The sequence below is a fragment of the Scleropages formosus genome, chromosome 5 (genome assembly GCF_900964775.1).
Source record: "Scleropages formosus chromosome 5, fSclFor1.1, whole genome shotgun sequence".
NCBI classification, from domain to species: domain Eukaryota; kingdom Metazoa; phylum Chordata; class Actinopteri; order Osteoglossiformes; family Osteoglossidae; genus Scleropages; species Scleropages formosus.
In genome coordinates this window covers 2,877,761-3,020,793 of record NC_041810.1, presented here as the reverse complement: position 1 = coordinate 3,020,793, position 143,033 = coordinate 2,877,761, and the positions used below count along the sequence as shown (strand labels likewise).

Sequence of the window (143,033 nt, the reverse complement as noted above, 5' to 3'; positions counted from 1 at the left end):
AAATACTGACACAGCACTGGCTGCATGTGCCCCCTGGCCGTGTGCTCGGCCCAGTAATGATTAAGTCACTCTGGGTTTTTTGAAACTTTGGGGTAAAGGTAATGCTGCAAATGTAATATTTTGCACCTTGAGAATACTGCAGGTAATTCATAAGATTCATAATTCATATTCAGTAACTGATGTTAGTTACTTAAATTGCTTGTGTTATATTTATGTGCGTGTGTGTGTGTTTACTTAAAATACTTAAAATGCTGTGATAATTCCCTGAGTTGTTGTTTTAGATTGAAAAGACCAGCAGGTGGCGCTACTGCTTTTAGTCAAATTTTAGCGTATTTTTCGCTCCGTTTCCAAATACAGCGAGATAAAGCGTCACACGGTTGTGTAAAGTATACGTGATTTAGCGTTTTCTGATTTTAAGAATTCTGTTTTTCTTACTATATTCTTAGTTATTTAATCTAAGTTTGCATTTCAGCTTTCTTTTTATTTTCTTTAAAATTTCTGGCTGTTGAGCCAATGGAATGGATATATGTTTGCTTTTTGTTCATATAAATGTTTCACACACACACACATAAATGTTTCATGAATGAAATAAAATCTTATCTAATTCCCTGCTGTTTTAATTCACTGAACAGCAGGGTAGGATGAATTCACTGAATGCCTTTCCATAGTTTATGTAATTCTCCAGCAATTATTCTCAATAGAAATAACATCTCTAGTTCCCTTTTTGTCTTAAAACTAAATATGTTACCCATAGCATTGCGATTTTTTTCTATTCCATAACTGAAAAGAATATTTTAAAAGTGTGGGTCACCATACTCATTTTTCTCTATTGGCTGCATTCATTGGTACTTCATTGAAATATTAATAAAAATATGTTTGGAAATCATTAGGTAATTTTACGCTATGTGATATGTACAAGAATGTTTTAAGTTGGCTTTGTCTCCCACAAATTTGAGTGTCTGTATTATTACATAGTGACTTTTTTGCTAGTTGTTCATTTAGTTTTTCTCAAATTGCTTTCTCTGAGTTTGTGCATCTCCCCCTGGTACCGTGCTGGTTACTACATTCTTCAGTCTCCTTACATCTACCTCGAAACCCTTCTTCATTTGCTTCTGTGCAGTTTTTCCCAATGAGTCCATGTGAAGTTTGACAGGTTGATTTTATTACTGTATTGTACCTGTATCTGGTACTGTATCTGTTTCCTAATTCTGTGTTGGACCCACTTGGAGTGTCATATCTGAGTCTAAGCACTGTGTCCAAGTCCTGGATCTGTGTTAGTCTCAGTTTATGTTCTGCTTTTGGAAGACAGGTTGAGAAGGGCAGTGAAAGGGGGGCAAGGAAGAACGTGCTATCAGGATGTTTCGATTTTCCCCGTGAGAGATTTTTCTGATGTTTACTCATGAGAACGGAAAGTTCCCTTCATTTTGTTTTCCTTTCATTTGTCTTTAATGTTGGAGGATGCTTTGATTTTATAAACAAATCAGGCTTTGCTCAGTGAGCATTTCCCTTACCAGCAATATATATACGCACATGGCGGCACATTATGTCTAAATTCAGTGAGAAGGAAAAACAAGAATAAGGAACCCTAAAAAAAAAAAAATGCTTGGAATACCTCTGACAGCATAGTCTACAGAGTTTTAAGAAAAAGGGAGCCAAGCCATGTCTGTCAATAACATTCAGAAGACAAAACAAGTCTTGCATAGTGGGCAAAATGACAACTACTGCAAAATCATCCTCCTTTGAAACCTGCAGCAAAGCACCTGAAATATTTGAAAAAATAGGCCACTGAGACCACAGTCTGGATCACCCTGTCAGTGGTACTTTTATCGTGAAGGCAGGTGGCAGCATCATGCTATGGGGATGCTTTTTCTCAACATTGTCTTGGTTGGCCCAGCTCCTAACTAACAGAATACAGTGAAGACTTTGCCCTGGTGACATACTGCAGTACATATTTTTCAATCATATGATTGAAAAACATACAGTATATATATATATATAAATATATATATATATACTGTATGTATACACATTAAAGTAACACGTACGTTTAGTATCGATGCAATTGCAACTTCTGTGCTTGTATTACTCAGATATGTAGATACACATCCTTCTAAATCATTGTACTGTTTGTAAAGTATTTATTTTATTTTTGTGAAACTTTGTTACTTTAAACTTACTCTATTTCTTTTACTTCCTGGGACAGTTCCTGGCTCATTACAAACCCATGTGTATAAGTGTTGTAAAGAAGCAACTGCATTAGACTTCATGCGAAGGTGCATGAAGTTAAATTGCAGATTGCTTTGAAAAATGTAATATAAATATTCCATCCATCTTCTGTCCCGCTTGTCCTAAAAGGGTCGTGGTGGCAGCAGGGAGAGCAGAGAGGACCAGCCACCCCGTTCCCTGCAACTTCCTCCAGCTCAACCTGGGGGATCCCCAGCCGTTCCCAGGTCAACTGTGAGATATAATCCCGCCAACGGGTCCTGGGCCGATCTCGGGGCCTCGTCCCAGTTGGCCGTACCTGGTATACCCCGAAAGGGAGGCGTCCAGGAGGCATCCTTATCAGATGCCCGAACCACCTCAACTGGCTCCTCTCAGTGTGAAGCAGTAGCAGCTCTACTCTGAGCTCCTCCCGGATGTCCGAACTCCTCACCCTGTCATGGAGAGTGAGTCCCAACATCCTGCGGAGAAAACTCATTTCGGCCGCTTGTATCCGCGATCTTATTCTTTCGGTCATCACCCAGAGTTGATCACCATAGGTGAGGGTAGGGACGTAGATCGACCGGTAAATGGAGAGCTTCACCTTATGGCTCAGCTCCCCCTTCACCACTACAGTCCGGTACAGCGACTGCATTACTGCTGCCGCTGCTCCCAGCCTGTGGCTGATCTCACGCTCCCTTCTTCCCTCACTCGTGAACAAGACTCCAAGATACTTGAACTCCTCCACCTGGGGCAAAAACTCTCCCCTTACCTGGAGGGGGCATACCATCCTTTTCCATGACAGAACCATGGACTCAGACTTTGAGGTGCTGATCCTCATCCCCACCGCTTCACACTCGGCTGCAAACCGTTCCAGTGCGTGCTGGAGGCAGCCAAGTGACAGTGCCAAAAGGACAACATCATCTGCAAAAAGCAGAGACGTCACCTTCCGACTCCCACACAGAATGTCCTCCTGACCTCGACTGCGCCTTGATATCCTGTCCATGAAAACCACAAACAGGAGTGGAGACAAGGCACAACCTTGGCGGAGTCCAACACCCACACTGAACAGGCCTGACTTAATGCCGAGTATGCGGACACAGCTTTCGCTCGATATGTAGAAGGACCGAATGGCCCGCAGTAGTGGCCCCGGTACCCCATACTCCCAAAGCACCTCCCACAGAATTTCCCAGGGAACACTATCATAGGCATTCTCCAAGTCCCCAAGACACATGTAGACTGGATTAGCAAATTCCCATGTTCCTTCAATGATCTGTGAGAGGGTAAAAAGCTGGTCCACTGTTCCACGGCCAGGGCAGAATCCGCATTGTTCCTCTTCAGTCTGAGGTTCAACTATCGGCTGGAGCCTCCTCTCCAGCACCCTGGCGTAGACTTTCCCAGGGAGGCTGAGAAGTGTGATGCCCCGATAGTTAGCACACACTCTCCGGTCCCCTTTCTTAAAGATAGGGACCACCACCCCAATTTGCCAATCCAAGGGCACTGTCCCCGAGGTCCATGCAACATTACAGAGGCGTGTCAACCATGACAGCCCTGCAACATCCAGGGCCTTAAGCATTTCCGGGCGGATCTCATCCACCCCTGGTGCTTTGCCACTGTGGAGCTTACCAACTACCTCAGTGACTTCCACCAGGGAAATGGACTCTGACAGCCCAAAAGCCTCTGGCCCCGATTCCTGTAAGGGAGGCATATCACGCCGGTTTAAGAGTTCTTCAAAGTGCGCCTTCCACCTCCCGACAATGTCCTCATCAGAGGTCAGAGTTTCTCCACTCCTGCTAAACACAGTCTGAGCGAAACTCCTCCGACCCCTTCTGAGCTGCCGGATGGTTCACCAGAACCTCTTTGAAGCCGACCGATAGTCATTTTCCATGCCCTCTCCAAACTCCTCCCATGCCTGGGATTTTGCTTCTGCAACCGCAGCCGCTGCTGCCTTTTTCACTTGCCGGTACCTGTCTGCTGAGTCAGGAGTCCCCAGAGCCAACCAGGCCCTAAAGGCCTCCTTCTTCAGCTTGACGGCTTCCCTCACCACCGGTGTCTACCAGCGGGTTCTCGAGTTGCCGCCCTGGCTGGCGCCAACAAGCTTTTGGCCACAGCTGTGCCTGGCTGCTTCCACAATGGAGGTTTTGAACAGGGTCCATTCAGACTCCATGTCCCCTACCTCCTCCGGGACATGGGAGAAGCTCTCCCGGAGGTGTGAGTTAAAATCATTCCGGACAAGGTCCTATGACAGTCGTTCCCAGCACACCCTCATTAAACGCCTGGGCCTACCGGGTCTGTCCATCAGTTTTCCTCACCATCTGATCCAACTCACCTCCAGATGGTGATCAGTTGACAGCTCAGCACCTCTCTTCACCGGAGTGTCCAAAACATGTGGCCTCAGGTCAGAAGAAACGACTACAAAGTCGATCATTGACCTTTGGCCCCAGGAGCTCTAGTACCAAGTACACTTATGAGCATCCTTGTGTTCGAACATGGTATTTGTTATGGACAAACCATGACTAGCACAGAAGTCCAATAACATTTCACCATTCGGGTTCAGATCGGGCAGGCCGTTCTTCCCGATCACCCCCTGCCAGATTTCCCAGTCATTGCCAACGTGAGCGTTGAAGTCCCCCAGCAGAACAATGGAGTCTGTAGGTGGGGCCTTGTCCAGAACCCCTCCCACCTTCTCCAAGAAGGCCGAATACTCTGAACTGCTGTTTGGTGCATAAGCACACACAACAGTCAAAGTTTTCCTCTCTGCGACCCTCTCGTCCACCGGGGCAAACTCCAACTGTATGGCAGCCAGCCGGGGACTTGTGAGTATCTCCACACCTGCCCGGCGCCTCTCACCTCGTGCAACTCCTGAGTAGGAGAGGGACCACCCCTTGTCGAGGAGTTTGGTTCCAGAGCCAACACTGTGAGTGGAGGTGAGCCCAACTATATCTAGTTGGTATTTCTCAACCTCCTGCACCAGTTCCGGCTCCTTCCCCCCAAGTGAGGTGATATTGCACGTACCAAGAGCCAGTTTTCGTTGTGAGGGGTCGTGATGCCATGTGCCACCCCGCCCCCTCCCGCCGCCAGGTATACATAGCACCGGACCCCCATGCTGGACCTTGCAGGTGGTGGGCCCACATGGCCCCCCCACAATGCCTTTTTGGGCCGAGCCCGGCCGGGCTACGTATAAGTATTCCATCGGGGGAAAAAAATATGCTGTCCTCTCACCATTAAAGAATAAAAATATTTCATATTTCATTTTAAGCGAAGTCAGTTTAAAGAATGCGATTAAGAATGTCAACTTATAAATGTGTAATTTTGTTAGCCTAAAAATGGAACACCTTACAGTCCATTTAATTTTTCTGCTAAAGTGTATCTGTGCACAGTACATTAATTTTGTGTCTCGGTGTTCAATAAAGCTGAAAGGTGCATATCAGAAAAATAAACCTCCAGCCTCAAATGTTTGCATTTATAATAAACGTTAAGTGCAAAGGCTTTGTTAAAGCTCTGCTTGTGAGCTGAAACTCATTATTATAAATTGAAGTGTCATAATTTAATATGGGTCGCGGTGGGTTGGACCGGGGTCCTGCTCTCTGGTGGGTCTGGGGTTCAAGTCCTGCTTGGGGTGCCTTGCGACGGACTGGCGTCCTGTCTTTGGTGTGTCCCCTCCCCTTCCGGCCTTACGCCCTGAGTTGCCGGGTTAGGCTCCGGCTCCCTACAACCCTGTATGGGACAAGCGGTTCAGAAAATGTGTGTGTGAGTGTGTCATAATTTACCGCTATTGAAAAGAGTTTAAATTTCATGTCCTCAACATCAGAACACTGCCTATTGCAACATGACATGTCAAAATCCAGTTTTATTCTCACGTCCCTCTATTCTTCCTCCCCTTTCTTCAGAATGCACTGATCCTTTTCATTTTGCCCCGCATTCCCACAATTACGACATGCTCCCTTCTCCCGAATCTGGCTCCTCACCCACGCTGTCATTAACATTTTTCCACCCAAACTCCAGAGGCAGTGCTGGGGGTTGCAGAGAAGGGTCTTGCACTGGTCAGCAGCAGAAGAGCTCAGTGTGGGCTCACACTGCACCTCTGTTCAACATCAGCCACAACTCTGATACACACTCTGCCTGTTTAAATGTATTTGTTTACTGGCACAGAGATGAGAAGGAATGAACCCACTTCTCACTCTTTCTAGAAGTGAACTGGAAGCCTCAGTGACAATATAAGTGTCGGTGACAAGGGCATGTGTTAGATCAGTGTATTCTGCATGTATCTGGATGTTTTCTCTCTGAACACTAAGATCAGGTAACCCACTGAACAGCTTGACATAGTTTTTCTTTACCAAGTAATCTATTATGCGTTTCAGTCGCATTTGTTCAACAGCAATAACATTTTTGAAAAGGACAGCAGATTTTATTGTGCTCGTTGATCCAAGATCTCAGATCATGCCTTTCATGTTGTACTGATACGCTCATTTCTTACAATTCGGCTGCAGCGGTAAGTTACAGTAGTCAGTTTGGGCAGATTTACAGTTAGTTCCCACAAGACGTTGCCAAAAGGACTTTTCCCCTGGGAAGATGAGTAAGTACTCTGGCGCAGCAGGGAAAAACAATGTCCGTGCCACATTCCCAACAGTCCCCAGGCCAAGGTGGTGTGGGAGACGAGTGGGAAGTTCATCCAGTGTCAGGACATTGCCTCTTTCCACCTGTCGCCTTGTCACAGAAAGCCTCTCTTTTCCCTTTCCTGGGTCTGACGGGGCATCGCTCCAGGGGAATGTGAGTCAGAAAGTCCCCATCCTGCTCGGCGTGCCGATACAGCGCTGGACTGCATAGGCAGCCTTCGACCACCAGGACACCATGTTCGCACTCTCCAACAGTTCAGAGCAGCACAGGACAAGTACAACTACTACACTTGGAAAAAATGCTGTTTTGCCAAACAATGAAGTTTTTGTGTGAAATAAGTGTATGTATTTTCACATTTTAATATTTTCCTGTTATATCAGGGCTGAGTGCACTTCTCTCAATTAGAAATATCAGTTATGTTAGCATAAAATATCATAATAGTTAATGCACGTGCCAGTCTATGTAACCTTTCTTCTAGATCCTGGTTACTATAAAACTAAGCTAAACATTCTTTTGGTTTGGTTTATTTTACTTGCTGCTTCCCACAGTGTCTTATCATTGTGTCTCCGGCTCCGGAGTGAGTAAATCAGTTTTGTTTGGGTTTGTTTTGATTAGTGTTTTTTTCTTCCTCTGTGAAAAACAGCAAAATTCTGAATGAATGCAAACCTGAACCTTGATTGCATCTCCGGGGCAAAGATAATTTAAGAGGCAGCTATGAAGAGGACAGCGCAAATCAATCCCCACCCATTCATCCTCGATCAGTTCTTTCCTTGTTTGTCACTTCCGTATGATTACACCATTTTTACCCTGTTCTCGTAGTTTACTGTCCAAACAATCATCCCAGTTATGACGATTGAAGGCCCTTCCAGAGCTGTAAATGTTCAGAGTCCACAAGGACAGAGCTGTTTTTCACCACTGAGGCTGAACCCGACGTCCCACAGAGCCCTGTCCCTTTGAAGGGCATGATTCCCTCTCACTGGAATAACAATGACTCTGTCTCTCCGGGTCGGGGGTCCGTGGGGGGCTCAATAGTAGGTCCATTCTCTCTGTGTCCAAACTTCTACTCTTCTCCTCCAGCCTGGTCTGCTGCCAAGGAGCAACAAATCATCCTATTTATGCCCCTCAATAAAAGTCACATTTAAAATACGTTTCTACCCAGTGACGTAGTGGGGATGAAAGGGGAGTGGGGCTTAGGGAAGGGGCTTTACTGGAAGAGTTGACACACTCTCAGCTCTAGTGGCCAGTCAAGGACTGGGTTTCTGTGTGCAAAATGTATTCTTTATTTGCGCTCATTTCCCACTGGAGTTGCTATAGATTCACTATTTTACCATGCTCCGTGGATTTTCACACTGTACTTAGTATCAGTGAACTCCTCAGCTGCCAGCACACCACCAATTCTTCTGCCCTGTACATTAAATGAGCTCACGGCGCCAGTCCTTTTTCAATTTGGTCCATTTATTGGGCCATAAACCATCTCCACACATAGTTCCATGAAACCCATAGCAACAATATGGACCTTTCACTCTAGAGCTTGGAGTTTTATTTTACAGCCCCCTGGGTGTGCTTAGATACAGGATCTCCATGGAGAGATGCTGGACAGGAGAAACATTTCAAGAGAGGTGATGTCACACATTCAGTCACATAAGCAGATGGTGCCATAGTGCTGCAGGTTACCGTGGTACCAAATAACTGGATGGACCTGCTTTTGTACCCACAAACATGGTGTTCTTGAATATGACTTACTCTAGCAAGAATAACAAACTATAATGAAGCTTTTTTCTAAGGCCTGTGGAAAAGTTGGGATACATGTTATTTCCAGTGGTGATGAATTATCTCACTATGTTGATTTCATTATAGGAGCTATACTCACGTTAAAGACTATAAATATCGGGTTGGTTCCCTTTGATATTTTCTTCTCCTCCAAGCCAGGTCCTATTCATCCCAGGAACATGACTGTCACTTATTAAAATTATAAGGTTTTAAAAAGCACGATAGAAATTTTACAGCTTAGAACTGTTTGTTCAATGTCACAGCAGCTGATGACATTTTCTACTTAATTCCAAGAGCAAAAGAAAACCTCTTTTCATGACCATTCATTGCTTTTGCTCACACCTCACACATTTCTGAGGGGGATATACACATGAATTTGAATGGAAAATTGATGGACCATTTTAAATTATACTTTATTACCGCATTCATGTGTCTGGCTAATATTCTGTAAACTGACACCCCAGTAACTCATCCGTAGGCGGACAATTAATGTTTTTTTTTTTTTTCAGACCACCTAACACACACACACTGGCTGAAGCTGCTTGTCCCATGCAGGGTTGCGGCGAGCCAGAGCTTAATCCGGCAACATTAAGGCTGGAGGGTGAGGGGACACACCCAGGATGGGACACCAGTCCATCACAAGGCATCACAAGGCACCCCAAGCGGGACTTGAACCCCAGACCCACCAGAGAGCAGGACTAGGCCAAATCCACTACACCACTGGGCCCCCCTTCTACCACCTAACACATGTACCCCATTCCATTTCTAAAAACTCCCAACACTTCAAAAATGCATACGTACAAGTGATATAAAAATCCAAGTGGAATAAACTGTACTATCCTGTTTCTTAAACTATTACCAAGAAATCATGTTGCAACCCATTTCCAGTGCATAGTGAGTCACTACCAGTCTGAGAGCTGCTGCTGACAGCTGTTGACAGAGGGACTTGTTCATGAACATCTGTCAAAATCAGTTCAATTTAGTGTCCTTCAAACAACATCACGGTTTAATTTTTACTCAGTTTCTTATTTCAGTATGAACAAAATTTGAATTGTGTCAATTTTGGATTCATCATTTATTATAAAGTTTATTTATTCTGTGGATGGCACAGACATATTTTGAGATTTTCCTTCAAGTGTGCACACTTTTGTAACCACCAATATTGTCTTGCTCACATTTCACAGCTGTGAAGCATCCTCACTGTAACTGGACGTATGTAACCATAAATGTTATACCAAGAGGAAAGAAGATTTTTGACTTTCACTGTCTAACTTTAACCACAAAATCAGGCAATTCACCTACGCTGACTCCACAGTGTTCGACAGCTTCCAAACTCTCTTGAACACACAATTTTTTTTTGCTTCCACAAACATAGATACAGCCATACCTCTAGATACGTCCACTTGGAGTGCAAGTATTTGACTTTTCAAAACATTTCATTTCATCTTCTTGCCTTCCTACATAAGGTCAACTTGTCTGGTGAGTGTGAATTCATTTGCATTGTTTTCATTGTTTTCTTTTGTCTTTACTTTTGTTTCTTTCATTCCAAGACATAAACATTGAGTGTCACATGTATGTTTTTTTTTAAGTATTTGTTAATTCTGTGGTATGTAATAGCTATGAAAGAGCCAAACCAGCACAGGCAGACAGCCATACACTGATATGGAGGTTACCAATAGAAGATTAGAGGATTCCAATGATGGGAACTGCTTTGTTAAGTTATGATAATTAGTATTAACTACTGAACTAAGTATGTACTTTAACAGAATTGGTTATTTTTTACTATCAATGGGTGTCAATGTTGGGGTTCAGAAACGCATAGAAATTGTTTCCATTGAAATTAATGTTAATCACATTTTCGACTTACCAGATAAGTTTTTTCAGGAACAAATGGTCCTTGCAAAGGGGCAGATTTATTTTTGTATATTTTTGACTGAAGAATCTTGTTCTTGGTGACTTGTTTAGCTCATCCAGTCTATAAATTTATACAGTTCTGTCCCCACAGAGGAAATTTAATTTGACAAGGATCTAGCCTTTGTGCCTGCCCTCAAATTTTATTGTGAAACACTCACCCTTTGAAGAACTACTCTAGTTGCTACCCAAGTTAAGTATTAAGCTATACTCTCTGGTTATGGCAGAGGAATAGATACGCATCATAACACATATCTGTATTTATTCTTCCGAGAAGCACCAAAACATTAAACGGAATTCCGTTTTTCTAAGATCAGAGACACTGAAGAAAACAGAAAACTGCCAAAGGATCTGTGTAGTTACAGCAGTAATCTCTTACTATGATGGCACTTTTTAGTTAATTGGGTGTGACTTAGACAACATTGGATAACTTGCGGAGATAGGAATATGAATTCCTTTGTACCAGGAATAAAGATTCTGGGTAAAGGCTTAGACATTCTGCATGTTTAGCATATCTGATTTAAAGCAAAGTTAAAAAATATGTTTTTGACCTTTAGGCATAATTAAGTATTGCTTTTGCCCCTTAAATGGTCATCTGGAATAAGAGGTAAATTAATAAAAATCAAAACAAATAAATATAGATTACTGTTATTTTATATGAAACGACATCTGTGAAAATATATTTAGGTTTATTATGCATTGATCCCATGAGGGCTGTCATCAGTGTCAAAGAGATGAGAAACCACATAGTCTTCATAATGACCATCAATGAGCTTGTTGGCATTGTTCTTGACAAACCAGCAGTCTACCTTTTGTTTCCCACTGTAGATCTTCCGGGTCTTCTTGACCACAGTAACCGTGCGATCCTTGATCTTCAGGCTGGGAGAGATACCAAAGGACTGGGAAAATGAAGGGATGTCTGGTACTCCATTTGATGGAAGACCAAGCAGTATACTGCTTCCATTCTGTGGTATTAGGCCCACTTCCTGGTACAGAAACTGACCTGAAGGAATAACAAAGTAAGAACAGAAAGTGAGATCTCATTCGCACCATGGAGAGCACGACAAAGAATCAGTCTCTGTCAGAAGTAGTCAGAGACAAGAGTTGTGCGATGGGTGCACAATAATTGACCAAAGTTTGAACTTATTATTGCTTAGTGAGCCTATGGTGTGGGTAAAGGTAATGGTAGATTAAGTTAAAATTGAGCTAAATGGCCTGTAAACTAATTTCAACTCATCAACTTTCTCTCATATCTCAACAGTTCAAGTAGAGCATCTCTGACAGCTCACTGTCTAGTTACAGTACCTAAACAACAGTGCAACCTCAGAACCCCATGCCCCAGTAAGAGCTTGTACCAAGCAGCCCGTGCGAATCCTTGGACAGGCCCTTGCTGTTGGAGATGTAGAAGCCTAAGTGGTTTCGTTGGTAAGGCTCTGGATTCTTGTACAGGTGGATCAGGATGACAAAGCTGATGGTCCCATGAAGAGTTACAGTAACAGAAGACCCTCCTACAATGGAGACTGCCAGCCCATCGCTCTCTACAGCAACCGTGGTGTGGCAAGGTAGCACCAGTCGGTCCCTGCCATCCAAAATGACTTTGCGTGGAGTGATCTCGATGTATCCCCGCTGGGGCCTGTCCACCACTATAGTGATGGTGCCGAAGAAGGTCCGCTGCCGCTTGTGACTGCCAGGTGGAGCTGGCGTTCCAATCAGCTTCCCGTTCACAGTGACCCCTAGAAGTAGCCAAATACACCCAGAGACATGTGACACAAGTGTACTTCTTCAAAGAAAAATGGACCATCTATCCATATTCAATTCAATTCAATCTGTCCATCCATTCATCTATTCAGCCATTCCTCAAAACCAATTGTTCAGTGTGCCGTACATGTATTTTCGTCAGTTCATTCCTTTTTATTATCCCCACTTTTCATAGCAAAGCAATCAAAATCTTTTAGTTGGGCACTGAGTTATGCATGTTTGCGTTAGAAATTATCAAAGACGTCCGCATTTTTAAGTTTTTTTAATTTGTTTTATAAAAATATGGTTCATAAAACAGATGTGCAGTCATAAATAGAGAAAGTGGCATCAGATTTCGTGTCGCAAGGAGAGGATTCCTACCTGAGTGTTTATGGTCAGACACGAGCCTCAGAACATCGCCCGGCTCTCCATTGATGTTGAAGCACACAGCCAGCTTGCTGAGCGGGAAATCCACCACAAAGTGGGGGTCTCCATCCGCTGGGAGGGAGGGCCATTTAACAGCATGGCAGGCATTTAGCATTGAAGGAGTGTTAACAAAAGCTTAGCAATGAGTGGTGTGGCATTAGAGAAGAGCAAAATGAGGTTAAACAATGTAAACGCACTCAATGCTAAAATGGAATATCCAGTGGAATATCCGCTTTGATACTGGAAAGAAGTATGTGACGTCATCTAGTACTGCTGGACACAATAAGAAATTTAACCTGAAGGTGGTAAGTTTGAAAACCTTGTCAGCATGCCTATCTTCGCTCATATAAGAAAAGCTTCCCAGGGTTGGACTGGTACAGACTATGCTCCCTTAGAACTGCTGTTTCCCTTTCAATACTAAAACAGAATCTCAAAACCCATATATTTCACACCCATATCTCTCCCGATCTCCTTACTTGCATCACACCACCTGTTATGATAACACCTGTAGTGTGTTTCCTGTCAATTCTGTATGGAAGTACTGGTGTAATGTGCGCAATGATATTGGACCAAAACGGTGGTATTGGACAGGTTCCTGATGCTTCAACAATCACTCATCTGCATCTAAAGCTCTTCATGTTGTTAAACTGTACTTTTGGTAACTCTGAATTGGATACCACTTTGGAGAAAAGCATCTGCTCCATGAATGAATAAAAATGTAAGAGTAAATGCATTTCTAGATACATTCAGTGTTGACTAATTTGCAGCTTTTGCAACTCAACCACATGCATGTGTGTCGGTGGAGAAGGAGGGACTCCCTTGTGTGGCAGAGTAACAGAATCCGGAGTGTGTATAAGCAGGAGAGGTTTAGAGTTACAATTGTGGAACGAGTGGCTGTGCAAGCTGGCAGTCCGGAAGGTTCTGGAAAGGTCTGGATTCCCACAATTACGTGTTGGATCCCAGAATCCTACTCTGTGACATCACATCTCCTTCCTACTGAGAGATACCATTGATGGCCTAAGGTGGAAGGTCAGACATGACCACCACACGACCCACAAGTTTGTCACACATCGTAAACGAAATGGGCGTTGTTTTTTGGGGGTCCAGAGATGGGCTTACAAAACGAAGATCTTTTGTTTGCTTCATTGCATCTTTCTGACATCTAGATACATGGGAACCCTACCATTAACCGCAGAGTTGCAACAGCACCGATCCAAGGGGCTATAATTAGAACAGACACCTAATAACAGGCAACTTGGTGTCCTTGGGGATCCTTTCATGTCAAAGTCTTATTGTTCCAAGAAAATGTAAGAAGAAAACCATGTTATCCTAAAGACAGCTTACACTCCCTGGAAATATGACATTACATAGCATTTGTGGAAGTCCGCAAGTTGCCAGGTTGCTTGCTGGTATTTCAATTAGAGTGTGCAGGCACTCATGAGCAAGGCCAGGACAGCAGCACTTTAGCCCTGTTTTTATAATTACGTCTCCGCAGCTTCTCCAAATTACAAGCTTCCCAGGTAGAGTTAGACAAGGATACAAATGGACTTTGTTTGAAGTCTGTCAAGGACTCAGACATGCAGGCTATACAGACGGGGAACACTGCAGCTGGACTCCCTGAGACACGCAGCCAAAAGTCATCCAACAGGAAGGAGCAAACTTAAAAAACATGGAAGTCACCTGATGTCCTGGAGATGGTGATCATTGACTTCTTCACATGGTCTCCTAAACAGAAGCAGTGGTGTCAAGAGCTTTATGATAAAAAACCATTTGGCAAGATTTACAAAACATCTTTGCAAAGTGACCATATTGTAACGACCCACGTTACTGCGTGTTTGGGCGCAAATATTTGCATCTTGTACACAATTGGATTATGGGTAAATTGTAAATTAGAGTGTACAACCACTGGGGGCACTTCTGGGGGAAATGATGGGGTGACCATGTTTGCTAGTGTGTTAGAAAGAGCTTAGGAGTACTAAGCAGAGTGGGAAGGTTGGCTGGAAGTGCAGGTTCTGAAGAAAAGGGGGTCTTTGGACTGAGAATGTTATTTCTGTCTGTGCTGGTGTTAAATAAAACATTTGATATGAACACTGTCTCTGCATTCTTCTTCACCCCATCTGAAGCCATACCCCTGTGTGCTACAGTATTTCTGCAATAGAAGAATCTTTTTCTCATGACTAGAACTTAGTATAGTGGTACTACACGTAACATATAGGTATCTAGTTTCGGTGTTCACAGCAGCATTACTGTTGTTTCTTTGGGTAAAGTATATCACTAGAATCTCTCCACTAAATTATCCGTATGTATAAATGTGTGAAAACATCATCAACAATAATAATGACATATTTTTGATATTAATTATTGTATGTTTTCCTGCTGCTATTCTCACTTCTATGCTCATATTACTTAGATATGCACTTCCACATCCCTGTAAATAATTGCACAATTTATAAAGTAGTAGTTACTGTATTTTCTTCACACTGTGTTACATTAATGTTCTGGAAAGGTGTCTGAATGAGCCTCCACGATGTCAGATTCCTTGCATGTGCAAATGTACTTGACCGTTAAAGTTTAAATTCATGTAATAATAATAATAATAATAATAATTACACCCTTACAGCTAAGACTTCATGACGATGTGGTGTTTTTATTAGCTAAATGAGGAACTCTCACCTGGCAGCTCATTGCTCCTGCGCAGACTCTGTGGTTTATTCCCAGCCATCTCCTCCAGAAGGCCATCCATGGTGTTGGCTGCATCATTTGACCTGGCCTTGTCCACATGGGCTTCAGGCACAGGCACAATCATGGAGGTCACTGGAGTGAGGAAGTTGAAGTCGAGCGAGAGGTTAGTGGCACGCTGTGTGAGCTTCTCCCTCTCCCAGCTGCTCCTGCTGCTCCGGCGTAACCTCAGACAGTCCTTGATGCTCAGCAAGCCCCAGAGTCGATTTGCGTATCCCTCAGCCGGAGGCACGACATCGGACACTTGCTGTCTCACCATCACATCTGACTCAAGTGTCACATTCCTGTCACCGCTGCTGGCCATCACTTGCACATGCAGAGACTCGGTGGACCGGTTGGACAGTTTTCCTGCGACCACAATCTCAGAGCCATTGAAGTAGTGGGCAAAACGGTGCTGAGTGACGTACTCCTCGGCGCCATCGCTGTACGTCATCCAGATGTCCGAAAGGAGCAGTGTGCTGATTTCATCATAAATGCTGCAGGGGGACAATAAAGTGTGGTGAATATGGGCATGCTTTGGCATGAACAGGTAAAGTCAATTTGACGTGTATCAGACTGCCGTTTAATGACATGTTCAGTAACCTCCAGGATTATTGGCCCCACCTGATGACAAGGGTCAGACGCAACCACAGAATTTAAATAGACTGTCGGAGGACAGGAGGTGTTGCCCTACGACAGCGTAATTCAGTGTAATTTATTAGCACAATTAATAATGCACTAACAAAGCTACATCACTTGGCAATTTTACACACACACACACACATACACATGTCTACAACCACTTGTCCCAAGTGGGGTCGAGGCAAACTGGAGCCTAATCCAGCAACACAGGGCGCAAGGACGGAGGGGGAGGGGACACACCCCGGACAGGACACTAGTCCACCATAAGGCACCTCGAGCAGAACTCAAACCCTGGACCCGCCTCTTGGCAATTACTATTTTAAAATATACATTGTTTCGAAATGGGAATTATTTATTTCTTAGTTCTGTTGATTCCAATACTGTCTCATTCTAGGCTGTCGTGTGCCAGATATATTGTTAGCACTCTTTTCGTTTGTGTAACCTGTCCCTGTAATTCATTTCAACACAGGTGTTGAATAAATAAAGACGAATAAAAAAGAATAATAATTTAACTGGTGTATGTCTTGTATAGACAAGACAGGGTTCACAACAGCAGAGCACAAAAATGAGAGAGTGATATGCAGTTGAGCAATTATGTCTCAGATGAGAATGTTGAGATCTTGGTAGCTGGTATACAGCATGTACCAACAGCAACCGAAAAATTTCACTTGCTTACAGCATCTGCCATTGGTTTCAGAAAACATCTACGGCCCCTTATTTGGAAGAACAACCACTGTCTTGTACCACAGTGTCCGGTGGAGAATATTCCATGTTAACACCGGTGGATATTTTTGTTTTCGAGACCGTGCACATACCCTTTGAGCATAATGCCCACGTCGGCTTCACCGGGGATGTGCCACGTCATGCCACAGTTGTCCAGTGCGAGACGTTCCAGCAGGCGGCGGTCCTCATCCTCACCCAGTCCAATGGTGAAGATGCAGAACTGCTTGCGAGCTTGTGCGGTGGCGTTGCTGAGGATGCTGGGAATCTGAGGCTCCGCTGCGGTGGGACGGCCGTTGGTCAGGAAGATCATGAACGAGACGCTGCCATGGTGTGTGCCCCCTTCAGGCAGGTGGCTGCTGAGCAGTGAGGAGCCAGTTTGGATGGCTAAACCTATGTCTCTGCCTAGAGACACAAAGAGAAAAATAACAAATATTTTATTTACTTTTGTAAATGTGTATAAATATTCTTTTAAGGTGACATATGTGTGTACATATGTCCATATGTGTGCATATTTATATAAACGCAGAGCACTTTTGTCATGGCTGGTTCCGGAAGGAAGTGGCGGACCTAAGTGCGGAGCGGAATAGGGGCTTTATTCAGGGAAATCTGGGAAACAAGGTCAAAGGTCAGGCAAGAGGTCTCCAAGATGCAAACGTCATTTAAGGGATAATCCAAAGGACAAGGTCGATTTTCAGGCAAAAGGTTGATAATCATAAGGAGCTACTGCGACTAAGGAGGAGGGAGACGGGACTAGGAAGGGACGGCAGGATCGGGAAGAAGTGAAGGCAATACTGGTAGGTCGCAGGCCGCAAGGTTGAACAAGGTTCTGCATCATCTCCTGGTCTGACGCTGTCTGAAATGCGATGGTCTCTGTCGCGCCCCAGGTGTTCTGCGTTGCCTGGACGGCATGGGCGAGGGAACTTTATTTTTAACAGCCTCAATTCTTCGTGGCATGGATTCCACGAAATGTCAAGATTGGCATCTCGATGTACAATTCACAGAAAAGTCTATCAGCAACAGATGAAGAGCTTTACATACAGATATGTGACTGCTACTGGCAAGCTCCGAGACACATCAGTATCTGCAACGGACTGACAGTTAAACGCTCACCCTTAGAGGGACTGATCATATAGATGAACTTCTTGGCATCACGGATGTTGTTTGGTGTGACCGGTACCAGCCGGTTCGGCTGCCAGACCTTGATCCGGTTGGAGAAGCTCACAAAGTTGAAGTGGTCACCAGGGTGAAGGTCATTCAAGATGGTGAGGAGGCCTTCCTTGGTCTATGAGTAAAGCAAAGGCAACCACTTGTTTACAGTTTATTTATTGCATCTTCCGCCATATGTGTTATTGTGCAGTGACCCTACCGCTATGATGTTGTTCTGTCTGCCCAGGGTGTCTAGAGGAACATCTGCCACATCACATTCCTCATATGATCAAACATACTCGGCAATTCAAGTTATCTCTCTCCCTCTTAATTCTATTATTTTAAGGGGATAATAGTAATGTTTTAATATAAAATAAAATGTTTTATGTTAATAAACTAACATTTTAATAACATTTTGCATGTTTAGTTGTAGACTTACATTTACATTTATTCATTTAGCAGTCACTTTTCTCCAAAGCAACGTACATCTCAGAGAAATACAATATGTGCATTACATTAGGAGAAAGAGAGACATAGTTGCAGATGTGTGATACTTAAGTAAAAAGTAAAGTGTTTGTTTCTTTCCACTTTATGAACCGATGTTCATCGCACGAGTATGTACATAAAACTGAGAATAGACGAATCCTGATCACCTTTACTAGAAATTTCTGTTTTTTTAAGGTACACAAGTATTTACATACAATACAGGAGTAGCGGCTGTGTAAAGGCTTATTTGGGCATGATCATAAACTCATGGCGGATGAACATTTACATCATACATGAGCTTGAGAGATCAAGGGCGAAGCGAGTGCGGAAAAGGTGAGTTTTCAGACCCTTCTTGAATGTAGACAGAGTTTCAGCAGTTCTGAGTGAGAGGGGAAGGTCATTCCACCACAGCAGAGCCAGAACTGAAAACTGCCGCACTTTACTTTTCGTGTGTGGGACCACCAAGCAAGCAGAAGCAAATGAGCGAAGCGGCGTGGTTGGGGTGTAGTGGATGATCAAGTCTTGTAAATAGCTGGGAGCAGTTCTATTGATGCATTTGTAGGCAATAAATTTGATTTGTTTTAAATTTGATTTTGTTTTACAGAACTTAGTGCAAGGACTTACATATCCAAAAAATTCTATTATATATTGAGGCTTGTATGCTTGAAAATTACCGTAAATATTCAAATGAAGTGGTTTTATAATAATTTGGGGGAGGGTGTGGTGGCGCAGTAGGTTGGACCAGGTCCTGCTCTCTGATGGGTCTGGGGTTCGAGTCCCGCTTGGGGTGCCTTGCAACAGACTGGTGTCCTGTCCTGGGTGTGTCCCCTCCCCCTCCAGCCTCACGCCTTGTGTTGCCGGGTTAGGCTCCGGCTCCCCGCGACCCCGTATGGGACAAGCGGTTCAGGCAATGTGTGTGTGTGTGTGTGTGTGTGTGTCTGTGTGTATAATAATTTGTGTTTCTTGGCTGATTAGTCAACCACTTTTTCATTGTTTTAATTTCTGTAAACTATATTAAAAATGTTACTGAGATGCAGTGACTGTCCAGTCAGTTCAATATCCAAGGTCCAGTCATGTGCAGATGAACTGTTAATTATAAGGTGCTGAATATCACATCGATGTGTCTGCGATCTAGTGCTATATCCAGTGAAACTGGCCTACCTGCTTAATTTGGTTCCCGACCATGGATATACTGGTGTCAATGACAAACACAATATTCCTTGGCACCACAGGCAAGCCCTTCGGGGCAAAATAATGCACAAAGTGTCCACTGGAAACCTGGAAAAAAGTGAGTCCTGGATTACAGTCCTGCATTATAGCCCCATATAAAAGCCATGGATTACAGTCCTGGGTGAAAATTTTGGTTTACAGTTCTGAATAACAGTACTGGATTACAGTTCTGGGTTATTGCCTTAAATAACAGTCCAGAATGACCATTCTGAATTACAGCATGGGACAGGTGCATTTCACACATTTTGTGAAATGTTCAGATTGGCCAATGTCTTAAAGCTCAAATTTTTTTCTAATTTTTGCTAAACAAAATTATTAGAAAATGGTTGAGATTTGTTTAATTTCTTAATAACAATTGCACACAGCAATATATTCTTTCTTATTATTTGTGAATTTTTACAGTTTTTAACCTTTACTCCTCCGTTGCACCACACCACCTAGAGGCTGCAAAATTTAAATGAAAATAATTCAGGACAGTAAAAACAAGGTTAATTAAGTAATAAATGGAACTTCAGATAGAGCCATAAAAGTATACATGGTACAAAAGACTTTTTGCTGTATGCCTGACATCTTCACCTGACATATCACTTTCAGTTCCAGAAATGTGGGATTGTGGAACTGATGCTTTTGAAGGTGGAGACATTCAAAAATAGCTAAAGTTACCTAAGATGAATGAACTTCAGCTAAAACCAATCACGACTGTAGCCACATTTGTTCATTGGAGCTCCAGTGAATGTACCTGAACCTCCCCAACTGCCAGCTCTCTTTCCACATCATAGCGGATGATAAAATCTCCTAAAACACCATTTCTGGCAATATTAGCCTGCTGGACGATGTTGGGGGTGAAAGTGATCTTGCAGCTGTTCTTGTCCTGTTTGATCACTGTGGAGACGGGCAACATGGCCTTACCTAGGAGAAAGGGAACAAAGTGTTCAAAAAGCAGCTGAGCATTTCCAGAACGTTAAAACTGTGGGACAGTAAATCGCGGGCGACTATAAAGGTGACCAAACCCATTCCTCACATAACAGGGTTGATTCCTTCTAAGAAATCACCCCATTATGCCAATGTGAGAGGCTCAAACTACCATTATTGCTTACTGAAACATTTGATAGATGAAAAATACATAACAAATTTCATCAATGATAACACCAAGAATATTTTTAACAAAATTATTATTTCTAGTTAGTCTTTCAATGTCATATTTTCATTCATCAATTTGGTATCATTAACGACTTGTCCAGTGGAGGCTGACGGAGGTCCAGAGTCTATCCTGGAAGCAGAGGATGTAAATTAGGGTATACCCTAAATGGAGACATTGTGATAATTTCACTCACTGTTTATAATATAAAGAAATAAAGTTCACAAGATCACTACCTGTTGCGGCAGTAAAATGAGTGCATAACCAGGCAAAAATGCTTTTACACTGAATAATAATTGTTTTGAAAATGGTACATACTTTCATAAGCCCTTGTAGCAGTTTTGTATTGTACAGAATCCTGTTATATGAGGGTTCAGCGTATCTGAATTTAAACACACGGTGGCACAGCAAGTAGTGCTGCTGTCTTGCAGCCCCTGGGTGGTGTGAGTGGATGTGGGTTCAATCCCCGCTCAGTCTGTGTGGAGTTTGCATGTTCTCCCCTTATCTGCATAGGATTCTTGCAGGTGCTCTGGTTTCCTCCCACAGTCCAAAGACATGCTGTTCAGGTTCACCCATTGTGTGAGTGCCAGAGAGAGTGTGTTCCACTGATGTATGGATGAGCGACCCATTGTAAGTAGTGTATCTAGCAGTGTAAGTTACTGCGGTGAATAAGGTGTGTGGGTTCATAACACTACATAGAATTCATTGGAAGTTGCTTTGGAGAAAAACAAGCTAAATATGTAAATACCCTCTTTCACAAACTGTTCTGCACTATTCCTAATTCCCCTCTACAAACACACTGAGATCTGTGCCCACAGTCTCCCTACCCTGGCCTTTGGCCTTGCTGGTGCTGGTGATGGCCCTCCCGTTGCGCAGAGGCAGCACTTCCAGCTCTGTGATGGGCGAGTGCTCCACGATGGTGACCTCGAGGGTGAGCCGGCTGACCAGCTGCAGGGGCCGCAGGCTAGTCACGTGCTCGTACCTGCCCAGACGCCGCTGGAGGAGCTGCTCGTAGCTCAGTACGAACACAGCACGCTCCTTCGCTGGGATGCTGGTGACGACACGAAACACCTCCTCCTCCGATCCTCTGCAGACCAGGCCAAGGACGGGTCAAAGACAGGACAAAGTCCAACAAAGGCAGGCCAGCGGCTTCTCATAACCTCAATCGCCTCTCCTTAGATAAGCCCTTCAACTCCCGAGAGGACGCTGCCGTGCGAATAACCGTGCAACACTTACTTAAATTATTGTTCTTCATGTGGGAGACACTTTGCTCAAGGATACGTCTCTAGTGTGTCTCTAATATTCTGATTCAATACAGTATTGTAGAATACAGAGTGCCTTTATTGAGAATAAACAGACATACAGTCATCCCAGAGATATGTACAACTGGGTCAAATAATAATTTCAGCTTACATGGAACTTCATTTTATGGCCATTTCTTTGCAGTTATGAGGCCCAAATTTTGCATTTTGCGCCTCCTGACAGTGGAGCGGCTTATGATATTTATATTTACATTTATGGGTCAGTCTCATGAACTTTAAACCAAACAAGATGAGAAAACTGCCTGTTACGTAATGACAAGTCCTTTGCACTTTTCGTCATAATGGAGGCAGCTATGAATATTTAGCAAAAATGTTGCTAACACTTTCTTAGGTCCTTTAATGTATTTCAAATTTAAAATTTAAATAAAGTATTTAAAATTTTATTTTAGCATCCTGCTACACTAACAAGAACTCATGATGCTGTAGGGGTTGCAGGGAAAACAGTGACTTTTTGTTATAATCAGCTCATCTCATTTTCATCTTTCATCTTTTCTTCTCAATGAGGCATCATGGAAGAATGAAACCTGACCTCAACCCCATCGAACATTTATGGGGACCGAGAAAACCAAGCATTCAGTAACATCACAAGATGCTCTTTGGAAAGTTCTCAAATCTTGCAGAAAAAATAGATCATGAGGTTTTGGACTAACTTGTGGAGTCCATGCCTGCTCAAGTGCTCACTGTCGTTAAAGCAAAAGGGGAACATAGCAAATACTAAGACAATCTGAAATGCATGCAAATATTTTCAAAGATTCCACTTTTCACTCAAATTGTTATACCGCAAAATAGAAGCATCTTCACTAGTGGTCTCAGACTTTTAGACCCCACTGTATGTATCTATTTTTTGTTTGTAAGTGTTTTCTAAGTATGTAGTAGGTAATAAATAGCCTAACAAATAAAGACAGACAGACACAGCATTATGAGTTATTCGTGGAGGGAAACGGCCTTGTTACATTGCAGTATGACAACTAATGTTAACTGTGTCCATTCTAATGCGTGTCACCCATTATAGAAAAAAGTATAGAATTTCAATTTATTGGTATAGAAATTTTTCCCACTGAAATCAATAATTGTGGGAACTTACAAGAATTCACCCTGCAAGGGCTTTTTCAGGAACACATTACCCACGTAAGGTAAGAGGACAGTGTATTAGGGTTGTACTACACTGAAAATGATTCCTTGCCCTACAGGGTGGTCAAAGAGTGAACTTCAGCAAAAGAGCAAGAGGAGAAACATGAAGTAAACAAACAAAATCCTGAGGGCTGCGGGTGAGGCCCACCCAGAGGACATTAATATTAGGAATCATAACGCTTTCAAAGTTTCCAGAAGAGGAAGCCTCAGACCCAAACAGTAAACATTTTAAAATAGTATGCTCTACTGGCCATGTTTCAACAGTAATGACAGTCACCATTATCTCATGCCTCATGATTTTTGTCCATTTACTTCATTTCATTTCACATCTTTATTTGCATATTCAGGAACACAACGGATTAAGTAATAAATGGGATTAATAAGTCTATATATCTGTCTATCTATCTATCTATCTGATGATGCTCATACCTCTGTCCACCTTGTCCAACTTTTTGCTTATGAGGTTCTTGCTCCTTGGCTTTCTTGGTGGTCTTTAGTTTAGGTCTGATCTCACCAGAGTAGACCTGCCCTCCAACAATCCTGCAACACACATATATATACAGACACATAAAGCTGTTTTCTCCAGATGTGTGACTGTGCCACACAGCAAGCATCCAGGACTAACTGATGAAAGCACAAGGGTTTGAAAACACAACAACCAGAACTGCAAAACCTCCATTTGTGTTGCAAATTCAGAATGTTTACTCAAATTCAGGGGGCATGGGGGTGCATCGGGCTTGACCGGGTCCTGCTCTCCGGTGGGTCTGGGGTTCGAGTCCCGCTTGGGATGCCTTGTGACGGACTGGTGTCCCGTCCTGGGTTTGTCCCCTCCTCCTCCAGCCTTACGCCCTGTGTTGCCGGGTTAGGCTCCAGCTCGCTGCGGCTTCAGCCAGTGTGTGTGTGTGTACTCAAGTTCATTACTTATTCATTCATGCATTGTCAGTAAGGACTTGTCTGGAATAGGGTTACAGTTATTCCGAGCCTATCCCACAGCTCAGGGAATGAAGCAGGATACACTCTGGATGGGATGCCAGTTCATCACTGGGCATACACACGCACTCATTCACTCACACATGTACGAACTACAAGCAATTTAGAATCACCAGTTCACCAGAAACATGTTTCTTTGTTGTGTGGGAAGAAACCAGAGCATTCAAAGAAAACCCACACAAATACAGGAATCCTGAAGTTTGAAATGTTGACAAGAATCATTGAATGATATCTCTGAATATAATACTAGGATTAAATTGAAATAAAAGAAATCTCAAGCCTTAAACTGGTTATTGGTCTTACAGCTGTACTCAAAAGTGCAGTTTCATTGCCAAAGAAAAATCTGGCTGGCTGTCATTTTTCACTCAGGGGTATAAGTCAAAGAGGGCATGCTGCAGCTGATCAATAGATATTTCTGGCCTGCAAACAGAAGTTGATTAAGGGAGCTGTATTTCAACAGACCCATCCATCCATCCATGATGGTTTAAAGGTAGCAGGTCTACCTAAATGGACTCACATGGTGAAGTTGGACACGTAGGCACCTGCAGGGAGAAGCATCTGGAAGACTCCCTCTGAGGCCATGGAGTGTCTGTTCAGCATGGAGCAGGAGACGGTGGTGATGGCGTAGCGTGACACGATGGAGGTTTTTATGGAGAGCTCCTGGATGTGGGGCTTTATTTCCTGAAGACAAAAGAACACACTTCAGTGTATCAATAAATCACTTTTTTAATGTGGGGAAAATGTTTTAAAAACGCACACATTAAACAAGGCAGTAGAGTTAGGCAGTGGAAGATGATCACAGGCGACTCTCATGTTTATGCAATAAAAAGTCTTTCTGAACATCCTGCAAAGTTGTTCAACATGTGAGATCAGTAACAGGGGAGTTGTCTTCTTTTCAAAACGACATGTCTTCTAAATAAAAATGTTTATACTTTACCCCAGTCCGCTACACAGAAACAAATAAAAAAAATTAAAATGAAATTTCTTTAAAAAAATTCACACTTTTATTAGTAATTACAGAATCATAAACCGGTCAAGATTTAAAGCCATTACTGCAGCAAAAGGTGACTACACTAAGAGTTAATTTCTGGTGTTTGAACACATATGCAAACAGTATATTTCAGGTTTTTATATATATTGAATAAAATATTCATTTAAATAGATATTTAGAAAATACATATTTTAACATTTCACATACACGTATTTAATTATGTTTTTTTTTAAGGGTATGAATACTTTTTTGAATCCTTTTGCAAGGCGCTATACAGTATATATTTATATTTTTATATTTTTATCTGGCGTCAAATAATAAATTCACACACACACACAGGAAGAGAGAGAAGCAGGGAGGCTATGAGCATATTTATACGTTTATGATTATTGTTACTACTGAATGTTGGTTTATAGGCTACATTACGGTTTTAAGACTATTTTAAATTTTAAAAAATGATAATAAAAACAGAGTTAATAATTGTATTTAAATTAAAAATGGACTTACCTTCCTGACCGAGGTTTTCACCTGTCTGGGTGTTCTGTGCGGATCCTGTGCGTTAGGAAAAAAACAGCTACGGTGAAAACTGTCCCCATCTTCCCAACGTCCAGTACCTGGCTGTATGATTTCTATCATCATCATGATCTCCCCAGAATCCATCATCTCCATCATCCCAAGATAGACTCCACGCTTTCACTGGTGAACAAAGGCTTTGTTTGGCAAAGGGTACGGCTGTGTGATAACTCACCGAGCCCAGCGGGCGCAGCACGGAGGACTCGGAGATGCGCAGGTCGCCGGCAGCATCCCGACCCTCCGGCCGCCCGCAAAAAGAGGAGCTGAGACACAGCAGCAGGATGGTCGCCCCCGAAGGTCTCATGTCCCCCCCCCGGCTCTGCGAACTAAAGGCGGAGATGCAGTGAGTGAAGGAGAAGTAGCGGGAGAAGTTGGAGCGACGCGCTCTAAGCTCTTGTGGCCGGAGCCGCAGTGACGCGCCGTCATCGGGGAGGAGGGCAGCGCTGCTGGGCGCGAAACACGTGCGTAACAATCCCACCCCCTGCCGTGGTGCCCAAGTTGATCGAGCAGGTACAGTACTTGCCCCGAGCTGATACCGCAAAACTTACCCGACTCCTGGGGTAAATCACTGTACCTACCTTAACGCTTAAAGTTTATGTGACTTAAAAGCAAGAGATAAATAAATAAATGTCAGTGAGCCTCTTCTCATACAAAGCCGTGCGCAATGTTGTATAATAAAGTCATCATTCAAAGACTAAATTATAGAGTAATAGCGACATTCTTTCCTGATAGCTGGTAGCAGAGTGGTTCGAGCTGCTGTCTTTGGACACCCCGGTTGTAGGTTCGACTCTCTTCTCCAACTACATTTGAGCAAGCTACTTACCCTAAAAATTGACCTACTCAAGTTACCCATCCGTTAACGCTGTAAGTCGCATTAGAGAATAACGTGAGATAAAAAAATACAACACGCATTTTGGTGCAATAACGAATAACTCCCTTAGCTTAGTCCACTTCCCGAAGTGTGGACTGTGGACAGTCAGTACCACCTTGGCTAAGTGAATTTTCACTGATTCTGATCTCCCATTTGATCAGAAAATAATAATAACTGTATTATATACACGCATTGTCTGAACCACTTGTCCCATGCGGGGTCGCGGGGAGCTGGAGCCTAACCCGGCAACACAGGGCGAAGGGCTGGAGGGGGAGGGGACACCAGTCCGTCGCAAGGCACCCCAAGCGGGACTCGAACCCCAGACCCCCCGGAGAGCAGGACCCGGTCCCCCCCCCCCCCCCACTGTATTCTTATTCTTATTATTGTTATTATTATTGTTGTTGTTATAACAGCAGCACTAATTTTATAAGACTGCAAAGGGAATTTTTGTCTTTTTATTGATGCAGAGGAAATGATTAATCATTTTACTAGAATCATGGTTATTATAATAGCCAATAGTCTGGTTGTAACACCTGAGAGAAAAATTTCCTACAAAGAGAGCTCAAAATGCAGCTGGAACGCTTTCTTACAAAGTCAAAAAAAAATTGTATCATCTCAGTGACATGTTTCAGTTTTGTGCGTTCAAAAACTCTCATGCCATCTAGCAAAATTTATGAGTACTGCAGCTGGTTTCAGTAGAGTTCTTGAGAGTAAAGGGCCATTTGGGCTTTTCAGGATACTTCACTCTATTTATAATCATAACTGCACATGAACAGATATCCTGTAACACACATCCATTTTGATTATACATTTACTCCTTTCACTGACACTTTTCTCCAAAGCAACAGTGTTGAGGTTACAATTATTTACCCATTTATACAGCTGGGTAACTTTACTAGAGCAACATAGGGTAAACACCTTGCACAAGTGTACTACCAGCAGAGGTGAGGCTCAAACCTGCAGCCTTTGGGTTCAAAGGGAGTAACTCCAACCACTATGCTACCAGCTGCTCCTCTATATAAGGCACCTCTGTTTTAATTATTCAGGCATTCTTCAATTCTTCATAAACTCATGGAAATGTAATGTGCTCTCTACCACAGCCTAAACAGTTTAATACAATACCGTAAAGTATACCTGAATTAGCATAACCTTTTCAATGTATCAATTAAAAAAGCAAATAAGAATGATGGAATGAAGACGGGGACAGATGAAGAGCCTCAGGCACACATATGGTTAATGAAGCACTGCGTGTACCGCTAATACCACCATTTTTTGCTTGCATCCTCAAAAAACTGCCCATAGACTTAAGGATCAAATAGAAAGTACAAGGATACATTGTAACAGGTAGGAGGGCAAGGTAGACGTGGGTCATAAAGACATGGATTTTTGAGACTTATTCAAAATAGATGATCATTTCACTACATTGGAGCCAAAACTGAGAACTTACAGGCTTTTGATTTTGGATCAGCTGTGAGTGAGAGATAGTGGAGTGCAGTGATCTTGCTGGAGTGTAAGGAGTGATCAGGTCTTGGAGGTACTGGGGTGCATATCCTTGGACAATGTGTTTGCAGAATTGGGTTAAATTTCCTGGGAGAAGCAGAGCCTTGAGTCAGTTGTTACTGTCAGGTTCTTGACTGATGATATGGATGAGAAGAGCTAATTATCCAGTTTGATAGACAATTTGTGACAAGTGGACGGACCTGCTGGGAGATTGAGAATCTTAGCTTTAGAAAGACAGATTTGTAGATGGGGTCAGTTACCCGGGCATAGATGTCAGATAAGCAGGCTGTGATGTGAGAATAAGGGTAAGAGTATAATCAGTGTAGGAGTGATAGGGAAACCTGCAAGAGGCAAAAACAGGGAAGGGGATAGGGAAGAGATGTTGACAGAGAAGAGTAAGGGGCCAAGTACTGAGCCCTGCAGAACACCAGTAGAAAGACTGAGGATATGACATGAAGCCACACCAAACCAACTGTTAAAATTTACCTGATGGTTAAGAAGGAAACCATTTCAGTGATATGCCTTTGATTCTCTGCTCTCGGAAACACACACACACTTTCAGAACCACTTGTCCTATACGGGGTCACGGAGCCTAACTCGGCAACTCAGGGCGTAAGGCTGGAGGGGGAGGGGACACACCCAGGACGGGACACCAGTCCATCGCAAGGCACCCCAAGCAGGACTCGAACCCCAGACCCACCGGAGAGCAGGACTGTGGTCCAACCCACTGCGCCACCGCACCCCCACCACTCTCGGAAACAGATAAGTAAAATCTTGTGGTTTACGGATGCTGCAGAGAAGTCAAGTGGAATGAGGATCGAGGAAAGGAAGGCTTCTCACGCCAACTGAACACTGCAAAGAGGGGTAGTAATAGTAGAATGATTGATCATGATCATCAAGGATCTGGGTAATGAATAAAGATAACTATTTGCAATTTGCACATTGAAGGGTTATGGAGAAGAAAATGTAATTTTGGATTGAATTTGGGTCCAGAGAAGCTTTGAGATATGGGCAGTTTTAAATGTAGACTGGATGCAATCTGATGTGTGATCTTCTGTGTATGTCCTTGTTCCCATGGCATTCTTGATTAATGAGTCTTCATTAAATAGTCAATTAAATGTTTTTTGTAATTAATTAATTCATCTTTCCATTTTCAGGAACCAGTAATCCGGTTACGACTGCAAAGATTTGGAAGCTGTGGCAGTGAGAAGCCCCTCTGTCATAGGTCACTAAGACAAACGATACAGTGACCATACAATCGTGCATTTGCAGCCCATAATGTAGTGGCACCAATTTACCTGAAGTCTGGCGTGTGAGAGGTAACCAGGGTAACTGGAGAAACATCAAGAGACCATGCAAAATGCATTTAGAACAAGTGAGGCTTCTTCTAAACCAGGACTAGAGAGCTTGGTAAGCACTATGCATGTATTAATTAAACATTTATGGAAAAAAAAACAATCTATGAAAATCTCGGGGTAGCAGGTAGCATAGAAGTCAGCGCCACCATGGACCAACCTTTGGACTTGAAAGTCTCAGGTTCAAATCCCCTCTCCTGCTTTAGTACTGTTGATTGAGGTACTCACCCTGACTTGAGAGAGTAAAAATTACCCAAATGGGTAAATCAGTGCAATCTGCTTTGGAGAAAAGTATCAGCTAAAAAAAATAAATAACAAATAATCCTCATATTTGTTCTGAATGCAAAAACCTGTCTCCATGTTTCTTCTGAGAGAGTGGCCCCTACTTTCAGAGACAGGCCAGGCTGAAGTTTTGTTTACCCAAAGTCTCATCGGCACAAATGTAGATCATGTGCAGGTCAAACTGCAAAGGTTTTTTCGACATCTTTGGCTATGGTAAACATGAATATTGACTTATGCCAAAAGTCCCCTTTGCCCGTGCTCTTGGGCTCATTGCAGGCTGTGTGTGGTTCCACAGAAGGTGTCCTGCCGACAGCTCACGTCCCTTGGAAATGCGGCGGCTGCTGCCCCTCGTGTGTTTGGCGCTTGCCCTCGAGGCCCAGGCTTTTGAATTTCTCATAAACGGAGAATGGGAAGAAGAGAGCTTCCCATCCGATGTAAGTCAGGCTAATTAATTCTAAAACAAATTGTTTTATTAGCACTTAACATTTGTTAAAGAGATATTCTTATTTTCAATGCCACACACTTGTATTTCCAGGGAAATTTGGGTGAACACCAGAATGGGAAATTCAGGGTAAGTTTGGTGTTTTTCTTGTCAAAATTTCAGTAATATAAGAATGAGGCATCAGAAATTGGACTGACTGCAATGACATTAGTTCTGGTCATTGCAGCTATCTCACTATTGCTTATAATTAAAGTCCCTGTGATGGTTATGAGTTATGAACCAATTAGCAATTGTATTTGGCAATGGCACTTTTCATGCAAAATATTCCATAATGTTGAAGCTATATGGATACATATATACTGTAGATAATATCAGTCATACAAAGACTAAACTATTTATAACAGATGTCAAAAAAGCGATATGCGTGATTTCTGAATATATTTTTAAACAAACTGTATGGCCCTGAGGTCAAAAAATGTATTGCTTTATAATTTAACTCTTTTGCAAATGCAGTTTCCTAGACTTTGCTGTTTTGAAAATTTGTACATATGTAGATTATATCACTAACAGTAATACTACACTATTATTTTTTTTAAATGTTGAAAAAACAAGTACTTGTGACTGCTGAATATATTCTCAGATAAATCATGGCCCTGAGGTTATAATCTGCCACTTTTTTGCAAATTATCTTACTTAGACTTTGCTGTGTTTTCTGGTTTAATTAGATAGTAAACTGACATTTTTGTGTACGATTTGCATGAGATTAATAATCACCTAGAGCTGGCTCCGCTGTGCTGTGTCAGATAATATACTGCTGATAATTTTTCTGGCTTTCCAGAGGAGTGTGATGGGACCAGATGACAAAGATGACGGAGACTTTGAGGTACACCTGCTCTTTCTGTTGAGCCCCGCTGTGTGCCACTGATCCGTCTTATCTAGAAATCAATAGTGTTGTATATAGAAACCTTGTGTGACAGACAGGTTATTGACTTACCAGCGTCATCCAGCTCAAAATATTTCCTAAAACCCCCCGTTCGTGGAAATGTAGCTGTGTTCTGCTCTCTTCAGCAAATTGCCTGTGTATCTGAATTATAGAATAACTGTTTTTATTCTTTATAGGAAATTGTTTGTATCTGAATTATAGCATAACAGTGTTCCATTATGCTATATAAAATTATTGATGGATCTGAATTATAACTGTTTTCTACTGTCTTTTAGAATTATTTTTGCTCTATATTCACTGCTTAAAAGTTGGTGCACCTAAATCCCTGCCCAGAATCTCCATTATCAGCAATATCAACACTTCTCATAATGGTTAACCTCAAAACTGAGATAAGATGCCTTTCTTAACTACCCCACATTGACCACAAATTTGTTTTGAAACATGTTTCGAGACCCTTTCGCATTCAAACTCTAAAGTGGCCTCATTTCTGTAATATTCTTAAAAAGTGACATTAAAATGTTAAATATCATGAAATGTTTTGCGGTTTCCTGTCTCGAACTTCCATGCGCTGGTCCTCACGTCTACTTATCTACCAAGATGTGCTCTGGCTGCAGGCTTTCGCCGGGAGTGGCATCATCGTCCGGAGCTACAAGGTGGAGAGCCGCATCACGTCGCGTTTTGCCCACACCACAGTCAGGAGCTTGGTGGTCAATGTGGCACAGCAGGCGGAGAGCATTGCCTTCAACGTGCAGATCCCCAAACGAGCCTTCATCACCAACTTCACCATGTGAGATGCTGACCCAGAAGCTAGAGACTAAATACATACTAGAGAAAATCATTATAAATATCATCCCAGGTTGAATGCTTAAGTAGATTGTCATACTAAAGGAAAATTCTATGGTCCATGTTGTGCCCACCTGACACTACTGTACACCCCACACTTCCCAGAATACCTACCAGGTCACCTGAACCCCACTTGTGTGTGAGGTCACACTGATGGATGGATCTCAGTGCAAGAACCTGCTCTTCATTTCAGCTCAGGAGTTACGCTGCTGTGTTGCAGGAATGTGAACGGGGTCATGTTTGTCGGCTCTGTGAAGGAGAAGACGGTGGCTAGAAACCTCTACGCCCAGGCTAGAGCTAGAGGCAAAGCAGCAGGCATAGTAAGGTATTACCCACAAGGCTTCTGCACAAAGGATGTGCTGTATCTCTTACCTCTGTTTTTCTCTGTATGTCAATGTGATGCTCTTTTCTTTACCTTTTTCCCCTTCAGCAGTGTCCTTTATTAACCCCTGAAGTCCATGTTATAATCCATGTATGGATATACTATATAAGAATTATATATTGAAAAAGACATTAAGATTCCACTGTTGGCATGCAGGTGTGAACTACCACAACACAATTAGGAATTTTGAACTGGTAACACAGCGTATAGCTAAAATTAAAATATCAATGCATTTATAGTTATTATGCTACAATTTTATAGTGTACACATTTAAATATAATTATTAAAGTGTCACCAATTACACCAATTTATATTTGGGACCCTTCTCTTTCCACCTCAGTGCTCATAGTAGTTATATATGCTTTCTCACATCCCTGTAATTTTTTTTTTGTTTGTTTGGTATTTATTGCATTTTGTTATAGTAACTTTGTTGCTATATTGTTACGGGCTCACTGTGATGATGTTCTGTTATTTGAAATGCGACTGAAGGACCGTTGACGTCATATTCCTTGTACATACAAATGTTCTCACCGCATGAAGTGTTATCTTATGAACATTCATAGCATAATTCCGGTCTTCTGAAGCACCTTAAGGTTTAGCAGTATCCTAAATGAGCATGAGCCGGGCTGTAATTACAGCGTGTATGAGCCCAACAGCTGCTTTGCCTGTGGCTCTCCTGTATAGAGAATGAAGTGTTTTGCGGATCTCGTTGTCATTATCATTCACCGCAGTGCTGGCGTCAGCAGGTACCATCAGTGAAAAGGGCTATGTAACGAATGCTGTTATTGCAGAACGAATGCCCAGGACATGGACACGTTTAAGATGGAGGTGCATGTCCCAGCGAACAGCAACATTGAATTCGAGCTCCACTACCAGGAAATGATGCAGAGAAAACTGGGGTTCTATGAGCACTCACTGTATCTGCAGCCTGGCCAACTGGTTCCTATCCTGCAGGTGGGCGACCCAAATGAGACAGGCTACTAACAGGAACAGCTATCGTGACTCTCAAGGCTACACTGCATTTTAAGTGTGGTGTTTTATAGAGCATCTAGTAGCAAAGAGGGTCAAAGTGCAAAACCCACAGAAAATTGAGTAAGAATACATTTATTCATTTAGCACAGATGGCCCAGTAAGCCCATATGTGTCCCTTTATTAATTTAGTGAAGGAAGTTTAAAGGGTCCCGTGTTGATTCTTGTGTCTACTCTGCGTCCCTTCTAGGTCGATGTGTATATCTATGAGCCAAAAGGAATCGCGGTTGTGGAGGCTCCCAACACCCTGGGAGAGCAGTTCAAGAACTTAGCAAAAGTTGTGACCTCCAAGGACAAGGTGACGTGCCATTTTTTACGTGTCACGCAACGCACGATGGGTTCCTTCAAATAGCAGCTGCTTCTGCACCATATAACATATAATGCATCAAACAATACAAGGCGCAGTGTTCTCCAGCACAAACTGAACAAAATTTCTACAGGAGTGTGGTAAAAAACCACAATCAGAGAAAACTATAGGATGCTGCTACATATATATATGCATTTATTCATCAATTTTCACAAAGCACTTGGCCTGGACAGTGCCGCTCTGCTTCCCTACCTAGCATTTGACTTGAACAGTGCCATGGTGGTCTGGAGCATATCCTGGAGTAGGACATATCGAACAATCCAATCGCTATGAGGCAGCAGTGCTGTGTGGTGCACCCCCCCCCTTTTACATATACTTACGTATGTACACATATATGGGCAGCTGTAGGGCGGAGGCAGCCAAGGAAAGGCACAGGAGAGCAGGAGAAAAAAATTAGTTTATTTGTTGTTAGCCAAAAAGAAGAAATCCACAGACACATCCCTCATACTACTCTCCAAAGTACCACACAAAAGAACTACTTTCCAAGGCCTCAGGCAAGCTGCCTTTATAGTCCCTACAATTAATCCTTACGTGTCAGCAGCTTGTCGTCATAATTCAGTTAGGGCAGGGGTGTAGTTCTCTAGGAGCTGTCTATGTTGATACTCTGCCACCTGCCCTAAGTTGGACATACATATCTCTATGATGCTATACATGTACATATATATGTGTGCATGTATGTATGTATGTATGTATGTATAAATTTGAAAGACCTAATCTAAAAAATTCACAAAAAATTAAATATCATCTCCAATGTTGTATTACAGTCACATCATCAGGTGAGAGATGAAGATTTCACCAGCAAATAATGTTAAAAGTATTCTTTTCCACATTTAGTATGTTACATGGTATTTGTCTGTGTCTTATACTGTTTCATTTACATGCAAATAAAAAAGGTTCAAAGGGGCTCTTTGTCAAAATCAATCAGTGATTCATATACAGATAATAGATGAGCCCTTCTACATGATGTAGGGTTAAGGTTTCACAAATACTATATTAAACTCGGCCTTTGAGATGTCTGTTGATAGACCCGCTGCGGAGTCAATCACATGGATGCTGGTCTCATGGATGTTGGGATGCGCCCACAGGCCCACGTAGTTTTCCGGCCCACGCTGTTTCAGCAGAGAAAGTGTGACAGCTGCAGCACTACAGCCGTGGATGGCATTTTCACCGTGCGATACGATGTACACAGAGACAACAGCGCTGGAGAGTTGCAGGTGATGGCACGCTTAAGAGTACCCAAGCACCCACATTTTCCAAGCAGGAAACATGCACATGCACATGTGTTTCTATGCACATATAAACGCAATCGGACCCATGCATAATAAACTCCGTCCAGTGGTGTAGATGCAGCCCCTGAAGTTATTAGACTTTTGAATGGTATCGTTGCAGTTTATAACACCAATATACTTTTGGGCATAGCGGATGAACATGAATTGTTTCGAGGAACATCAATATAAGACAACAGCATAAAACTTTTGGTTTTGCTTTTATGCTAAATTGTTGCTAATGCAAATTTTATCTAATGCTGCAAAAATATATATTAATATAAAATATTAAATATGAGTTTGATAAATACAGATACAAATCTCCTCTTTTTATTTGAATACTCTTGTAATTAATTACAATAGGTCTGTTTCTCCTGCAGGTCTCAGATGGGCACTTTGTGCATTTCTTTGCCCCGAACAACCTGTCCTCCATGCCCAAAAACATTGTGTTCGTCATCGACGTGAGCGGGTCCATGTGGGGTATCAAGATGAAGCAGGTGAGAGAGTGGACCAGCAGGCAGTGGAGTAGTTAAGGAGCTTGGTTGTGTTATCATGATGGGACTGAGATGAGACCTAAAAAAGGTGCTGCTGTGAAAACATCCACCTGTAGAAATGATTCAGTAGTAAGTGCCACTGGATGAAAGTCTTTGCAAAGCTACGAAAAGAAAATTATTATAGAAAAATTCAGTCATTCATATTGCAGAACACACCAGATAGATAGATAGATAATGTGTGTATGTTGATGGATGTACATTGAGTGCAAAAAGTACAATGCATGCAAGAAAGAATAAATCATATTTTAAAAATTCTCATGGGGAAAAAAGATTTTTGATACAAAGTACAAAATCTCTGACAACACAACTGTGAATTGTACAAAATATTGTAGTGTAAATTACAAGCCCTGGAATTTCATAACTGATGAGTTCTCTAGTGACATTTTTTTGATTGTTTGTGTTGTACTGCACTGCCATCTCTGAGCACTTATCGGTGATTGTGAAGAACTTTCATTCCCTTACCTGTTGGGAATGATCAGGTACAGGATACAGAGTGCTCTGCAGCCAGGTCCCTCTTGGATGGACTCACTGTATGTTTGTATCTTGAAAACTTAACAGGGGTGGGGAGACCAGACGAAAAAATAAAAGTGTTGTTACTTTAAAAGTTACTCAAGTAAAAGCATATGTAGTCGTCCAAAACTCTACTTTTGAGTGAAATTAAAAATAAATCATGAATAAAAACTGCTCAAATGTAAAAATACTTTATTGAAATTATGCTTTTAATGTTCTGAGGCTCTATGATCAAAGGTTAAAATGTTTAACTCTAAAGGAAACATATCTCTGGACATACAAACATTCATACTTACATACATACAAACACACATACACATTCTACCATCTATTGGCTGGATGTAGAAATGCAGGTCGCTTTCACTCTGCAATGGTGAAGAATATACAGATGAATATAGTAAATACACAAGCACACAATGTCTACAACCGCTTGTCCCGAGTGGGGTCACAGTGAGCTGAAACCAAACCTGGCTAAGCAGGGCACAAGGCTGTGGAGGGGAGGGGACACACCCCGGATGGGGCTCCAGTCTGCCGCAAGGCACCCCAAGCAGGACTTGAACCCCAGACCCGCCACACAGCAGGCTGCTGCGCCACCACCCACCCATATATAGTAAATAAAACGGGTAAAAATGTTTGTGACACGGAGAACTTGTGTGATCGGGCGGGCAAGTTAGCGTTGCTTGAACTTTGGGGTGCCTTATTATGCCTATAACCCTAATCATCTCTGGAAGCTAAGACAGCAGTGTTCGGTAGATTTTTTTTTTGCCGAAGCAGTGTTCATGATCGTCAAAAAATTAAACAAAAAAACCTGATCTCTTCTCACTCTCTCTCATCATCACTCCCCACTGCATCAGATGGTGGAGGCCCTACAGACCATCTTAGATGACCTCACCATAGACGACCACTTCAGCATCATTGACTTCAACCACCATGTGCGCTGCTGGAGTGAGGACCTGGTCCATGGCAGCTCCACCCAGGTGGCTGATGCCAAGAAGTACATCCAGTCTATCAAGCCCAGTGGAGGTCAGTCCTGGGAATGGGGTGCTGAACAAAGAACAAACATTAGGACAAAGTGAGAAAAGCGATAAGGTGTTTAGTAGATAATTTGAACTTTGCATAAACGTGGTGCTCTACAAAGAAGAGTCAGGATAGCCACTTATGGTTGAGAAGACATGTTCTTACTGCTTCTCTGGGGATGGTCATGTACTTCTTTTGCATTTCATGACAGGAACCAACATCAACGAGGCCCTCATGAGGGCCATCCACATGCTGAACAAAGCAGCCAACCAGGGTTTCATTGACCAGCGCTCTGTCTCCATGATCATCTTCGTGTCTGATGGAGACCCCACCATTGGTGCGTTAGCGCTTTCGATGATTCATGAGCATGACTAAAAGAGTGATGCCTGTTCTGTGATACAGTTGTAATGTTCGTTGTTTTTCATTGCTTGAAACTTGCAGCCAGTTGTTCTCATCAGTTTGTATGTTAAAAAACTTTTAAAGGGTGTTGATTTTGGATCTACTGTTGGGTTCCCTCCCATCTACTTTTTCAGGTGAGATCAAGCTCAGTGCCATCCAGAAGAATGTGAAGCGTTACATACGTGAGGAGTTTTCCCTTTTCTCACTGGGGATTGGCTTTGATGTGGACTTTGATTTCCTGGAGCGGATCTCCATGGAGAATCGAGGCATCGCCCAGAGGATCTACGCTCGTCACGATACCTCTGAGCAACTTCGGGTACAGCGACACAGTCTTACTTCTACCCGCTATCACTTATCACTTTTACTGGCTCTCAGGTCCATCCACCACCCATCCTGCTGGTCCTAGGGTCCACTAATCATTCCTACTGGTCCTAAGCGCTACCTCTATCTCTGCTTCTGATCACAGGCTCCACCCACCATCCCTTCTTCAGTTTCTAAGCTCTCCACCCTACTTTTATCTTCTCCTAAGATCCACCCCCCACTCCTCCTAAAAATCCTAAGCTCCACCCACTTACCCTTCTTCTGGTCATAGGCTCCACTTTACCTGGCTTTCTTCTCCTTTACTCTATCAGGAATACTTTCTTCTGGTCATTTGCGCTCCCCTGCCTTCTCCTTTGCTCACTCACAATCACATCAGTTTCCCCCCACACACACACACACAGATTCACACACATACACATACTGTCTAGAACCACTTGTCCTAATGGTGCCATATTCTGCATTTATAGTGACCCTGTATTATCCTATTCCTTCCAGAACTTCTACCGCCAGATTTCCTCTCCGCTCCTGAGGAAGGTCACCATCCAGTTTCCTGAGGACAGTGTGTCGAACGTCACTCAGAACCACTTTGACAAGTTCTTCAGCGGCTCCGAGCTGGTGGTAGCTGGGAAAGTCCAAACTTGCTTTTCCTCTCCTCTAATTAGTTTTGTCACTGCCTCCTCGGTGAGCACCAGCCCTGAGAGTTTTCCATGTGTCGATTTCACAGTGGATCGGTGTTGATCTTGAATGTTTGTCACTGCCCCCCCCTCCACCCCCTCCCCGCTTGTAGGCACAAATGGACCTCTCCCTGCAGACAGAGACAGACTGCACAGAGTTAGACTCGCTTCTGGGGCACCAGTCTCACTCCGTGGCTGGGTTCGCGAGGCAGATGTGGGCCTACATTACTATCAACCAGCTTCTGGCTGAGAGGTGAGACTACCTCAGTCCACCAAGGGGTTTTTCTATCTTTCTAATGAGGTACCAGTACTGGCACCAGCGTAGCATAAAGTGTTAATGCACATAAAGCGTACTTTAACGGCACTTGCAGAATGGCGTGTCTGCATCCAAGTCTTTTCTTCTGTTGATATAATATACTCATTCTATTGTTCACTGAGGGGGGGTGCGCGGTGGTGCAGTGGCGCAGTGGGTTGGACCGGGTCCTGCCCTCCGGTGGGTCTGGGGTTTGGGTCCCGCTTGGGGTGCCTTACGGCGGACTGGTGTCCCGTTCTGGGTGTGTCCCTTCCCCCTCTAGCCTTTTGCCCTGTCTTGCCGGGTTAGGCTCCAGCTCCCCGCAACCCCGTGTGGGACAAGCGGTTTCAGATGATGTGTGTGTGTGCATCTGCTGAACGAATAAAAGTAAATGTAGTTCTGCTGACCCTTTGAAGGCCATCACTGAGTTCTTCTTGTCTGCTCAGATCCCTAGCCAAGACTGCAGCCGAAAAGAGGAAGATCACGCGGAAGATCCTGAAGCTGGCACTGGAGCACCAGTTTGTGACACCATTCACTGCCATGCTTGTGGAGAGCGAGACGGGTCAGGAGAGGCTGCTCGCTGACTCTCCAAAGGACCCCAAACACGGCTGCTGCATAGGTGTGTGATAAAGTGTATGATGTATGAAACAGAATTGGATAAATTGTGATGTAGAAACCAGAGTTGCAGTGTTGCACCTGTTAAAATGATTCAGATCTGGCTGTGATAAAAGAAGCGGGTGCAAGATGTCTTTTGTGTCAAAACATAAGGAACACTTTTAAATATAGTAAATACGAGCATATGAGTGAGTATATATTAGTAAATACAAATAACACGTATATATATTTATTAGGGGGGTGCGGTGGCGCAGTGGGTTGGACCGCAGTCCTACTCTCCGGTGGGTCTGAGGTTCGAGTCCCGCTTGGGGTGCCTTGTGACGGACTGGCGTCCCGTCCTGGGTGTGTCCCCTTCCCCCTCCGGCCTTATGCCCTGTGTTGCCGGGTAGGCTCCGGTTCCCCGTGACCCCGTAAGGGACGAGCGGTTCTGTGTGTGTGTGTGTGTATATTTATTAGATGTACTCATTCACATATCATCACCCTATGATGAATGACAATAAAGCACTATTATTTATTATATGGTAAATGCCTTTGTCCAAAGTGAAATATGATGTCCAGGAAAATATTTTGGTTATATTGTTCATGACATAGTCATTGAAGTTTCTTTAAATCTGTGCTCTGGCTATGACTATAGCCTCACATCCATGTATTATAAGCATTGATTGTAATGTAAGGGGGGTGTGGTGGCGCAGTGGGTTGGACCGCAGTCCTACTCTCCGGTGGGTCTGGGGTTCGAGTCCCGCTTGGGGTGCCTTGTGACGGACTGGCGTCCCGTCCTGGGTGTGTCCCCTTCCCCCTCCGGCCTTACGCCCTGTGTTGCCGGGTAGGCTCCGGTTCCCCGTGACCCCGTAAGGGACGAGCGGTTCTGAATATGTGTGTGTGTGTGTGATTGTAATGTAAATACTGACAAATGGATCATTGTTGTACCAGTGTTTCTTGGTTTCCTCCAAAACACATTCCTCAGTTTCACACACATTTGTGCCACTAGATGTTTCTGTATAACCAGTGGGCCACAAATCTTACACATTTAATATTTTTCATTTGAGTACCGTCCTTACAAACAATTTACATTTATACATTTTCCTGCTGATTTTCAGGAACTTATCAGTTCCTTGGAAAACAGTTAATTCGAACTAATTATAACACAAGCGCATGAGCACAGTTACCAGACGTATGCAATTTGAATGTATAATGTTACTGTCACATCAGGCACCCCCCTGGGTAGAAAGACAGAAGTGTTGGTTCAAAGTGTCCCACCCTGGGCTCTGAGTACACCTCCACCCAGCGAGGCCAAGACTGACCGCATCATCACTATGGGTAATGTTGCATGTCCACTTCTATACCATCCTCTGTGAACTGGCCTGCGTCCGTCTATCTATCTATCTATCTATCTATCTATCTATCTATCTATCTATCTATCCATGCAGTGGAGAATGACCCCCACTTCACAGTTCACCTGCCCAAGAGTCATATGGATGTGTGCTTCAACATTGACTCAGAGCCGGGACACATTCTAAACTTGGTATCAGATCCAGAATCAGGTACAGTGATGTTACTTCTCAGCCAGCTATACAATTTATGAATCTCACTATTAATCCCATTTATTTCTCACAATCAATCTCTGATGTTTTAATGCAATTCATATACTCATTTATACATATAAAAAGACCATCAGATGGAGATAACTGAGAATCTTGTGATGCTCTGTTCTGATATGGTGGTATGGAACTGCTTCAACCCCAATAAAAAAGGCCTTGCAGTGAATGGACAGCTAGTAGCGGGAAAGAAGATAAAGAATAACAAGCTGAACACGTACTTTGGCACCATTTCCATTTACTACAAGACCTCAGGGATCAGGGTGGATGTGAGCACACAGCAGGTCAACCTGATCCATGGCAAGGACCAGCACTCCTTCTCCTGGGCGTCCACAGCCAACATAACACTCAGTGGGTACGTTGATGAGCAGAAGCAAAGTCAAGTACAACCATTTAAGAGCTTGCACAACCAGAAGATTCACCTAAAACCTTGAGCTTTATTCAGGAATGCTGTGAATGGTGTCATTTCTCAAACTGATATTATTAAGAGCTTGCTGTGATCACTTTCTGTAACAGGCACACTCCATCACCAGTGTATAAACTGAAAAAGGTCCTGCTTAAATCTCACTGATTGACCTCAGCATCTGATAGTATATAGTCAAGGATCACATAGTGTGGTCCCATAGAATGTAAATCCACAGCAAAGGCATATGAAAAGATGTACTCTTTTATCAGGCAACAGTCTTATTATTTGGTACAATTACTTTTTTTTTTACCAGGTTACACAGTCATTCACTCTACAAACCACACAGACACTGTACTTCTTCTAAAACAAAACCAACTACTGTATAAACTTCCTAATTCCTGTCATATGAAATATGTCTACAAACTGTCTGTCAATTAAGGTACATATATCACAACTGAGTTATTATTATTATTATTATTATTATTATTATTATTATTATTATTATTATTATATGATACTTTTCTCCATAGTGACTTGCAGTGTTAAGCTCATACTTGCACTGATTTACCCATTTATCCAGCAGTATAATTTTTACTGTATAAATTCAGGGTAGGAACTTTCATAAATGTTTCTGTAAGAGTACTGAGACCTCAATTCAAACGTTGAAAATTTCAATGATTAAAAGGCAATGAAAACTGCTATACAAAAGATATATTTTTACATTTACTGGTGTTTGTTAGGTTATTAATTACTACAAATCTGACAAATGATGAGAATTTTGAAATTCATCTTAAGATTTGTTGTGGAGTTCAGTTACTAGTCAGTTTAATAGACTAAGGGATCTGAATTTATCCAAAAATCATACTCATTAATTCATGGCCATCAGGGTATGTCATAGCAGTTAGTGCTGAAAAATGAAGCTTTCTCTTGTGATTCTCCTTAGAATGAAGCTCTCCATTGTGAAAGACGCTCACGTGACCATAACCGTAAATAATGGGACGACTTTCATGGTCTTGCTGCATCGCGTTTGGAAGAAACACCCATTCAATGTGGACTTCCTGGGTATCTACATCCCCAGCAACAACATATACTCCACCCGCGTACACGGCCTCATCGGTGGGTTATGTGTGGTCATTGATCCAGGAAGCCAAAACAAATTGCTATAAAGAAAATCATTAACTCAGTTAAAAAAAAAAGTGAAACTGTGAAGTAAACATTACTATGAAACTGTATTTCACATGGGGGGGCACGGTGGCGCAGCGGGCTCGGCCAGGTCCCGCTCTATGGTGGGTCTGGGATTCAAGCCCTGCTTGGGGTGCCTTGTGGCAGACTGGCGTCACATCTTGGGTGTTGACCCCCTCCACCAGGCCTGCACCCTGTGCTGCCGGGTTAGGCTCCGGTTCACCGCAGACCCACTCGGGAAAGCGGTTTCAGCCAGCGTTTGTATTTTACATATGGAAGTATGAGTTTAAACTCCTTTGCACTCAGGTCAATTTGCTGTTGAACCTGAGGTAAAGATCTACAATATCCATGATGGTGCTGACCCGGTGAAGCAGGAGGCCACCATGGAGGTCAAGGGGAACAAACTTGCTGTCACCAGGTATGGATATGGGTGTCTTCAGAGGAATGGAATAAGTGTTTGACCGTAAATACTGACTGCATGTCTCTATGTGTAACCAAGAACCAACAAAACTGGCCATAAGGAAGCGACTCATTCATTACGTAAACATTTGTCAGTATCTGATCACTTTCAGTTTGAAATCAAAAAAGCACAGATATTAGTATCTATTTCTTTATTGGGTGGTTTATGTAAAAATGTTGGCTAGAGACATAAATTAAAAATATTAATGAAACTGCTCCCCGCTACTAAGTTTTTATTCTGAGTGCATTTTACTACCAACAAATGGTGACAAGCACAATTTCAGACCATTTTCACTCTGCAACAGGAATTTTAGAAAACAGAAAGGTAATGCAATTAATATAAAAACTGGGAAATGTTTGCACCTTCAAAAATTCATAACTCAAATGTTCATAACACAAGGTACGAATGCATTACATTAGCCAGTACATACCTTGGGCTGTAATGATTTACCCAATACATCATTATCCCCACTTACATACTATATATCAGATATGAACCTGCACTACATTTTTAAGCAGATATCACACACATCAATTACCTACATCTCCCTCCATCTTTATCCAAGTACCATCCACTTGTAAGTCAGCTCCAAGTAGATAATGAGAGCAGCCAAATAAATGATGAAATTTTCATGACAATACACCCAAAAAACAATCATGATTGTGCCAATTTCAACTGACATGTTCTGTTTGTGTACTTTTGTGCAACAGGGGCTGGCAAAAAGACTACAGAAAGGACCGGAAATACGGCTCTAATGTTTTCTGCTGGTTTGTTCACAACAATGGAAAAGGCTTCATTGATGGACAATACAAGAACTACATTGTTCCACAGATGGACAGTTTCTTTAAGCAGGAACTTAAATAAAAGTTAATCTCTATACAGTGTAGTAAAGGAAAGGTAAGGATGAAAAGCAGAAATGAATGGCTTGAACCAACATAAATAAGCAAAAAACGTGTCGATGTGACCTGCTCTGTTGACCCTGGTCTCATTGTGTAGTGATACAGGAAAAACACATACAGCCATACTGCTGACTATCAGTGGTGAAGCTTTCACTGGGTTTAAAATTATGGAATCCGGAACTTCAGATTACCGGACTATTGCCAGAAGAGGTGAAAATTGTATTAAAAAGACTTATTTGCACTTACGACTTCTATGCAGCATTTCAGGTTCAGTGCCTTCCCTTGGATAGAAGTTAATTCACCGCTTGACTTTTGTTTTATTACTTTGATAATAATTTCAAACTGTACCCTCAAATTTTTAATATGAGAATTTCCAATTTCCAGTTCAATGTAACTGTGACTGATGTTTCCAACAAATCCATTCTTTGCTGGTCCTCAATTTGCATTCCAGGTAAATACAAATAAAGTAAAAAAGACCATTTCTTTATTGAACAGTTCTAATTAAAATTCAATCATAGCTGTAAACTTAAACTGTTCAAAAATATTTACAAGAATCACAAAAAAAAAAAAAAAAAGAAAATACCAGATATTAGAAACATGACAACAATTCAACTTAAACTACATCACACTGCAAAGACCATCAGGCCAGTTTGGAGAAGTCCTCATAAGGGATTCCATCAATAGTCTTCCCTTTCAGGGGTCCCTGTGGGGAAAGCAAATTAGTCTCGCTGTGCCCTTCAAAACCACACTCTTTAGAAGTCCAATACAGGTAATCACTTCACACTAAATGGGAAAATATATACATGTCCCCAAACATGTCAGCACACACTGACCGAGTCCAAAATAAGCCTGGCAGAGAAGTTCTTCTCATCAATGCTGTCCAGAATGGCTAGAGTCTCTCTGTGGGCCCCATTCAGTACAAGAACCTGTTTCCCTGGAAAAGGGCATAACAAAGGGCTAATGAACAGAGAATTTCTAGAACAGTCGAAGTTCTTGGAGGGGGGGTTCAGCAAAGAAGCCTCACCTAGTGCAGGAATGACCGTCTCCAGGTGGCTCTGGTCCAGTTTCAGTTTGTCACCAGAGTCGATCATCTTTACCACAGCTGCGTACTTGTCTTGCACTCTCTGGTAAACACAATTTAAGCTTTTGATTTGAAGTCTTTGACCCCTTAGTAACGAAGTACAATAATGACATGACACCCACAGAATTTACCCACATTTTACAATCTACATCGACAGCTTTCAGAAAGCTGATCTATCATGAATTTCGCTCAATGGTCAGGTTAAGCAGAGAGATCAGACTACATCCTGAGGCAATAGTGAACATACAGAAGGAGATAAACCTTTTTAACACATTTATGACAGTGACACAAAAGGACCATGTGCTTCAAATGTCTGAATAAACCTGAGTATGGACTACAGTTATGAACCATGAACATGCAGAAAAGTGCTACCTTAACCACTCCTTTCTTCTTGTAGTACTTCTCTCCCAGCTGATTTGTGATGACCTTTACTACTATGTCAGGCTGCAGCCAGTTGTCAGTCCGCACAGATTTCTTCTTCTCTTCTATCTGAATCCGGCATACACATGATGGGGAGTCACATCCAGCAAACATTTACATTTATCCCTTTAGCAGATGCTTTTCTCCAAAGTGAGATACAATGATTATTAACTAGTATTTAGCTGACACATTTATACAAGGTGACTTAGTGTTAGATACACTGTGCTAAATTGCTTATAGTCATTCACACATCTGTTAAACAATCTGAAATATGTAATTGATCCTTAGAATTCTTCAAGTTATTTAATGTGCGGGAAAAGAAAGTGTATATAACTAATAAAATATAACATTAATACAACTGAATTACTGGGTTATTTGTTCAACAGAACTCAATTTAACTTAATTTAGAATTTAATAACTATTACATACACAGAAAGATAGGATCTTTATTAATCACTAAGCAAACTGCACATTTCAATATCAGAGCTTATTCACGGAACATTATTGTGACCCATGGAATTCAGGACCATGGAGAAAAGCATTTCCATTGTGACTCCCCTAGAACAGGACTGAGACCACTGTTTACTTATAAACAAGGCATAATTGAGAGGCAACTTCAACAAGATCAAACCCCAGGAGACAGTAGCACCACATCAACAGAGAGAGTACCTCTATAATTTCCTCCAAGGCGGATTTCTTTTTCTTCTCCTTGGTCTCAGAAGCATGACCAGACTCTTTCCTCTTCACTGAAGCTGCAGCCTGGAGCACACTAGGACCTAGGCTAGAACTGAGGGTACATATCAGTCATGTGCTGTTCAGACATCTCTTCACAAAATAATAGTCATCAAAAATAATCACTTGAATACATGGACGTATACGATAGGAAGATTTCAGTCAGAAGGTAATATTTTCACCCTGTGCTTACAGCACGATTTAAAAGCACAGACAAATTCAGTTCAACAATTTTAACTTGTCCTTCAAGTGTGCTTTGTATCAATGTGCTTCTCAATGCTAACTAAGTACATTACCTTGTTTTGGAGGGGCCTGCAGCAGAAGAACACGCTCCCTTGCTGAGATTAAAAGCCACTGGAAAATGTCAATGTAAATGATAAATACTGCAGCAAGTCAAAATTATTCTAATGCAGTTCTTGTGTGCACAGTCTGCCAGTGACAGTTTGAGAGAAAGAACTAAAACAGTGCATACCTTTTTCTTCTTCACTTTCTCGTTTTAATTCAGTGTAAACTGGTTCTTCCTACAAATACAAAAGGAAACACTTTATTTCGTGCAAAAAAACACTTCCCAGAAAAAATAGGAACGTGGCACTCGTGAGATCTGCCGTATGAAAGACTGAAAATTAGTTTGGAATGCTACCACAAACCAGTTTTGTATCAATTTTGGAGAAGGTCCTGTAATGGAATACAATCATTCCTACAACAAATGACCTTAGTCAATATTCACACACAGCCTTATGGGTGGATTTTGAGGAACAACTGAAATTTGGAAATTGTGGTATAGGTATACTGAGTTATTTACGTCCAAGGCACCCCACTAGCTCTCTGTGATCAACTGGTATGGCACCTCTAATGGCATTCTGCTGTTGAACCTCATTCGCTGCATCCCAGTTCTTCCTTTTGCAAATGGCTGTCTGTTTCTCCAAACTTTACCTCATCTTTCCCTTCTCTGCCTCGGCGCACTTGCTCTTCAATAAACTTGGCACTCCTCTCTTCATCATCCAGGTCCTGCTTCTTTTTTTTTTCCAGCTCCTCCTGCCGCCTGATTGTTTCGGGGTCACGGTCAATGTACTGAAGGTACCACCCTTTAGGTGTCTCATCAACTTTACAATAACCTTTAAAAAAAAAAAAAATATGGTGAGGTCAGCTGATGGCTCTACAACGACTGATGTCCTGCACACTGTTACCCTACCTTACCTCATGTTTCCTGGGACTGAGTCCACATCACTGCCACTCTACTTAAATCAGTTATTTGTGCAAATAGATGAATTAATGGATTCATTCATACATTCAAAGTACAAACACTTCCACAAGATGTCTACAAACCTAATGAATTACGCAGTGATTTATAAATACTGCATTCAGTGATCTTCATTATGTTTAGTTAAAAAAGAAAATAAATCCATCACACCTAATGGTGTCTATGCAGAAAATCTGACCAGCTAAAACAGAGTAAAGACATACCTTCCTTCCCAAGCCATTTAGTGAAGTCTGTCAGTGTCTCCCACTGGGTAGAATTCATGTGGATGTGCTCCCTGTTGCTGATGTACTCATTGTAAACAATGTTGTTGTGAACACGCTTTGTCCCTGGGACAGATTAAGCAGCATCCCACAGTTCAAGGTGTTTATCATCCTCAATACAAAATACCATAATGCTGAATTATCCTGACAAATGGCACACATTAAGCTAGAGCCTCTGCAGACTATAGAAACAGGTGTGCAGTATGCCTCACCAAAGCGTCTCCTTAGAAGCTCTAGAAAGTCATTCTTGAATTCCCTAAAAAAAAAAAAAAAAGACCCAAAATCTCATTTTACTCTAAAATTTACTAAGTTAATGCTCATGTCTATGTAAGTAATTGTAATGTTTGGGAATTAGTTGCACTTTTACTTTTGCAGAATGACTTTATATTTGTCCTATTACTTTATGTTGTCCGGTATGTTAAACATGTCCGGATGAGCATCCACCACATCTAATTCCTTGTACGTGCAAATCATGTACTTGGCCCGTAAACTGCTACCGTAAAATATGTGCTCAAATAAGGGACATCATAACATTACCAATTAAATAAGTCGACAGTTGTATCTGTTGGAGAATCTAAAGCTCCTAAGGAGTCATTTTTCCCAAAATTTGCAATCGGATTAGTTTACTTTCTTACTTACGAACTATTCCTGGATGTGGACGAAGGATAAGAAACTGACTTACGAACGGTCGACTTACTGTGAAAAGAAGTCCATGAACTTGATGGGGTTCTCGGAAGCCAGTAGGAGCTGCCTCTGGTGAGACTCTGACATGCAGTGGCACTTAAAGCCATTCTATATGATTATGATTATGAAAACACACAATCATCATTTTAGGGAAAACTATACAATTTTAGATAGCTCACTGCAAATTCGCAATTATTATATACAGTCCGAATATCTAAAGAGATTAAAATGAAATACGCTGCGACAATTAGCCAATACGAAGTTAGTAATTCGCAGTTTGTCGGTCTGTCGGTGCAGATGCAGTGACTCACCTCGTCGCGACACTGTTTCTGGCACATTTGGCAATACCAGCGCAACTTTTGAAGACCTTTAGACTTTATCCTGTTGCTGATGGCTTTGGGACTTAGAAAGTCTGCTTTCCCCATATTCGGACCTCGCTGCTGTAACACAAAACAACGTCAAACTAGGTACCACCTTCAGCAACTTCACTAAACTGAACACACATGCTTCCGGTATCACTGTGTACTTCGCGGGGGGGAAAAAAAAAAAAAAAAGTTTTTCCGGATCCGGTGCTCCCGAAATCCTCTATTACAACGCGAGATTATGTTTGACGTGAGAGAACGGTTTTACGTCGACGAGAAGTGTGCGCCTGCGCAGTGGGCCTCCTCTGACCTTCATTCAAGTGAAAATGTTCGCTCGGACAAGCGCCGCCGTGTTTCTACCACAATGGTAACGCTGTTTTCCTCTACGGGTTTTTTTTTGGTTTGTGAAAGTTGTATTTCCACTTTAAGGATTTAATTTCGTGCACTAGCCTGGAGGATTTGGGGGATTTCGTGTCAATGTGCGGCTCCAGTCGAGGACCGCGACAGGCCCGGCCGGCGGCTCTGAATGCAGAGCAGCAAGCAAGCAAAAATGCTGTGCAGTGCAATGCAATGCAATGCGGCCAAGTTCACTCGAAAGAGACAAACTGGAGCTATTTTCGCGCTTCACAAAGAAAAATACTTGTTGAAATGTGCGCAGTAACAAATATATATTCTTTCTCAAGTATTCTTTAACTTGCGACTTGTCGGACTTCTGAATCTGACCTGTCAGACAGAGTGTCAGTGTAAAAGTCAGTGGCTGCAGTCAGAGCCGCAACCGTTACGTTACGTTGCCGTCTAGACAAACTTCTCATGATTTATATTTATCTAAAGTCTAGTTTGTGTTTTTTAAAGTGGAAATGTTTGTGTCGGATATGTGTGTGTTTTCCGGTAGCCAGTGGATGTGCCTTTTTTTTGTGATTTAGTGCTCGTGCACTTCTATAAATAATGTTTTTAATCTGATTTTCAGTGGCCAAGTCAGGAACATGGCTACTTTAAAGGACAGTAAGTACATGTTTAATGCTTTGTAATATTTCAATTGAGATGTATATATACTAGCCTAGGTCAACAAATCTGTATTGATCCTTCAATAGCACGGGGGCTACGGCAGCTCACGTAAAAAGTAGTTGTATAAGCACTGGAATAACAAAAGAATGATTAAATGTCACACTTAAACTTGTGTAGGAAATGTTAATGTGCAGTGACATTTTTTGTTATGTTTCAGGTTTGATCAGTATTTATAGTTGGTCAGTTTCTGTCAAACTACATTCCATGTAAAAAGGCATTTCAGATGTAAAAAGGCTTTTTTTTTTTTTTGTTTTTTTTTTTTTGTTATAGTCACCATCCGGCTGAAGTCCATCAAGAACATCCAGAAGATTACGAAGTCTATGAAGATGGTTGCTGCTGCTAAGTACTCCAGGGCAGAGAGGGCGCTGAAGCCAGCCCGTGTGTATGGGACTGGTGCTCTCGGTATGTTTTACACTGTCTCTTCGCTGGGATCGTATCTGTTAGATGAGCTCGGCTTCTATCGACACACAGGAATAACATGGCAGGTTCTTTGAGAATTTTTTTTTCCCCCAGTTTCACTCAAAAGAGCTGAGCACCTGTCATTTGTGAGATGGCATGCTCTGCACTCAAACTGAATGACAGGAGTGACCATTGTGTCCGCAGCCCTGTACGAGAAAGCTGAAATCAAGGCACCTGAAGACAAAAACAAGCATCTGATCATCGGTGTGTCCTCGGACCGTGGTCTTTGTGGTGCCATCCATTCCAGTGTGGCGAAGGCCATGAAGAGCGAGATCTCCAAGCTCACCAGTACGGGAAAGGAAGTCATGTTGGTGAATGTGGGGGATAAGCTGAGAGGCCTGTTGAATAGGTATGCCTGTTTCCTTCACTTCACCTGCTTAGAATTGGCCTGAATTCCAGGAATTCATTACTGTGGTGTGTCAGTGGGGTCCCCCCCCATGTCCATAATTGGCATGGAGAGAAGTTGTGGTACTTTGACTACAACATATCTTGCTTGAGTTAAATGTTCTAATGTTTTGTGTCAGAGACTGTTTTAAGTGTGCCTTGTAGGACAAGGATTTAATCTTATGCGCATGGAAAACATAGATACACGCATGTTTGTCTCCCTGTCCACCTTGCAACTGTAATGTGTTCCTGAGAAACTCTTCACAAGGTGAATTTCCATAAATTGAAGATGTGAAATTTTCAGCAGAACCTTATCCGTTGAGCTGCAAATTTGATACGTTTATGCCAAAGAATAACCAAATCCCATTAAATTGGTCTGTTACTTCTGTAGTTTAGTTACTATAACAAGGTGGTTTTCTTTTGTTAATTTTCTGTAATACTCTATGCCCATGTACCTGTGCTTGTTCAGTTCTTTGTAGTTGGCATGAAGTATTGTTTTGATAGCATCCAATCAAAAACAAAAGGCCATTACCCTACCTTATTAACCTGTTCACTGCCATTATTCTCCTCCACTGGTCTTCTTTTCTTTCAATAGGACACATGGCAAACATTTCCTGATCAACTGTAAGGAAGTGGGCCGTAAACCCCCCACCTTTTCAGATGCTTCGCTCATCGCCACTGAACTGTTGAATTCAGGCTATGAGTTTGACCAAGGCACCATCATCTACAACAGATTCAGGTAGTGGTTCCTGACCAAAGTTGACCAGCTGTCATCTTTGAGTTCCCTCATTTTATTCATTTGAATTAAGACTTCACAATTTAATTTGGCTTGTTTCAAACATAAGTGCCCTGTGAATTAGGGCTTCCTGTGTGAGTGGGCCAGGATTCTACTTTTGCTGTCTGCAAACAAAGGTCAGCACTGTAGCACTGGCTGAATCCAATCTAGGCTAGTAATTCTCTGATCATGAACCTATTGCGGTAGACAAAATTGACATTACCCTGTCTAGAGGGGGAAGAACAGAAAATCATCTTAAAGCTGTCGTCACTCTGGATGGCTGTGTTAATTTTGTGTTAGGTGCCTTTGAATTTCTGGTTAGTCGCTGCTTGATAGTTCTCTTGTGCCAGTTTGTGGGCAGTGGTAGGAGACATCCATCAAAGGATCACATCATTTGTCCTGCCTCTTAATCCTCAAATAGTCACCTGGGCACAGAATTGAGTGTAATGGTGTTGCGATAATTGTAAGAGCCATGAACAAGTGTACTGCCCTTCTAATTGCAGTAAGAAATCCACCAGTTTTTATAAACAAACCCTCTTGACATGTTCTTTTTCTTTGTGCAGTTATATAAACTCCAGGGTTCTTAATTTCTTCTGGTCTTTTTCATGTGTGTAGGTCTGTTATTTCCTATAAGACTGATGAGAAGCCTCTTTTTTCCATGGACACTGTTGCAAACTCAGGTAATTCTAAAACTGATGTGTACTTGCACTAACTGGTTCCGTTTACGACCATGTCCTTTTTATAAGTTTAACCTATTTATGCTTTCAGATGGAAATAAAAACTTGGAACTGAAGTGGAAAATGGGTTGCCCAGTATACAAAATATTCCTTGCTACAGTATATTAACACAAATTATTTTAGATGTGAGAAGCCTTGATGTATGGGCATTCCTAAAAAGACATTTCATGTCTAATCACACAGACCATTTTTATCGTCTTTGATGCTCCAAACACGTGAAAACAGTTCAGTAACTTCCCTGTTTGTTATAGTGCTGGGTTGAATTTTTTTTGTTAGCTGCAGCACAGTATCTCATGTCAGATTGTCATCATAGGTTTGTGAGCACTTTTTTTACTGCAGGGCTCAGCATTTTAGGATAGGTACAGGTACAAGTTTTACTTTGTACCATCTGATTTTGCACCAGTTCGATTTTGAAACATATTGGAAAGACACATCCGATGAGTATATATTTACAAAAAGGTTTCAACCTGAAGTAATCAGTAAAAAATACCAAGCTATTGAGTGTTTTATTTTGAACAAATTTGGGCGCTTTCTAGCAAAGTGCACAATTAGTGGTGTCACTTTTCTATATGATGACACTGGTCGTTTACAATTTATACAAGTGCAATATGATTAAATAGAAAAAAGTAAGTATTTCTACTGTCCCCCCCCCGGCCAATGCTTTTGTCCAAGGCAAATTACAGTTTTTACCTTGTACATTATAGAGCTCAACATTAACAGTTGTCAAACTCTGTGGGATGGTAAATTAGCTTACATTTGATGGTCAAACAGGTATCTGATGGACAAGTGCACCATAAATGTGAAGAAACTAGGCGAAATGACGAGTGTCATCATATAGAAAAGTGTGACACCACTAATTGTGCACTTTGCTAGAAAGTGCCCAAATTTGTTCAAGCATTGGCCAGGAAAAAAAAAAGTAGAAATACTTACTTTTTTCTACTTAATCGTATTGCATTTGTATAAATTGTAAAGTAATGAAGAATTCACCTGTTTATGCTTAAACTGATGTCAATGGAAAGATTCTTAGACTTTTATGTGCACAGAACAACATGGAAATCCAGCCAGTTACGTATCATGGTTTATTATGCTTTTCCAGAGAATATGAGCATCTATGATGACATTGATGCTGATGTCCTAAGAAACTATCAGGAGTATGCCCTGGTAAACATTATTTACTTTGGGCTGAAAGAGTCGACCACCAGTGAGCAGAGTGCCAGGATGACTGCCATGGACAGCGCCAGCAAGAACGCTTGTGAGTTGCACTGTGCTCTTCCAAGTCTTGCTGTGTTTTACAGTGGTCTTTCTCTCCAGTCTCTTGAGTTCCTAAAGGGTAGGGGCCACAAAATGATTATGAATCAATGGTCAAATGAACTGGATATCAGTAGCGTTAAGATAGCATTAGCATGATGAAGAATATCCCCCTGGTACAGTGCACTTGTGGTTGTACTGCCTTACGCTTCCACTGTGCTTTCTCCAGCTGAGATGATCGACAAGCTCACCCTCACCTTCAACCGTACCCGCCAGGCTGTCATCACCAAGGAACTCATTGAGATCATTTCTGGTGCTGCAGCTCTGTAAGTACATGGTTCTAAATCTCCTATCATCCCAAAATGTCCATTTCACTTTGCATAAATTTTTTTTACCTGCAGAGCTGTTTCCAGGGTTTACAGGATGCATAAGCATATATCTAGAGCCAAATAAAAGAATTTCTCAGTAAGATGACATTTTCTGAGGAAAAATTAATGTTAATTCTCAAATCATGGTTTTAAAAAAAAAACTGAATTATAGGTTAAACATGCACAGCTGCTTAATCTCCGCTAATGTCTTCATGATCATCTGTCCCCATCTCTTCAACATGATTTCAGGGAGTGAAGAATATGTTAAATGATTATATGAGAGGTAATGTGGTAGAACTGACTAGTCTTAGGAATAGCGTTTTTGTTGGGTAGCTCTGTAAATACAACATTGTAGTAAGTCCTGTTTGGTGTTCCCAGTAGATTCTCTGAAATTATTTCAGAGCTTTTCTCCTTAGCAATTGTTAGCAGTTGAAAGTGCTTTTCACATTGTCTGTTGGGGTTCTAAAATGTCTCCTTTTTAAATTGCAGGTAAATCATGTTGCCATCACAGTTCTGATGTAAGAGCTTAGTGTGCTTCAGTCAGCCGTTGTCAGCAATTCAGAAACTTGTCCTGTTTGTAACATATATGAACCAATAAACCTCTTACAAAGAAAACTGGAGAGAGATGTTTTGATTCACCCCCCCAAGTGCACTGACTTCTCATCTTAGGAACAGTTGGGACTGAAAGTCTGTTTGGTTTGTAACTATAGAGTCACTTGCAAGTCATAAGGTTAAAAATACAGATTTTTTTTTTTATGGCTTCAGATCATATTAAATATCATAGCTTTAACAAATCAAGCTCTTAAGCCTTTTTTATGTTAATATAGGAATAGCAGCTGGCTTAGCAGTTACAGCTGTCACCTTACAAACACATGGGTTTGAATCTTCAGTGTTGCTGTAAATACCCTTGGAGCAAGATACTTACCCAGAAGTGACAGGGTAAAAACAACATATTTCCTTAAATATAACTAAGCATTTATATTAAAAACCTAGCATTGTAAGTTGCTTTGGAGAAAAGTGTCACCTAAATGAATAATTTTACAGCAACAGTACAATTACAGCATTTTAAATAAAGTAAAAATATGCTGTCTGAACAAAGTCCTATTCAGTCCTGATTATTTTTTCTAACTTTGTAAACTGATTTTAAGGACGTATGAAGCTAAACAACCTTTGCTTAGTTTTTAGTGTCCAAGAAAATTCCATTAGGACAAAAACTTTGCAAAAGAGTACTTTCCAGTGGCTAGCATGGTGATCGTACCATTGCGCTTGGAAAGAGGGACCCAGCTGGAGTCCAACATTAGCATATTTTCAAGGACAAGAGCATTTAAATGGAACTGGAAATAGGATTAACGCTACTGACCCCGGAACCAAGGATGGAGCGCAATCTTCTCCAAGGTTGGCCTGTACACTACGCTGGGGGTCAAGCACCAACGAATGAGACGTTTACAGTCTGTCAGAGAGGAAACGGTGGAAAGCACGGGATTAGTCAGACAAAATTTTGACACCCGTTATGACACCCATCCTACATCCGTTCCTGATGCCTCACCTGCAGACACCCAGTGTGGGAATTTGAAGCGGCCATGGACAGTCTTCTTTCTTCTTTGGAAAGGCCAACAGCCGCACACCAGTTGGAAGAGCGTCACACCCAGTGACCAAACCGTGGCTGGGCCAGCCAGGTACTTCATATCGTGAAACCATTCTGGGGGCAGGTATGACAACGAGCCTGAGAGAGAGACACCAACAGGTGAATACAGGTATGCAGGACAGCCTTGAAGCTGTGCGACAGGCAGAAAAATAATAACCCTCTGACAGAGGCAAAAAAGCAGTGTCAACAGCACATTTCAGACCTCATAATATGGTCCCACACAACAAAAAAATGCTACAATGCCTTCGAAAATATATACCCTTACGTCATACAGCTGGCTCATTGTTAAGTATAACAGCATTTATGCCCAATTACTCAAACATTTTCATTTCCAAAACAAATATTTCACTGTGTCCTTTACTGTGTGAAGCACAGGAACACCACTTTTGCCACAACTAAACCAAATACTGTATATACTTCCTAATTAGAATTATGCTCATCTTAAAAATCTTATCGTACATGACTGCCAACCAACCATCATCCTTGATTAAGGTAAATGTAATATCACTACCGAAACAGCAGATTAAGTACTAATATTGTTATTTATTTGTTTAGCTGATGGGTTTTCTACAAATGTAAAGCTGTTTGCAGTGATTAATCCATTTATAAAGTGGTCGTTTCACTGGAGCAGTTCAAGATAACTACCTTCGTCAAGGGTGCTATAGCAGGAGTGGGGATCAATGGACTAATGTTCGTTGCAATTTCTAAGAGACAGCATGCCTGATAAAATATTTTTTGTACAAGATTTTAACCCCATCATGTGAGGAATGACTGTTATAACACACTTTTATTTTGTAATTGGGTGTAATATAACGATGGATTCCAGTCTCTTTGACCTTCTCTGTTGCTCACCTGCAAAGTCTTCGAAAGGAGAGTCTTTCAGGAGTTTCCCGCAGCTGAAGTCTATCAGTTTCACCTGAAGTGTATCAGTTTTGATTAGCAGGTTCGAGGGCTTGATGTCTCTGTGCACCACGCCTCGGTCTTGGCAGTGCCACAGAGCCACGACCACCTGGAGCAGAACGTAGTGTGCCAGTTCCTCAGACAAGACTCCACCCTGCGCCTTGCAGAAGCCGGAGAGATCCTGGCAGGGATGTGGCCTTTCCAGAACCAGGGCGTACTCCGTTGGCAGATCAAACCAGTCGATCAGCTGCAATATGTAAGGGCAGGCTGGGGCAGCATTTACCCTTTTCATGAGCGCCACCTCCAGGGGTAGGGGCCCATCCTGCGGAGGAAGGTTGTGTCACAGTGGTACAAGATAGGACAAATGCAAGTTGTAATACAAATATACACACACATTATCTGTACTGCTCGTCCCATATGGGGTCGCGGGGAGCCGGAGCCTAACCCGGCAACGCAGGGCGTGAAGCTTGGGGGGGGACACACCCAGGACGGGGCACCAGTCCACCGCAAGGCGCCCCAAGCAGGACTCGAACCCCAGACCCACCGGAGAGCAGGACCCGATTCAACCCGCTGCGCCACCGCACCCCCTAATACAAATATAATACAGATTTATTAAAATATAAAGAGAGTCACTGGGAGCAGAGCTCTTTCAAAATACACTGTAGGCAGTAGTTACTGTAAGCAATACCTCTTCAGCTGTTTTTTTAAACACATGTGAGATGGCTTGAAACTTACAGCATCCATCACCACATTGGCTCTCGATTTGAGGACGTATTTTATGGCCACCTTGAAGAAAAGGGGAAAGCATTGAAGACTTAACGGTTTGCACAGCGCCTTAACGAACGAACAAAATGTAGCATGAAATTGAAATGCACCATGCCTGTTGACATGATTGCATGATTAATAGAGAGCTGAGCAGTAGAAATCTGGCACTTTACTGGCAGTCCATCAGTCTTCCTGAAACCTGCAAAGATGCACCCATTGCCACCTTTCCCTAGCAGCTCTCCCTGGACAAACAGCTCCTCTAAGTGACCTATCACACATGACATGGATTTCAAACAATAATTCATAATCCAGTACTTCATGAAAACACAGCTGACACACTCACCATAATAAAGGTACTCAGTGGCAATATTTGTCTAGACTCATCTTGTAATTTGCTCCAAATAACATGACAAAAGGATTCTTCAAAATGTCATTGTCCGAAATTAAATTAATGTTGACAAATTAATTCTGAAATTAGTTTTCAAGCCACTTTTCTATCAGTAATGCATTGAGTGAGAGAGAAATAAACTGTTATTACCTAGAACTGGGACTTCTCTTTCTTTTATTGGCTTTACCTGAGGGTCCCTGGGAATATGACCCCTTGAAACTCTTCTCTCGAGGCTCATCTTCTCCAAGACAAGCCCGCAACCACTCACTACTCCTCCTCCTCCTCCTCACATGAGGCACACGCGCATCGTGAAGAGATGCTTCGGAAAAGAGGTGCATCGATCATTTGGTTTGCAGAACAATCATGTCAGACCTAAAGAGCTACTACCTTCACTCTTCCTTAGAGGAGGAGGGCGTTGTAAAAATTCGCATTCACGCAAATAATAATAAACGGACTAAATTAACAATACAGCGTATAGACTGTGAACAAAAATAAACAGGATCTGTCACAGTTGTGCGCAACTCCTCCTGGCTGTGAGCCTTTTTTCCCCTACCAATACGTGTCAACATGATCATGAAAAAGAAAAAAAAAAAATACCGGGTCTTTTGTGGCTCCTTTTCAACGACATTTGTTCCAAAGCAGCAACAGGAAACAGGTGAATATTTGCGTCCGGATTCAAAGCAAAACTCATCATATTTCCACCCGAACACCGCGGTTTGTTTTGATTAGTGACGCGGTTACCTAACAGCGGTTGCCATGACAACGCTCGCGGACAGGATGACCCACGGCGGAGACCCTGGTATCCAAGTATGCGTTTGTCTGTGTGTCTATGATACAGCCAGAATTCACTGCTTCGTAGTCATTTAATACATACTTTTGATTTTAATTCACTTCATTCATTTAATAGAGTAGGGTTTCCACCCGCAGAGGTTTATTTATCTCCCATTTGTTTTGATTGGGAGTTTTTTTGTTTTCCTCTCCTCACTTGTCAGTTGGCTTTTCATGTCTTGAGTGCCAACAAACCGTTGTCTTTACCTGTCGCTGTCTTCCTTCACTTATCAGTATGTTCAGCACAAAAGTGCTCCATAAAAAGAACCTGAACTGAAATTGGATAATGAGTTAAGTGTAGTTGCCGCCATAAAATATTACAGTTTAAAAACCAAAAGCAATATTTAAGTTTAAAAACACAGTGGAAAAATAAATGGATGGACTGAGGGAGGGAGACAGGAAGCATCTGCCAGCGTTGTTCCCATGTTAAGTAGAAAATGTTTGAAACGGTTTTCAAACTGGTACATAACAGACTCCAAAACGAATCAAACTGTAGCACGTTAAAGGAGAAGTATACGCAACTAGTTTAGACATAGTTAACATTATTACTGCCTGCTTCCATGTTTTTGGAAACAGGTAATAATGTTAGCCACAAATACAACGAGTTCATTTTCTGTTCTGTGACAATTTTGGTATACTTTCTGGCATTCAGTATATTTGATTAAATGAATTCCTCGTAAGTGTGTATTGTAAGGGTTTAATGTTCTTTTTGGGTGAAAACTTTGTTCTCATAGTTATCAGTACATGTTGGAGTTGAGTGCTGTTCAGTTCATGTCTACTCTTGGTGACCACATAGAATGAATCCAGAATGCTTTCTCTTCCACGTTTGTCCTTAGGGTTGAGTGTCAGTAAACAGCATACAACTAATTTCCCTAATAATCCAATCTGCGTATTCACCAATTGAAGTTCATCAAAATTACTTCAGTTTATAAAGGTTTCAAAGGAACTGCCATTCATTTTCATTTAATGTGAAAATCACTTTAAGATTTTTATTTAATATGGATCATATTAAAAAAAACACATAATCCTTTTATGGTTTTAATGTTAAACTGAACCTTACAAATAAAACTACATTTTTGTCCACATTGGCCCAGCATAGACATTCACAATGTAATCCAAACGTGTAAAATTGCAGCACTGATTGAACCCAATTGGGCCGTCAGCCCTAGGGGTGCGGTGGTGCAGTGGGTTGGACCACAGTCCTGCTCTCTGGTGGGTCTGGGGTTCAAGTCCTGCTTGGGGTGCCTTGCGACGGACTGGCGTCCCGTCCTGGGTGTGTCCCCTTCCCCTCCGGCCTTACGCCCTGTGTTGCCGGGTAGGCTCTGGTTCCCCGTGACCCCGTATGGGACAAGCGGTTCTGAAAATGTATGTGTATGATGTGTGTGGGCCGTCAGCCTCTACTCTATCTATTTATGCAACCTTCTCAGACTCATACAAAATGATAATGTTTTTCAATATTCTGTTAGACTCTTTAGAGCTAAACATTTAACTTAAATCTAAACTTACACATGATACATTCCTGAAAGATAACTGTTAAAACACAGGACTTGACACTAAAAAGTCTAAGGAACGAGAGGTTGCAACTGTACGCCACGGTAGTCGACCAGGATACCGGAAGTAAGGAGACGACTCGGTCCACAGGCAAAGAAAGTCGAGTCGAGCACAATAGATTCTCGGGCTCGACGCTTCCGCGCATGTGCGATCGACACCATCTGCGATGGTCTGCCCGGCTAATCAAGATGGCGGCACGCGTTGTCGCGCCAACGGGTGTATCATTTTAAATGACATTAACAGAAAGTATCCCCGGACCCTGTTACGCATTCCGAGCGCCATGAGGACCGGGAGATCGGTCTGCCTCGGAAAGTGAGCGTTCTGCGAGCCCCGGGAGAGAGGAGGGAAGGAGATGTGCGAGAGCTACGCGCGCTCGCTCCTGCGTGTGTCCGTGGCGCAGATCTGCCAGGCGCTGGGCTGGGACGCCGTGCAGCTGAGCGCCTGCGAGCTGCTCTCCGACGTGCTGCACCGCTACCTGCAGCAGCTGGCCAGAGGCTGCCACCGCTACTCGGAGCTCTGTAAGCGCGGGCGCTTCTTGTGTGAGGCCGAGCGCCTTAATAAATAAGTTGGGGGACAGCTGAACAGCGCAGGGGAGAGAAGGAGAAGACAGCAGGACAGCACAGCCAGGGAGGCGAAGCAGCCCGCGCTCTGCTTCAAACTCACTCAGTGTTATGATGATGGGAAGAAAAACATCATTGTTGTGGGTCTGTGGTGTTCAGTTGTTAGACACACCTCCCAGTGGATGTCAACAACAGGGGCAGAGAGAGAGAGTGTGTGTGTGTGTGTGTGTGTGAGAGAGAGAGAGGTGGGAGCCTCAGCTTGTCTTAGAAACAGTACACCTGGAACAGGCACTTTTTTTCCATTATTCATGACCTGGACCGGACACATTTTCCAAACTAACGTAGAACACGGGAGTAAACAAAAGTTAATTTCTGCAGTTACAGACACGTGATTGTGGAGATGCAGTCAGTTTGTCCTGTGCCGCCGTTTTCGACGGTCACACGTTACATGAGTAGCTGCATCTAGAACTGGGAGGAAATACAGGAGTGATGGTGACAGGTGGTGTGATGCAAGATTATGGAGCGGTTAGGTGATCGGCGGGGAAGTGGGTCTGAAACGGATGTGTTTTGAGACCCTTGTTGAACCTTGAGTTGTTCAGTAGCTCGGGTCATGGCGCTTACCCTGTAGGGGTACAGAAAGAGTACCCTGCCCTAAGTGGTTATTGAGATAGGTGGATGAATGAAAATACATTTTAGTGATGCCAGTTGACAGTTCGTTAGATAGCTGGTAAGTAAGTGATAACCATCAGTCTCAGTTTTTCTCAATAAAAACTGGAGGACTGTGTGTAATTGCAAGTAAAGACACTTTTGCAGCGATGCACGCCGTCATGTCGTCCTCTTTGGTCATCATCAGCTTTATCGCTTTTGTAAGTGAAACTTTAGCGGTGCGGTCGGTTCGTTGCTGGGATTCAGTGTTTTGCAGTTTTCTATTGAAATACGTTTGTGAGCGGGACCTTTTTGCTCTGTGCTGCAGATGGACGGACGGACCCTATGCTGGACGATGTCGGCCAGGCCTTCAGACTGCTGGGGGTAAACCTGAACGAGCTAGAGGACTACATCCTTCATCTGGAGCCGGTGCCGTTTGCCCGCCAGACACCTCTTTTCCCCGTCAGCAAGAACAATGTGCTGCAGTTCCCACAGCCTGAAGCCTGGGATGCTGAAGAGAGGAAGGACTACATCCCCGACTACATGCCTCCCCTCGTCTCTTTGCAGGAAGGTAGGACTGGAATACATTCCGCCGGTGCGTGTTTGTGTGCATCTGTATGTTTTAGCCCTCTATTGATTGATTGTCATAATGAGGAAAAAAAAACATGTGCTGAACTTATAACGAAATAAAGAATAACATAATATTACCATCATTATAGTACCTGCCTCGTAGAACCAGAGGTTAAAAAAATAAGTGAAGCATCATTTGCAGTCACATCTAATCAGTCACAGTTAGTCACAGTTGCAGTCACAATAAAGTATATTCTGTTCTGTTCTATCTGTGACACTGATAACACCAGCATATTTTGTGGTATGTGTAACAAAAAATATTTGTAGCTCCACTTTTGACGTTTTATTTTCATCCATCCATCCATTCATGAATAACTGTTTGTCCAGTGCAGGGTTACAAACATCCAGAGTCTATCCAGGCAGCATACGGTGTGACATGGGATACACCAAGTAGAGAGACTTTGTGATCATTTGGCTCGTGGGTGTTTATAAGATGATATTGTAAGCTGTGTTTCAGAAAAAGTGTCAGATAAATTAATAGAAATATTAGTACTGTGTCTGCTTTTTCACTTCTCGCTACCAGCTAATTGCCTACTGTTCTCTAGCATCATGGCAGCTGTTACGTGTGTTATTATGACCATCTTTGCTCAGTTGTTCTGTACACTGTGTCACTCCGCTGGAAAGTACACTCTGAAAATAGAGTATTATATTTACCTCAGTTGAGGGTTGTGATCACTTGAGATTGTCAGTGTGCTGGGATGTAGAAAGTTTATAGAGTATTTGGGTTTTATTAGTGTCTGTGTCCTTTACAGAGTGAAAGACATCATAGGCAGCACATAAAATACCTGCTGCAGAAGAAAAATTATCCCGTAACTGGGGAAAAAAATGAATAATTAAAATGAATAATAAGCTCATTATTTTCATAAGCTGTTGTAATAGTGTTTTGTTGTATAGGGCCCCATTATATGCGAGCTGAGTGTAGTGCCCTGTGCTAAGAATAAAATCCTTTTTTAATTTGTTTTAATTTATTCTACAATAAAATGATTTTTTTTTTTTTCTTCCAAAGAGCCTTACAAAACAGCCCAAATGATCGAGTAATTTTTCTTTTTGTTGTGGTTACAGTGTTGTGCAGCCTGACCTCAGCTGACTTCAGCACAGCTGTAGTTTCAACAGTGCATCATAACTTCATAAGCAGTTGTACGCTCAGAATCATAACTGAGAACTTAAACTGCAACATACACGTTCAGTCTATCCATGACTAAGAACGTTGTTGTTCCCCACCAGACGAGGTCCGATGCGCCCACTCGGCTTAGCGCGGCCTCCAGGAGGAGAGGCACCCACTTAATCTCCTGTTTGAATTTGCCAGCTCTCACACACTTGCCTTTTTGTTTCAGCTCATAACTGTGCTGCTTGGCATCTTTAGTCTTTATTTCATTGAGACTAATGTGTTCTGCATTCCAGTTGGCTTCCGTTACCTTTCCACAGTTTGCATTATTACTTTGGTTGGAAAAAGCCCTTCTATTTTATGTAGGAATGTGATGCTGAAACCTTTTGTGTTAAATCTTTGCTGTTTGAAGTATCTTAACCTTCTCATTACAACATTACTTAACTGTCATTTGCATAATGATATAGTGTGTTTTTAGCCACTTCAGTTCACTTTTATTGTTGTATACTCGCACGATGCTCAATTTCTGCTACCCCCAGAGTGATGCAGCATACAAATACAGAAAATTTAGTGCTGCAGAATATAGAATATATAGTATTGCATACATAAAGAGTAAATAAAAAGTATATAAATTAAATGTATTTTGAATGTATGCAGTTCAACATAATACAATAAAATCAGAAGAATAAAGCAATTAGAGGAAAACAGTAAAAATAAGCAGTGTCAGATTAAAAATATTCAACATAATCATGTTGTTGGAGGAATGTTACACGTAATTAGAGCAGTTGAGGAGAACAAAGTCTAGTGTTTATGCTTATATGGGTGACAGCCTATAGGTAGTACATACTGTATGCATATAATTGCACACACATCACTGAGGTTTTGGCTTTTTGTCAGTTACTGAAAGCATTTTATGCATTAACTTTGCACATGTGACTGTACTGCCAAGGCGTCTCAGGAAAGCTCAGCCTTTTCCTCGAAGCAGCGCTGTGAAATACTCAGCTGTCTGGCGCTGAAGTGTTTACGTGGTGCTGTGATTGAAAGACTGCCTGTGTTAAGTCACTGGGGGATGTGGGGAGGTTAAGTTTCTCAATTTTTCCTAAAGATTGATGGCCACAGGCGTGAAGATGATGAAACACAGATACGGTAGTTCCTGCTGTACCTCACCCTGGTGTACTTTGTTCTGCTGACTACTTGCTCCTGATTTGTGACCATGTCTCACTATGAAACACTTTATCCCTGCATGTCCCTCTCTAGACCACCAGAGGGACTCACTTTAAAAGTTACACATTTAAAGTGTGTGTGTTTAAAAAAAATATTTTACTTTTGAAATCAAAAGTCACAAATCAAAAAAGAGATTTTCTACATAAAAATTCTTTGTTCATACAAGGTTTTTTTTTTCCCGGAAGAGAATACTACGCTAGTGTACAAATTATCAGATGTGATTCCTGCACTGATGGTGAAAGCATAACTCAGGTGAAGTGACAGTACACCTTTAATGTGAAATATAGTTGTAAAAAGGTAGCAGAATATGCATCATACTTTCCACAGAAAGTTTTTTGGGGGTTATAGCTGCGTATTGTTTATATGCCCTGCGTGGCATATAAACGTGCAAGTAGCGCTGCTGTCTCACGGTGCCTGGGTGGTGCGAGAGAACGTGGGTTCGATCCCTGCTCAGTCTGTGTGGAGTTTGCATGTTCTCGCCGTGTCTGCGTGGGTTTCCTCCACGTGCTCCGCTTTCCTCCCGCAGTCCAAAGACATGCTGTTCAGATTCCCCATAGTGTGTGAATGACACAGAGAGAGTGTGTTTCACTGATGTATGCATGAGTGACCCAGTGTAAGTCACCTTGGTGAATAAGGTGTGTGGGCTAGTAACACTACATAGTATCTGTTGTAAGTCGCTTTGGAGAAAAGTGTCTAAGTGAATAGATGTAAATATCACTGTGAGATGTACTTGTTGTTTCCTCCTGCTACTGCTGTGTTTCTTTCACTGTCCTACTGCAACGTACACACTGCACCCTAAAAACATTTACCCAAATAATGTAGCTGTTACTTGTTATTACATCAGTAAAATAACTCTGAATAAAGATGCAAAGTTATGAAATACAGGGATGTTAAGATAGAAGGGTGAGATAAATGTGAAAGAGAGTTTTTCTTTGCACTTTGCTTCCAGTGAAGTTGGTTTCTTTCTGTGTGTTTTGTGACCGACATGTGTTCTTCTTGTCTTGCTTTGTGTGTTTTTTGCACAGTGTCAATACCGTGCCACTTCCCCCCCTCTGTTTATTCATCCCAAAGTTGAGCAAATAGTATGTAAAGATTAGTAGGTCTGTGTGAAAAGTAGGTCAATCCATATTAATGCTATTTTTTTGCTGTTAAGGGGAAAAATATCCTCTCTGTATGCTGTGCTACACTCCACAGCTCATTTTCATTAGCGTTAGATAAAGAGGACCCTAATACAGGTGGTCCTCGACCTGCAACAACCCAGACTTACGAAAGCTGTCCTATTAACCTTTATTATATAATTTTTGAGTCCCAGCGTTTGTTTGTAACGACTAACTACGACTGCTCCATCTGCTGTATGATAACATCGGCTGGCTGCTTAGCTGTTCTTGTCTGGGTCTCACTTAGTGTTTGGGTGTCCAGCAATGATTGCTTTGTTTCCAAAATGTTTTGTTTATGTTTCCCAAAAAAGTATTTATTATTTAAAATGGCTATTGAGTGTTCATTATCCATTAATAAATGTACAATATTAACTACAGTAAGGGGGCGCGGTGGCGCAGTGGGTTGGGCCGCAGTCCTGCTCTCCGGTGGGTCTGGGGTTCGAGTCCCGCTTGGGGTGCCTTGTGGCGGACTGGCGTCCCGTCCTGGGTGTGTCCCCCTCCCCCTCCGGCCTTACGCCCTGCGTTGCCGGGTTAGGCTCCGGTTCCCCGTGACCCCATATGGGACAAGCGGTTCTGAAAATGTATGTGTGTGTGTGTGTATTAACTACAGTATTCATAAATACAGCACTGCCATTTTATATTTACTGTATTTATATTGTTATTCTTTATTACTGTTTTTTTAACGATTAGTGTTTGAAATTAAAGAACAGTAGCAGCCCTTTTATAAAGCGTAGTGTTCATGCCTAAAAATTGTTTATATATGATGATATAAGATGGTATCAGTTGATTTACAAATTAAAAAGGTTGTCTGATCAGAACCCTATCACAAGCCGAGAAGCACATGCACAAACCTTTTCGCACAAAGGTGAACTTGTGAGCTGGACTGTTAGACACTTATCCTTTGCAGTACCCTGAGTGTCCACCAGAGGGTGGAGCCATTAGCTGCAGTAGCCACAGCTAGGTGTTGGGATGCATTCACAGCAGCAGCTGGAATGCCCGATGGTCTGCTGTGTCTACTTGTTGTTTGCTTGCCGTGGAGCGGAGGCACGATTACATCGGAACGTTAAAATTACCGCAGATCAGAACTCTGATTAATGGCAGGACAGTGTCATTTGGGATTAGTTGTTTTGTTCCTTGAGCAGAATACAGTGATTATGAAAATCGCGGCGCTTGTGCTCATGCTTCACTGGGGGAACTCGTTTTCTAAAGGTTGGCGGGCAGGTTCTTCTTGTTTTCACAACAAAATACTGCTTATATAGTGCTTTCTTTGTATCTCCACTGGATCAACAACAATAATACAATGTATTGTATAATATAAATATTAAATTCAACCTTTTACGTGACACTTATTGAAAGAGCCTCCTCAAAGTGGCACAAAAAATTCACATCAAGAAGGAAATGTTGGTGACAAGTTGGGTCAGCATCCCTTTTTAAAATTTTTGGAGAACTCAAAATATAATCGTATACCGAAAATATGCGACAAATTATATACAGTAAATCACAAACATAAACAAAGGTAGGATGGGAAGTCAAAGTCATTCTGAACAGTTTTCATTTTTTTCAAAAACATCATTGCCAATACTTATTGACTTACCCTCCTCTCTGTTTTATAGTCCTTGTCAAACCGGGGATCAGCCCTGATCCCCTCACCTGGACGTGCAGCTCCTCCCATCTTCAGTCTGCCTGTGGCCCTGCATGGCATAACCACAGTTATCAAAATTTCAGATTCGGGATTATGCCCTGTAATTTGATTGTCATTCAGTTGTGTACTGTGTGTTCCAGAGTTATGTCACTGGGCAGGATATGATTTAGGAAGATGCGTATGATCAGCAGGTGACATCGTGGTTCAAGCTGCTGCCTGTGGGCTTGGAAGTCATAGGTTCAAATTCCGCCTCCTGCTGTAGTTCCCTCAAGGAAGGTACTGAGCCTGGACTGATACAGTGAAAATTACCAAGATGTATAAATGAGTACAATCAGTGTAAATCACTTTGAAGAAAATTAATACATTTTTTTTAAATCCATTTTATGACTGACTCAGGCCTTCAGCTGCCGTCGCTACGGTAACGATGTTTGTTATTGTTCGGAAAACCACCTTTTGAATACGAGCGCGGCACATTCTCCCACGCCCCGTGTTTGTCTCTCATGTGACACTGATGCTGATATAGTAACGCAGCATTATCGCACCCTTGACCCTTTATCTGAGCGCAGGAAAAGGCTTCCCGACTCAGTAGCCTGTTTATCGGCATCATTTAAAGTTGTATCTCTCGCTCAGATAAGACGGGGAAGGGGCACCGGGCTGGGATCGATGCCAGACACCGGATTTATTACGCCCCATTCGGAGCTACATGTGTGGCAGTGGACGCTTTCGGGCCTGTCCCGTCAGCCTGGTGCTGGCGAACGGGCCACTTGGCTTCCCCCTCCATGTCCCGAGATAGACAAGAGGGCAGCGGCCTGGTGAGTCCAGCATGTCCAGCTGTCACATTTGTCCATTTTACATTCACCCAGTTCATATGCTGTTGTTTCCTGTAGATTATTTAGCAGCTTTGAGCCTTCATCATGTTGAAGTGTTTGCAAGCTTTTAAAAATTTATTTCAACATTAAGATGTGTAATGGAGGAAAGAATGTGCTGTGCTCTAGTGTGTGTTTGGTGGACCCCAGCATTGGTTTTTGAGGCCTTTGTTCACGTGGGGGTGGTGGCCCCGTGTGGTGTTCGGCTTGGGAGCTATTCTCGTGCTTTGAGGCAGTGTGTGGTTTCAGCCCGGGGGTTGGGTTACCCTGTTCAGGCCCGTGATAGATGGGCAGAACCCAACACCGCCTGGCCCGGTCTGGGGCCCCCAGGGGGCATGTCAGAACCGCTTTCCTTCCCTTTACTGTGAAGGGGATGAGTGTGGCATTGCGTGTCGGGGAGTTGACGGAAGGCTGAGGGCTTCCCGCCGTCCCTAGCCGGGTGCCTCATGCTGTGTGGCGCCCGAGACGGCCCCCGGGTCAGCCGGTGGCCGGTGCGCGCTGTGGACCCCCGCGGACCCCTGACGGCAGGAGGTGACCGGAGCTCAGTGGGTGGGTGTGCGCTGCCTGCTTTCTGTCTGCGCTTTTCTCAATCTCTCTCTGTTTCTCCGCTCTGCTCCAGAGCACTTGATCACCAGAGTTCGCGAGACACATCCAGCACGTTTCCATGTCTGGGACGCCTGTGTGTCTCAGAGGCGGCAGAGGAAATGAAGTGTACAGTTCACTGGCATGGACATGTGTTTGTTATGTATGTAAGGCGGTTGCTGCTGCTTATATGTGTCTTTGTATGCATGTGGAGCTATAAATGGCCTTGTTCCTGAGCAGTCAGGCCTGCCAGTGAGATGTGCATAATTGGCCAAACAGGAAAGCCAAACGCAAATCAGAGAAAACAAAAATAATGTTAAATTAGTCACCTCTAGCCTGTTTTTCTTGTTCTGTGTGATGACACTTTCTGTTTCTGTCTTTTCCCAATAAATGCTGAAATGGGTATGGGCTTGGCTGAAAGGCTAATTTATATTCATAAAAGTTTATTCGTATCATTCATTTTCATAAAGTTTTTGACCGTTTGAGATGTAGTAAACAACTGGAAAGATGTACAATGATCGATACTAGTGCACCGTCAGCGTTGTTTACTTTTCCGTAGCTGATGTGTGGGTAAGATTAACCCATAGGTTGTTTTGCGATCAAATTTGCTTCATTCACAGCTATACAGTGTATTTAGTTTGCAACATGACATCCTGCACACCAGGTATCTGAATACATAAATTTAATGATCACCACTTTCACTGAATTTTGTGTCTTTTATTCACACATCTGTAGTGTGTGCGGTCAGATCTGGCTTTATGGGATGATTGGGTGAGGCTATAATAAAGAGTAAATAGTATCAAATGCACAAATCAGGACATAAAACATACATGCACACGCAAGAGTGATATTTCTATAGCCCACAAACTTTAAAAAGAAGTGCAGAACTTGTGATAAAAACTATAAATGAAGTTTACAGGTGAATGAAGTTTGGGACAGCTGGTAGAGTTACTGCCTTCAGATCCAAAGGTCACAGGTTTGATGGCTATATCCGGCTGTAGTACCCTTGAGCAAGGTACTTACCCTAAATTGCTCCAGTAAAATTACGCAGCTGTATAAGTGGGTAAATAATTGTAAGCTTGTAAGTGTAATAATTGCAACCTTAACATTGTAAGTTGCTTAAGAAAAGTTGTAAGAAAAGTGTCAGCTAAATTACTCAATGTAAAATGTATGTAATGCTAGTCGCTTAAAAGATGTAACACAGCATTAGGTGATCATTTATGTTTTGTAATTGCTTTATGGACAATTATACTGGGCTGTCCAATTTTGGACAGAAATGTCAACACTCGAAACTGTCTAAAACACAGCCAAGACTTGAAAAATTTAGAAAGGACTTGACCAGATTGGTAAGAAAATCAGTAAAACTGACTCCTTGAGTGATGCTCTGATGCCAGTGTGCTGCACTGCCTTTTGTCTCTGTCTAGGTGGCGCTGTTCTACCAGTTAACAGAGTGCTGATTTTCTGCTCATGTGTATCTGTGTGTGCTTCATATTCCAGGAAGGGTTTCTTTTTCTCCCCCATCTTTCACTTGTTTACAGCGTTGGCCTTCTGCTTCTTAAATTGTGTGGACAGTGAGCCGCCGTGCCCTTTATTTGTGTTTTGTAGCTCATAAGAGCATGTTGTTCAGTGTGCACCGTGCTCAGACGTGGGTCCGCCTCAATCCCGGCTCACAGTTTAATTTTCTCTCTGCTGTAGGTTCGGAGAGAAACACTCCGAAAGGTCTTCCTCCATTGAGGTGCGAGCAATGCGGAGACAGAGCAGCAGGGAGCGTCCGGCACCCATCGATGGCTTGCCTTGTTAAGCCACATAAAAACACGCCCATCTGTTTTTCCATAGATGCGGGACCGCTGGTAATTTCGTCCGCTCCAAAGGCTTGTATGCTGAAGGTGTGATGCGCCTGCTGGCTGCCTTTTTCACGCAAATTTCAGGTTGTGCGTCTCTTTAGGGGGATATGTCACTTTCTTCACAAATGGTCGTAACTTGGGATGTAGAATTACAAGCAATGTAAATGTTTGGTTTTCTGTGTGAGCTTTAAAGTCTAGGTTGTAAGGTCTTATTGTGTTCCCCAGAGTGCTTTATTACATTCCCCTTTCTGTCTTGGAAGAATGGGGAAAAAGGACTTGGTATGCATTTTGTTTAAATATGCTAACTTGTTTGCATGAAAGGCAGTGGTTGCTGTATCGAATCCCTCAGATGTAGTGGAAATGCCGATGCTCTGCAGTGCCCCCTCCTGGCTGGGAGTCTCTGATCAGCGCTTCCACAGGCAAACAAGCTCTCGGTCACGGTCCTGGTCTTTGGGGTCTCAGAGAGCCATTATCCTGCTTACAGTCATGTGCGACTTGGCCCCACCGTGGTGTGTTAGGGTCATGGTTCCCTCAGGCCACCCGGACCAGAATGGGTTGACTGTACCCGCTTCAGCAGCACCGCTTCTGTTGATTTGGTTGCGATCCAACGTGTGGTGGCGGGATGCCTTCGGGAGCACAATGGCATGGAGTGAAGCGATGGCAACACTGGGACTTAACCCTAGCCTAAGCAGGAGCCAGGCGCTTGGATCCATCAGCTGGGACGGGCTCCCGGCAGAAGGAACACGTTCCAGTGGTGTGAAATGTCAAACCAGGAACAGAAGGAGGGTTTGGCCTGAAACGAACCGCAGCGAATTCAGATTACAGCCATTTTACAGCGGGATTTAATCGATGGGGTTAAAACCGCGCACATTGGGTATGGGTTCATGACAACTTATCCAGGGAGAGAATGTTAAAAATATTCCTTGTTGCTCAGAGACAATGAATATTAATAGGCTTTGAGGTTACATTGTTAGTGGGAAATTTTCTGTTCAGGAAGAGTTTCAGTAAATGTTCGTTGGTGGTTTTTTACACGCTAATGACCTTCCTCTTTAATAGCACCCCCATTTCCCGTCCCATTGCTTATTTGTGCTGATGGCGTAATGGGGCCCATGTATAATGTGCAGCTACACCAGTACCGTACCTCTCTGGCTCAGTTTTCATATTATTAAATACTAGTATTTTGTCCACAGAGCATTGGGACGTGTTTTTTTTCTTTCTTTATTAAACTCACTCCAAAGCAAAACCTTGGGGGTGAATAATCAGGTCAGGAAAATGCTGCCTCAAAGGGCTTTTGGGAAAGGACTCCCTTGCCCTTTCTGTCCTGGAAGCAATTATAAGTCTGTGTGTGTGTGCGTGTGCGTGCGTGCGCGCGCTCGCATGCACATTTTGGACTGGCACGGAGCTTCGAATTCCTCTGCTACCTCCTTACCCGTGAAATGATTGACAGGCCGAGAGATGGCGCAGGCAAACTTATCGATGCTCACACTGCTTTGAAATGAGCTTGTGCCAGTAATTTACGGTGGGAAAATGGAATGCTGATCGTTTTAAGAATTGAGTTTCAAAACTGCGGGCACAATTTATAAGTGTGTGACGAGTCCTTTTTGTGCCGGATTGAATGTATGAAAAAATACAGCCCACAGACATGGCTAATATCTGAATGGTGCGCGCTTGTCATATCGGCGTAGGCGGAGCGTTTGCCGGCGCTGTTATCCTCTGTCCTTCACCGGGCAGAATTCCCTTCCAATTGCGGTGGAGTCTGCGGCACGGCCTCTCCTTCTGGCTGCTCGGAGCAGTTTCTCTGATTTAAGTGGACTGTGGAAATTGTCATTCACGGTGCCACGCGGACGAGCACAGCTCTCTGACACCATTTGTGGCGTCCTTTATTTAAAGTGTGCAATTAGGATTTTCAATTTCCACCTTTATCGTCTCACATTCTCCCCCCACCAGTAACTCTGCGGTGCAAACGTGGGGAAGCCCTGGCTTAGCCTCTCTAAGGATAAACTGTGAGTGACGTTTCGACGTTCCATCAAGTCTTGCCGCTTCAGCAGGAAACAGGCTTTCTGTCGTGTGTGTGTGTGCGTGTGTGTGTGTGTGTGTACGTGGGTTTTTCTCTTTCAAAAGCAAAATGTGGGATTCTCTTAAAATAGGCAATACCATAGTGTTGTTATGTGTACCGGCGAGGGATACAATTAGTTTTATAATTAAAAAATGTGACCAAAATGTGCACAGCAGAGAATGCCAAGTATGTTTGGTCCTTACGTCATAAACGTTCTGGTTACAAATGCTTGAGTTACAGACTTCCAGTCCCCATTGTGTTTGTAGGTTGAGGACCCTGAGTACATAAAGCAGATATAATTCACGATACTGGTACTCTGCTCAGACTCTCTCCCTGGGTTATACATGCGCCACAGTGTCTCTGAGCGTGTGAGCCCTCGACAAAACAGCACTCGCCCGCCTCTGGCCCTTGTTCTCATTGGCTGCTGCTTTGAACCATGTTTTATCCGCCCCAAATCCTCAAAGATGCCACAATGCCACAAAGCCAGGAAGAAGCACGGTGCCGCTTGGCCACTTCTACTCCGAACGGCTTTCAGCGACCAGCAAACCTTAAAGTATTTAGTGCCTGTGATTTAATGCTGTGTTTGACCATCGAACCATTTCAGACTTTGCTTTTAACTGGCCCCTGCAGGGCCCTCCACCTTCTGCGAGGTCAAAAGTGTGTGTGCACATGTGTGTCTGTTGAGAAACTTTTATTAAAGATGTCAACCTGACATCGTGACCATCTAATAACAAGCTTACATGGCTCTGCGTAACCCCCCCCCCCCCCCCCCCCTTTTTTTTAAAAAAAAATTTAGAAAAATATATTTTTCATGATCGCTTTCGGTACTGTTGTCAGACTGGTGTGTGAGGGGGGAAACTCTGAAACGGTGAAACAGTTTCACACGCTTAGCTTTGCGGCCGAGCCGTGATCCAATTACAAGATCATTTGGAGACTTGCCGTGGAGCAGTTTGCTCAGCCTGGTCATCTTCCCCATCCCTACTTCCACTCCTGCATTTGGCGCAAGGTTTTCCAGCTTTTGCCTTTTATTACTTGACGCTCTGGAAGTCACAGGGTGCTGCTGTGGTCTTTCCCGGTAGTCCCATTTTGTCAAAACCATAAAGAGGCACTTTGTTGGCAGATAGAAGGCCATGGTGTGACGATGGGGACAAAGGCCCAGCCAGCGGCGTCTGGAGCCAGAGCAGAGACGACACCTGTCATGTCTCAACAAGGGACCAGCATGTCCCCCCTTGAACGTGCTCATCCTGCAGCATGTGGTGTATGCGTACAGCCCAGGATGGTGGGTGGAACCTGATCTTGCCACAAAACTTCCTCTGTTCTCCAGGGACGCCTGGGTGTACCCTGGTATAATTTTGTAATTACAGTATGGCTGCTGTTATGTTTAGTGAATAATCACTCCTACTTCTTTTTCAGTGCATAACTTTTTCTTCAACTCTCCGGGAAGATTCAGCTGCAGTGAGGGTGAACGGAAATAGAAGTGGAAATGTACTATTTATTATTATTGATTTGTTGCTAAGCTGGCACTTTCATGCAAAGGGATTTATGGTTTTTGACATTTTCATGCAGCTTGGCAGTTTTATTAGAGCACTTCAGGGTAAAGGCTTTGCTAAAGGGTACCTTAACAGCAATGGTCCAGATAATCTTAAGTGCCTTTAATCGCTTGCTTAGCTGCTGCTAACTAGTCATTTACGTTAAATTCGCATTTATTTGCTGACGCTTTTCTACAAAGTGACTTGTACTGGTTTTACCCATTTATACAGGAGGATAATTTTTACTAAATCAAATCTGGGTAAGTACCTTGTTCAAGGGTAGGTCAGCAGGAAGGGGGATTTGAAATTGGGTCCTTAAGTGCAGTGTGGAAACGCCAACCACTGCGCTACCTTCTTCCCTCAGGAAAATTAAAGTCAAGATCATTTTATTACCTTTATTGCAAGTTCTGCATCGGATGCTTTTTAAATTAATATTTTGGAATAATGAGTTAATAGTAAGCAAAAATGAGTTTAAAGTCAAATAGGTTTAAAGGCATTTTTAATTGTTGCTATAAACTAATGCAGGTCTATCTGCTTCTTGTTTAGTGGTGTCTCCAGGGCGAAAGTAAAACAGAGCATTATGGGGGCATGCTAATACGGGCGTGATTGTACAGCCAGGGCATTCTGAGAGACTGCCTTGGTTCAGAACTCTATCACATGCATATTGTCAGCCCTCCTGCCTTAATAGAACCTAGGGAACTGATCTTATCCGCAGTTTTCTTCAGCGGGTGAAAACGTACCTCGTCACTTCCTCATACGAGGCAGGGAACCTTCTCTGAGCACACAGAAACCAGTTCATCACACAGTTGCTCAAATATCACATTTTCCCGCCCTCATCATTCAGCTTCCTTCTCCGTGCCCTTGTCAAATGTTTACATTTGCAGAGAAAAGTGTTTTGATATTAATAATCCAGTTTTTTTATATCAAATTGTTGACTTACACTTTTTAGATTAATGCTTTGTTATAGGTACCTGTGTAACAAATCTGCCCTTGTTTGCGATAGTCAGTTATGCGTTGTTCCTTCCCATAGCTGTTTGTGCTGTGAGACCACAAGCTGTAATTGTGTTTCACTGCGCACACACACCACTGTTTATGCTCTGCAGTTGTGTGTGGTCTGGTAGCAGCTTGTAGGTTTCTCCAGCAGCACCTTTCTGAACACAAAGACTCACACAGATTCTGGTGCAAGGCCTCTCCCGCAGGTCCTCGGCATAAACCCTGCCGTCTGATTTCACCCCGCGCTTGTGTCGACCGCATAAGACTGGTTAGGGGTTTTTATAAGTCATCTGTGTCTCACAAATAACAGGAATGCGAGGGAGTGATCCAGGTTGCACTTTGCATCAGAGCAGTGACATTTACATTTATTTGCTTAGCAGACGCTTTTCTCCAACGCAACTTACAATGGATACTATGTAGTGTTACTAACCCTCACACCTTATTCACCAAGGTGACTTACACTGCTAGGTACACTACTTACAATGGGTCACTCATCCATACATCAGTGGAACACACTCTCTCTGTGACACTCGCACACTATGGGTGAACCTGAACAGCATATCTTTGGATTGTGGGAGGAAACGCACAGAGACATGATGGGGAGAACATGCAAACTCCACACAGACTGAGCAGGGATCAAACCCACGTTCTTTCACACCACCCAGGCGCTGTGAGACAGCAGCGCTACGCGCAGTGCCACCGTGCCGCCCGACCTTGTTACCGAGGACTGAGAGAAACTTCCCACTGCAAGCAATGCATTGCTGGGAACACGGTGGACACCGGGTGTCTAATTCTGCTGAGGCTGAAATGATGGAAGACTGAGCCGAGCCAAGCCTCCCCCCCCCCCCGCCTTGGAACCCATTCACTGGTAGTTCATCTATGGTCTGAGATGATCGTCTCCCGTACACCCATTCCTCACATGATGGGGTTAATTCATTCCTTGAAATCATGCTGTTTGGAGAATTCCAGTTGTAAGGGGGTCCAATTACCATTATTTCTTATGGAAAACAAGTTCCACTTGGATGAAAAATATGTAGTTTAAAATTATATTTTATAATGCATGTAATTTTAAACTTTAAAAAAAAAAAAATCCACAGCTGTGTTGCATATTTTATAATATTTGAAACAAATTATTTTTTAGCATGTGTTTTAATATTTTTATTTGTTCATTATCAATAACTGCTTGTCCAGTGCAGGGTCACTGAGGTCTGGAGTCTGTCCAGGAAGCATAGGGTGTGAGACACAGTTTACCCTGGAGGGGAACATTGCAATAATTTGACTCAGATATATAATATATACTGTACATGTACGTGTATGTATGTACGCAGACGTGCACAATGGTGTACGCACACACAGAAATGTAGGAATTTCCTAACACTGAAATGCGTTGGCAGTTTCAGTTTGAGCAGAAGAGCTCTGGGAGGAGGTTGTTTTCATAGTCTGCGGTGGGGATGTGAAAGGGATATGTTTGCAAGGATCACTGTGCGTTGTGTGAGCAGGGAGTTTCGTGTGTGATGATAATGACTAAATGGGCAGCTTTTGCCGTGGGCAGGTGCGTTTTTGTTTCCTTCCCTCGGGGTACCTTGACCACCATCAGTCAGACATGATGCCCATTCAAAATTTCAGCCGCAATCATAAATTCTTCCATCATCTATAAAGATAATGAATTTAGATTTCATTTAATCCTTTCCAATACCGGAGGATATTTACTACAGCTGATTTGTGACGGAAGGATTAAGCACCGGTCTCTCTGGGATTATAGAGTACAGTGTTTCCCTGGTTGGTTTTCAAATTACTAAGAGGACGAGAACTTGCTGAGGCTCTGTAATGGTGACACAAGTGACAGTTTGCTTCATAAAAGGTGAGCGATATTAAGAGACCTGGTAGTGGTTACACCTCGAAGGACTCGGGTTCGAAACCTACCTTCGATAATAGCACCCTTGAGCAAGATACTTAGCTTAAAAAAACTGCTCTAGCTGGAGAGAAGTTTCAGACCAATGAAAGAGGTTTGGGAATGTGATTATCTTTTTTCATATACTCCCACCATGAGGAAAAATGTTGGCAAGATTGTTTTTAAAAAAATGAACGAAATTAGTCCAGTATTTTTATTTTGTCCAATATTGTTTTTGCCCTGAGATCCTTATAGGGAAGCCTCCTCGATTTTACTCAGTAGAGTACAGGGATGAGCGTGTTTTACTTTTACACCTCAGTTTCAGACCTAAGTTTTATACCTCAACAGCATGTTGGTCATACAGTATATGAGCTGTTCTCTGTCTTGGTCTTATTGAACCACAAAACCTTTTCCCACACATCACTGTGGGGTCACTCTCGGGCTTTCTGGCAAACTCCAGACGTTTCGATATTCTTTTTGAGTAATGGCTTCTTTTGTGCCGCCAACCCATACGCAAAATAACACTTACATCCACGCTATATAATAGTGTTTTTCTGGTTGGTGAGTCAACTCTTTGCCATTCAGCATGTAAGAGGATGTTGATGTGGTATAAGGAGGTTGAGGCAGGCCGTGGCATGGATTAACCCCATTCCTGTCGGGAAGGCACCTCTACGCAAATATTTACACTCAGGCTGGGAACTCAGCTTCATCACTTCCAGATGAGTGGAAGACTTTCCCGTCGCAAATGGGAAGAGGAACTTTTCCCTGAACCTCTGAGGGCCCACCCCCCCATTTCTCCCCTGTCCGACATTTTCCGGAAAGTTCCTTCCAGGTAATGCATTGAATGTGCCGTTTTGGCCTGTAGCCAGAAGGGCAGGCGGCTGTGGGGGGAGGGTGAGAATCCAGCACAGAAGGAATCCACGTCTGTGGCCCTGTAGCCGCTGGCCGTGGCCTAATGGCTTCCGATGTTCAGGGGAAACAAAATATTTGTAAATCTTGCAATTATGGTCCTAAGGAGAACAAATAACACTGATGCTGGATGGCTCAGCTCGCTACATTTTTAGCTCTTAACTTTTAAGTGGTGGCCGTTCATGTGCTACAGGGGAATGCGCTCAGTGTGCACCCAGTGCTTTATTTCACACGGATTGTCATCTCCGGCGAGTGAAATATTAAATGGGAGCTATTGACATGGTGAACGCTTCTCCGTTCATCCGTTGACCGCCGCTTACTGAAGAGCAGCTGGCTCTTCGTCACTGAATGCCGTCCCTGTGGAATGTGCGACTTGAAGAGGTTTATTTTCATGTCCTGAAACCAGATGACTTTCTGTCAGCGCAAATTTAGCAGCATCGAATAGTGCTCCGATGAATTGTTGTGCCTTTTTCTGGCGGCAGCAATTGTATGAAAGAGCAGAAAATATCCAGTGAGCTTCTATCCAGCTCAGTACATGTGATGGAAGCTCTGATTTCTGTTTATTAACTGTTGGAGGGCACAAATCCCTTAAAATGGCAAAAGATAATCCTATCTGCATATTTTTATTCAAGCACATGCTTGCAGCCTCCTGGTAACAATATAACTGAAGGTGAATATTTAGAGTGACAATTGGAATTACTGCAACATGACTCAATTGTGAAAATGTGTACACATGTATAACACATAAATATAGTTCATTTTATGCTGCCCACACTATAATTCAAATTTCTTTCAAATTAAATCCAAAAAATTTAACAAAATCAAGAGATACTAATTTGAGTTATTTCAGTGTACTGTGTCTTTCAGGTGACACAACAGAAAAGTTTTGTCAGAAATGTGAGAATTTATGCAACAAATGAAATACATTTCTGCGTAAGCGTATGCAGCTGTAGACGCGTTCCTCTCCGCATTAAGTGCAAAGGAAGGTGAATGTGTTGTGGAATGGGAAAGGTCATCCAGGTGGGTCTTTCTCACGTGTCACGGTGATTTCTTCTCGGGGAAGAAGAGGAGGTGGGCAGGTGAGGTGCATCCCAGGCGCCCTGCTTCTCAGCCGTTACTTTTTCTGAGGAGGGACAGCCGGTTGGCGCCGCGCTGTTTAGACTGGCGCTCTTATCATGTGCACGTACACACCTACGCTTGCACGTAACACACGGATGCCAGCCATGCATGTACCCGACGCCCGTGTGCACACACATGCACGCCTGTCTTCTGTTCGTGGTAAACCACATAGTTTTGGCTTGAAATGCTACTCCTTGATTCTCATAGTTAAAGCAGCATCAATAAGCATATTTCACGTTATTAATTTTAGACATCAAACTGAAAAAAGGGGCTAATGATTTAAGCAGATTTTAACCAATCAAGTTTAATCAGGAGGTAAAGAGCTAAACTGGTTAACCAGCTTTGATGATTTTTTTTTTTTTTTTTTTTTTTACTGCTAAGTTTGTCAAAAATGCACAAATGCAGTTTTAGGAAAGTAATACATGTGGGCTTCCTAAATGACTTCATCTGCTGTAGTGATCATTAAGGAAATTATTTAGCCTTTTCACTGCTTTCCCACGGGGGGTCTGTTGTAAGATATGCATCTGAATTCAAGTGAATGCTTCATGCTGGTTTGTAACTTGTTTTGCTATATTGCATGCTTATAAACTGCACGTCGTTTCAGTTTTCATGGTTTTTACATTATTGTTTACCAGAATTGGTGTGCTGTGTATTGCTGATTTTTCTACATTCGTTTCAAATGGCTACTTGTGTAAGGTCTTACAAATAATGATTTATTAAGCAGTGCTACGAATTGTTTTTGAAGGTAATGAGTCTTTGCAAGTTTTATTTACATTATTATGAAGTACGAACTAGAAGTTTGCACAAATGCTGAAATTCAAGCCCAGCATGCACACACGGACACGGTAACAGCGCATGAAAAGCACTCCAAGGTAGGTGTGTTGCTTTGTGGTATGTGTATCCCGCATGGGGGTGGCGGCTGCCCGGGTTACTGCTCCGCTCTGTGTGCGCCTGCCCAAAGGTGAGAAGTTCACAGGCTCTGTTCTCACAGCTTCCCAGCCCCAGCAAACTTACGAACCCTATGCTAATAATTAGCTTTTTAAATTCCGTTTTTAGGGTTGACTTTTTTTTTTGGCTTTTTCTGTCCAGAGACACCCTTAGACACTTACTTGAGGGTCACTGGCCACAGAGTTCTAACAGTAATATATGGCTGATAATAAGCATGTGTGGATAAGGCAGTTTTCTTCTTATTTGGAACTGAATGTGAAAAACAATAGCAAATAAAGGAGTTGCATTGCATTGCGCGTTACGTACAATGATTTACACGGACATACCGCTAGTTAATTTTTGCTGTATGAATTCAGGGAGAGTACTTTGCTGAAGGATGGTACAACGGTAGAAAGGGTTTGAACCCAGGTCCTTCAAGTTCAAGGAGGCACTACATCACCTGATGCCCCACATTTGTTGAGTTATATTGTGTACTTTCCAGATCAGCAGACCGACATAACCGAAACTCGGCCAGTGAAAGCAATTACTTGGGGGAAAAAAGTGTGGCTATTTCTCTCACATGAGCTTATAAATTATGCTCTTATTTCTGCTTAAATTTTAGAGGACTTAGAATATTATGATGTTGATGGCAACAAGTGGCTGAGCTTTAAATTCTAATCACAGCTCAGTTGGACAAGTAATGTGTTGGCACAAAAGAAATGATAACCACTTGTTTATATTGTACTACTCAATGTTAAAATAGTTTGTCCTTTGGAGCTGTAAGTTGAACCCCAGTTCATGAACATGTTGTAGTGAATAGTTCTGTTTGCGTTAGACATGTTCCTCTGGATTGGAAAGTACGTTAAGTTGTGGTTCAGCCGCAGGTTAGCAGTGCGTAGCAGCAGTCATGCTGAACTGCCAGGACTCTGAAATGCTGCATTACAGGATTTCTTTGTGCTACAGTTGCGTGACCGATCAGCACCACTTTATTTGTGGAGGAAAGTTGACCGTGGTGGCTGGCACAAGGAAGCAAATTGTGTCCTTGTTCCTTATATGTTACTTAGCACAGTATTTATACACATAAACTGTGAGTTTGCATAGGATAAGGGTGTTTCATTTATTATCTCAGTTCATGTTTTATGGGTAATGGTGTGTGTATTTATGTCTTTGTAACATAAAATAAAATCATGTTTTTTCATTACATTTTTTCATTGCAGTGTTGAAACAGGTTTTTGCTGTGTTGTATAAATAGATTGGTTGGCTGGGATACATCTTATTTAAAACCTGGCATAATAAGAATGAGTGGTTACAGATTTGTTCTTCAAGGAAATATCAAAATGCTTTTTGGGTTTCTTCCCTTTTTGTTTATAATAACCAGAATGCCTTTAAAACGCTTTTTAGGTTACTTCCTTTTTTGTTTATAATAACCAGAATGCCCTTTAAGGCTGTCTGTGCCCATCTCATTATTCTACATCACAGGCAGCCGCCTTTATCTGGTACCTCGATCTGCAGAAAGGGCCTTGCTGCGAAGCCTCGGACCCGGAGCGTCCGTGAGCCCAGGCCTGGGCCCCCGCAGCCCATCAGCTCAGGGTGAACGCCCCCCACACAGACCAAGAACTAAGCTTGGACCCTGAGAACCCATACCCCCACCTTATCTTGTTTGTTTGATGGAGTTTTCAAACGCAAACATTTTCTTTAGATGCACTGCGAAAATACGCACAGATAAAAATCAATTGCGACTAATTGCCGCGAGATAGGCGCCTTTTTTATTTCCACCAAAACACCACACGGGCCCCGGCTGCTGCTGCTGCTGCTGCTGCTTTGCTAGCGCCGCCTGGACGCTTTCTTCTTGGCTCCGTTTGAAGTGCAGATGAAACGATCTGCTTTCTTCAGGACAAAATAAAATGCGATTTTGGGCTTTAAACAAATACGAACCTGGTAACAATTGAAATACAGTACAGTAATTTTACCTTGATGCGATCGATTTAATGACTTCTCCCTCCCTTTTCGGCATTTCTGTGGATGGGGAGGGCCTCTGTGTCTTCGGTCCAGCTTGGGAAGCAGTCTCTGAACAGTTTGACCTCTTGGCTGAACACGTTCATGGACTGGCGGTTTCCCAGTGCAGAGTGAAGGTGGGCCAAAGATCCCTGGTGGCTCTGTGGGGGCCATGTTGCTTCGAAGCCCTAGAGACTCCCTGGCGAATCCCCTCGCTCAACTGTTTGAAGGGATCATTGGCAGCGCTCAAGCGCTTTCTTTTTAAAGAAACTGCTTAACGACATAATTACTGCAGACTTTGAAGTAAAACTTAATTTGGTGCAGGGAGTTTGAATCAACTTTTTGGAGGGAAGCCGTTTCATGGGTGTTTAAATTGCGCCAAGCAGCTTGTGTTCATTTTTTGGTGTTATTGTTGGTTAGGAATTCATAACGTGGTCACTGTGGGGTTAGGAAATAGTTGGGAGCAAGAGGGAATGTAAGGCTTGTTTCTTAAATCGTACCTGTTTTTGTTTATTGCAACAGTTTTAATTGATTAACGACGACAAAGCAGCACTAGGATACAGGAATGATACTTCAGGGGGTTGCGAATACATGCATACATACACACACGATGCAAAAAAAGGACACAGGTTACTTTTTATTTATTTCAGAGAGGTGATCAAGTAGTTAATAAAGTTCCACAAGTGTGTCTGGATGTTCCAGAAGTCATCTGAATTATGATTCATATCAAATCTTAATTTTTCTATCAGGCATTTTCTATGTAATACTTGGATCCGCTGCATATTTATAGAGGGATGTTGTGGTGTAGAGCTTGACAATAAAATACATTTTGTGGCCAGGTGTGTCAGATATATCTTTTGGGTCAATGTGTGGGTCTGCGATCACTTAACTTGCTGCTGGACATGTGGAATTATATACGGGTTTGACGCTTCCGTCGTTGATGGCCTGGGAACGTGCGGCCTGCGTTGTCCTGTCACTTGCTCAATGTACTTGTGAGCGCCTTTACAAAGTTTGGCATGAGCAGAAGATGTCTGTTAAGGCTCCTGGAGCTCAGTCATGCACCGCCAGAGGAATCGGGTGACCCTGGCACCAGAGTTCTTTGGGGAAAAATGTGTCACGAGCCGAGAAGTACAGCCATCGTAGCCCCGCCCACAAACCGAACCTCAGTCTTGCTGGGGCCTTCTTAACTGATGTTTGCTGGCTGCCTACACACACACACACACACACACACACAAACTCCTTGTGCCTCTAAATCCAAGCCCTATGTTATGTCTGTGAAATCATAACAAGGGGCTGGAGCAGTGCATGCAAAGGTGTGTAACCATAATGCCTAAGGTAAACACCTGGGGTAGACCTGAAGATGGAAGAGCAGAATGACAGAAACTTTTGTTTATACCCTGTGGCGTGCGTCTTTAACGTATTTTCACCCTAGGGAAACTGGATACAATGAACGTGTTATAGCTAAAGATAGCTACGCCCCCCTGAATAAGAAATAGTGAGTAAGAAATTTGGTAGCTTTTTTGAAGAGAAAAGGCAAAACCTAAAACTGCTGCTTGCATTTACGGGGAGTGAAAGATTTTTAGGCTGATGCGATGTTGAGAGGAAATTAGGCAGAATTTGAAAAGCGTTTGCGAAATGTAAAAATGTAACTAACTTTGTGAATTGTGAAGGAATTATTTACAGCTTAACCGTTAAAGTGTATTGGTGCTCTAAACTTTTGACTTGATACTCTTCGGAATAAAAAAGGCTTATTGGCAGGTTAATTCATTTGTTTCCTCAAACAGTACAGTGTGTCCAGATTAATTCGACTAGCGTCTGTAGCAGACCACTTCAAACCAGTCATCGGTAGTATTTCCAGCTCATGTCTGGTGTTCTGGAGAGTTGCTGAGCAATAAAAATATGACAAACGCTGCATATGGTTATCCGTTAAATCCCAGTAATTTGTATTGAATAGAAGTTTAGAGGCAATGTATTTTTCAGTCCTTTTAAATTAGTTTTAATGTACCTTGAAGTTAATAATGTTTGGTCTTGCAGGATATTTTATTTATTATAGCTATAAGAAAGATTTTATTAAAACTACTTTGAGAATAAATTGAGGTATATCTGTGATTATGCTTTTATTGTTCCTATGGTAATAAAACAAACTGAATGCGACCGGATTCTGACGCATGCTCGTATTGTTTCAAGTAGAGTAAACGATAATAAAAGTCCTGTGACCGACTGGCATCCAGTGTTACCTGCCTCACACGCTGTGTGTCCAGGACAGTCTTTGGAACACAGTGAGCCTTTCATAGTATGAGTAGGATAAAAAATAAATCGTACAGCTTCTTTTTAATTCATTATAGCTGTATGAGTTTTTGCAGAGCCTAGCTTGTGAATAAATCAAGACACGTTTCTGTAGTAATTGTGATGTTGTGTTTGGATTGACAAACATACAGAATTATGAACAGATTTCTGGCCCCAGTTGTGTTTGTTATCTGGGGACTAGGTGTATGTACACTGTCTCCATGGGAGTCTTCAATAGGTCGTACCTTTTTAGAAAAAGGTAATAATTGATTTATGTCTCAGATGCTTTCTGGTTTGCAGAGGGTGGAAGTTTTGGATGAGCTCATTTGATCCCTCATGTAGTGCTCAGGGCTTCTCCCATTCAGCTTATTTAATTTTTACAATTTTGGCTTTTTTTTGCTCGTTTCTTACATGCCTTGCAGTTTTCCCCTGACTCGTAGGATGCTGGGAGTTTTGTCTGCAGATCTACAGTTTGATTAAAAAAAAAAAAAAAAAAAAAGGAAAACTAGTCTTTATCGGACCGCTGGAGCGTGAAAGTCCATGTTTATTTTCTAAGATGGCCTGGCCGTTTTGAGAGCCGTAGCTCTCGCCTGGCTGCTGGATAATTCTGCCCCCACCCCCCCTCCTGGATAACATATTTACAGGGCAAAGGATAGGTGTTCATAAAGCACGCATGTAGACATAACTGTGAAGGGCTGCACTTGGGGGCTTCAGCTCCATGCTGGAGAGGGAGAGCTGAAGGGTTTCTGCCCATTCCCAATGAGTTCAAGAATTTAAATGAATCTGGAATAGAAGAAACATAAAGAATTTTACTGCGTTGAAGGAACTCAACTCTTGTTCACCTAAAGATTGTAGAATTGTGGGGTACAGCTAGTGTACCCTAATGGAAATGGTACTTAGCCTGATGTGTTACTGATGTTTGTCTCATTTGTAAATGTGTTACAAAAAAAAGAAAAACAGGTCAAAGCTGAGGGAATGGGTGAAGTGAACCTCTAGCAACTTAATTAAAAACATGTACAATAATAATAATAAACATTTTGGGGCAAGAATTTATTGATCCTTTGTTTTCATGTTGAATGTATTAGTGTTATATACATTTTACCTGAAATGAATTATCTTTCTATTTATATTTTTTCTATTTTAAGGACACTGTAGTAGCTTTCCTTCCCAAAACTTTTTTTCTTCTCAAAAAGTTTCTGTTAATGATGTGTGGTTTATATTTTGTATGTTCTTTTTTAATTTCTCTGAGGCAGCATAATGGGAAGGGAACTATACTAAAATAATCTGAAACAGAAAATCCTTCTGGAGTCTGATGTGAAGAGGAAGGAGCAGCCTGATGCGAATGGAGACGCTGATTCTGGCCACGTTGCCAGTTGTGCGATTTTTATCCAGTTGATTGATCGAAGCGCTCGGCAGGTCAGCGCAGCCCGCCTCACGATTTTTATCTCGTCTGAATGGCCATCCTAACAAGGCTATCCCACAGGTGTTTCATTCAAGGCGCTGCGGCCTGAAAAAGCAACAATATCCGTTCGCCGCCGTTTTGTGGCAGCCATAATTAATGCATATTATTTCTCTAGGCACATCCATTGTGCCTGTGAGGCGGGACTCTGTAGCATGTTCACACGTGCTCCGCGTAATTGGGTCAGGTGGATCTGTCATCGTGGTCTGGCTCTGTTTCGGCTCTCCAGGCAAGGTGTCCAGCTGCCACATTTGCAGTCAACAGAATGTATTAAACATCAGCCCTTATCACGTATATTACGGCTGACAAAATAGCCGAGACCGTCTGGTGTCGACACAGGTAGCGTGTGTGCCTGTGGGTGCGTTGTGGGGGGTCACCTGCTCTTATCACTGTTTGCACTGCAGTAAGACCTTTCTGTCAGTAGAGCGCACCCGTTAGTGATCAGCAGCATGGTGTCTGTGTACCTTCTTTTACCCTATTTCTGTCTACTTGTCCTCCCACCTGCTGGTAGCTCTCCCTCTCCAACAGTGGGTTAGAGGTACATTACATTTACCTGCCACTTTTCTTCAAAGCAACATGCAGACTTAAGCTGTCTGCAATTATTTACCCGTTTACACAGTTAGGTAACTTTTACTGGAGCAGTTCAGGGCAAGTACCTTGCTTAAGGGTACTACAGCAGGGGGTGGGATTCAAACCTGCAACCTGAGTCTGGAGGCAGCAGCTCTAATCACTCCACCACCTGCTGCTGTTATATAATAATTAAAAGCATGTGATGGTTTGGGGAATGATTGAGATCAAATCATATTCATAAGCAAACAGAAGCATGTGTGTATGAGCACTTATGAATGATTTGGTGGACTGATATCCAGTGACACTGACGTCTCTCGGACCAAATTGGGGTAGTTAGTGTAGCATCACCTTCCCCTATGTGAGACTTGACCTACTCGGGTTGATATACCGCCTCCTGCTGTAGTACTCCTGATGAAGGTACTTTCCCTGATTCACTATAGCGAAGAAAAAAAAAAAAAAAAAAAACCCTTGTGTGAAATTGGTGTGATCAGTGTAACTAGCTTACAGGAGAAAAATGGGTAGATAAATGTTATGCAAATGTGGATGGAAGAAAGAAAGGAGGAGAGGCTGACGAATACGCTGCTGAGGTCATGGGATGTTATGGGCGGGGATTCCTTGTGTGTTCCCAAAAAGAGTTTAATTCTGACTGTAGCAGACATAGAGCTTCCTCAAACTCCAGGCTACACATCATTAAGTAATTACAGAGGTCGTTATCGTTAATCAGCCGAGTGGGTTATCGACAGCCTCCTACCAGGGATTGGAATGGCTCTCGCAGCCACGATGGCGCCGCATACGCAGCTGCCCCACCGAAGGCCCCGGCGAGAGAACAGCGGTCCTTATCTCAGCCAATTAATCAGGCGGCTCATATTGCACGACAATTACTCCAGAGCTTGTTCCAGAATAACTTACAGCTCAAAGCTTGCAACCAACCCTTTCTTACCTTTTTCTGCATCCCTTCATTTGATTACATTTACTCCTTTAGCAGACACTTCTCCAAAACAACATGCATCTCGGAGTAAACAAAATACATCAGCAACAGATGAAGACCTTTAGGCACAGACACGTGTTTTTCAAAGTAGTCAGTTTGTCCAATACTACCTGTTTTTGTTGGTACACATAACATGAGTAGCTGCATGTAGAATTGGTAGGAAATACAAAGATGATTGTGAGAAAATGTGTGATGTAAATTTATGGAGCTATTAGGGTCTGAAAGAGATGGGTTTTGAGACCCTTCTTGAATGTTGGAAAGGGTTCAGCAGCTCTGAGGGACAGGTGGAATGAGCCTTAACCTTAAATCTGAAGTTTTTGTTATACACAGGTGGGAATTGCCCTCATTCTGCTCACAGTGTTAGATGGAATTACTAACCCACCCAGATTTGTCCAGCTGAGCTGCCGTATTTTCACACCAAGGCCATTGGACGTCGGGATATCACAACTCTTTAACTTGCTTCTGCTGGGGAACTTACTGGATTTGAGTTTAGACACTGACTGACCCCCACTCAAAACCATGTTCTAACAAAAAAACATGATTTTATTGGACACCGTTGCATTCTGTATACATACACACGAATGCATCTGATTTCCAAAAAGTAGTTGAACTTGTTTATATGGTCTCTGTGGAGTTGCTTAGGAGTTATAGAATATAGTACAATTGACTGGAGTTCAGTTTTCCAAATAATGGGGGGCCTTGTGGTCACAGCCGTTGCCTTTGGACCTGAAGGACCCTTTTTTTTTTTTTTTTTTTTTTTTTTTTTTCTTTTTTCTTTTTAACCCCCCCGCAGTAACATGCTTGATCGAGTTACTTAACCTGACTTGATACAGTAAGAATTACCCAGCTGTGTAAATAGGTGAATGGATATGTAAATAGCCATCTCTGTAAGTTGCTTTGAAGAAAAGTGTCAATTAAGCAAATAACTGTAAACAGAATAATCATTTTTAGTCTCTTGTAATGTCTGTACCTTTTCCAGTGTTGGTAATTATGCCATCTGCATAATCAGATCTGGGACACACAAATCCACCCCAACCTTACGTTTAAGGCACATGTTTCAAATGCCCGGCTGTGAACTTTTAATTGCACTAGTCCTTGTTGTGGATGAGCTATGAAATCCATTTAATAAAACCGAGAGAAAATGGCATAATGAACTCAGTAAATATTTGTTCTTTTGCAGGGATTTTGCCTCGGTTCTGGTTTATATCTTTGCGTTTCCGTGCGCCGGTGGCGGGATTTTCTGCTAGGGGCCCTGAAGAAGTACCGATCCATCACAGACCGGCGCGCTGCCATTACTGACACATCTCTGCCTTTCCCGTCGTCTCAGTGCTCAGAAATGTCATTCTTATCTTTCCATTTTAATTACTTCGCAATGTGTGCCTAAGCTCATTTTCTTTTTAAAACCCATTTAGTTTTTGTGTTTATCTTGTTCCGCTTTTTTCTTTTTCTCTTTTTTTATTTCTGTAATTGACACATTCAATTAGGACCTGTAAGCAAATCTGAACTGTCGTAGCTCTCACATGCAGGCTTTTTGGGCAGGGGAGCTGCTGGGGGTCTGTATTAAAGTAGAAAAATTATGAAAAAACCTTTCTGAGTAAATAAATGCATCTTTGGTATTTTTTTTCCTGCCTTTTCCCTTTGATTAGAGTATTCCATGTTTGTGAATAAACATGTCTGTAATCACCCACAGTGTAATATCTCTCTCCCCATGCAGAGGGATGTGGTGCCAGTTCGGTGGGGCCTCCTCTTGCTCTTGCACTCTGAAACGCGAATGTCACCTACACAATTCGTGTTTGACACGGAAGAAAAGAAAAGCCTGTAAAATGCAAACTCCCCTGATGGCCGCCGTACAAATTAAATGTCAGGATGTAAAACGTTGACAGTCTCATTTGCTCTTAGCAGGCGGCTGAACCCGTATCCTTAAATAAAATTCTTATTACGCCATGCAGTAATCATAACGGCACAAAGGCCCATGATTAACGACGGCAATTTATTGTATCAGAGTTGAAAGGGAGAGCGAAGACAACGCAAAGACATCGTAGTTATCATAATTCATATCATAAATAACACTACAGAGCCAATCACAAGGCTCCGCTGATGTCAACCCAAATAACCTTTGATAACAATTACCACAGAATGCAGTCACAGAGCCCTTAAGTCACAATGTTATCTTATAGCTTTTCTATAGTTATGGAATACAGCGGTATTACCATATAGATTAGACTATTTATAATGGGGAATGTCATTTTGGGTCTTCCTTGCTTTAAGAAGTGTTTTTAATGTTTCCATTGGTGAAGAGGTGGGGGAAGGTGGGGAGGGGTCGAGGGACAGACATTACTGGGTGGCCTTTATTGTGACTGGATCATGGGGTTCTGCTGTACCAAAGCACGTTTTTAGGTGCCTATGCTCCATCTTCAGATGGTACACTGATGGATATGGGTGTATGTATACTTCCATACTGTTTGAGGGCTATAAAGCATGGCCTTGGTGAAGGTAGTGGTCTCTGTTTTTGTCCCTTGATAATGGTCTTCATCTGTAATTCAACTCAGATGAAGCCTTTTAAAAATGGTCAACTTTCCATATATTTTTGTCAAATTGGACCTTTGGTTCATTTCTTTATACCAGCAGTTGGACAAGGTGTTAGATGTGTGTATGAACACTTAACTGCATTCCTCTGTTGTTCTTTTCAACAAACAAAGAAAGGGAATAGAAATGTATTTTTGGCTCCACAAGAATATTCTCTGTGTTTACGAGGAACTGACTGATTTATTTTTTCATTGCAAACATGGCTTAAAAAAGCAAAAATGGTTAGTAAACGCATCGGTTGTATTTATATAAACTCACTGGTAAGAAATTATAATGACAGTGACTATGATATGACTGAAGATTCTCCAGGAAGAATCTGATGGGTCTCACCAAGTCACGATTGTTACCATGTCATTCTGTGTTTATTTTACAACCTGTGCTCCATCTCAACTAAGGAGCTATTCAGACCCACTCTGTTGTACTACGAACTTGTACTTATTCCAGAGTGTGTTGCTTCTGTAATTTATTTGTAACTAACTTATTTTCTCTTTTATATTTGCAGAGGAAGAGGAGCAGGTTCTTGCAGATATGGGCACCTCAGCTGAGGCTATGCAAGTTGCCTTGGATGAAGCAGAAGCCAACATGGAGGAGGAAGAGGCAGTCAATGATGAGAATTACCTCGGTAAAAGGCACTTAGACAGCCCTGACTCCTTGGACCTCATGCCTGCCATGAAGAGGTCCCGTCTGCCTGGTTTCAAGTCAACAGACAGCCCAGAGTGGGGAATAGAGCCCCGTGAGCCACTTAGCTCTCTGAACCCTCAGCGCGTTCCCCAAACTGCGCTGCCTTATACCCATTCCCACGACAGCTCCAGCTCGCTGTCTTTCTCGCTCGAACCAGCAGGGCTTTCTCCAGCATCCAAGACACAGCCACCTGCTATGAGGCTGGCTGAATTCACGTCATCCTCCACACCACACCGGAAGCCCAAGGTTAACTCACCTGGTAAACCAAAATTGAAATGTCCCAAAGGGGCTAGTCCAGCTCCTGGTTCTGGAGGTCCCATATGTTCACCGAAAGCTCTGCAGAAAGAGAGAAAGAAGTCGCCAGTTCGGACCAAGAGCCCAAAGAGCCCTAAGAGTCCCAAGACGGGCTCCACAAAGGTGTTCAGCCCACCTGTGAAAGTGGAGACACAGCTGAGACCACCCACAACCATGCTAAGTGAGAAGATGGCAAAAGAGAATCCCCTCCAACATCAAAGCCCAACTCCAGCTCCAGAGCCAGACAAACCTCTCCCAGAAACGCCACATGAAACCCTGGAGCCCCATGACAACACCATTGATGACTCCATTGACGCGGTTATTGAAAGAGCACGTGCAGAGAATGGACCCGACCCATTTGCTTTTGCCTCAGGCTCCGAGTCCGAGAGCGACACGTTCTCGAGTCCGAGGAGACTGACCATTTCGGAACCGACAACACCCAAGCTGCTTGTCAACACAAACAACTTTTCCAAGGATGCATTGGTGCCTGTACCTCCGAGTACTGGCGTTGTTGCTGGCATCCCCAATTCTTGGACAATGGACGATTCCATCAATGAGGTCCTACGGAAAGTAAATCAAGGGGGTTCCTCAGGCACACCGCCAAATCCCACATACTTGTCCTCACCTTCAGCCTCACCACCGACCCCCCAACCTCTGCTCAAGGTGTATGAGGAGAGAAACAAGCTGGCTGCTTCAACAGATATCAGAAAGAAACTGAAAAAGGAACTCAAGGCCAAAATCAAGAAGAAAGAGAAAGATAAGATAAAAGAAAAGGATAAAGACCGTGACAAGGGTAAGAGCAAAGAGAAGAACAGGGAGAAGAACAGGCACAAGGACAAGGAGTTTGGTAAGGAATCCAAGTTGCCTTGGAAGGACCTTCCCATCAAGGAGGATGAGCAGCGGGATCTCTTTAAGCCCCATGAGTTCAATGAGCTTGTCCCTGCCAAGGTGAAACCCAAAGAGAGCGGCGGCTCAAGGAAGGAGAAGGACAAGCACAAGGACAAAAAGAAAGATAAAGAGAAGAGCAGGAAGGATAAGGAGAAGAGAGACAAGTCTAAAGACAAGGCCAAGGAGGACCGGCAGAAGTCGTCTGCAGCCTCGCTTCTACTTGACCTGAAGGAGGCACCACTGTTCAGCCCTGCAGCATGTCTGCGCCTCCCGCCCATGCTTCCCATCGCTATCCCTGACATGCAGTTCCTTGACAAGGACAAGGGCAAGGAGAAAGAGAAGAAGAAAGACAAAAAAGAGAAAAAGAAAAAGAAAGAGAAGGAGAAGTCGAAGGAGAAGGAGAAAGAGGAAAAGAAGAAAGAGCGGGACAAGGAGAAGGACAAGAGGGAGAAGGAGAAACAACCAAAGCAGGAGAAAGTAAGTGTGTGTTGGTGCATAATGTCCAAACTGTCCAAAATGTATTTCAGAAGAAATGAGAGATATATAGAATGTGCGGTCCCAAAAAGTATACATACCGAAACAGTAAAACTGATCCTGTTTGTGCAATGTGTTCTATGGTGGCATTTTAAAAAATGTTAAATTTTGTGCACATCTACAGAAGCATAAAAGTCATTTGGATGTCTCAGAAAGGCATGTGGTTTACATATTATTTATATTCCTTTCAAAGGAGTATATATATATACACACACACACACATACAACACACACACACACACACATACACACATATATACACATATATTTATGGGCAGTCACAGAAAGTTGATGTCAGACTGATCAGTGGAGGGAAGCCCTTCTCTCGCACTTCTCAAAGCAGTGGAAATAACTTTTGGAATGCTGTTCAGATCTGCTCTTGGCATACAGAGCGGGTTTTAATTGGCTGTTTAAATTTGCCGTTGTGCCGGGCGCTGGAGCCCGGAGCCGGCTGCAGCGTCTCCACTCAGCCGTGTCAGTAAGACACTCAGGAGAGCGCCGGCTATCAGCATGTGTAAATCAGACACACATTAATGCAGCCAGACTTGCTCTTGCCTCCGCAAGTTGGCTTCCACTGTTTACTCGTGTCCGTCTACCTCCCCACATGCGTGCGCCCACACTTGTGCCCCACACAAGAGTTGCTTTTCGTGTCTCCAAGGTCCCCCAATCTTCGTCGTCCTGTTAAACAACAAAATGTGTGTGTGATGTTTGTACAGTACATAATATCATTTGGAATTGATTTGCATTGCGAAGTTAAAATACCCTGCACACCTCTCTCTCTCTTTCTTGCTTCTGCCAGTAAGGAGAATTCTGAAAGTGATTTAATTTTCCCCCCCCACCTTCTGTGTCCTCTTCCTAAATCTTTTGATCACTTTAATTTTTTGCAAGGCTGCTTTGCCGGTTTCCTCTGGGAGGGGTGCTGGGGAGTAGAAAAAGGAACTAGAGGGTTAAGGCTTTATCAGCAAGTGCCTAGAGGTATGTGGCAAAGGAGCTAAATCCCGAGAGATTAGCAGAGACATGCAGCACACGGCAGTAAGGGGCTTACGCGACCGCTTGTATTAGTTCAGGTGAAAGGAGTATTGCTTTTACATAAAACTGGACAAATCCCCCCGACAATGTATTTCCCGTCAGGGTACAATGGAATCTACTATCTCTGGATTTCACCCCCTGTCCTGTGGGGTTCACTGAGCCCTAGAATCTAAGTGCAGTTCCCAAGCAGACCACGTACAGATAAGGTTTGTGCCGCAATATTTGTTCATTTATTCTCAAAATCATTTTTCTCCCTCTTCCTCATTTTTGGTTATAATGCAGCTTGGTGTAAATGGACTTCCGGGGGTTAGTTTTGCCGTCCAAATTAAATAAAAATCCTGAACCACACAATTTCCGCTTTGCTTTAATGTAGACATAACTGGAGTGATTCCTCTGCAATATAATTTTCAAATTTAGTACTTACTGTACGTCTCTGTGAGGATTAGATTAATTTCAGGCTTGACCTATGTGTTAAGTGGCAGATGTTTCGTCATTGTGAGGTATTGATAATTTTTTTTAGAATTAGCTGAGGTGCACCTTCATTTGGAGCAGATGAAAAAGATTTACCAGGTGGGGCACTGCGTCTTTATTTAAGTCTTTACTTTCTTTGTCGTTTTACATTTGCTGCACGGAGAGAGAGGGTGTGCGGCAGTTCATTCACGGCCTTACAGTCTGCCGTACCTTTATGTTCATTATGTATCGGTTAAAAAGAAGTGTCACAAAAACCTTCCTAAATATATTCATTTCAGCCCTTTTTTCCTTCTTACCGTTTCAGGATGTAAGTTAGTTAAAAGGGCAGATCAAGGAAAAAGTACCGTACATCAATTCGTGACTTAATTATTAAATTAAGGCAAAGCAGTCTATAGTATCAGCAAAGTGTTTCCTTTTTGGGGGGAAAAAAAAGTCTCTTTGAATGAGGAGGGCGCGTTGAGATAGAGTGTAGGTTAAGTAGGAAGCAGGAGTTTCGGATGGCTCCGGTCGTTTAGTTGTTAAAGGCTAATTAGCATAAGCAGATAGCAGTATCTGTCCGTGCCATTGCCTTGACCCTAAGCATCTCCAGGCTCAGAAGAATGCTTATCGAGCAGGTACAGGGCCTTCCTTCTACCTGGCACTGGAGGACACTGTGTGGGTGTGTGTCGGAACCTCTCCTGCAACTGACCGCTGGTGACGAGCTCCAGGTTTGGGTCCATGTGGGCTGTGTCTACATTCTAGTTAAATGGAATCGTTACCGACGCATCCAGATGAACCAGTTTTCTCCCAGTTGGAACTCGGAGGTCCTGTGGTACACAATAAAATCAAGAGCTGTCAGTGTCATCCGCTTTCCCTCCAAAAGGTGCTTATGTCTGTTTTGCATTATGAAAATATTTCAGATTTATTGAATAAGGGTACAGATGGGAACTTTATTAATCCCCAAGGAAACTGCATGAGCACACTTTACAAAAACTTGTGGCAGTATAGCAATATAGTGACAAAGACATTGGAATTGCCCTGGAACTAAATAATCACATTTAGAGAAGTATCTTCTCCTTCCACCCCCCCGGGGCATAGGCTGCCAACAAGGGTTCTCCAGGCGTCCCTAAGAGCTGAGATGACATGAAGTTTCCTTGTTGACGTTTCTGTAGCCGGCAAGGTTTTTTACGATGTTGGGTAGCTAGCCCCCAACCCTCCTTTCTCAGCCGGGCTGGAAACTGTCCATGGTGGAGTTAAACAAGTGTATAAGAATAGAAAAATAAAAAATAAAAGGAATGAATAAATTAATTAAACTTTGAACCCTAACTGAAAGTTTCACTAGTTTGCAGCAGTGCACTATATACAACATGCATACATAGTGACTAAACATAAATAATTAGATGGGTAGAAATAATAAGAAAAAAGAAGTAGAACTGATGTAGAGCACCACTGGACGATAAGCGGTCAGTCTCACCCGACATTGAGAGGACTTCTGGAGACCAGAAACCTGAGTTTTTTTTCGCAACCCACTACGTCAACAAATTTAACGTCTGTATCATGAAGCTTTTATTGATTCTGACGTATTGGTAAAAGTGATGTAGCATTTCTGAACAGATAGTTACAGTCAGACTTCTGGTCCCAAAAGTGTTTCTAAGTTGATTACCTGGTGTATATTGTTTCCTAAAAGGTCATATTACTGTGTGAGATGAGTAGTCCTGCAGTGTTCACAGGTCAAAGGCTTTGACGATGTGATGCAGCATGCCAAGATGTCCCCTGTCTTTGTTCCAAGTCGACCCCAACATCATTCACAGTACTGCAGACCAGCATAACATGGTGAAGTGTCCTCTCTTCTGTTACTCTCCAGGTAAAGGTAGAACCTCCAGCAGCTGCTCAGTCCCCAGTCATTCCCCGACTCACTCTGCGTGTTGGAGCTGGACAGGACAAAATGTGAGTACCGCGAGACCCGAGTTCCACCCCTCGGTCCACGTGTATGTGTGCATCTACGTGTATGTGTATTTCCGAAGAATTTCTGTTCAAATATTCAGCAGATCCTTTTCTGCAAAGTGACGTACAATAATAATTTACTGTTTAGCTGACACCGTTTCCTAATTTTACTTTCAGCATTAGGTACACTACAATAAAGTACTTACAGTCTCTCTCAACTATACAGTACAGCAATGTAACACACACACACACACACACACTTAGTACAAGCAATTTTGAGTCACAAGTTCACCTGAAAAACACATCTTCGGATTGTAGGAGGAAACCCACATGAACACGGGGGGGGGGGGGTGGGTGGTAACTTGAGGATTTATTCGCGGTGGGGGACATTTATACTTATATTATGTGTGTTTTGGTGTTTTTAGTTTTTTTATCAGTAATTACCATATATGTCCATCAACCTAGGCAACAATATGAGCACACTGTGGGCAATTTGGAGTCACCATTACACCTGAAACACGTGTCTTTGGACTGTGAATGGAAATCGGGGGACCCAGAGGAAGCCTGTGCTTTATGTGTTTTGTACCTAACAGCTATGAAGGAGCTGAAGGAGCACAGTTGGACAGTCACACAGGTCTATAGAGTAATTGATGGTATTGGCTTAGCCTCCTCTGCCATCGTGTCCCCGGCTACCTGGTGAAGTGACGTACAAATAGGAAAATAAGTAGGTAAAAAGTAACGGGTGGTGGAGGACTAACTTATGAAGATTTCAGGAGCTTGAGAGGGGGAAAGGGTCCAGAAGAGATGAGTTCTGAGACCCTTCATGAATGCTGGGAGGGATTTAGCAGCTCTGAGGGAGGGAGGGAGCTCATTCCACTATGTCGGCACCAAACCTGAGAACTGGTGGGCTTTTGATTTTGGACCCCTTGTGACTGGGATAAGCAGGCGGCCATAGGTGGAGGAGCACAGCACTATTGCTGGAGTGCAGGAAGTAATCAGTTTTTCATAGATTAGTCTTTACTTTTTACCCTCCTGGCATTGCAGAGTCATCAGCAAAGTGGTCCCTACCCAAGAGGTAAAGACCCCGGCACCAAAGACTCCAGCTGCCAAAGCTGTACCTGCCATTCGGCCTCGGACACCACCTTCTGTGCCCATTCTGGTCCCAGTTCCCCCGGTGCCAGCCCCGACACCACTGCACCCGCTTCCTGTCGCTCCCCCAGCAGCCACCCCTGCACCACTGCCACCGCCCTCCCCCACCCTGCCGGCAACTGTGTTCTCCAAGACGCCCGTACGCAGCGTGGTGACAGAGACTGTGAGCACCTACGTGGTGAGTTTCTGCCCTTCCCTCCCCATATGACAAGGTACATACTCTGGTTAGACTTATCTGAACTGGACATGCCTGTCAGGTGTCAGCCATAAGCCCCGTTACCGCAGTCTCAGCAACCTTTTTTCTTTAATGTAAAATGTTAAGCTTTTTCACATGTGAAAATGTGCCGTGTATGACATATATGATTTACGACGACTTTGAATTAAGGCGGCCATCTCATTAACCTCATTGTTATTTTTGAGTCTCAGCATTTGGTCATAACATCTAACAACAACCACTTCATCTGCTGTATGGTAAAATTGGTTGGTTGCGCAGTTTCAAGTCACCATATATCTTATTGACTTAGTGCGTCTATCAGTGACTGCATTTTATTTACAAAAATACTGATTTATTTACAGAATCCTTCTCTTATGATTCCATTCAGGTTACTTTTTAGTTTAATAGCTAGCATTCAAAAACGTAAGTATTCTAGTGGTACGGAAGAGAAACGGCAAAAGAAAACAGATTAAGAAATGAAAGTGAAAATAATAGTGCAGCATGAAAATATTATTGTAATATTATAATGTAAGAAAAATTTTGTAATGTATATTATTCTGTATTGGTGTTTTTTTTAACATGAATAATGTATGAAATTAGTTGAAATATAACAAAGCCCGTTGCACAACATAGTATCCATGCATGTTGATTGTTTAATCAACCAATATATCCTTTTGGTTTATATAATACAGTATAAGGAGGTTTGCAACTTATAATAACATTGATTTAAAATGTGGTCATTGGAATGTAACCCCATTGTAAGTTGAGGACTACCTCTAAAATTAATTTACTCACCAGTATGTTGTCAGAGTTAATAGACTATATGTCTGTTTGTGGTTGAAAATGTTGATAAAGCAGGGAAGTTTCTCATGTCCTGCTTTACTGTGTGTGTTCCTGATCCCAAGATTCGAGATGAGTGGGGGAATCAAATTTGGATATGCCCTGGGTGCAACAAGCCGGACGACGGAAGTCCAATGATTGGATGCGACGACTGCGATGACTGGTATCACTGGTAAGAGTCTGATCGTGCTGGTTCTGCTCACCAAGCATCATTGCCACCAACTCAGTTCAGAATGTCCCCTTCCCTGCGTGCATGTTCTCCTGGCTCAGCTGTCCGTTTCCAGCAGGTTCGCCTTAGATTGTCAAGTTCATGACATTCATTGCATGTTGCTAAGAACCATTGAGTCAATATTGACTTGTTGACCACCAGACTGTCCTGTCTTTCCCTTGTATCCTTAGTGTTGAAAGGGTTGTGTCCACTGTCGCTCTGATTGAGTCCATCTATCTGGTTGTTTTTATTGATATTTAATATTGAAATGTTATATGTGTAACATGAAGCACAAATGTGTCTACAGGTGGGCCTCGAGTTACAACATAATGTGAATTACAACCACCTAGACTTAAGACGGTTGTCCCATGAACCTTATATTATTTTCCAATCTCAGTGTTTGGTCATAACATCTGAGGATAACTCCTCCATCTCCTGCATGATAACATCAGCTGGCTGCACTGCAGCGATTGCGTTTTGCTTACAAAACTTTTCATTTTTGATTCCGTTGAAGTTATTTTTTATCAAAAATGACATGCAAGTGAAAAGTAAGTGTTCATTATCCATTAATTACGATTAAATTAAATGTAGAGTTTATTAAATCAATGTACAGTGTGAACACTTGTTCATAATTACCTGTTCAGTATTTCACGTTATAATTACTGTAATGTCTCTATTATTCTGTTAGTATTATTTTAACATGAATTATGTGTGAAATTAGTGAAAAAATAAGTAATTCCTCTAATACAATGCAACATTCATGCATGTTAATTGTTTATATATCCTTACAGTTCATATAATAGAGCATAAGAGGATTTTGTACTTACGACAAGGTCATCAGAACCAAATCCCATCTTAAATCAAGGAACCCCTGTATTTAACAGGCAATGTGAAGGTCACTTCTAAGTTTTCCAAGTTTGCATTGTGCTTCAGCACTTTTGGATTGCTTAGCAGTCATTGATGTTTTCCTTTGGATGACCCTTTTCAACTGAGGGGGTAGAGAGGTCATTTGGAAACAAAACCCTTTTAATTATACAATTTAGAGAGAAATATTCAGATTCTCTGCCAGGAGGTGGTCCTTCGGGGAGTGAGCTGTTGAGTCGAGACAGCATTGCATTTTTCCCTCTGCGTAGAAGTGCTTTTTTAGTTGCTTTGGGAGAATCCTGACATATGTCTGCTAGATCAGGCTAGCTTTTAGTCTTTAACAACGTCTGTTTACAGTTCAGAAAGGGTTTTTTCACCATTGGGGATAGCTGGTTGCATGAGCCTAAAGCTGATCCCACAGGTTTGGTGTCATTTTAAAGCCTGAGAAGATTACAAGTCTCACTTTCAGACGTAACAGCATTCCTGAAAGCATCGCCGAGTCTGTACATCAGAATTTTAAATTAATACAACAGCTCAACAGTCACCGTGTGTTTGTTTGCTCAACTAATTTAATGTAGACTCTTTTGAGACTTGAGGAGGTCCTGGTTGAACCCTGTATAACCGTGTATAACCTTAGCAATGAACCCCCACACACTTGCGGATTAAACCCTACTGCTCAACACAAGCGTTTATGGTTTGGTTTTACAATCGTGATCCATAACAGAAGAAAACAGCCCTGCTTTGATGTGGTAACGGACCTACTTTCTGAAGGACATAAACTTTAATAGTGGCTTTCATCTCTCAACTGCTCTCAACTATTGGTTCGCTTGTCTTTTTATAATGTTCATTGTCAAATTGGTGCTGGTCTGCATCGTGTCTTACTTTATCTCACTGGGATACTCAAGCAAAGGCCATTAGGCCAAATTGTTACAAGGCTACTTATCTGGCTGACCTGAAGGGGATGGAGCTCAACTGAAATCATCTGTTGTTCCACTTTGTAGAACATTTACATTTATTCATTTAGCAGATGCCTTTCTCCAAAGCAGCATACAGCTCAGTAAACAAATGTGTGTTTCATCTGCTGGTGAAGAGTTACGGATTCAGCCATGTACACAAGTAGCTGCATATAGAATTGATAAAACAGACGGAGGTGATTCTCACAAATGGCGTGACGCAAGTTTATGGAGAAGATCAGGAGAGAAGTAGCTCTGAAAAAATATGGGTTTGAAACTCTTCTTGAATGTTGAGAGGGATTCAGCAGCTCTGAGGAACAGAGGGACCGCATTCCATCACATGGAAGCCAAAACTGTTTAGAGGAGCCATTATTTCCTCTGACCCTCCCATAACAAATTCACTAAGGTTATTTTTGTAAAATAAATTCTTTCTGATTGCAATTAAATATGCGCTTATGTACTCTAGAATGTTAGCTAGCTGTAGTACAGTAAATGCAAAGCTATTCTTCACCTTCTGGACCTGTTAAACCCAATAATAATCTGATATCATGAATAAAATGTGTCATCTTTATGGCCCAAAAAAGCCATAATGAAAGTTTTCAAAATAATTCAATTTAGACTGGCTGATGGTAACCACAAGGGAACAGTTCTGACGCATTGCTCTTTTAAGTAATTTAAACAAGTAATTTTCCCGATATGTTGAAATCCCAGTGTTTTTATACCCTTTTACTCCAAGTATCGTGCTTGTTGATAGCATATTTCCTGGTAAGCAGAGCAGTGCACATTCATGTGTGTTCGTGTGTGTGTAGCGCTGTCAAGGGAACAGTGAGTGACAGGTGAAAGCAGGCCGTGGGAGAGGTGTGCTGTTTGACAAAAAATGTGTGTCAAGCAGGAGTGTAAGTGTGGAGGAAAACAGCCAAGATGTAGCATGGGTGCACTTGGCACGGCAGGCCTTGCGTCTTCCCTGTACGCTCACACACTGCAGTGGACCAGTCTGTCTGAATGCCCACATCACCGTGTGTGTTTGTATAGCCTTGTCAGACATATTTCATTGACTGTTGTCTTGCCCTCTCTCTCCGATTCTGTTCTTTGTCTCCGAAAACCCTGTCCTGCACCCTTCAGGCCCTGCGTCGGGCTCCTGGCTGCACCCCCTGAGGATGTCCAATGGTTCTGTGTCAAGTGCGAGAGCAAGAGCAAGAAGAAGGACAAGGACAAGAAGCATAAAAAGAGGAAACACAGAGCGCACTGACGGCTCCTCTGAATGCAGCTGGACAGCTGTGCTTCACTGGTTCCCGAGCAAACGCCCCGGTCCTCGAAGACACGGTCTCTCCTTGCACTTTTACGCATCTGCGTTTTTGTTCTGTTACAACAGAATACACCGAGAACTGATGCCAGACACATGACTGTAATACACATTCTTCTGTAACTGGTCATGAACAGTCACCGTATGTACAGATTACAGCATTTGTTGTGTATATAAATGTAGATAAGAATTTTCAAGCCAAGCGTATGGTTTTCTTATGAGTTTCACCTGATTTATAACTCACATTCATTTTTTAAAGTAATGATTTTCTGTATTTATTGTTTTTTGTTTGTACTTTTTTTGCTTTTCCTTACGTCTGTTTCGTAACTATACAGTAGCCCTTCTTACTGTATATATTTTATTTGGCTGGTTTTGTCTTGTTGAAGATTTACTTCAATGTGTATTCAGACCTCATGAAAATCCTCAGTGCTGTGAACAAAAACATGCCTTTTTAATTAACAGAACGCCATTATGGTTGTCTATGAAACTCCATTTGTTTGTGAACACAGTTAAATTGTTCTGTTTTGCCAATCGAAAAGAAATGTGCTGAATTCTGCTGCTGTTGACCCAGACAACCTGTGTCTAATATTTATTTCTTTGATCACCTGTTTTTTTTTTTTTTTTTTTTCTTTTCTCCCAGAAGACAAATAATGTAAACAAACTTGTTTCTTGGAAAGGAAGTTTTTTTTTTTTTTTGAAAGGTTAACAAGAAAGTGGTCAGGGCATATTAAGCCTGAAATCACCCTGAAATAATTCATATTTGGGACCGAGAGTTTACCAGTATTTGATTTTAAATTTTAATAACTTTTGTCATATTTCAGAAAAAGGGGGATAGAGGAAGCTTGTGAGAAATAAACTGCAACTGCTGTAATTTTGATTTTTGACTGTGTCAGCCATTTATTCTCCTTTAATCCTTCATTAATACAATGCAGTGGGGAAGGAACTAGACCAAATACTGGAGCATGCTGGTTTCACTTTTCGAGGAGCATTATTGTTGTGATAATTATCCTACATATACATGCAGATACCCAGCAACAAACATGAGAAAATGTTAAATCAATGCAATTGTTGTTTAACAGCATTTCCAGCAGGGGTCTTAGTAATTGGAACTGCCACCTTGCATTCAGTCAGCCCATATAAACAAGGGATAATAAGCTCATATGTTATTACGTTCTTTAAATACTTTTAGTTTCATGTGTGTTTTACATACAGGTGGTCTCTGATTTACGATGGTTCAACTTACAATTTTCTTGACTTTACGATGGTGATCTGTCGATAGGCATTCAGTAGACATCGTACTTAGAATTTTGATTTTCTTCCCGGGAAAGCGATATGCGGAGCGATACTCTCTCGTGATGCTGGACAGCGGCAGTGATCCGCATCTCCCACTCTGCCACGCAGAGGTGTGTATTAGGTGTATTAAATGCATTTTCGACTTATGATATTTTCAATTTATGATGGGCTTCAGGGAACGTAACCCCATCGTAAATCGGAGACCACCTGTATTAGAACCGTGCAACATGTTTGCACCATGTAGACCAGAGCTACGCTACTTTTTGCAGGCCACACACCCCTTTAAGAATCTGAATGAAAGCTAAGGACCCCTCCTAGCATAAATATTTATTGCACTGTAAATTGATTACCTTCATACAGACTTATGTCATACATAATAATACTATAGTAATAGTTTCAGATATTTTGGCCACTTACCCTAAATTGCGCCATTAAAATCATCCAACTGTATAAATGGGGAAATAACTGTAGGTACCTTAACATCATAAGTCGCTTTGGAGGAAAGTGTCAGCTAAGTGAATAAATGTAAATGTGTGTTTCGCTGCTCTGCGGTATAGATGTGTGAATGACTGCAGATAGTTTACTGTTGTGTGTCTAACAGTGCAAGTCACATTGAATAAAGGTGTGTATGTTTTTAAAGAGTTCCACAGAAAACCTTTATGAACAGCTATATCGGACCGGGAATTTTAGATGTGGTATAGATTCACGGAAACTCCTGTCACTGGCCATATTATGGAACAAACTGAGTTCAGCAGTGCTCTGTGCGAGCACAGTACGTGCTGTTACGTTTGTTATGCCGTGTATCGGTGCTGTGTTTGGCGTGCAGAGCTGAAGTTTGCATGGAGACAAACATACCCTCTGTGAAGTGTAAAGTGGAATCTGTTATGCTTTGAGATTGTTTTCCATCTCGTAGTCCTGGCACCCCTATTAAAATAAAGCAACGTTGGATCCACGGGCCCACAGTTGCGTTTCGGCCAAAATCCGCTTTTTCCTCATCTGAGATGCTTTGCACTTGGCACAAAGCGGACATTCCGGCATGATAATGATCCAGAAAGGCACAAATCGAAATCTACAAAGCAACGCTTGCCAGCATAAAATTGACATTCTCTGTGCATCAGTATCTACAGACCTCAATCCGGCAGAAAGTTTGTAGACTGATCTCGAGAATGGCATCCAGACAGGGAGGAACGATGACTCTGAGAAAGCAGAGTGCCCTCCTGATTGCAACCTCGCTTATGAAACACCACAGGGGGTGTCACCAGTGCCATAGTACACATACTGTGACAGGAGATCATTGTTTCCATATGGCTGGCAGGCTGATTGGCATCATTGATCAGCTATTGGTTATTATGGCAATGGACTTGTGGGTTTGATTCCCATCCACTTCATGGGTGTTGCCTCTTCTCCTGAATAGCTCCCCCAGTATGAAGTGATCAAATACTATACTGCAATTAGGATAACGGTCTGAGCAAATGGAATAGAAACTGAGCTGTTTTATTCTATTTAGTTAAAATCTCTACATGTATTGGAAATGATTCTTACAGCTCTTCAGTGGTGTAAAATCGGTATCACTGTGGTTAAAACCACTACCTTGTACTTGAATCCCACCTCCTGCTGGAGTACCTTGGTTAAAGTACCATAAAATTGCTCCGGTAAAAATGACCCGGGAATAGACAGTATAAATAGGTAAATCGGTGTAAGTAGTTTTGGAGGAAAAGCACCAATTACATAAATGTAAATCTGAAAAAAAAACTTTCTTGGAGAAAATACTAAGAACTTCCAGCTTCTGTCTTCCTTCTTATCCTAAGTTGTATCTGTTTACCCAGATTTTTTGAACATTTTTATATAGTTACTTCTTTTGTAGTTCTTGTATGATTTGGCATGCTATAGTTTTATTCAGTTTATTAAAAAATACATACTGTTTTTGTTGTTATATACAGTCAACTCAAGAAGTGATTTCATCATTCATGAAATTTAGCAGAACTGAATGTATAAAATAACATGGACAGAATAAGTATATCTGTAACTTTTCCAGACTTCTGAAACTTTTTGATTATTGCCCTCACTGTGTTTATTGGTATTTTCAAGTGTTTATGTATTTCTGTTAGGGTTATCTGTGACATGAACTGTTTTTTTGTAATGGCGATCTCAGTGCCCAAACTTGAACCGTATTAAAAACCTGTGAAAAGCTAAGACTATGAAGGATTTTGAAAAATTCAGCCTGGAGGAGTGGTTCAAGACCCCTCCAGAAATGTGCTCCATCCTTGTCACACTTTATAGGAAGAGGCTTTGTCCTGTTATCCTCTCCAGGACAGGCTTAATCAAATATTAATTGGATGGGTGCCAATAATTGTGAAACCTGTGCTTTGCAGACAAAACCTTTACTCTTCAAGAAAATGCTTTGTTTTTGAAAAATGATCATTTTAAAATAAAAGTATATGGCTTCCCCATATGTTTGTGCCCAAAATATGACTCATTATGTGTGTTGTTTATTTTATACATTTAATTTTTTTTTTCAAGCTTCCTGAAAGGTGCCAATACTTCTTGAGTTGACTGTATACTTCACTGAAGTTTCTATATATAGAGTCACGGTATTAGATCATCCCATTTGTGGTTTTAGTGTCTCAGTGTCATATCTCAGATGATGGAAAATACAGAAGCTGGATTCGGCACCTTGGTGAAAAAGCAGTTTCCAGTGGAATGAAGATGTTAAAGGCTCTCTTTGCTTTGGTTCGGTTCAAAGGATGTTCTAACAGCAAACAGAAGGGTACAGTTTGACTGTTAACATCTAGTTTCTCGGCAATTCAAAAACACGCTTCCATTTGCGAGGTGCCTGCAGTGCTCACGAAACAGCTGTAAACACAAAGAAACTATTCGTTATCGTTCAGAACATCATTTTCATCTGTGTTTGTGCTCTTATCATGTAAGATACTGTTCTGATTTATAATGCACAGCACAGGTATTATTTTAAGGAAAAATGATAATGCCTATGTGATCTTAACTACCGTTAGCAGGCCCTTCGTCTTTCATAGTGCAGCACAAAGAACAAACTACATCGCCCCAAACGGGGACCAGTTGGGTTTGCTTTCGGAGCCCCCTGGACCTATGTAGTAGGAATAAATAATGCCAAAGTGACCAGAAAGATTATTATTACTGTTCTATTTTAAGTTGACGGCTTTGTCTAAGGCGAATTACAGTGTTAATTTTATACACTAAGCTACTTCCAACTATGTGAGACAGCTGGGTAATTTTACTATATCAGTTTAGTAGGGCTGTAACAGCCGGTCAGGTATTTGAGGATTAAAAGATATTAGCAATTGTCCACAAACACTGAGGGGGTCACATTACACTTTCTAGAATATTGTCAAACTCATCACCTCGCCTTGGTATTTTCCTCTGAATTCAGGGTAAGTACTTCAATCAAGGGTGAAACAGCAGGAGAAGGATTCAAAACAGTTTTTTTTATCCCCCACATTATAATGGTTCTCACCGCTATACTGTTTTCAGGGAAAATTCAGTGTATCATCGACATATTCACATATATTACATTGTCGTGGAGACATTTATTTGTGTCGAAAGTTCTGTGGCAGCCTAGGCACCTTTAGTGACATTTTTCTATAGATTTTAGATCCATATTATTATTATTATTATTATTATTATTATTTCAATATCAATAACTGACCATTTCTGTTCAACTCAGACAGCAGTTTTTCCTCATTTTTACAGCCCATTACAGACTAGGCATCTTTCGAAATGATACTGCAGAAGTACCCCTTCATGTCATGTCCCTAACTAGTCCATCCATCACCTTCCAATAAATTCAAGATACTTTTTTTATTTTATTGTTTTAACTGTGGGGGTGCGGTGGCGCGGTAGCGCAGTGGGTTGGACCGGGCCCTGCTCTCCAGTGGGTCTGGGGTTTGAGTCCCACTTGGGGTGCCTTGTGGTGGACTGGCGTCCCATCCTGGGTGTGTCCCCTCCCCCTCTGGCCTTGTGCCCTGTGTTACTGGGTAGGCTCTGGTTCCCTGCGACCCTGTATGGGACAAGCGGTTCTGAAAGTGTGTGTGTGTGTGTGTGTGTGTGTGTGTGTGTGTGTGTGTGTGTGTGTGTTTTAACTGCTTGGCACAAGCAGTTTCAGACTGTGTGTGTGTTCTCTACATGTTTGTGGGAGAACTGTCAGCTACACCATTTGTGGTCAGTTTGGCCAAGATTATTGATATTATTAAATATATCTGGAAATGATTTATTTAGGTTTCATCAAATTCACCTGTACGCAGCTTAGAATTTCTACTGTTTGACACATATGGAGAGTGAAGTGATACTGTAGTTATATCACTTATATGGCTCATTACTTCCTTACCTGCTTTCCACCTTGAAAATGTAAACATACAGCTGTACTTAAAAGGGAAGGCAAAAAGTGTACGAACACACACACACACACACACACACCTTCAGAACCGCTTGTCCCATACGGGGTCACGGGGAACTGGAGCCTACCCGGCAACACAGGGCGCAAAGCCGGAGGGGGAGGGGACACACCCAGGACGGGACGCCAGTCCGTCGCAAGGCACCCCAAGAGGGACTCGAACCCCAGACCCACCGGAGAGCAGGACTGCAGTCCAACCCACTGCGCCACCGCACCCCCCAGTGTACGAACAGTTACATTTAAATGTTGTCCAGTTGGCCAAGAAATATTGTGTTTGTTGAAGGGGCAAAAGCTAACAGTGCAAGATGATTTCAGGCATTGATGTATGTGGGTTATTGAATAGCATACCACTTCATCTTTAATCTCATCAAAATTGAATGTGTGCATGTTAAATAATTCACATTCATGTCGATTAATAATTTAATAACATTGATGCAGGAGATTCATTGTGGCACGTGATGCGCCCCCTGCTGGACACCCAGAGACTAACATCTGAAACTCAAGCTTATTATTAAATAATTCCAAACATGAGGCCACAATGAAACACACGGAAAAGGAAATAAAAATCACATGAACTTTAGAGGAGAAGGCAGGTGCAATTTAAAAAAAAAAAAAAAAAAAAAAAAAAACTAGGAAATTATTTTTTAATATATACCTCATGCAACGTTGCATGTTTTGACAGGTCAAACAAGTATCTCATGTTAACAGCTATTGAACAAAATAATACACATAGCATGTGAATCTCAATTTAGAGAGTCGCAAAATGGAAATGATTATAAATTGTATTATACTTTTATGTACAATAAAATTATCCACTGTATTTGACTGTAAAAGGTGATTTTGCATGTGTAAGTTTACACACACACACACTTGATACACGTAAATTTATGCAAAATAATGTTTTGTATAAAATAAACCTGTTTAGCTGAAATATTTTCTTCAGCAATAAAAATTAATACAATAATAAATACGTTGGTTAGATCTCGTGCTTTATAGTGGAAAACTCTCTGTAAACGCATTTTTCCTTTATTTTTGGGGAATAAACTCCGTCATGAACTGTGGCATGGAATATTACAAATCATCATTAACATTAAGAGAAACATTATTAATAAAATCGATCACAATGAAGAACGATGCCAAACATTTAAGAGATGATCATTACATAAATAATCAAACGGGCTTCAAAAGAAAACGTTAATTTCAGGAATTCGTGGACATTTAATACAATAAAGTCGACAACGCTTTCCAAGCAGTCGGTATTACACCAAACGGGGCTGAATTACACCAGTGTGTATTTGATTATTAGGCCACAGTGAAATTATTATTTTTTAAATGATGACAAGTACTGAGTGGTTAACGTTAGTCTTCTCATTTGAGCAGAAAACGTCACAGGCCTGCTCTTTGCAGTTTATTACAGGTACAGTCTATATATTTACAGGTACATGCAATACAGGTACAATCTATATTTACAGGTACATACAATACAGCTACAATCTATATATTTACAGGTACAGGTGCAGTCTATATACATACAGGCACATAATACTGGTACAGTCTATATATTTACTCTATATACATACAGGTACATACAATACAGGTACAGTCTTTATATTTACAGGTACATGCAATACAGGTACAATCTATATTTATAGGTACATATATTACAGGTAGAGTCTATATATTTACAGGTGCATATATTACAGGTACATACAATACAGCTACAGTCTATATATTTACAGGTACATGTAATACAGGTGCAGTCTATATACATACAGGCACATAATACTGGTACAGTCTATATGTTTACTCTATATACATGCAGGTACATACACAGATAGAGTCTATATATTTACAGGTACATGCAATACAGGTACAGTCTATATTTACAGGTACATATATTACAGGTACAGTCTATATACATACAGGTACATCTATTACAAGTGCAGTCAATATATTTACAGATACATATAATACAGGTGCAGTCTATATACATACAGGTACATAATACAGCTACAGTCTATATATTTACTCTATATACATACAGGTAAATAGAGTACTGTATATTACAGGTGCAGTCTATATATTTACAGGTACATATATTACAGGTACAGTCTATATACATACAGGTACATATACTACAGGTAAATATATTACAGTTACAGTCTGTATATTTACAGGTACATACAGTACTATATATTACAAGTACAGTCGGTATACATACAGGTACATAATATAGAGGTACAGTCTATTTACATTAACTTATACATACATAAAATATAGGTTTATATTACAGGTACAGTCCATATATTTCAACTCTAGGCTGCTCACCTTTATCGTGTCTTTATTATTATTATTACTATTATTATTATTATTATTATCGGGTTTTTTGAAACGGAAAGGGGGCGTCTATAACCACTACATCACATGCTGCCCCCCCTCCCCGATATTTGCATTTAGATGTCAGTGAATCTCATGCTGACGGGCCCCTGTCACATCCTGCACCACTGCAACATCACGCATAATAACTATTTATTCTTCTCAACAACAACTTCTGCGTGACGTCAGCCTGGCGGGTGCGGAGTTGGAAGGGCGCTGATGCAGGCGCTCCTTTTCATATCACGATGAACGTACAGTATATGAGTCACATAAAGTCGGAAGGCATTAATGCTCGGTCTTCTGTTTTAGTGAAGATGTTGCAGCGCTCGAGCGCAAACAGGTTATTTGTTAGTCGGAAGACCCGGCTCGCGGGTTATGGGGCCACAGAGCAGAAATTCAATTAGAGACCCTCTGCTCCGGATTTGGGATCACTGTAGCCCCCCGGGTCCACTACTCAACTTTTATTAACGAAATAACCGAAATGATCCAGGGTCAGGGTTTACTGGAGTAATCTGTTACAGCAATATGGCATGATATGTTAAATTAATGCCGTGACGTATTAATAATATACGTTATATATGATCTTAATCCTCCTTACATTTTATTATATAGTTTTTGATACAATGATGTGTCATAACAACTTCAAGTTTTGAAGGGGGACAAAAAAAAAGTCAGCAGGAGAAGTCATTTGAGTTGTGCATAAATGTTACGGGGAAAATGAGCCTTGCTATGATGTTTCTGTCTGCACCTGACGCCAAAAGCGTCTCTCCTGCTGGTAGGATAGGTGAATTCTGCAGTGTAACGGTATACCTGTAGTTTTACCACATCCGTCCAGCCCATTTAATGACGCGACAGTCTCGGTTATGATCTCTGTTAATGATGATCATTATTTACATTATGGTAACGTAATATAGCTGTGGAGACGTTAACACACTGTATTTACTACTCTTTTGTTTTATTTGTGAAAATCTGCTGTGCTGCTGCGTTTGATTGGCTTTGAACACTTATTACTGTCATTTAGGCACATTCACGAGCCACCGTGGGGGGGGGTTCTGATCAGAGAGATCAAACGTCACCAGACTCAATGAATGTGCTTACTTACTAGCTGTTCTTATTTATTTATTTTTTTTGCATAAGAGAAAGAAGGGGAACGTCGCCCCCATCGCGTGCTGCTCCGCGAATGACTTTGCGGCGACCTCTGCCGCGAATGGGGCCGCGCGCGTGGAATAATGGCCTCCTCGCGGACGTGGGAAACGGCTGGGCGCGCTATCGGCCGTCGCCCTGGCAACCATCGGAGTGCCCGTCTCGCGCAGGGAAATGAGTTATGAAAAGGCTGGAGTGAAGCAGGGATTAAAACATGATCCTGGGGACAGGGTGTCAATCAAAACCAGTTTCTGAATCTCTCTCTCTTTCTCTCGCATATGATTGTGGAGAAATGTGGATAATATGGAGATGAGTGAGAAATTTAGTTCTGACAGTAAAGAACACAAACTAGTGTGACATTAAGGAACACTTACTGTTGAACCCGGAGTAGCTGTAAGTTTAAGGAACACACACTTGCTGAGATATGAAAGAACACATGATCTGACGCATAGGAACACACACTACTAGCTATAACATGAGGAAACAGATACTAGTTATGATACCAACCAGTCATAACTACTTTATCATCATGTACGCCTAAATCAGTGGGTAAAAAACTGAGAAATATGATGTAGCCACATGTTCCCTCCACTGCTGCCAGATGGAAAAATGATTAATATTTGCAAGGCCTCGGGCTGCTGGTGGCCGCAATCGGTGCCAATAAATCAATTCACTCCATTCCAACAAAGGATCAGGCGGAAAACGGTCTCTTTCCTTTTTCGGTCCACACATCACTCCCGCTATATCAAATGAGGATGGCGATACATTATTTATACCCGGTGCACGAAAAAATAAATATAAAATAATTGATTTTACTGAACGTGCTGATAGTGTCATAATTTGAACATAATTGAAAACCTAAATTAATGGACTGAATTCCTCAACTGGTCAGTAAAGCGGAGACACTTAGTAAAAAAAAAAAACCCAACTGGCACACCCCCCCCTCCCCCAGTCCCCCACGTGATATTTGATATATGCCTCTTTGACACTCATTTGGAGGCGCGCGGCAGCGAAAGCAGCACGCGGACAAGTCCTGCTTGAAATGGAAGCCCTGTGTGTGCGCGGAGTGGCGGGTTGGTTGGTTGGTTGGTTGGTTGGTTGGTTGGGGGGGGGGTCTCAAGAACATGATAGCTGGCAGTCCAAAGCCACCCCCCCCCCCGACATTTTAGCCCGACTCGCTCGTCCTTGGAGCGCCAGAATGTCGCCACGCAGCGCGCGAACGGTAAATTTCTATGTCTGTTTCTTCTTTATTCATTTCCACCTTTTTTTTCAGAGTAACTTTCCGTCGTTCTCCACTCCAGTCCCGCGATTCATTCATTGTGCTTTATAGTACCCAAATAATTTATCCGACTAATATATTATAATGATATAAGCATTTTGCAGTGCACACACACATATACGTATAAAATCTTTACTAAAAAAAAAGAGTTGATGCTCTGAAACTGTGCGAATATCACAGTAATCTTACACAAAACAAACAAAGGTAAATTCTGCAGCACCGAGGAAGTGAAACACTATAGCTCATTGTTTGGGTTAATGCAATGCCCGTGTGATCCATATCCCACTTTTTTTTATCACTGCACACTGGCTGCTGGAGAATATGGCACTCGGTCGATGTGGGGGGTCGCGGAGAGGGAAATTAAACATTTCACTCGGGGTTAAACGCCAGCGCTTTGGATACACGCCTCATTACACGTGGAGCAAATTGTTGTCAAAACCAATGGGTTTCCAGCGTCTATTAATGTCCCAGGAATGTGGGGCGGAGAGCATCCCCTCCACCTCCATGACATCAGCCGGAGCTGCCAGCATCCACCCGTCCACACGCTCCGTTATGTGTCCCCCCAACCGGCGCGCACACCTCTAAACAAACAGGAAACACCAAAACGATCGCCGCGCGGCCAGAAAGCGATCGTTGGCGCGGCGGCGGCGGTGACGCCCGAGCGTGCGCGCGCTGTGCGGTCGAGCCTCGGCGCTTTTGTTTCAAACGGCTGAGGGTTTGAATTAAAAGCGATAAGATCTGAAAGGCCCCCGCCAGGACAGTGGGAAATGACGGATCGCAAGACGCATTAAAAGACGTGGGGGGGGGGGGGACGGGAGACGGGTAATGGGAATATAAATGAACGGGCGCGAGATGCGCATCAGCTAATTACAAACTGCAGAAAGACTCACATTTATCATAACCCTCACACAGAACTCATATGGAATCAAAAGTCAAGTGGCTTACCATTACCACCACTACTACCCCTACTACTATGATTATTATTAGCAGTAGTATAGTAGAGGCATAAGCAGCGCTGTAACATTATGACCAACACACAAATGTTGATAATAGACCATTACTTTGATTTATACATTGGTACTAAAAGTGTTACTCGCACTATCACAATGTAAGCATGAAAGGGCGCGAAAATATGATGCCTGGAAAAAAGAAGAGGTCAGCGAAACATATGCGGGCTACCATACAGTGAGGAACTAACTTTATTTCCCTGATAAATTAATAGTTGCGGGGCTGGTTTGGGTCCATCGTGCTTTACCACACAATGGTCCGGTCCAATTACAGTCCATGTCCTCCAAAATTACAATATTTATGCGGGTAAAACAACGTAACACACCGTGCCCTGTTTTCCGTGCTTAGTGATTAATGATATTTTTCCAAAGATTAATCATTAGAAAATGTTAAAAAAAAACAAAATCTTGGAGGTTTTTCATCGCCGGGGAGGGGCGGGAAAGGGTTCAAAATGAATTGGCTTCATTGCATCTTTTTACATGCAAATATTCCGTTATCTCCGCTTTACTGCACTGTTTTCCTTGTTTATGATTAATTATCTCTTCTTGCTGGAAAATAAATCACTCGAAATTGGAATCTCTGCGCTCTCCGCCGCACGTGGGGAAGGCAGGTCAATCTTGTTAATTTCAGGTGGAAATTGACACACTAATTATAGTGCGGTGTGATGGTGCAACACTAGAAGGCAAGATTATACCTTTTGCAGCTTTATTTATTTATATATGTATATATTATTTTATCAGATAGCCCCTATATTTTGCCAATTAAAAATCGAGAAAGTATTTGACCGCTGTGGGATATATAAAAAGGCCCCCTCTCACACAACACTGGCCATCACTTTCCACCATCAGATTCATTGTGATGTATTAGATGCAATAAATTATCCCATGTAACAAAAACATGGTGAGCTGAAAGGCTGATAATCTGGAGCGGTGAGATAAGGACTCATTATTCCGAATCATTATGAATCCAACGTTGGCTGTGACTTCTTTCTTAATCAGCTTCTGTGATCCTGGATATGTGAGCGGAGAAGATAAGCGGAGACTCGTTTATAATTCCCCCCCACCTCGGCCTAATATTTTAAAATGGAGTCAAAGGGAAAAGAACGTGCTTTAAAATAAAAAAAAAAAAAAAAAAAAAAAAACACTGAGGTACAGCGCACGGTATCAGAATAACAAACAGGCGCATTTTTTAAAGAGTCTGGATTATGGCAGTCATGGAAGATTTAATTACCATTCTGCGGCTCATTTTTGGTGGGGTCGTAATGTGTTTAAATACCTGCAGGAGATGTGTTTTGTCAAAAAAAAAAAATTAACAAGAGCGAAACCCTATTTTAATTTGAGGTGTTTTTTTTTTTTTTATTATTTTTAAAATCTCCTGCGTTGGAACTCATGAATTCGGAAGGCGGCGTAATGGTTAATTAAAGTGGCGGTTAAAGATGGTTTTGTTTAATTGGTATCAATTTCACCCTGGATAGTTATAATAAGATATCCTAAAGACATACCTGAAAAACTGGGTAAAGGGGTAAATCTCTGCAGCGTAAGAAGTCGCCTTGAACAAAGACGTCATCTAAATAAGACAGAAATAATAATAATAATAATAATAATAATAATAATAATAGAAACCCGACATCAATTACTGCTTTTAAATTTAGACAAGCAGTCAAAAATTTAAAAAAAATACTCAACAGAAGGACATCTTTTGCAGTCATGTGATGCAGGTGCAGTAACATGGAACCGTTAACTAGTCTGCCTATGGTGTCCAGTCCTCTCCGCGCGTTCGACTCTGACTATATTAATTATGGAACGAGCACTGGGATAAACGAAAGCACGAAACAGCGCTGTGTGATGCATACCTGGGACTGACACGTGGCGGCTGAGAGAGCGCGCCGCCACGAGCCGGGTTCGAGAGCTCGCGACCAGTCGCCATCGCGGTCACGCGTGGAGACGCACCTCACTGAGGAGGTAATGCCTCCGGTCGATGTGGCATCTCTTCTCGTGACTTTTTTTTTTCTGAAACAAAGCTATTGCTCACAATAAGCACATGGGATGAGACGCATGTAGTTATGAGTGAGATGCGTTATTATTTCCCCCAATAAAGCGCTGCGGTGTCGCGCGCCCATTCATGATTCTTTGTGCTCCGCGGTGTCGTCGCGTCTGATTGAAAACGGCGGCCGCATCTACATTGAATTTTTATTAAAATGTTTTTTAAAAGCTGTCGCATGTAATTATATTTTCTATAACGAATGAAACGAATTAATTCACAACAAACCCCACTCTCGCTCGTGTTAGTAATCTTTTTTTATTGCACATATAATATGTCAAAATCATCTGTGGAATTTGCAGCGATTTGGTTGAAACGATTTGACCTTTGTGTTTTATTATATCGAAGTCATCAATATGCGTATCACTGACGCATATTAACGACATCTTTATATAAAAATGACGAAGGCAATTATTTTTAATAAGCAGTTTATTTATGTCTAAGGCAGATTATTAAATCATTATCATAAGGATGTGGTGTCGCCTAATTCTATTAAAATATTGAAATTCTAATTCTAGAACGAAAGCTGTTGTTGCCCTGGAAACATTGAATTATTCATTTAAATATACGTTTTGGCTGGTTGCATCTGTGGTGGTTTATAGATGTCTCTTTTCCACCAGTTATCTTCAGTTTATCACCGTAATTGAATTTGTTTTCCAAGGATTACTGTTTCTGTTATCAGTTTACCTGGAACACAGGACACTTCTATTCCCCAATAGCATCGCGAAGAATTTTGCTACACAGTAAGATTCAACATGTCATATATATGTGTATCACGTCACATATCTTCGTAATATCACATATAATCGTCTGAAACAACAAGAACAAGAAGAAAATAATCGTTTTGCTGAGGGAATACAAGAATGCTGTTTCACACAAAGGTCAGGATGTGCAGCAGGCCTCATGATGGCATATTTCGCAATTATGTTTTATTTAATGCGCGATGTATTTGCATTTCTCTCTACATGTGTTAGTCTTTTTGCTAAAAGTTCAAATGTTACGATATATTTTTAAAGTTATTCTTATTAAATACGCAGAGCATTGGCTACATGCCAGAAATATGCATACTATAACTAATTACCAAACAATAGCACAAATTAACCGGGCAAATAAACAATTTACCAGGAATATCTGCATAAGCAATTGACATGACCTACATGTGTGTCGACCTACGATCAAGAACAAGATGAGTTATTTTAAATGAACAGTTCCTAAACGCATAAATATTTAAATATATATTGTATTACGGATTTCATTTAACCATTTCCTTTTCAAACGAGCCATCTGACCAAAACCCTTATAAAACCGTGTTCACCGGGCTGCATACCCTGTGCTGCGCGCGCCTGCTGTGCCGCATAACACCCCATTTCATATATAATTTCTGATATTAGCGGGGCTTCAGCAATATTATATTGCAAGTTATGAAACTTTTGAGCGTGTGCGCAGGTAAAGCTAGATCAGCGCATTTATCATTTATTTGTGCTATTCATGGCTGTGTTTACGCCCCGCTTTCGGTATTGCAGGCGGTCGACGCACAACGCGGACTTTCACCGTGGTAAAACGCTCTTCTTGCGCACCGCTTGGCTGATGCTCTGACGCTGATGCAGTTTCTCCCTCGTCGCCCCGCACCGACCCGGAAGAGCTCACATCTGATCGCATATACAGTAAGTACGCTAAGTGGCTGCGTTGGTTGGTCCGCGCGCGTGTCTCCGGGAGCTGCGCGAGAAGTGCGCGCGCCTCCAGGTTCCCCCCGCCCCCCCCCGCTCCCGCCCCACTACCACCGCCACCCAGTCGTCGCTCGCGCCCCAAATGTCACCGGCACTTCGATTTATGTCACTTGGCCGTCGCGTCTGTTGGAGATCAGAGAATGAAAAAAACACCCACAGTATCCAGACGCCACTCCACAGGTCAGTAAATATTTGTTTTTTTTTTCTTTTTTTTTTTTTTTTTGGTCCGTGCGCCCGTAGCGTAGGACTCTCCGGAGGCGCGAGGCTCCGGTGTCCGTTCTACTGTGTTCGGATTCCGTTCATCCTCGCGCACCAATGTAGTAATGAGCGAAGATGTCGTGCGTGTTTTTAATAAACAGCTGTCGTGCATTTCTCCGCGTAGCGCCGCCACGGAACGGCACTGACATTGTTTTACAGTTACAGTAGAACGGATTTACTACACACATGTAGCCTACAAGACATCCCGACGCACATTAATTTTATATTTTATATATATATATATATGTATACATTTAAAAAAATAATAAGAAGTAAACTAGACTAGACTAATTATGCACGCGGATCCGCATGTTCTGGATGTGCGCTTGCCGTTTTCCCGCGTTTGTCCCGGTGTAAAAGACACTGACTGACTGAATGTGGGTCCATTTGCCACGAGCACCTCGCTGCTTTAATTCCCCGTCTGTGGGTGAGCAGCTTTTCCACGTCTCCTTTTCAAAATGCTTTTGGACATAATGGTGCACGCAGTCGCAGCGCGCGCTTTAGGAGTAATTTACACACCCGAAATATGGAATATCAGGGTTATTAATGATCTATTACCACCTCGGCTGGTGGCTGGTGGAGCCCGTGAAATTGATCAGATGGGTCATGAAAGAAGCTGGCTTTGCTGAAGCGCCATCCCGCCCCCCCCCCCCACCCCTTTTAAATGCCTGCGCAGTCTATTTCACTTGATTTTTTTTTTTTTAAAAAAGGACTCTTGCACAAGGAGAGTGGGGGTGGGGGTACGAAATTAAAGACATCGGGGGGGGACCTCTAATGTGAGGAACGAGGTTTGTTTGCCTGCCCAGTAAACAGTAGCGATGAAATGACACACCATGTTATTGATTTATGCCAATCTATTTCGGACAGCTGTGTCTATAGATATGGATGGCATGGTGTGAATGGGCGCTTAATTAATCAGCAGATGCAATGCTTTCAAAAAAGAAAGTATGAAATTTGCGTGCTATCTTCAAATAATTACAGGAGAGGAATGTACATAACGGATAATAGCCTTAATTGTGTGCTTCCTTGTCACAGAGCGCTGAAAACCGGCGCTGCTGCGCGCGGTGAATATTAAAAGCCACGCATCCCAATAAAAATTGCACTTGAGTGGAAACGTGTTGCTCTGACGTTTTACCGATGATCTGGGGAGTTTTCCTGCCGTGTTTCCCACCCGGCAAAGTTGATCAAGATGTTGGCCTACTTGAGAGGTGCAGAAAAGCCCTGCGACAAAACACGACCGTCCCGCTGTGGGCAAACAGGGCAAAAACAGTGTTTGCTTTAATAATCACATTGGCCTTGAACCCGCAAAGGAAACGGCGCATTTTCACTTGAAAGCACACCTACATACGTTACATTGGGCGATGATCATTCTAAGAAGGACACATCATGTTGAGTTTCAGGCGCAGTCGGCACATTTCACGCCCCCGTGGAGGTTCTAAGAAGCAGCGCTCTTCAGAATCCATTGTCTTTAGTCAGAAAATAAGTTGTTCTTGAAAGGACTTTAGAGAAGAGAAAGATTTATTACTCATACAGCGCCCCTCAGACGTTTCGTGTAATAACGGTTTTAAATCCGAAATACTGAGAAGCACCCTCCGGTTCACCCCCGGTTTACTTCATTTTTGTGCGTTTATTCTACTTGTCACGAAAACGTCCCCTTTGTTTAAATCGTAACATGTTTACCCTGTAAAATCCATGCGCTCGATTTTAGCTTTCTGGTTTTCAATTCGGCAGGCAATATGAATTTTTAAGCAGAATCTGAAAATGAAAGATGGAAAAAGCAGTGGTTTTTCAAAGAGCAGCGCAAGGTGTCACATCACAGGCGGCGGCGCGTTTCGTGTTTTGGCGCAAATTATTTCCGTGAATGCGGATTCAATGTTTAAAAAAAGATCCTTGGAGTGAATTAAATGCATTCAAATCAAAATACCGTTTATTTGGAAGTCGTGTATATATATCCATTTGTAAATATACTGTTATTTTTAATGCTTTAAAAGCTATTGTTGAATTACTATGTGCATATACAGTATATATATAAGCCAAAACAGGACAAATTCAGCTAACATTCAAAATAATATTTTAATAGAATATTAATTAAATGCTATTCCAAATTTCTAGGTATTTTTATTAATTGTTTAGCAGCTTGACTGATCCACGCAGACGTACACGTCAGAGCAGCGATGCATTTTCAGTTTGTTGTTCCCTTTTTCTAGGGTGCAGGCAATCTATTCCGGGCGATGGGGGGTGGAAATGGCCAGGGTTCGAAAGCCGTGTTGTTATAGTGGTCTAACCCCGGGAGACCTCAGTGCTGAACTCAAGTATTAAAAAACTGCGAAAAACGGCCTCATCCAAACACGCTCACGATAATTCATCTTTATTTAGAGGGAAATTTGCTAAAAAAGAAACCGATTTATCGACCCAGTGCCTTAGAATTTTTCTTTTTTGTTAGAAAAATGAGTTATTATTATTGTTATTATAACAACAACAACAACAATAATAATAATAATAATAATAATAATAATGTATTAACAGAAAAATCTGAACATTCAATTTTGAAAAATTCTGAAATGTTGATATGTATTGGTGGACCGATTTAACTTATTACCTTTAATGTTAATATCCTTATTTTGACATTAGAGCATGGTTCGCTCATTAAGATTATTAGTGCCATAAGAGAGTCACTCTGACAAGAGGAACGGAGACAAATGATCCGTTATCAAAAATCACATCTACGACACTGTCAAGTCAATAAAACGAACCGTGCGTCTCCGATTCGCACCCACAGCGACTTGTTTCCTGATTTCAATCAGAGTTCCCTCACAGAGTCACTCGAAAAGATCTCCATGGTCTGAGGTCACCTACCACCTCATCCCACTGGTGTGCCTACATAAACCAAGATGAACACGCACTGCAAGCAGATTATGGGATCGCAGTATTTTCGGGCTTTGTTTCTCTGGGCTTCTCCACAGAGCATTAGAGAAGTATGTAGTTACATATATATAATTACATGCTTCTCTCTCTATATATATATATATATAATTCGAGTGAGTAATGCATTTCTTTTAAATTATTATTATTATTATTATTATTATTATTCAGCACACTGTAGACAGCAGACTATAATTTCTGTATGATAGGACCACCCTAAAGCTCCTTTTGCGGCTTTTGTTGTGGCAGTGGGAGGGATTTTAAATGACAACTTTTAAGGGAGACCCTCTTCCGGGGGCAGAATAAGCTCGCTCACGTTTCACAAAACTACTGACACTGCGGCTCGGGAATGTGCACCAGTTTGGGACGCCTTCCATGTTGTCTGTAAGCTGCAAGACACCAGTCAAGAAACAAAAAAGAGGGAAAAAAAAAAAAAAAAAAACATAATCAGGATTTTACATTTGCCGTCATGTGTTGCCTCGGAGCACCTATAATGCGCACTTGTGGGATAATGGGACACAAAGCTTTCAGGGGGATAATTACAGCGGTCCGTTGACAGGCCCACAATGAGCGCGGGATTGTTCGCAGACACGGGACAACTGTTTCCATTCGGCATCGGCATCGGCCTCGGCTTCCTTCGCTGAGGAGTGCTGTCTGCTCGGAGAAACGCACACACACACACACGCACACACACACACACACACACCGCGCGCGCTACATGATTTCTCTCACAATATGTCCGCTAAATTCACATCTCGGCTGAACACACGGTGGATGTGCGCACGGTGTAAGCGCTCTATTACAGCATCGCCTGGATTACTGCAAGCTTTATAACAGCACGTATTTTAAAAATGCCTGCGAGGATTGATAACAATTTACAATAAACTGAAATCGGTAGATCATGATTTTCTTCAAGATTTCACTTTTTAATTTTGTTTGATTTTTACTTATGTAGGTCGATGCTTAGCTTGAGTATTGTAGCTGTATTTTCATGCATGCGTGAGAGTGTTACAATGCTATCAATTACAGTATTTACCTGGGTGTAAACCGGCGTCCCTGTCCATGCCCCCCCCCCCCCCAGCTTTAGCGCAGCCGAGACATCATCTTCCTTTCGGTTCCTCGCGCCGATAACTGTTACATAAAAAAAATATACGTGTGTATAATATAAAATTATATACAGTACATATAAACTTTCGGTTCGGGCACACAGATACAAACACGCTCGTGCACACACACATACACATACACCGGGCCCCCCCTCTTCGAGCCGCGCTCCACCGAATCTCATTTCCTGTGTGTTTACTCTGCCCCTGACGTCACGGCTCGTGGCGTCGTCCAGACTGGCCATTTCACTGCATTGCATAGCATCAAAAGAGCGACCCCCCGAAGTACGTACTGTCAATCTGGGAGCCACGGCAGGAATTAGACCCTGAATACTACCCCCCCCCCCCACGGGACCCTCCCATTACTGGGCAATCAAGTGGGATAAAACAAAAACAATATTCCTTCATGACTTGGACATTTCACTTTCTGACAGCGCGTCCAAATAATATTGCTAGAATTTGAATCGGGAGCGTGGAAACAGTGCGTTCGTGCAAATCGCGAACAAATCCATGGTGCAATAAGTGCGGTTTACGTTGCGTTTCTTCCTGGCGCAACTTTGTAAAAAAAAAATGCATCGGACGTGATGTTTAGTGCTTTTTCGGGTGTTCCACAGGTTTGCGAGGCATCGGGAGGTGTTCGCTGTTAGTGTGAATTGGCCTCGCCGTGTGAGGGAGTCACGCGCCGGAGCAACGCGCGTGTCGCCGCGAGGGGACGCACTGCCACAATGTAACGGAGCGCGCGCGCCGTGACCCGCGGACGGGTGGAAGGCCCTGCGCTTTTGCAGTCCCCTCCATTACTTAATGAAACAAAATTTCTTTGCTGGCATTTCCGTCGTCCGTTGAGCAGTAATTTCCAAAAGAACATAAAAATTCATTATTTATAAATGATCACGTTTCTTCCTTTGAGATGGGACCACTCTTGAAAGTGTACCTGTTGAACCTTTACTGATTATACTATTTAACTGGAGGCTACAAAGGGGAACATGGGCTACATTTAGAAATGCGAAATTGTCGCGATTACATTTAGAAACATGACATTTTGTATAAGTACTTCTTTTTTTTTTTCAAAATGACCCGACACGTATTTTGAACTCGGGGCGGTAGGTAATACAACCCGTTAATAAGGCGCAATCAATCTGAAATGTGGAAAATCAAACGAGCTGTATGAATACACGTTGATGGGCATGAAAACGGTAATACATCGCAAAGCACATTTCAGTGTGTTATATACATTGTAGCTGGATCACGAGGGAGAAGACTGGACAAAGTTTGAAAAGTGCATTTTTGGTCCTCCTTCAATTAGGCCGTGCCGGGAGGCCCCGCCCCCTTCGATGACACCGGCAGAACCTCCTTAAGTTGCGTCGCGCCACAGCTGTCTGAGAGCATTGAGCTGCCTGGCGCCATCCTCAAAGAATGCCTTCACTGTAAAAAAAAAAGAGAAAAAAAAAAGAGAGAGAGAGAGGGCGAGATAGAGTGGGGTGAGCTCAGTAAGAAAGAGAGACAGAAAGAGAGAGACAGGGAAAGAAAAAAGAAGTTAAGAGAGAGCGAGTGTGAAAGAAATAGAGAGGTAGTGTATGTGTGCGCGCGTGTGTGTGAGAGAGGAGAGAGAGAGAGAGAGAGAGAGACGGTCGGAGGGTGGGAGGCAGGGAGGGTGAGAAAGAGGGGAGTTGGTGTTGCGCGCAGGCACGGAGATTTGATGTGTGAGTGTGACTCGTGTCCTGGTCAGTGTGTGTGTGCACGTCTTCTACACACGCTTCTCGCGCGACCGCTTGTTGCTTCTGCAGAGAGAGAGACGACAACAAAACTTTGCGGGGAAGACACTCGAGCAGCTCGATGCGGACTCGGCCGCATCTGTGGAACTACTCTTCATGGCAAATTAGCGCATTTCGTTAAAAGTACGTACATGCACGACTGTCAGGCGACAAAACTGCGGCGCTTTTCTTTGCGAAGTTAAGCGGGACGCGCGCGGCGCGCGCCCCACTGACCTCCCTTCAAACCTCGACGCCGAACGCTCTCCTGCGATGCGACGAGAAATAGAAACCAAATGGTCAGAATGTTTTAAAATTTAATCTGATGCGGTTTTAACGTTCTCTCTCTTTTTTTCTTTCTTTCAGGTGATCGAAAGAATTATTTCCCTCTGAAATAAGAAGGAAGCAACCTGTGGATTTAACATCGCAGGACTTTGGATAGATTTTTTTTTTTTCTTTTTTATTTTTTTTTGTCTAGATTTATTGTTACCAATTCTACTTAGTGCTGTGTGTGCGGTGAGTGCTGTGTGTGTATGACCGCTCGCTGCCCGCTATGGAAGTAAGCACGGATCAGCCCCGGTGGATGAGCCACCACCACCCGGTCCTGAACGGCCAGCACCCCGACTCGCACCACCCGGGCCTGGGCCACTCGTACATGGACCCCTCTCAGTACCCGCTGGCCGAAGATGTGGATGTACTCTTTAATATCGATGGACAGGGCAACCACGTCTCTCCTTACTATGGCAACTCCGTGAGAACGGTGCCGAGGTACCCACCTCCACCCCACAGTAAGTCTCCCTCGGCTGTCCACACGTACATTATTACACGTACACGTACACGAGAGTCTTGTATGATGTATAAACACACGGTCCAGCGATCTGTTCCTATATTAGCGCCGCTGCTGCACGCGCACTTGCCACGGTTAAAGTCGGCAGGTAAGAGAGGTGTAAACACACCTACTCCCCCCCCCCCCCAACCCCCCACGAGTTCCGAAACACGCCACCGTTCTCGATTGCATGCGGGCTTGTACACACACGGGTTTCATAACTTTCCGCATGTTATTAATTTAATTTTCCGTCAAAACATGGCGCCGATAATAGATTTTTTTTCTCTCAAATTGGCAGTTTGTAGCCTTTTAAAAGAGTATAAGCGCCGGCCTGACTAAGAGTTTGTAAAATAAGATGAGCAGGGAGAGGCGCTGAAACAACGAGTCACGCGTGGTTTTTTTTTTTTTTTTTAGCGCGTGTTCATGTTTGAAATATATTTTAACGCGTTCTTAATGTGTAAATACAGTTATGGTGTGCGTTGTTTGCTTTTTTGGGGGGGTGAGAATAACGAAAGAAGTTATTCGGGGAGGCCGGAGAAAGTCGAATGATTTTTTTTTTTTTTTTACCCGTTTGGCAGCGATGCGACTCTGCGTCGCTCAACACAAGGAAGTTTGAGCGAAATAAAAATAAAAGCGCAGACACGCGGGGAAAATGACACAGTGCGGAAGATCTATCGGGGTATTTATTGAGAGGACTTCCTGAACCGAATGGAGATTCGTGACCTTGTTTCTTCCACTTGGTCCTCTTTCTTTGTTAAGAAGCCACTTTTTCAAGCCGCTGCGCTCCTTTCCCATGATTTCGATTTAAGATATTTGTTGTGTTTGTTTAGCGCGAAGTCACTGATGCCCCATCGTGCGCTCGTAACTATTTAATTATAGTCCACTTAACGTTATAATCCTTAGCCGTCTTTGACATTTAAAACTACTCGTTTAAATTTCATTTAGCAACGACTGGGGCGCGCAACAAAAAAGGCAAATAAAATGTGAGCTGGCTAAATATTTTACACTACTAGGGAAGTAACGCTGAACTGAAGTTAGTCTTTTCTTGTAAAAAAAAATGATTTGATTATTCGCTTTAAGGCATTTTAAAGTTTCCGCCGAAAACGGTAAATCGTAGAAATCAGTTTTTCACTAAGGTGGGCGCTTGCCACATAATGCAGATTTTTTTTTTTTTTAAATCTCCCAATGGAAACTTCAAAACATTTTCATTCTGTAGACAATTAAAAAAATATATTTCATCTGAATGACTGGGTTTGCTTTCACTGTGGTTCACTGTGCTTCTTTGCCCTCCACAGGTAGTCAGGTGTGTCGCCCACCCCTGCTGCACAGCTCTCTGTCCTGGCTGGACAGCAGCAAAGCCCTGAGCTCCCACCCCAGCACATCCCCCTGGAACCTGAGTCCCTTCCCTAAGTCCTCTCTGCACCACGGCTCCCCCGGGGCCCTCTCCGTCTACCCGCCGGCCTCCTCATCCTCCCTGTCAGGGGGCCACTCCAGTCCGCACCTCTTCACCTTTCCCCCGACCCCCCCTAAAGATGTCTCGCCGGATCCAGCAATTTCGACCCCTGGCTCTGGCAGCTCGGCCCGCCAGGAGGAGAAAGAGTGCATAAAGTACCAGGTGTCGCTGGCAGAAAGCATGAAGCTGGAATCTGCTCACAGCCGGAGCATGGCCTCCATCGGAGCGGGGGCATCTTCGGCCCACCATCCCATCGCCACGTACCCCTCCTATGTCCCAGAATACGGCCCAGGCCTCTTCCCACCAAGTAGCCTCATAGGTGGGTCGCCTTCTAGTTACGGTTCGAAAACAAGACCGAAAACAAGGTCCTGTTCAGGTAGGTTTGCTTTATTTAAATATTTTAGTTTTATTAAAAACAAAATCATTTCACTCTGTGTGCCCAGTATTTAAAGCAACAGTGAAAGTGGTGTTGAAAGTGAGATGATTTTATTGTGTCTAACCACACAACTGCTATTACACCTGCAGGCCTAGCTCACTGCTCTGGATATAACACACAAAGTGTGTTAATACCCTGATCTTATTGTTCATAAGGAGCACTAAAGAGAGCGCGTGTTTTGTTGTGTTATGGCTTATACTGCTGTCAGCTGTATAACCGTGCCAATAAAAATATAGAAAATCAGTTTTAAACATGGCTGTATGGTGTCAAAAATAACACACAGAGTCAGTTATTGCTGCACAAAAATTAGACTTGTAAAATATATATCATTAAATCAATCTGACATAAGATATCATTAAAGGGCCAACCTATCTACTCACATGAACTCTTAACATCTGAAAAATTACACCGGGATTAAATTGCATTAAATATAATATTAGCTTTTTTTTCATTTCAGTTCAAAGCAGTTTTCTGTTTCTTTTTTTTTTTCACCCCCCCCCCCCCCCCCCAGTGCCATTTTGCAGTGACTCCTGTTTCTACAGCGGTCTTTCTCTCGTTTATATATTCAAGCTAATCCAATTATTTGCAGACTGCTGCACGCGACAGTTGCATTGTTTTTCCTTTTTTTTTTTTTTTTTTGTGCGGCGCGAGAAAGTCGCTATGATGGAGTCCGGATGCGAGCTGCACTGGAGGGAATAAAGACCACTTGTCATGACCGGCTGGGGGGTCCCCGTCTAGGCAAACCTTTATCTAACGTTTTGCGCGCAATTAATGTGCCAAAACGTATCATTGTCCCTATGAACTAGTCAATACAATAGGTCAATATTCCTGACTGTCCGGAGGACATTATACAGACCTATTGCCATTGCGAATTTACATCTGAAATGCAGCGTATCTTGATTTATGCGTATTATTTTTTTTATATGACAGGGACATCTCTGTTATGCGCGTTCCGCGCATTTACTCTGAATATGTGTACATTCCACAACAGTGCACGCGCTCTCTTACAGGCACTTTTTTTCTTTTTTTTTTTTTTTTTTTTTCTCCCGAAATGGGTCACCCGTGGGTCCGCTTTCCGAACTCAAAAAGCCCGCAGGTAAAACTGTGGTGTGAAAACCAGAACTCCGCACTCGCCGCTTTTGCGCAACGCGTTACCGGTCGGACTTTCTGAACACTTGATTATAAAAGAATGTGCGGTATGGCAGCGCTTCGCGAAAACACACCCGCGAGTCACACACACAGCACACAGTCTGCCCTGGCAGACTTCGTACCTGTCTGTTTACTGTTCAGAGCGAACTCCGTCCAAAATTACTCGCCGCTAGTAGTAATAATAATAATAATAATAATAATAATAATAATAAAAATTGTAGAGGCGCAGTCGTCCTGCGCTGACAATGACACATGGCACTGGAAGGAAGGCCTCCTCAGTCTCAACTTTCAAATCGAGTGTGTGAAGAGCACTGTGTGTTCGTGCGTGCGTGCGTGCGTGCGTGCGTGCGTACGTGTGTGTGTGTCGTTTCGGTTTCAGCAGTGCGGTGACAGGCCTGGTTAAAACACGCTGTTTGAAGGAATATGTGTCTCACTGACATCTTCCTCAGTGTCTCTTTCAAGTAATGGGAAAATAATAAAAAGACGGACTCATTTATGCACCTAAGAGGGATTATTATACAAGGATTTTGTATTAACCCGCGTGGTTATCCTTAAATACGGCTGCTTCCTAATAAATGTAAACTGCTAAAAATGTATGAATTGATGTAATGCCTTTTACTGCTACAACTCCCACTGCTGCCACTAATAAAGCAATTACTGCATAGGTTGCTCTACGTGTCCGCGCATATTTCATAACCTCATGCAAATAGACTTGCGTGGACACTGTTGCACATTTTGCAATCCCATAATTCTTACAGTAAAATGATTTGGCAGACAATTTCTGTATGAGCAGAATGCAGACTGTCTTACATTATACAATGATTAATTTGACAATAATTTCTTTAATTTTAATTACAACATATATAGTAGTCATTTTCTTTATTCTTCTTCTTCTTCTTCTTCTTATTATTATTATTATTTACACACACATTGTCAGAAACTGCTTATTATTATTAGCATATCGATGATGCCTTTGTTCAAGGCGGCTTACAGCTTTAACGTGAAATAAAATAATTTAAAAAATTATACATTTATTATAACAATAATCATAACAATAAAAATAACAAAATCTTTTTATCCAGTTGTCTATGCTGAGAAACCTGCAGTGTTTTCTCACTTTGCAGTGCGTGGCAGCTCTCTATACACCCTTGCCAACGAATGCATGTGTGTGTATTGTGTGTTTGCTTCCAGAAGGTAGAGAGTGCGTGAACTGCGGGGCCACGTCGACCCCCCTGTGGCGGCGGGACGGCACGGGCCACTACCTGTGCAACGCATGCGGACTCTATCACAAGATGAACGGGCAGAACCGGCCCCTGATCAAGCCCAAGAGGAGGCTGGTGCGTGTATCGATCACACTGATCCCACTGATCGCACTGATCCCACTCCCTTCCCTCTCTCTCCTCTGCCTTTCTCTGTCCAGGGAGAAGTGTTAGCTGCCGGAAAATGAACCGCCCTGTTCAGGTCTCACTCCTTTCACATTATAGTTCTTGTACTGACAGAAATGAATGGTCCATTACAGTATACCCCTATAACATGCCTCTGATTTAATATTTATCTGTGGATATTATTTAAAAAAAACAAACAAACAATCGAGTCGAAACACCACCACAGTATTTCAGTTTAATTTGTGACTAATGATTACACTTTTTATTGCACTAGATCACATACAATGGCGCTGTGCTAAAATGAAAAATAGCCTTATGAAAAACGCAGGGAAGCTCTACTGCCCCCCCCCCCCAACCTCTCCCTCCTCTGCTTTTCCCTCTAATACAAAATAGTAACTTCCAAAGAAAAAGCTACAGGACGTGAGCAGCGCAGATAAATGGTTTGAAAGAGCCCCCCCCCCCCAAACCCCCCAAAGCCAAACAGTGAGAGGAGCAGGGGAGAAAACAGGAGTCAGGACAATGAGAATACTCTGCTGTGTAAATGGATAAATCATTATAAAGTTGATTATGTCACACTCTAAACCACATTGGCAAAGGTGATCTCTTAATAATAATAATAATAATAATAAATGGGATATAATACTTGTTCTGTCAGGGGGAGTCGAAAAGTACTAATCGTACTAATGGGGTCAGTTACTGACTAAAATCGAATATATTTCATATGACTTTTTCTTTTCCGTCACGGACTGATCACACCCTTAGTAATGTTTTCCGTAATTGCAACTATTCCGAAATGGTTAATTTTTTTTCGCCGTGATTTTTTAATTTTACTTATAGTGCAGCTATAAAATATTATTTCCCACTACAAATGAACTGTTGTATTGAGCGCTGTGTTGTCTGGTATTTCCCCCCCACGGCGTACCTTTCAACCACAGTACGTTAACAATACATTCACCAACAGTTATTCCAAGAATGTACTAAAGCGGGATTTTAAGGTACGGCCGCATTTGATCGCACGAGCCCTGCGCAGTGTTTAGACAGTTGCACACAGTTGCACATTTGTCAAAGTTGGGAAATTAAATCAGATGACTTGGGTGTCATTGAAGCACTTTCTTTTACTTACTTCTTCTCTAAATGTCTGTATTTGAAAAGGCATGTGGGCAAGGCATATAAACATGTTGAATGTCAGCTTAAAGACTTGTGCTTGGACTTTTTTTGTAACTTACCTGTAAGAGGAGGCGCGAGGCCTTGGGTGCTCAAGGAGTTGTCTGTGTGTCCCTCTTGCAGTCGGCTGCCAGGCGCGCGGGCACCTCCTGTGCCAACTGCCAGACCACGACCACGACGCTGTGGCGCAGGAACGCGAACGGGGACCCCGTGTGCAACGCCTGCGGACTCTACTTCAAACTGCACAATGTAAGAGACTCTCCCAGCAGCCCGTCCCACCATCCCACCTGTCCACCTTTTAATACATTCATTCATTTCCCCTTTTTTGAATTTATTTCTGTAGTAGACAAGGTTGGTATCCATAGCAACAAATTAGAAACTTTAATGCTGACAAATTCTGTGCATTGCGCTCTCAGGGGGGCAGGTAGTATAATGTGAGCGCGCAGACTTGTAACCTGAAAGTCATGGGTTTAAATCCCATTCATGCCGTTGCATCCTTGATTAAAGTACCAACTCTGAATTTGTACAGTAACATCACCCTGCTTTATAAATGGGCAAACGCTCACTACATAATAATATTGGAGGTTGCCTTGCACAAAAGCGCTTATGAAATTAACCTCCATAATAATAATTTTGATAATAATATTGCACTGGATGGTCTGCTGCGCAATGCTGGTCTACAGACCCGGGTTCGATTTCATACTGCTAGCAAGGAAAGCTTGTTCTGGGGTCTTTCAGTGGTTTGTACCACATCCTTTCTCGATTTCCCTCGCAAGCTGCTTACGGGGCAAAACGATCTAAGTCAATTTAAGTAGCGCAGCTGCCTTTGAAACAGCGACCGGTGCGAGCCTCCGGGCACGAGCTCTGCGTACCCCCATGCTGTCGTTATCTGCGTCCGCGAGGTTTTGATCAGAAAAGCTTTTTTTTTTTTTTTTTTCTCCGGCGTAATATTTTGCAGTTTGGTCTGATCGTCTCGCCCGCCATCTATCTTCCCTTTCGGAGCTCCCCCTACGACATGCGCCTGCACGCGCTCGCATGCCCTCTGACCACGCTCTCCAATGATTTTTTTTATTTTTTGGCTATTCATATCTGACTCTTCAAAATATGCAGACGATCAGAGAAAAAAGAGAACATTTCCCAAGATGCATATTAGCGGTACCCAGTTTATAATAAGCTTCTTTAATAAAGAACTTTGTGTAATTGAGCTCTTTCTCAGCAGCGCTTTCAGGGATGTGCGTATTTTGCGTGCTCTGTATACTGATCGTAACTTTGCCCAGTGTCTTTGCTTTGGCTTTGGAACTTGGACTCTCACAAGTAACTGATTTGTGCAGAAAATGCAGTTCAGGTCCATTTTGCAGATTCAAATGTTACCTATGTGCACTGGCAGTTTTTTTTCCAAATGAGGCTCAACTGCCCACAGTGTCCAAATGGTCAGTCTCTGTGCCGCTTAGTGCTGCTGCTGCTGCAGTTTTATGTCCTAACTTATGTCCTTTGTTTGGCATATAGGGGGTACCTCCATTGTTCATGGCACCGAGGTGGCGGATGCTTCTGCTTCTTATTATGCCCAGTTCATAATAATAACTACACAATGAATGCTCTCTGCCACATGTAGTGGAGTTCAGTAACATATCCAGTATGACTTATCTCTCTTTAGTGTGTGTGTGTGTAGTGATCCAGGTAGTTCGCATCAAAATAGCGTTTGCCTTTGCAAGGACGTGAGTCATATACTGTAGTCATTTGGGGTAAAGCAGTGGCAGATATTGCACGGGAAATTGACCTGTGATCTCCCACAATGCAGCGGCGAGGATTGCTTGCACTGCTGAAGAAAAGGCTCCAAAACCTGATGCTTTAAGGCTCCGCAGTGTGTAACCAGAGGTCTTTCAGTAGCCCCGTGATTGCTCTGGCTTGGCTGAATGTGCACCACGAGCACAGTGAGACTGTCGGTCACAAATGTGCCCCGAGTTAGGAAATGTAGCCCTAAAGCCCATCAAGTTTTGATTAAAACTGATATAAAGAGTGCAACGCACAGTTTCATATCCAGATTGTGATCTTACTGTCCCGAATGGCGTGTGACTGCCCCCCCTTTATAAAAGCAGACAGTCCTATTTGGAAGCTTTTCATTGTATAACACAGGAATAAATGTAGTTTTTGTAATATTGTTATTACAAAACTTCCCTTATTTTCTTTGATGGAAAATATCATTGTTTTCCTATTTCTGCAGTGGTATTTGTTTGTATTTTCAGCTTCTGTGAAGTTGCTCTAAACTTTTTTCGCATCATACATTTTCTTTCTTGAACATCAAATGCCCAGCAAAACTTTTTTTTTAAAATCATTAATCAAAACTCATGGTGACTGACGTAACCACTAATTCAATGTGTGTATGTTTAAATGCAGACTTAATATGTATGAAAATCGGAAGGATCTATTCAATACAAACCTTTGGATATAAACCTTTATAAATGAGTAGCCCCCGCAATGGCCGGTAACCCTGCCATCCCTCCCTCTCGTGCTCAGATCAACCGACCCCTGACCATGAAGAAAGAGGGCATCCAGACCAGGAACCGAAAGATGTCCAGCAAGTCGAAGAAGAGCAAAAAGTCCCAGGATGGCATGGACGAGTTCTCCAAGAGCATCATGGACAAAGGCAGCTCCTTTAGCCCTGCAGCCCTGTCCCGACACATGAGCTCCTTCCCTCCCTTCTCGCACTCAGGCCACGTGCTGGGCACCCCTACGCCCATGCACCCGTCCTCCAGCCTGCCCTTCGCACCCCATCACCCCACCAGCATGGTCACAGCTATGGGGTAGAGTCTTCAGCACCAGGCCCCTCTCCACCACCCACCCAAAAATGACATGCGTTATGTTTGTTTAAAGTCAAGTGCACCTCTCGAGGACTGAAAGGCCCAACGGCCGAGCCATTTCCCTCTTACTCTGGGAAGACGAGCTATGGCCGAGTGAAAAGGAGACAGTTGGAGTTCACGGCTTTGCCGCTACCACGTTTCCCAGTGCAACTGCTTAATCCGGATTCCATTCCTGTACAGAGAAATCATGTTTCATAAAGAAGCAAAGAACAGAGAAGAAGAAGAAAAATCAACCTAATGTAGACCTACCCACCCTGTAAAACAGGGTCTCCCTGTGCTGTGAAAAAAGCGAGAGGAAAAGGACTTTGAATATATTTGTACAAATTGTATGAAATACAGTAAATTTAATGAAGACTTTTTAATGGAAAAGACGCCTATGGGCAGCTACGAAGAGAAGGGTACGAGACCGAGAATCCTGGTTCCAGAGAAAGGGGGGACAGAGTAGAGGAGGATCCTGCCAGACCTCCACCTTCCTCTGGTGGAAGTCATTAGATGCATTAAAACCGGTAGAAAAGTTAATAATCTACACGGCAGGCATCTCTATAGGAAGTTCAGTAGGTCCTGCTTTAGCATCTTCGCACACACACACACACACACACACTACACACACACACACACACACACACTACACACACACACACGCACACACACACGCACACACACTACACACACACACACACACACACTACACACTCACACACATTACACACACACGCACACACACACACTGCCATGGCGGGTAACCTGAAAGACATTTTTCGAGCCCACAAATTATATGCATTGTGAACAAGTTCCTGTATTTGTTATTTGTATGTATATTTCAGACTACCAAAAATATGAAACAAAACAAAGATGTAGAATTATTTCTTTATGTAATGCAGACTGAATGGTTGTATAAATTTAATAACTGCTAGTGTAAAAAAGACTGCTCTTTTGTTTCGTAACATTTTTTCTTTCTTTGAAAAAAAAAAAAAAAAAACAATAAACTAGTTAAAATTCTGTTGACATCATGACAGCCTCTCCTGTACTGACAATGTTGGTTTTGGTGTGTATGACGTTTAGCAATGATCTCTCTCTGCCGGTAAACTTGACCGTATTCCCATCATGCACTGCAGCAGCCCAGTCACTGCACAAACAGGAAGTACAGAAATAAACAGAGATATACTGGGAGGTTTCGTATCCTGAGCCGCCACAGAGACAAACACTTGTACGGTGTGTTACCGTCAATCACATCTTCCCAAAGCTGTATGATGCCCTTTTTCACCAAGAGATGCAGGATAATTTTAATGTGTATGTGTTGTTTGCTCTCAGTGATCCTCATCATTGTAAGCAGACTATTAAATTGCAAGCCTTGGAAGGAGCACATGGTCCATTCCAGCTGTTTTCACGCTGTTGGATCAACTTGTAGTTTAATAAAACGTATAGTCCCTTCTGGCTGGGTGCAGCTCTCTAGATCCCAACCAGACATAGACTGGTGCTCATACCCTTAAGGCCAGGAGAGGACTTTAAATTCGAGGATGTGGAGTGAAACTCAGTAGCTATGTAGTGTTTTGTGTTTTTCAACGAGAGATGCTGGGTAATTTCAATATATGTGTATTATTTATGCTCAGTGATTGTCGTCTTTGCAACCAGATTATTATACTGCGATCCTTGTAGAGCGTTGTAGTCTGTCGAGGAAAGTGGCCCAGCTGTTTCCCGACTGTTGGATCAAAACTTATTTACTTTCTGGACCGTGTTCGGTTGACACCACGGACAAACTCGGCCATCGTGTCAGCTGGGGAGTTATAAGGTTCAGGATAAGCACAAAAAGAGGTCAATGGGGCTTCTACAAGAAAATGTTGACAGGAAATTGATTATTTAAACTGAAAAACTTTGATGTAAGTCTATGTCCCCAGAAGTTTTGAAAATGTTTCTATTCCCATGGGTGCACTAGTGGCACCATTCGTAAAGATTTTCAGGCTCTGATAAGATGTAAGTTGAACAAGTTGAACGTATGTAGAAGCTGGACATACATGTTCCGTGGCAAGAAGGAGAAGTCAACGGTAACAACGGTAAAACGTACATAACTTGCTGGAAAAGCAGCAAAGCATGAGAATTTGACTGGAGGCAGGAGAAGTCATTGACAGGTATTGTTTTCATGAAAAGTTGACATACGAAGGTGTTTTTATGCAAATACATGCCTATAGATTTGGGAACATAGACTACAGTGGTGACAAAGTGTATAGACAATGCTAGTCTGGCTCTTTTAGAATACATATTGTAACATATATTATGAAAACATAAAAATCTGTCAATTTGATTTCAGTAATTTCAGTCCATTTCTATAAGTAGGCATGACAGCCATATAAAGTTAATGTTGATTGCATGCGGTGCTTTTAGCAGTATGACAGATTTGTAACATACAGATGTCTGTAACAAGGGCGCGTCCTGGAAAATCTCACATACTAAAAAAAGTATTTCTTTCCATTTTTTTTGCTGCCTATTTCTTCCTCTGCGTGACTGGAATTTACACGTTCGCTCCGTGTCGATGGAGTTTCTTCCTTCCAAATGCATGGTGTTCAAGCGATTTAGTGCCTCTGTGAAAAATTGCTGCCAAGCACCCCTTCCAAGCTGTACCTGCCCTGGCTTTCTGGGGGCCGACCACGTGTGATTTCCGAACACGGGCTGAATTGAAATCCTTTGTATTTATTTACAGTGCCCTTTCAGCAGGTTGCCCCAGAGAGCTCAGTGGAGAATAATGTGAAATGCTCCAAGTATCATGCCAAAAGTCTTGTAATAAAATAATACAGAAATGGCGCCTGAAAAGATGAAACAGAACTCGTAATGCGAGCACAAGGGGAAAAATGTGCGCAGTTCAGAAACGTACAGGGCAGTGCATTAATCAAGACATTTTGTATTTTTCTGGTCTTTTTATGAGGGGGTCTGGTGGCACAGTGGGTTTGACTGAGTCCTGCTCTCTAGTGGGTCTGGGGTTCAAGTCCTGCTCGGGGTGCCTTGTGACAGACTGATGTCCTGTCCTGGGCGTGTCCCATCCCCCTACAGCCTTGCACCCTGGGTTGCTGGGTTAGGCTCTGGTTTGCTGTGACCCTCCTTGGGACAAGCGGTTTCAGACAGTGTGTGTAAGTAACCTTTATTTGCACTAGTCAGGTGGTCATCCGGACACCTCCTGTTTGGTCAGTAGGTGATCTTCAAGACAAAGTGCTGGAGAAGTTTTCCAGGTGTTTGCCCTTACCTTGAGTAACTGGATGGAGGAAAATAGATATGTCCTGTAACCTTATTACACATGACAGACAGCATCAAGGAAAGAATCACAACAAGACAGACCGACAGATTGATGGACAGCGGTGTAGACAATGTGTGAAAGGAAAACAATGTGCCTTCACTGTATATTTGAATGCCTTCGCTGCAGGGACATCTGTGACATTGGCTTATAGGAGTTTAGGAGTAGGAAGTTGCAGTTATAACAGAATGCCTTACCACCAGAAGTGGATTTATTTTTTCTATAAATCAGAAAAAAGGGTGCATACTGTGATTAGAAAGTGTATTCTGGCGTGCTCGTACTAGCGAGCTGTTATGAATAAGTCGGGAGTAAACCACTCACAGTGCTGAAGGTAAGCAATGCGATTTTAAAGCTTCTTTGAATCGTTACAGGGAGCCAGTGAGGAACCGAAGCACTGGGGTAATATGATCATGCTTTCTGGTTCTTGTTATAATCCTTGCTGCAGAATTCTGAATTTGTTTTAACTCCCTGAGAGCAAGGAGCTACAGCAGTCCAGAATGCTGTAGGTAGCTGCAGTTACAAAGGTTCCTACATCTCGAATGGAAAGAAATCTCCTTTAATTCCAATTTTTTTCAGAAGCAGGAAACATACGTTGAACTGGGAAGTCAGAGGAATGTTACGTGGTAGATGCTGGTTAAAAATTATGTATTAATAAGGAGCCAAAGCTGCAAAGTGGAAATGGAAATTGTTCAAGGTAACAGCTCATAGCTTCAAGTTTTTACCTACCTTATTTATACCAAGGGGATGCGGTGGCGCAGTGGGTTGGACCGCAGTCCTGCTCTTCGGTGGGTCTGGGGTTCGAGTCCCGCTTGGGGTGCCTTGCGACGGACTGGCGTCCCGTCCTGGGTGTGTCCCCTTCCCCCTCCGGCCTTACGCCCTGTGTTGCCGGGTAGGCTCCGGTTCCCCGTGACCCCGTAAGGGACAAGCGGTTCTGAAAATGTGTGTGTGTGTGTATTTATACCAACTCATAGAAAAAATAAGTGTGTTTAACCTCCCTATCACCTCTCTGAATACTATTGCCAGTATTTTTGAATCTCCACGGTGTACAAATAGAACGAGAATTCTTTTTTTTTTTCTAATTTTGGGGACTCATAACTTCTAATTTTTGAAATTTTTAATTTCAAGCAAATAGCTTGAAATGGCAGCTACATATGAAAATATCGGTGAACTGTCACGGCATTGAATATGGAACGGAATTTCATATTCAGAAAGACACACTGATGATGAGGCACAGTAACCAGACATCTGAAAATGCTATAAAGTAATATCTCTGTATACGTGGCAAACTGCTTAAGCATAAGTCCAGCTGGGTGTCCAGTTTAGCTAGGTGTAAGGTATTATCTGCTGTATCATTAGTATAAAAGAAGTCTTTTTGAGCAGAGGTCTGCCTACAGCCACCTTAAGACAGTCATTGGCAAGAACTTATGATAAAGACAAGTTAATAATGTGCCCAGCAAGCAATGCCATTCAATCTTTAAGTAATGTAGTAGGAATGGGGTCAACAGGTCGTGGGGTGTGTTTTCTTCATTAAGTCTTCTGCTTTATGTTCGCATTGCTTCATCTACAACTACTTGTCCCAAGCAGGGTCACGGCGAGCCAGAGCCTACGTGGCAACGCAGGGCCGAAGGGGACACCTTTCGGATGGGATGCCAGTCCACCGCAAGGAACTCCGAGGGGGGCTTGAACCCCAGATCTGCCACCCAGCAGGTACAGGCCAATCCCACCACACCACTGCATTCCCCTTCTGCTTTATGTTCATTATTTAAACTAACTGCCTAAAAAAAAAAACATTGGCTATTCGGATGGATGGATGAATGGATGGATGGATGGCTCTTGTTGAGTTCAATGGTCCAAAGCTGCTCTAGTGTTAGTAGATGTCAGTTCTAAAATATTAATATCATTAATAAGTAAATTCAAAATTCCTCTTCAACTAATACATCGATATTTATTTATTTAGCAGATACTTTTCCTGAAAGCAGTATCCAATTCAACGTAAACAAAAGTACATTTCACAGCAGGCGACAAGCTCTAGATACAGACATGTTATTGCCGAATCACACACAGTTTGTCCAATACTACTGTTTTTGCCAATGCACCTTACATGAGTAGCTGCATATAGAAGTGATGGAAAAGACAAAGGTGCTGGTGACACATAGTGAGATGGACATTTATGGAGCTGTAAGGAGATCAGGAGAGAAATGAATTCAAAAGAGATGTGTTTTGAGACCCTTCTTAAATGCTGAAAGGAATTCAGCAGCTCTGAGGGACATTCAAAGTTTCTTTCTGCCACATTGGATCCAAAACCTATAGACTATAGATTTTGCACCCCTTGTAAGTGGGACCACCAAGTGTCCAGATGTGAAGGAAGACAGTGCTCTGACTGGGGTGTAAGGAGTGATCTGGTCCTGTAGGTATTGCTGAGCAGATGCTCTGACTATCCTGTAGACCATTATCTTGAAGGAGGTTGTAGGGCGTCTTGAATGTGATACAAATGGCAACAAGAGGCTGATGGAGGGAGACAAGATACATGTGGAGTGCTACTTACTACTGGACCTTATCTGAAGTCATACTGAAAAAAAACAAGTTCTGTTTTTGTTTTCTGCCAACGTAGGGTCATAACAGGAACACACTTTGCAGGGTGTGTAGTGTGCTGTACTCTCTTCCCACTTGAAGACCTTAGTGGATTTCCATTTTCCCTTTGATTCACAGGACTACAGCTTAAAGAAATGTATTGTGCTATTAAGTGAAAGACAGTATCCCTCAGTTTGTACTTTGTTTTCAGCGCATCATACTGTTGCCTTATACAGTAAGCACACCATACTCATGTCATCTGTAGGCTTATTATCACTAATATCTAAATGAAAACTTGAAGTTTTCAAAGTATCAGTCAAATTTGGTAAAACACCATCTTTAAGGTGCTGCATTTGTAAAAATTTTTCCATTTACAAATTTTGAAGAAGACAGTGGTAAATGACAGGTAATTATAGTTATGGACAATGACAATAATTTTCCGCTATGATTATTTGTAGACATATTCACACAAGACTGGTGTCACCACAGGAGGGGTGGACAGCCACTGATACTTTGACCCCCTCAGATTTTCTTTTCATGTTTCTTCTTCTCTTCACAGTGGGATTTTTGTTTTCCTCTCCTCAACTGCCAACTGGTTTATCCTAATAGTGAACAATAACTGCTGCTACTCTGTATTGGGTCTTTGCATTCTATTTCCTATTGCACCCTGAACATTTTTAAGAAAAATAAATTGAATTGAATTGAATTATTTAAGGGTGTCAAAAGTTGTATGAAATGCTACTGAGTCCTGGGGCTTGTAGGATCATTGCAGTAGGAACCCTGGAGATAAGTTCTTCATGGAAGGACTGCAGGTTTATTGGTGTTATTTGTAGACTGCAAGTTTATTGTTGCTCTTTGTTGTTGTTGTTCTTCTTCGTCTACGTTTTAACCACAGAACTGACTGCGATGTGGGCAGTATCCCTTAGTAATATGGATACAATCCCTTAATAATGCAGGCAGAGTTCCACAATTATGTGTTAACTATGCTGAACAATATAGCTTGTAGCCTTTAATAAAAGCTCAAGATGGAACTTCTTAACTTTTTCATATTTAAATTTGCAAGACATATCAAAATTATTCAGGGGGGAAAAATAACAAAATATTTAGGATAAAAAAGGAAACATTTGCTTCCAAAGAATAATTTTCTTGGACCATTATACAAAACATCATTCTCATATGGTATATTTAAAATAAAAAAAATTATATTATTCAAGTCTGGAGAAGTGTGTTGGGTTCGATTTTACGTTCAGTGTAATTCAAATACTGGACCATCTGTTACGTGTTTGGATTTCTAAAAGGAGTAATATCAACTTTCATCTGACTTCTCTGCATATTACATTCAAACGGGCTGTTGAAGCTTACTCCAAGCTAATATGTAACATGCCCTCCGCGTTGATGTAATATTGCAGCAACGTTATTGAAACATTATGTGTTAGTTGGGTTGGTAAAGGGAGAACATCGCCGAACCATTTTCTTTGAATTTTCATTTGACTTATTTCTAATTTATACCATGTCTCTCGCCTGAAAGAAACAATAAACACTGTTTTCACAAAGTCATTATATATTGTGCGGTCAACAAAAGGAGGCAAAATCAGGAACTGCATTGTTTTCAGGCAAAACAAAACTTTGCTGATCTATTGAGAAGACAGCTGTGTCAAAACGTGGAACGGCACCTTACAGCACGTGATATGTGGAGTCGCACAGAATCATAAAGTAGTGAACGGAGCTCATGGAGTGAAGCTGCACTTATTTCGGTGAGAATTTTATTTTCTTGTGGAAAACCCAAGCCACTGTATCAGTACTGCTGGGTAGATGTAAGGTGTATGTACCAGACAGGGGTGGTGAGAGGAGGCCTCACAAGCCCCAATCCCCTGATCCCCATCTTACTGATTCCTGGGTCCCGGCGGGGTCACTGATCCTGGATCACAGGGGGAAACAGAAGAACTCTCATTCTAGCCAAGGAAGACACCTCTTTGCTGCAGCTGTGTGTCGAATCAGGAGATTTGCTCTTTAATTTGAATGCTGAGGGGTTTGTTGGAGGGCTAGTTGTCCACAGGCAGTCTGTCCCTCAGAGGACCCTCTGACCCCCTGATGAACTCTGCCCATTTGGCACATCTATGAAATGAAAAACTGCAAGCAGTCGAATCCTTTAAGAAATGCTTGAAAATATGTGACACATAAGCTCATCTCCTGTTTCTGTTTTTCAACTCCATCCATCTATCTTGCTGAGTTACCCCCCTCATTTGACAATCTGACAGAGCTATGAGTCACATAGCATATTGGGCAGCAGGTGGCGTAGTGGTTAGAGCGGCTGATTTTGCACTCCCGAGATTAAGGTTTGAACCCATGTCCTTTGTAGTACTCTGGATCAAGGTACATATTGTGAATTAATACAGGCATCCTTCAATACACAAACTCTGAAAATTTGGTATACAAGCTTTTGACACTCAGTTTTTGATTTCAGGAATGAAAAATCTGTATAAGAAAGGGTATTGAAAACATCTCCAATTTTTTCTTTCAAGTGGCACATTGGCAATGCGGTGATGTAGTGTAGTTGGCGCTACAATCACAACACATCACTGCACCTTCGAAATTGACACCCAGTTTTTCCTCTTGGTTTCCTGTCTCTTGTTGGCTTTGTGCTGTTGCAGTGCAGATGCAGAGCAAGGATGACTGCCAAGTCTTCCAAAATTGTGGTATCTACACCGCATTCAGGAACAGATTAATTTAGTAAATGGAGAGATTGCTGCGTAGCAAGAATGACCTTACTATGTACATGGGTCAATCACCGTAAGTAGCTTAACACTGTAAAATGTTAAATAATAAATGTTTCTGCAACCTGTTACATGTCAGTTACATATGCGCTACGATCAGGGATAGATGTCCTGATTAGAATAGGTGTTCTAAGGTAATACAGAAGAACTTTACTCTTTTACATTGTTTCTTAGTATTAAATGCTTTCATTAAGATTTAGGAAGCTGCCCTTCCACATTTATTTGAGCTCCAACAAACCAGTCCATTGTAGATATGACACCTGGTGCATATGTAGGTATAATACACCCACAGCAGTATGCGATGTGGGACTCCGGTGTAAGTCCACTCTCCTAACTGCCAGTGTTTCTGTTCCGGGGGTAGGGTTTGCACAGGGCGTGGATGTGCTGCAAGGCGTTTGGCTTTTTGGTGGCTTCTAAATTTCCCCCTTATTAGACATTATTTATCTAATTTAACTTTCTGAGGAAGGTGGTTGTCTGATCTCGCAGAAAATCAGCTCCTGTCTGGATAGCAGAGCACATGTCCACCTGTAACGTGTCCAAACTTGTTCATGTAGGAGTTGTACATACAGGACCAAACTAGGGCTATTCCTACTTTTCTGCTGCTGCATCCTAGGGAAAAGAGAACTGTAATTCATGCTTCTAAATGCGTATGAATGATATCTGCTTTATAAATAATATTCATGCTTTGTTTATTTCCATATTTGTTTTCCCTACTTTGATATATCAGTTGCGATGCATGGTCAGCGTGTGTGCTCTTAGCTGTTATATTTTCACCTACACGCGCTCATCCCATTCAGACATGTGGCAAAAGTAAATAAAGAAAAAAAATCTGTCTTAGAATCAATAATTTTGATTCTGGCAAATTAGTGTAGAAGAACGCTTCTCTTTTTTTTTTTGCTTCTTTGGCTCCACATCACTGTGTTTGGAAAAGTGTCAACAATTTCACTTTGCCAAATGAAACTGAGCCTACTTGACAGTACTTGTTGGATTTTAATCAATGCTAAACCATAATAGTAAAATACTGTATGTCACCCAGTTCTTGAAATGCAGCTTTGTGTAATTAGTCTGTTGAATTGCCTTTACTTCATGATTGCTTCGACTGCAGGAATATACCAGGTCTGAGCATATTGTGCAAGACCCTGAACAGCTAGAAGAAGACAGAACACTGTAGTGTCTCCTTAACAACTGCAAATTTGAACTGTAATCTCTAGTTGCAACCTGAAACATAAAAGATAAACATTTCTTTTGTGTGGTGCCTTGGGGTATGAGCCAGCTTTTCAGATGACATGCCTGAAACCACAAAACATGGCCGGTCATTTAGATTTAGCGCAGATTTGCCGAAGATTAGGACAAACAGCAGGGTTTCCATCTGATCTGAGAATCTGTTAGCTTGTGTGTGTCTGTGTGTATCGTTGCACTCATGGTTGTGGTTTGTCCAGCTAGACTGGATGGAAAACCTCCCTAGCATGGAATGATGTATGATTTAACCTGCCGGAGCAGTGAGGGACGCTACTTAGCCTGAATTACACACACACACACACACACACACACACACACACACACACACACACACACACACACACACACACACACTGTCTGAAACCGCTTGTCCTTAGTGGAGTCGTGGCGAGCTGGAGCCTAACCCGGCAACACAGGGCGCAGGGCTGGAGGGGGAGGGGACACACCCAGGATGGGACGCCAGTCCGTCACAAGGCACCCCAAGCGGGACTTGAACCCCAGACCTGCCAGAGAGTGGGACCTGGCCAAGCCTGAATTAACACAGTAAAAATTACCCAGCTGCCTAAATGGGTAGATAATTGTAAGTATCTTAAAATTCCAACTTTGGAGAAAGACGTGAGTTAAATAAGTAACTCGAACATCTTGAGAGTAACAGATCCACAGCATCAGCTGTGAAGTCCTATGGTGTCCCATGAGCAGGGTGGGATTATGGATAATGTGTTTTGTTGGGGGCGGGGCTGGCACAGGTGAGGTGAGCTGGGGGGAGAAGCTACCCCTCCCCAGCCCACCTCCTTTGCTCCAGGGGGAGGGGGCAGGTTGTAGAGATTCCTCACAGCTCCTGTTTCAGATGAAAAAATGCCGGCCGCGACCTCTCCAACCCAAGTGGAATGTCTGACGTGCAGCGTGCGTTTGCATTTCAGAATCGCAGCCTGTTGGCCATCTTCTCTGCACCTGCACGCAGTTCCCCTGTGATTTCGGACAAACGCATGCAGACGTGTTGAGCTTTCCACTCCATTTTCACACGGCATTCTGAAGAACCTGTGGACACAGTGCTAAACAACCGCTCTTCTAAGCGTCTTTTAAGCGTGCTCTCTCAGGGACTGGAGTCTAATTTTGAATGTGGTTCTCAAAATGCACTGGTTCCTCAATTTACAAAGACAAATGGGGCAGGCATCACATTGGCAACTCAATTTGTTTCTAAATCAGAAGTCACTTTTGTCACTAATGTACGATCAATAAAAGCCACAGAATACAGATGTCCTTCAATTTATTCCATAAAGCTACTATATACACACACACACACACACACACACACACACACACATTTTCTGAACCGCCTGTCCCATACGGGGTCGTGGGGAACCGGAGCCTAACCTGGCAACTGAGGGCGTAAGGCTGGAGGGGGAGGGGACACACCCAGGACGGGACGCCAGTCTGTCGCAAGGCACCCCAAGCGGGACTCGAACCCCAGACCCACCGGAGAGCAGGACCCGGTCCAACCCACTGCACCACCGAGCCCCCAAAATTTAAAATAGCTTTTTATTATTATTTTCTTAATAAAAATTGCAAAGAATCCATTTCAACATGCTGTGAGCAGTCAGTTAATATTTTATGACCTAACTGCTGTATCGTAGTAAACTAGAAATTCTTGCTTTTTGCAATATAATTAACATATTAATGCATTGTTATAATTACTTAATGCTATTTCAGTGCAATAAAGCGACATGTTTGCTGGTGGGGTCCATAGCTTCCATCACATTCTAAAAACGGTGCATGACCTAGGAAGGGTTAAGAA

The 143,033-nt window shown here is 42.5% G+C and overlaps 7 protein-coding genes across 13 annotated transcripts; 4 read left to right on the top strand and 3 right to left on the bottom strand.

Moving 5' to 3' along the window:
- Positions 1–9,247: 9,247 nt before the first annotated feature.
- itih5 (inter-alpha-trypsin inhibitor heavy chain 5) lies at positions 9,248–26,169 on the bottom strand. Its single transcript, XM_018739562.2, has 14 exons — positions 25,926–26,169; positions 25,685–25,729; positions 24,704–24,867; positions 23,626–23,736; positions 21,571–21,830; positions 20,345–20,514; positions 19,537–19,653; positions 17,854–18,025; positions 16,836–17,145; positions 15,334–15,875; positions 14,341–14,385; positions 12,616–12,732; positions 11,853–12,230; positions 9,248–11,500 (listed from the first exon to the last, which is right to left on the bottom strand). The coding sequence occupies exons 1-14, from the start codon at positions 26,052–26,054 to the stop codon at positions 11,190–11,192; spliced, it is 2,871 nt and encodes a 956-aa protein (XP_018595078.2). The 5' UTR covers positions 26,055–26,169; the 3' UTR covers positions 9,248–11,189.
- A 3,850-nt stretch (positions 26,170–30,019) lies between these two features.
- itih2 (inter-alpha-trypsin inhibitor heavy chain 2) lies at positions 30,020–44,432 on the top strand. The gene is made up of 21 exons (XM_018739556.2): positions 30,020–30,192; positions 30,294–30,329; positions 31,039–31,083; positions 31,758–31,930; positions 32,207–32,311; positions 33,160–33,322; positions 33,588–33,695; positions 34,850–34,978; positions 35,410–35,526; positions 36,948–37,116; positions 37,322–37,447; positions 37,644–37,825; positions 38,326–38,511; positions 38,618–38,757; positions 39,243–39,415; positions 40,621–40,728; positions 40,839–40,952; positions 41,163–41,361; positions 42,356–42,528; positions 42,901–43,012; positions 43,765–44,432. Exons 1-21 carry the CDS (start codon positions 30,088–30,090, stop codon positions 43,916–43,918), a joined length of 2,817 nt encoding a protein of 938 aa, XP_018595072.2. The 5' UTR covers positions 30,020–30,087; the 3' UTR covers positions 43,919–44,432.
- On the bottom strand, positions 44,421–48,906 carry kin (Kin17 DNA and RNA binding protein). Its single transcript, XM_018739558.1, has 12 exons — positions 48,703–48,906; positions 48,405–48,499; positions 47,920–47,963; positions 47,651–47,773; positions 47,120–47,301; positions 46,659–46,707; positions 46,483–46,540; positions 46,124–46,241; positions 45,407–45,523; positions 44,978–45,077; positions 44,787–44,887; positions 44,421–44,656 (listed from the first exon to the last, which is right to left on the bottom strand). The coding sequence occupies exons 1-12, from the start codon at positions 48,814–48,816 to the stop codon at positions 44,594–44,596; spliced, it is 1,164 nt and encodes a 387-aa protein (XP_018595074.1). The 5' UTR covers positions 48,817–48,906; the 3' UTR covers positions 44,421–44,593.
- A 121-nt stretch (positions 48,907–49,027) lies between these two features.
- Positions 49,028–54,404, top strand: atp5f1c (ATP synthase F1 subunit gamma). 2 transcript variants are annotated; one of them, XM_018739560.2, is made up of 9 exons: positions 49,028–49,120; positions 49,721–49,755; positions 50,089–50,220; positions 50,422–50,626; positions 51,257–51,400; positions 52,052–52,116; positions 53,270–53,425; positions 53,651–53,747; positions 54,279–54,404. In XM_018739560.2, the coding sequence occupies exons 1-9, from the start codon at positions 49,080–49,082 to the stop codon at positions 54,280–54,282; spliced, it is 879 nt and encodes a 292-aa protein (XP_018595076.1). In that variant the 5' UTR covers positions 49,028–49,079; the 3' UTR covers positions 54,283–54,404. The 2 variants fall into 2 exon arrangements, with proteins under 2 accessions (XP_018595076.1, XP_018595077.1); XM_018739561.2 differs by lacking the exon at positions 54,279–54,404 and having other exon boundaries at positions 53,651–54,248.
- Positions 53,455–58,189, bottom strand: LOC108926689 (serine/threonine-protein kinase pim-3-like). Its single transcript, XM_018739559.2, has 9 exons — positions 58,085–58,189; positions 57,675–57,806; positions 57,273–57,367; positions 57,070–57,120; positions 56,287–56,656; positions 55,336–55,512; positions 55,150–55,239; positions 53,817–53,860; positions 53,455–53,496 (listed from the first exon to the last, which is right to left on the bottom strand). The coding sequence occupies exons 1-8, from the start codon at positions 58,179–58,181 to the stop codon at positions 53,838–53,840; spliced, it is 1,035 nt and encodes a 344-aa protein (XP_018595075.2). The 5' UTR covers positions 58,182–58,189; the 3' UTR covers positions 53,455–53,496; positions 53,817–53,837.
- Positions 58,190–60,218: 2,029 nt separating this feature from the next.
- LOC108926666 (transcription initiation factor TFIID subunit 3-like) lies at positions 60,219–100,726 on the top strand. Its single transcript, XM_018739513.2, has 8 exons — positions 60,219–60,384; positions 61,400–61,642; positions 89,932–91,617; positions 94,068–94,159; positions 95,170–95,252; positions 96,294–96,576; positions 97,518–97,624; positions 100,600–100,726. Exons 1-8 carry the CDS (start codon positions 60,219–60,221, stop codon positions 100,724–100,726), a joined length of 2,787 nt encoding a protein of 928 aa, XP_018595029.2.
- Positions 100,727–116,161: 15,435 nt separating this feature from the next.
- Positions 116,162–137,859, top strand: gata3 (GATA binding protein 3). 6 transcript variants are annotated; one of them, XM_018739554.2, is made up of 7 exons: positions 121,714–122,250; positions 122,470–122,891; positions 124,225–124,758; positions 127,159–127,304; positions 128,640–128,765; positions 136,239–136,361; positions 137,785–137,859. In XM_018739554.2, the coding sequence occupies exons 2-7, from the start codon at positions 122,657–122,659 to the stop codon at positions 137,842–137,844; spliced, it is 1,224 nt and encodes a 407-aa protein (XP_018595070.1). In that variant the 5' UTR covers positions 121,714–122,250; positions 122,470–122,656; the 3' UTR covers positions 137,845–137,859. The 6 variants fall into 6 exon arrangements, with proteins under 6 accessions (XP_029108050.1, XP_018595070.1, XP_018595071.1 ...); XM_029252217.1 differs by lacking the exons at positions 121,714–122,250; positions 136,239–136,361; positions 137,785–137,859 and adding exons at positions 116,162–116,252; positions 131,031–132,014; XM_018739555.2 differs by lacking the exons at positions 127,159–127,304; positions 136,239–136,361; positions 137,785–137,859 and adding exons at positions 127,388–127,428; positions 131,031–132,014 and having other exon boundaries at positions 121,715–122,250; positions 124,225–124,701.
- Positions 137,860–143,033: the final 5,174 nt, after the last annotated feature.

What these genes read in the sequence shown, in the direction of transcription:
- itih5 (XM_018739562.2), bottom strand. Translation starts at nt 26,054, where the DNA reads ATGAGACCTTCGGGGGCGACCATCCTGCTGCTGTGTCTCAGCTCCTCT. An exon ending in TGCTGCGCCCGCTGGGCTCG is followed by an intron (nt 25,730 to 25,925) that starts GTGAGTTATCAC and finishes CCTAACGCACAG; the next exon opens with GATCCGCACAGAACACCCAG. An exon ending in TACGTGTCCAACTTCACCAT is followed by an intron (nt 23,737 to 24,703) that starts GTGAGTCCATTT and finishes TGTGTGTTGCAG; the next exon opens with GATTGTTGGAGGGCAGGTCT.
- itih2 (XM_018739556.2), top strand. Translation starts at nt 30,088, where the DNA reads ATGCGGCGGCTGCTGCCCCTCGTGTGTTTGGCGCTTGCCCTCGAGGCC. An exon ending in TGATGGAGACCCCACCATTG is followed by an intron (nt 37,448 to 37,643) that starts GTGCGTTAGCGC and finishes CTACTTTTTCAG; the next exon opens with GTGAGATCAAGCTCAGTGCC. An exon ending in ATACCTCTGAGCAACTTCGG is followed by an intron (nt 37,826 to 38,325) that starts GTACAGCGACAC and finishes TATTCCTTCCAG; the next exon opens with AACTTCTACCGCCAGATTTC.
- kin (XM_018739558.1), bottom strand. Translation starts at nt 48,816, where the DNA reads ATGGGGAAAGCAGACTTTCTAAGTCCCAAAGCCATCAGCAACAGGATA. An exon ending in GCAGAGAAGGGAAAGATGAG is followed by an intron (nt 46,708 to 47,119) that starts GTAAAGTTTGGA and finishes TTGTATTTGTAG; the next exon opens with GAAGAACCAGTTTACACTGA. An exon ending in CCAGGCTTATTTTGGACTCG is followed by an intron (nt 44,657 to 44,786) that starts GTCAGTGTGTGC and finishes CTTTCCCCACAG; the next exon opens with GGACCCCTGAAAGGGAAGAC.
- atp5f1c (XM_018739560.2), top strand. Translation starts at nt 49,080, where the DNA reads ATGTTCGCTCGGACAAGCGCCGCCGTGTTTCTACCACAATG. An exon ending in ATCATCTACAACAGATTCAG is followed by an intron (nt 51,401 to 52,051) that starts GTAGTGGTTCCT and finishes TCATGTGTGTAG; the next exon opens with GTCTGTTATTTCCTATAAGA. An exon ending in GGACACTGTTGCAAACTCAG is followed by an intron (nt 52,117 to 53,269) that starts GTAATTCTAAAA and finishes ATGCTTTTCCAG; the next exon opens with AGAATATGAGCATCTATGAT.
- LOC108926689 (XM_018739559.2), bottom strand. Translation starts at nt 58,181, where the DNA reads ATGATGAGTTTTGCTTTGAATCCGGACGCAAATATTCACCTGTTTCCT. An exon ending in AAGGAGCCACAAAAGACCCG is followed by an intron (nt 57,807 to 58,084) that starts GTATTTTTTTTT and finishes TCTTTTCCGAAG; the next exon opens with CATCTCTTCACGATGCGCGT. An exon ending in TCCTTTCGAAGACTTTGCAG is followed by an intron (nt 55,513 to 56,286) that starts GTGAGCAACAGA and finishes TCTCTCTCTCAG; the next exon opens with GCTCGTTGTCATACCTGCCC.
- LOC108926666 (XM_018739513.2), top strand. Translation starts at nt 60,219, where the DNA reads ATGTGCGAGAGCTACGCGCGCTCGCTCCTGCGTGTGTCCGTGGCGCAG. An exon ending in GGAGCTGGACAGGACAAAAT is followed by an intron (nt 95,253 to 96,293) that starts GTGAGTACCGCG and finishes CTGGCATTGCAG; the next exon opens with AGTCATCAGCAAAGTGGTCC. An exon ending in TGCGATGACTGGTATCACTG is followed by an intron (nt 97,625 to 100,599) that starts GTAAGAGTCTGA and finishes TGCACCCTTCAG; the next exon opens with GCCCTGCGTCGGGCTCCTGG.
- gata3 (XM_029252217.1), top strand. Translation starts at nt 122,657, where the DNA reads ATGGAAGTAAGCACGGATCAGCCCCGGTGGATGAGCCACCACCACCCG. An exon ending in GTACCCACCTCCACCCCACA is followed by an intron (nt 122,892 to 124,224) that starts GTAAGTCTCCCT and finishes TGCCCTCCACAG; the next exon opens with GTAGTCAGGTGTGTCGCCCA. An exon ending in TCAAGCCCAAGAGGAGGCTG is followed by an intron (nt 127,305 to 128,639) that starts GTGCGTGTATCG and finishes TCCCTCTTGCAG; the next exon opens with TCGGCTGCCAGGCGCGCGGG.